Raw genomic sequence first — 144179 nt, 5'->3', positions numbered from 1 at the left:
GACTCACTCGGCGCGGCGCTGCAAGAACTAACTGCGCCCATTCCGGAAGATGCTGACGTAGAGACGTTAGAAGCGCGCCGCCTTCAGCTCGTTGAAGGCGCGAAGAAGCTGGCCAGCATGAGACGCTTGTCAGAAGCTTACCAGCGGGAGATGGATCGCAGCGTTGGCGGCTCGCCGGCCCCAGCAGGGCCCAGCCGCCTTGGCGTGGTCCAGTAGCGCGGCGTAGCCATCGCCAGCCTGTTTGGGGCTAGCCGCCCCGTGTACGCTACACCAGCAGAGAACATCCGAGCCGCCCAGGCAGCGGCGGACGAGATGGACAATTTCGAGGGCGAAGAGCACCGCCTCATGATGGAGCGAGTCCAGCGGCTCCTTGACGCGGCCGTAGCGCAAAACAAGGCCAGCTGCCGCACGGAGGCGCCGCAGCGGCCAAACGACGACCCGCACCGAGATCAAGTCGTGACGTCTCGGACACTGACTTGCGGCGCCCGAGGAAGAAAGGACAAGGAGCTGGCTGTCAGCCACAGTCACTCGCATTACCATAGAGCGCGACCAAGATGGCCGCCCGAGAGCAGTGGAACAACGGGACGACTGTCCGCCTCCCCCTCCCCGCAAGGAGAGGCGAGTCTCCCCGTCGCCTGTTGACCATCCAACTCTCGGTGACCGCCTTGGCCGCCGAGAGGGAGTTGGAGAGAATGACGCCCGCCACCGGATCGACCGACTTCACCGGTCCCTGGCGCTGGAAGAAGAAGACGAGCTGGGTCCGCCTTGTTTCGGGCCCTGCATTCGGGACGAGCCCTTTCCCAGAGGGTTCACGCTCCCAAGAGACATGCCCAAGTATACCGGCTCTGTGAAGCCGGAAGACTGGCTAGTCGACAACTCCACGGCTGTCAGCATAGCAAATGGCAACAAGCGTGTCGCCGTAAAGTACATTCCGCTCATGCTCCGGGGCATAGCCCGGACATGGCTGAACAGCCTAAAGCCCGCAGCATCAACAGCTGGGTCGACTTCACTGAAGCGTTCGTCCGCAACTTCACCAGCACGTAGAAGCGTCCTCCCAAGCCTCATCAGCTCTCCTTGTGCATGCAAGGTCCTGACGAGTCGACTTGGACTACCTCACGCATTGGGCTGAGCTCCGGAACTCCTGCGAGGGCGTGCATGAGGTGCAGGCCATCGAGTACTTCACAGCCGGGTGCTGAGAAGGCACCCTCCTCAAGAACAAGCTCCTCTGCGACGAGCCAGAAACCCTCGACGAGCTGCTGATCATAGCGGACAAGTACGCCACGGCCGACTCCTCCATGAAGGCAAAAATTCAAATCAGCACGACTGGCAAAGTAGCTCCTCAGGCTCCAAGAACTCCGGCGACAGACGCCGGCCGGCGACAACAGCAGGGCGACAACAAGCGCAAGGCCCCGTAGCCGGCTTCCGGCAGCCGGCAGGTCGCGACCGTTGAAGCCCAGCAGCCAGAAGAGCAGCCTCCGCCCAAGCGACAGAAAGGTGGCAAGCCGAACTGGTTGCCGGCCTTCTCCTATGAGCAGACCTTGGATGGACCTTGCAAGTTCCACAGCGGTGCAAAGCCGTCGAATCACACCACCCGGAAGTGCCACTCGCTCACCAGGATCGCCAAGGGAGATGGCCTCCTGCCACCCCCGCCTGCTGGGCAGCCGCCTCCGCCTCCGCCCTAGCAGCCGGCAGTCAGGCCAGTCGGCGCAGTACAAGACGAATACCCTGAAGAACACGGAGCCTATGTGGTGTTCACCAGTGTGGCTGATGATCGACGCAGCAGGCGGCTGCAGCGACAAGAGGTGAACGCAGTAGCCTCAGAGACGCCAGAGTTCATGCACTGGTCTGAGAAGCCCATCAGCTGGAGCAGGGCTGACCACCCAGAAGTGATGCCGAGTCCGGGCTCCTATGCCTTGGTCCTGGACGCCACCTTTGCTTCGGACAAATGGGCCGCGCGTTTCTCACAAGTTCTGATAGACGGGGGCAGCAACATCAATATCCTGTACAAGGACACCATGGAGAAGTTAGGAATCAAGCAAAGACAGCTTCAGAACAGCCGAACTGTGTTCCATGGCATTGTTCCTGGGCTTTCCTACTCACCAATCGGCAAGATCCTGATGGACGTCCTCTTTGGGGACAAAGATCACTTCCGAAGAGAGTCTGTTTGGTTTGAGGTGGTGGACCTTGAGAGCCCATACCATGTGCTACTTGGCCGACCCGCCTTGGCCAAGTTCATGGCGGTCCCCCACTATGCCTACCTCAAGATGAAGATGCCCAGTTCCAGGGGAATTCTGCGCTTGCGCGGCCGAGAAGCGACTCCTTGAACGAGTTGTGGCGATGGCCGACAAGCAGCCGGAGATACCGCCCGACCCGAAGGAGTCAGAAGCCGAAGGTTCGTTCAAGCCGGCCAAAGAGACAAAGAAGATACCCTTGGATCCGGAGCACCCGGAGAGGTACGCTGTCATAGGTGCGAACCTCGACAGCAAATAGGAAGGCGAGCTCGTCGATTTCCTCCGTGAGAATTGGGACATCTTCGCATGGTCCCCCAAAGACATGCCAGGTGTACCGACGGATTTCGACGAGCACAAGTTACATGTCCGATCTGATGCAAAGCCGGTCAGGCAGCCCCTGCGCCGCTTATCAGAAGAGAAGAGTAGAGTTGTCGGAGAAGAGATAGCCCGACTCCTAGCAGCCGGCTTCATAATGGAAGTTTTCTTTCCGGAGTGGCTGGCAAATCCGGTCCTGGTACTAAAGAAGAACAAGCAGTGGCGAATGTGTATTGACTACACGAGCCTCAACAAGGCCTGCCCCAAGGACCCATTTGCTCTACCAAGAATCGACCAGGTGATAGACTCCACAGCCGGATGCGAGTTGTTGAGTTTCTTGGATGCATACTCAGGGTATCACCAGATCAAGCTGAACCCGGCTGACAGATTGAAGACCGCCTTCATCACACCGTTTGGAGCATTCTGCTACCTCACCATGATGTTTGGCTTGAGGAATGCCGGCGCCACCTTTCAGCGTTGCATGCAGAAGTGTCTCCTCAAGCAGCTCGGCAGGAACGCCCACGTCTACGTGGATGATGTAGTGGTGAAAACGGAAAAGCGTGGAACACTGCTGGAAGACCTCAAGGAGACCTTTGAGAACCTGTGTCGGTTCCAGAACAACCTCAACCCCGAGAAGTGTGTCTTCGGAGTACCAGCCGGCCAGCTGCTAGGTTTCCTGGTCTCTGAACGCGGCATAGAATGCAACCCAGTGAAAATCATGGCCATCAAGAGAATGGAGGTACCCAGCCGACTGCTGGATGTGCAGAAGTTCACTGGCTGCTTAGGGTCCATCAACCGATTCATCAGTCGGTTGGGCGAGAAAGCTCTCCCCTTATACCAACTCATGAAGAAGACCACTTTTTTCGAGTGGAACCATAAGGCGGACAAAGCTTTTCACCAGTTGAAGAAGATGTTGACTACTCCGCCTGTCCTGGCGGCTCCGACTCCCAAGGAACCTATGCTCCTGTACATCACCGCCACCAGCCGGGTAGTCAGCACAGTCATTGTAGTGGAGCGCAAGGAGGAAGGCAAGGCGCTGCCTATCCAGAGACCAGTATATTACCTGAGCAAGGTACTGTCGACCTCCAAGCAGAACTACCCCCACTACCAGAAGATGTGCTATGGCGTACACTTCGCTGCCAAGAAATTGAAGCCTTACTTTCAAGAGCATCCAATCACGGTGGTCTGCACAGCCCCACTTGCCGAGATCATCGATAGCCGAGATGCTTCTGGTCGAGTGGCCAAGTGGGCATAGAGCTGGCTCCTTACACCATCTACTACCAGCCCCGCACCGCTATCAAATCACAAGCACTGGCCGACTTCCTCATCGACTGGGCCGAGACCCAGTACCTGCCTCCAGCACCTGATTCCACCCATTGGCGGATGCATTTCGATGGCTCCAAGATGCGCACTGGCTTGGGAGCCGGCGTCGTCCTCACCTCTCCCAAAGGCGACAAGCTCAAGTATGCGCTGCAAATCCACTTTGTCGCCTCCAATAACGTTGTTGAGTATGAGGCGCTCATTCACGGGCTCCGGCTTGCCAAAGAACTTGGCATCCGCCGGATCTTGTGTTATGGCGACTCGGACTTAGTGGTCCAGCAGTCATCTGGCGACTGGGATGCGAAAGACACAAACATGGCGAGCTACCGTTTCCTCGTGCATCAACTCAGCGGGTATTTCGAAGGGTGCGAGTTCCTCCATGTGCCAAGAAACGACAACGACCAAGCAGATGCCTTGGCACGAATCGGCTCTACCCGCCAGGCAATACCATCTGGCATCTCCCTTCAACGCCTCCTCAAGCCGTCTGTCAAGCCTTCACCAGAATTAGACTCCATTTTTGTGCTGTCTCCTCCCGAAGACGGCGGATCCGACTCCAGAGCTCTGGCAGATGGAACGGGGACTTTGGCGGATGACTCCAAAGGCACCATAGTCGAGCCCGGCCCGGAGACTGCGGTGGCGGACTCGAAGATTCCAGAATTCGGCCCAAGGACCGCGCCAGTCGGCCTGGGGACTTCATCAACCCAGCAAGCGGCTGTTGACTCCAACCCGCCGCCTCCCAGCCCAGCCGCCCTCGTCCAAGTCGCAGTTCTGGTAGTCAAAGAAATAGCAGCACCCTCATGGGCCCAGCCCATACTCAAATTCCTGGTGAACAAAGAGCTACCAACTAATGAGACCTCAGCTCGGCAAGTACAACACCGGGCGGCAGCCTATACCATAATCAACAGAGAGCTGGTCAGGCGCAGCGTCACTGGTGTCTACCAGCGCTGCGTAGAGCCAGAGCAAGGCCAGGCGATTCTCAAAGACATCCATCAAGGCGAATGCGGCCACCATGCGGCTTCGAGAGCACTCGTCGCCGAAGCCTTTCGGCACAGTTTCTTCTGGCCGATTGACTTGGAAGAGGCCAAAAATGCAAAGGATGCCGAAAGTTCAGCTCCAAGCCGCACCAGCCGGCTTCTGCGCTCAAGACTATCCCCATCGGCCTTTCACAGTTTGGGGTCTAGACATGGCGGGACCATTCAAGACAGCACGAGGTGGTTTAACTCACCTACTTGTCGCAGTGGACAATTCACCAAGTGGGCGGAAGCGAAGCCAATTAAGAAACTGAACGGTCTGACTGTCGTGACCTTCATCACCGATATCACAATTCGGTGTGGCATACCACACAGCATCATCACCGACAACGGCACACATTTTGCGAAAGGCGCCTTGGCCCGTTTCTGCGCAACACAGGGCATCCGACTGGACCTAGCGTCCGTCGCCCATCCGCAGTCAAACGGCCAAGTGGAGCGAGCAAACGGCCTCATCCTGTCCGGCATCAAGCCTCGGTTGATCGAGCCTCTGGAGCGCTCGGCTGGCTGCTGGCTCGACGAGCTGCCAGCCGTCCTCTGGAGTCTGCGCACGACTCCAAACAAGTCAACCGGCTTCACGCCCTTCTTCCTCGTCTACGGTGCCGAAGCCGTCATCCCAACAGACATAGAGTTTGACTCCCCACGAGTCACCATGTACACCGAGGAGGAAGCAGAAGAAGTATGACAAGACGGCGTCGATCTTCTGGAAGAGGGCCAGCTGTTGGCACTCAGCCGGTCCAGCATCTACCAGCAGAGCCTGCGTCGATACCACAACAGGAAGGTCAGGCCAAGCTCTTTCCAAGAAGGCGACCTTGTGGTCCGGCTGATCTAGCGAACAGCCGGCCAGCACAAGCTGTCGGCGCCTTGGGAAGGCCCTTTCATCATCATCAAAGTACTGGGCAACGATTCCTACTACCTAATCGACGCTCAGAAGCCCCGAGCACGCAAGAGGGACGACTCCGGCAAGGAGACAGAGCGGCCATGGAATGCAAATCTCCTCCGATGATTTTACAGTTGATGCAGTATGTACCACGCTACCTTTTGTATTAAAGTACCAAGACTTCAGGCCTCCCGAGACGAGCTCGGGGACTGCCCTCTTTTGTCTGTATGATAAAAATTATGCCTACAAGTATGTTACTCTTTGTCATGCCGCTTGGCACCGGGCTCGACAAGTCGGCCCGGGGACTTGCCGCCTTGCACTATGAAATGCTTCCTGCAGCCGGACAAGTAGTGTGTAACACCTAAACCGTCTTCTGTCAGAAGCCGCAGCTCGCAGAGTGACTGTACGGTGGGCAGAGGTAAGGTAGAATGGGTGTTCACATGAAAAATGGCTAAGGCCTCAAAGCATAAAACATAGCTCAAGACGGCTTCCAGCCTTTCACGCAAACCGACTCTCGGATAGTCGAATTGCCGCTTCCTATCCAACTTGCAAAAAAATCTTGAAATTGGCTAAGTACTTGCTTTCCCAAAGTAGCCTAGCACTTGATCCAGCAACAGTCCGCAGAGCGGCTGTCCGATTGGCAAGGCAGGCAACTAAGAGAAAGCGGCAAAGGAAAAAAGCCAAAAGAACAATGAGCAAGAAAAGATATATATATATATATATATATATATATATATATATATATTTACATAACATAGGCCCTTGGCCGAATTGTCAAGTAGAGGTTCAAAATACACCCCGCGGGTGGAATTGTGCGAATTAACAAGTTCTTCAAAGACTACTAAAGCAGATAAAATAAAAGATACAGCGGCAGCTTAGGAGGTAGCAGACAGATTCGGAGGGTCGGAGGAGGCGCCAGTGTTAGGCGTCAGGGCAGCCGGCTCGCTAGTCTCGGCTTGATCACCTCCGGCGGCAGTCGACTCGGTCGCACGCGGCTCGTTGCTGGAGGCGCGGTCGGGCTGAGGCTGGCCGTCTGCTCCGCCTTCTGGTGCCTCCGCCTCGCCCCCATCCTCCGTCTCGTCCTCCTCCTCGACGCTGGAGCCAATCACCTCCGCCGAGTCTTTGCCATAGTCTGGGTTCATCCCAAACCACTCCGGCGGTACCTCCTCGCCATCTTCAGACCGCTCGGGGACGAAGATGCTGGTGTCGGTGTACTCGGCGATCATCGCAGCATGTTTGACGAGGGCATCTTCCGCATCCGCCAGCTCCGGCTGGGCCTCCGACCGAAGCGTGGCCAACTGGTCTAGATCCAGCCCCGGGTACCACGCCTTGACGAACTCCAAGGCCCGGCGCGCTCCAGCCCGGGCCGAAGAGCCCTTCCAGGCCTCAAGACGACCAACCGCGACCTCCAGCCAGTTGGCTGTCAGGCTGCGGGTGCGCGGAGCCTGCATATCCGGCCAAAGGGCGGCAATCGCCTGGGCACCGACGCGCTGAAGCCGGTGCAGCATCCGGTGAGCCGGCCGGAGGCGAGCCTCGATGATCAGGATGTGCCCGTCAAGAGTTCGGGGGGCATCGGCAGCGATCTCTGCGCCCTCCGCCCTCCGACTCTCACGGTCGGCCTCGATGGCTTGGATGGCGGCCTGCGACTGCCCAGGGAAGAAGTCTGCAAAGATGCGAAGAAACGAAGAAGCTAGTCAAAAACCAGGAGTCGGCATGATTTAAATCGGCAACTCGAGGAAAGAAAATAAAGCGACTCACCATCAACGATGTCTTCAATCTCGTGGAAGCCGGAGGACATCAGCGCCTCCTTGTCAAGAGGGCGGTTTCCGTCTCCTCCGCCTCCCTCTGCGACTTCACAAGCAGCTCCTTCTGCTCTGCCAACTGAGTGGCCAGCAGATCGCGCTGTGTGGCGAGCCTGCTGCACTCCTCCCCTTTGGCGCACAGGGCGGAGTTGGCATCGCTCAGCTGCTGTTGAAGAGCAGCGTTGGCTCCTGAAGAAAAGGAAGAAAGATAACAGTCGTCAATAAAGTAGGTCGCCGGGGAGATCCGGCCCGACTGCTTAGCAGTCGGCCCGAATCTCGGGGACTACAGTTCGCGGGTGCGCTAGCGCGCCCCCGCAGAGAAAAAAAAGGGGGACTTACTCAGGCTCTCCGCCAAGTCGGCGGTCCGCTTGCCCAGCTCTTCAATGTTACGGTTGAAGGCAGTGATGCGGAGGTTGTGGTAATCCTGTGACAAGCATTTCAGACAAAGTTAGTACCCAGAAGTTCATCAATTGGAGTTCCGGGCCGCCTGCTCAGCAGCCGTCCTGAAACTCGGGGACTACACCCAGTGGGTGCGCTGGCGCGCCCCCACAGAGAGGAGCAAGAAAACAAAGACCAAAGGAAAAAACATACCCGGACGGCTGCCCGCAACTCTGGAGAGCGTCACCCTCAGCACGGAGCTTCGCCTGGTCTTCCAGGAGCGCCCGGTTCAGCGGCCCTGTGCTGCCTCCTCGCACCCACCCAACAGGTGCGGTGCTCGTCGCTTCGGCGTCTGGGGCTGCTGAGCTGGCGGTGCCGGCTTCCAGGGGGCGGGGTGCCGAAGTCGCCTTCTCCAGACGACGGCGCGTTGGCGAGCCGACTTGGAGGAGTAGCCTCGCCACGGCCTCGTCTTCGGTCGGCGGCACCGGAGGGTCCGCTGGCTGCTCGCCTTGCGCGCCTTCAGATGGCGGCGGAGGCGGCGGTAGAACGTTCGCGTCCGGAGTAGAGGGGTCGCCGCCTTCCCTCTCCTCGACGAGGTTCTCCCCCCCGGCTTCTCCAGTTGGCCCGTAAACTCTGGAGGCGGCGGCGCAGAGTTCAGCGGGGTGACGAGCAAGGCCGACTGGCGGCGTGCGGCTTCCTCAGCCTGCTGCCTCGCCGCGGCGGCGGCTTCGGCCTCCGCTAGTTTTTTCTTAGCGGTGGCCTTCGCCCTGTTGGCCTCTGCCTTCTCCAGGCGGAGGGCCTCTTCTTCGTTGCGCCTCTCCTGCGCATTCCGCTCCGTCGCCTCCCGGAGGTCAGTAGCGGGGTCAATCCACCGAGTGGTGGCGGACGTCTCCGCTGACCCCATGACGGAGGCGGCGGCGACCCGCTCAAGAGAGTGGGGAGCCCTGAAGAACAAGGGGCAAGCAGAGACTCAGACAAATCACGAAGAAAGAATAAAATTTGAAGACAGAATACTTACGCGGAGACCAACGGCGGCTTCTTCACTTCCTTATGGAAGCGGATGGCCTTCGCGGCTGCCTCGTCCTGCCGGGTCGCCGCAGCCGAGCCCTTGGGCTTCTTCGGCCGACTTCCGAACTAAGTCGGCGCGGCCCTGCGCTTCTTCCCGCCGCCTGGAGCGCCCGGCACGGCAGAAGAGCCCGCGCCAGGCTGGCTGGCACCTGGCCGATGGCGAGGGGCGACTTCTCCCTCGGTGTTGTCTTCAGGCCAGTCGGCGAAGGTAGCCGAGGGCCTGAAGTCGCCTGCTGTCCCTCCTCCTCCCTTGGCGTCGTCTTCCAGAGCCGCTGCCCCCAGATCAGGGTCGTCGATGTCGCTCTCCGCCCGGTCGGCAACGAACTCACGGGCTGGCCCTGAGGTGCCGGCTGGTGGGTGAAGAAGGGGATTCTAACCAAAGCCGACTGGTCAAAACAAAACCCGGCAAGAAGAAGACAATCTAAAGAAAGAAAAGAAAGGCGACTCACCGCGGGCGGGGGGTTGGCGCGGGAGTATGGCTCCTTGCCGAATCGCCAGTCCTCCGGGAGCCTGCTGTCCGAGAGGTAGTTCACCATGAGGGCCACCTCTTCGTGAGGCATGTCCTTGGTGCACATCTGACTCGGGTCGCGGTGCCCGCTCATCTGGCATATCATGTGAGGGCGGCCTTGGAGTGGAAGAACTCAGCGCGAAACGAAGGCGGCCAGCAGGTTCGGACCAGTCAGACCCTCCGACTACATCAGCACTCGGAGTCGCGTTATGGTGCCGGCTCCCGCAGGCGTCAGCAACCTGGCCCAGTACGACCAGTTGGGTAGTCTCCTCGCCGGCGGGCCGGCTTCGAAAGTCGGCAGATTGACCCAGTCGCCCCTCGTGGCGACATTCCTGAAGTAGAAGTAGGATCTCTGCCACATCTTCACTGACTTTATCAGCGAGATGGAGGGGAAGGGGTTGTCGGCTCCTAACCTTCGCAAGGCGATGAAGGCACCGCATTGAGCCGGCACGCCCGTGGCCTGGGTGCCGAGCTTGGAGAAGAAGAACTCCCCCCAGAGCTCGAGGGTGGGGAGGACTCCGAGGAAGCCTTCGCACAAGGCCACGAAGGCGGACAGCAGCACCACTGTGTTGGGGGTGAGGTGGTGCGGCTGGAGGCCGTAGAACTCCAAGAAAGACCGGAAAAAGCTGCTCGCCGGCAGCCCCAGCCCGCGCAGGCAGTGCGAGCGGAAGATGACCCGCTCGCCCTCCTGCGGGGCGGGGGAAATCTCCCCCTCCGGCACAAGACGCACCTGCACGCGATCCTCGCCCGGAAGCCGACGGGTCCGGCGGAGGAACTCAATGTGGTCTTCATGAACTTCGGAACCGTCCCAGGTGCCGGAACGCACTGGGGGAGGCGCGGCAATGGAGGAAGAACTCATCGTGAGCTATCACCGCGGCGTTCGCCGGAGCTTGGGCGTGCGGCGGAGCGAAGAAGAGAAGAGGAAAGAGGAGAGCGAGGAGCAACAAGGAGGAAGAGAGCGAGGGGTAGTGGGAAGGAGGGGCGCGCGTACCCCCCTCTTCCCCCTACTTATAGCCCCGTGGGCTGCGAAGCCGAGGGGGCGGACATGGGGATTTACTGTGCCCACAACCCCACGACCCCCACGATCCACGTAAAGTTACTGTGCACAGTAACTCCACGGGAATACCAACCATCCACCAGGGCCGCAGCGGATCCACTTGGGCGCCGAGGCGCGGTAGTGGCGGGCCCCTCCTGTGGGCTGGCAGGACGGCCTAGCCACGTGCCCTCGCGTGACAGGCCAAGAACGGGCGGCGGCCTGGAGGCTTAGCTAGCACGCCACTTAAAATCCCGCCACGACGTTCGAAATACTGAGCAAGTCGGAATTGAGTGAGTCCGAGTTGAGCAAGTCTAACTCCTTCTAGACGGCCCGGCAGAAGTCAATCAAAGACCATGTGTTGAGCACCCGGAAAGAGAAACTGCTGAGGCTTCTCGGCCGATCGTCCGCGGCGCCTCACCAGCTTCGGGGACTACTGTCGAAGTAATGGGCCAAGGGTAGGCCAACCCGAGTCCCATAACCTTTCAAGACATCGGGGCAGGCTGCGCCCCTCAAGACAGCAGGGTGAAGAGCCGCCTCCTGAGGAGTCGACGGCAGGGCGTCCGACTGCCCGCTCACGGCCGAGTCCCAGGGACGACTTCCAGAGAAGCCGGCTTTGGGGAGTCGGCCGGCGACTCCAACAAACCATGACCTCGTCGAAGGGCACGGGGCAGGGGCGTGACTACAGTGAAGCCCACTCCCCGCCCCTTACCAAGGGCAGGTATGGCCACAGCACGCCGTACCCAGGAAGATCTCCATGCGGCCTGGCACTGTTGCCCGGCCGGCCCTGACATCAGCACCACAGTACCAAGTCCTGCACCCACGACGGCTAGTCTGTATGGCCTGGAGGCAGCAGGGCCCACCAGTCAGTGGGACCTCGGGAGACGGCGGGAGAACCGCCAGTTGGACCCGTCGGGAGTCGGCCCGGGGGAGTCGGCCGAGCCCTCCCCCGGGGCCCACGCGCCATTAATCAAGATGAGATGGGGAGTGGCCACAGTTTTCACCCGCTAGGCGGCGGGGCTGTTGCCACGACCCCATGACCAAGCCTACGTCATCAGAAGCACGGCTACAGTAATCAGCGGCCGGCAAGACCCGCCCGCAGCGGACACGGCCTGTCGGCTCCGTACCAGACCAGTCGGCGGGGCCCACCAGTCGGCAGGCCCCAGCAGTCGGCAGAGAAGTCGGAGGTCAGAGGCACTGACGGTTGGGCCTGCGCCCAGTCGAGTTACCATTGTACGCCTGGGGGTAGGCGTATATAAACCCCCAGGGCACCCATGCAAGGGGTTGGATCCCAGTAGTTCTAGACCATGCCAGATAGAAGGAGAGAGCTAGCCTTGCCCTCTTCTACCACCAGAAATAGCTCAAGGAGCAACCGTGTAAACACTTGGCCATGGTGATCATGCGGAGACCCCGCAGAGCAGCAGTAGGGGTATTATCTCCCCGGAGAGCCCCGAAGCTGGGTAAGATTCACCGGCGTGCATGTCTTCGCCTCATCCCGTTTCCAGGCACCGGCGACGTTCTACTCGCCCCCACCATGATAAGCCATCCGTTGGCATATGTCGCACCAAACCCCTGACAGGCAGAAAGACACGCGTCGTCCTCCGAACATAGAATCGGGCGATAAGCTCAAAAATGAGTTGATATCCTGGAGCCCGAATTGCTAAGTCCGGAGGATCTTCAGATTCCGGATCCAAAATTGGGTTAGGGTTTGGATTTAAATCCACCCACCCACCCAGACATAAGCACTCTCTTGAGCATACAATAGCAGTCTCAGGAAACGGTCCACCACTTCTGGGCCAGATTCCTCCTTGTCAAAAACAAGATCAAACATTACCATGACGAAGACGCGATCTTAGTGTTTCGCAACAATTGCATGGACTAGGGAATCCTCAACGCCATCAACCACCATCACATATTACACTTCGCTGACTTCGCAACTATCGTATAGAAGTACATCACAATGGAAAGCGCCTGGAAAACTCAGGCAGCCCGTTGGGAACCATCGGTCCTCACTCAACCCCTCGCTCAGGCAAAAAGGGCACACCCTCATGGCACGCCTGGACCAATAGTAAAGAAATACAAGCCCATTACAGGGCACGGAACCGTTCTGGAAGGATGGCTCGATGGGCCATGCAAAATACACACAACCCCGGATAATATACCAACCTACAGCCTTAGAGCATGTTGGATACTCCGGCAAGTGGCGAAGAGCGGTGAGGATATCCTCACCTGGAATACCCTAGAACAACACCCCCTAGAAGACGACGACCCCAAAGTATTGACGGTCTTCGAGACATTCGCCTCAAACAATAGGCACAAAAAGGCACTCCGCGAACTCGCCGAAGTCTGCCAAATCGCAACAATAAACCCCTGGAACAACACGGCTATAACCTTTAATGCCAGCGACGAGCCAAAATACAGGATAGTTCGAGGACCAGCCGCCTTGGTCCTTAGCGCAATTGTGGACGGCTTTCGGCTCACCAAGGTTCTCATGGACGGCGGCAACGGACTAAACCTCATCTATGAGGATACACTACAAAAAATTGAAACAGACAGGAGCCGCATCGAGCAAAGCAACACGACCTTCTGAGGAATCATTCCATGTCGCGAGGCACGGTGTACAGGAAAAATCATGCTTGATGTGGTATTCGGCACGCCGGAGAATTGTCGGTCTAAAGAGATAACTTTCCAAGTGGCCCCTTTCAACAATGGATATCACGCCCTCTTAGGGAGAGATGCATTTACACGCTTCCAAGTCATACCTCATTACAGATACACGAAGCTTAACATGCCCGGGCCAAATGGCATAATCACTCTCCCTAGTGATCCGGACATAGCAATCCGCACAAAAAATAAAACTGCATCTCTGGCACTCAAGGCATTATCTGAAGCCCTTGCGGCCGAAGAATTAACCACACTGCGCTCAATGGTGGACAAGAACGATGTGATCCTAGACAAACGACCCAAATCCACCTCCTTTAAACCGGTAGAAGAAATAGTCAAATTCCAAGTCCATCCAACGAACCCCGAGAAGACAACATCTATTGGAGCACAACTAGACCCAATGGTTGACTCCGCATTACAAGAGTTCCTACGCGAGAATTGGGATATATTCGCGTGGCACCCTTTTGATATGCCAAGAATTCCATGCGAGTTGGCTAAACACAGCCTCAATATATTGAAGGGATATAAACCGGTCAAGCGAACACTGCGGCGCTTTTCCGAAACCAAACGTCAAGCTATGGGGGAGGAACTAGCCAAACTAATCGAGGCCGGATTCATTAGAGAAATAAAACACTCAGACTGGCTGGCAAACCTGGTGATGGTGCCAAAGAAAGACAAATCCTGGCGCCTGTGTGTCGATTTCAAAGACCTCAATAAGGCTTGCCCCAAGGATCCCTTCACTCTCCCTCACATCGACCAGATCATTAATGCTACTGCAGGACACGACTCATTGTCCTTCCTCGATGCATACTCCGGATACAATCAAATTAAAATGAAGGAGTCCGATCAAGCTGCAATAGCATTCATTACCCCATATGGGCCATTCTGCTTCAACACCATGCCCTTCGGAATCAAAAATGCCAGCGCCACCTACCAACGCATGATTCAAACATGCCTGGAGAAACAGATCGACAAGACAGTCGAAGCATATGTGGATGACGTCGTCATCAAAACTAGGCACGTTGAAACACTCATAGACGATTTACGTCTCATATTCGACAACCTCCGTGCATATGACATCAAGCTCAATCCGGAAAAGTGCGTTTTCGGCGTCCCAGCGGGAAAACTGTTGGGATGCATTATTTCCAATAGAGGAATTGAAGCAAATCCAGCCAAAATCTGAGCTTTGTCACAATTGGCTATGCCAACCGACCTTAAACAAGTCCAAAACTAGTCGGTTACATGGCAGCTTTAAGCCGCTTTATCTCCAGATTGGGAGAGAAGGCATTGCCACCCTATCGCCTTCTGCGGCGCACCAATCACATTGAGTGGACGGATGCGGCAACGGCCAGGCTGGAAGAAATAAAAACACTTCTAGCAAGCAATCCAATCCTGGCCACGCCTAACATCGGTGAACCTATGTTATTATACATATCGGCAACACACCATGTGGTGAGTGCCATGCTCGTCATTGAGCGAGAGCAGGACAGACAAAAATTTCTACTTCAAAAGCAGGTATACTACGTATCCACTGTCCTCACACCATGCAAATCCTGGTACCCTCATTATCAAAAGAAAGCACACACGGTCTTCATGGCATCCTGAAAGCTATGACACTACTTCCAGGAGTGTTCGATGACGTTGGCCTCTGAAGTACCACTCAATGACATAATAAACAACTGCGATGCCACGGGCCGGATTGCCAAATGGGCCATTGATCTCCTTCCATTTGACATAACATATAAAACGCGTCGTGCCATTAAATCCCAAGTACTGGCTGATTTCGTTGCCGAATGGATCGAGGCCGAACTCCCTAAAGAGTACGGCACATATTCCAACCTGGTTACGTATTTTGATGGATCCAAAATACTGGTAGGGCTAGGACCAGGCGTCATTTTAATGTCCCCCACTAGAGACCTCTTCCAATACGTACTCCAAATATTATATACGGACTCCAACAACGCAGCCGAATATGAGGCCTTATTGCATGGTCTTCGGATGGTCGTCTCCATGGGCATACAATGCCTGGAAGTGCGCGGGGACTTAAACCACGCAATATCTCAAATTAATGGAGACTTCAATGCTAAAGATCCTAAGATGGCGGCATATCGCAATGCCGTCCTAAAAATGTCATCCCGGTTTGAGGGGCTCGAGTTTCATCATGTGTCCCAAGAAAGTAATCAAGCGGCGGACGTCCTTTCTCGCATCGCCGCCAAGCTTGACCCCGTCCCACCTAACATCTTTCTGGAAAAGCTTTTTAAGCCATCCATGGTGTGGCAAGGGGAGAGCGGCGGCACCAATCCGGACCGAACACAACCCCAGATTCCGGACAGACCAATATCATCGGTGGCTCAGCCACCGAAATAACACCATCGGCCCATCTCATTATGGCAATCATCGCCCCATGGTTCATGAAGGAGAACTCTACAAGAAAAGCGCTACCGGAGTCCTTCAAAGATGTATCTCTGAGGAAGAAGGGCAGCAGCTCCTGTCTGAAATTCATGTCGGTCTCGGCAGGCACCATGCCACAACTCGAGCCCTTGTTAGCAAGTCCTTCCGTACATGTTTTTATTGGCCGACGGCCTAAGCAAATGCACATGACCTTGTCCAACGTTGTAACGCCCCGTATGTAACTTGCCATATTTGTATTCCAACTCTTGCCATTTTCTGCACTAAGTTATGATATCCCCTCATGGTTGGGTTTTGTCTTCGTTTTTCATTTTTCCCATGTCATGCATCTCATATCATGTCATCATGTGCATCGCATTTGCATACGTGCTTGTCTCATGCATCCGAGCATTTTCCCCGTTGTCCGTTTTGCATTCCGACACTCCTACGTCCTCCGGTGTCCCCTTTTTCCTCTTTTCATGTGCGAGTGTTAAACGTTCTCATATTGGACTGAGACTTGCCAAGCAGCCTTGGTATACCACCGGTAGACTGCCTATCAAGTTTCGTGCCATTTGGACTTCGTTTGATACTCCAACTGTTAACCGAGGAACCGCGAAGGCCTCGTCTGTGTTGCATCCCAACACCCCTCCAAAGTGACCCAAAACCCATCCAAAACCCCTCCATCCTCTCGGCCGTTCGATCACGATCGCGTGGCCGAAAACCACACTCCATTTGGACTCTCCTAGCTCCCTCTACCTATAAATATGTGTACTCCTCCGAAAATTCGGGTCCAAACCCTAGCTCCCCCTCTCCTCGCGCCGCCGGACATGTCCGGATCTGGCCGGACGCGTCCGCCGCCGCACCCGACCAATCACCACCTGCCACGTGTCGCCGCCGCCTCCACCTACTGCGTCGGCCCGCGAGCCCATGGCCGGCCCTCCCGCTACAACGATCGGGCCCGCGCCGGCCCCGCCGCCCATGCGCCGCCCCGCCGCCATCGCCGCCCGCTGCGTCGCTGCCCGTCGAGCGTCGCCGGTGCGACGCCGCCCGCAGAGCCTTGCCGGTGCGCCGCCGCCTATCGGACCTCGTCGGTGCGCGTTCCGCGCCGCCCGGCTTCTCTGCCGCCGCCCGGCCTCCTCCTCGTCGCCCCCTCGCCGCCACCTTCCTCCCACTCCGGCGAGCTACGCCCTCTCCGGTAAGAAGCTCCGGCCGCGGCAGCGTTCTCCGGCGAACCTCGAAGTCTGCGCCACCCCAGATCTGGATCTGAAAAACCCTAGGGTTGACTTTCGTTTTTCCCTAAGTCCCCAGTTTTCCATATTTTTAGGCATGTTCATCGCACCATATCTCATCATAAGTAGCTTCCTTTTTCGCGTGTGATATATCAAATTGTTCGTCTAGATGTGCTCTTCATTTGTTCCATTGCACCATGCTTGTTTGAGTCCATCTGGATGCCTAAAATGTTGTTGCACGAGTGATTTAGAATGTTAGTTTCTGTTTCTTAACAGATTATGGACATTTGTCATTTTTGCCATGATTAATGTGTGCCTCCTATGAACTTGAGCCCTACATGTGTTTTGGGCTATGCCATAATATCTTTATAGGGGTGTATGCCATGTATTTTGTGATCAATGTGGTGACTAGCACAAGCATGCAAAGTAGCTCTCGTGATGTTGCTGATTTTAGGGACTTAGAATTTTTTAAGTCATTGCCCTGATGTTATTTTTATGCCATGTATTCATGTTGCTACAGAGTGATCCATGCCTCTTTTGAGCATGTTCAATAAGGATGATTTTGAGCTATTGTTATGATCTATACATCCATGTCTTTGTTTGAAATTATGGAGTACCCTAGCATGACTCAATCTTGCTCTACTTTTGCTATAAAATGTTCCTGGCAGATTATTTACGTGTTAATCAATTTTGCCGAGGTTGTTGTAGTTGATCCATGCATGCTATGAGATTGTTCTTGCCATGGTTAGCTTATTGATCATGTCTTCTTGCTGGGTGTATGCTTAGTTTGTCATGCAATGCCTTGTGGTGAGTGCATTGAGCTCGCAAACATGCTTACGTAACTCTGTTTTTGCCATGCCAAGTTTTTTGCTAAGTCTGAATCTGTTAACTAAACTTGCTATGTGTACATGGGCTTATGGTCAGTAAGGGACTTTTGTTTTAGGCTTTGATTAGTTTCATGCCATGCCTTGCTTTGCCATGATATGTTCCTGTAGCTTGTTGTTATCTTGCTGTAAACATTGCTTCCTGATGTTAAATCCTGACATGTTGTTATTTTCACTAAGTCTGAGAACCTGATATCTTTTGCACTTTTGACATGCTTGTTTGAACCTGCTATTTTGTGATTTAGCCATAGCTCAGTGTTCATCTTTTGTCAAGCATCTTGAGTGGATCACTGCCATGTGCTTTGTTTCTATGTTAGAGTGCAGTAGCTTAGTTTCTTGTTGCATTTTAGATGACATCATGCTGTTAATCGCAGATTTGTGCCATTATTGTTTTGCTTGCCATTTGCAAACCATGCATCCGATCCCGGTGATCTTTATATCGATTTCGACCGAAATCAACTCATCTTTCTAGCAGCACTCTTGGTTTGCAAAGTTGAGGCCTGGTTCAATCTTTCCTTTCCGAAGCACGCATATGTATTGCATATTACTTCCCGCATATCATGCCATGTTTTGCATCATGTTGCTTGCGCATTGCACCATGGTTGATTGTGGTTCCCTTTGCTTTTGTTATTGCTTTGGGTAGAGCCAGGAGACAAGTACGTGATCGAGGAACCCGTTGAGTACGCTTACGAGGATCAAGCTTACGTCAACTCGGAGAACTTTGCAGGCAAGATGACCATAGCCTCGAAATCACTTCTATCTTTGCTTGCTAGTTGCTTGCTCTTTTGCTATGCCTATGCCGCGATACCTACCACATGATTTTCATGCCTCCCATATTGCCATGTCAAACCTCTAACCACCTTGTCCTAGCAAACCGTTGTTTGGCTATGTGACCGCTTTGCTCAGCCTCTCTTATAGCGTTGCTAGTTGCAGGTGAAGATTGGAGTTTGTTCCTTGTTGGAACATGTTTATTGTTGGGATATCATTATTATATTTTGTTTACTTTAATGCATCTATATACTTGGTAAAGGGTGGAAGGCTCGACCTTATGCCCGGTGTTTTGTTCCACTCTTGCCGCCCTAGTTTCCGTCATACCGGTGTTATGTTCCTTAATTTTGCGTTCCTTACACAGTTGGGTTATAATGGGAACCCCTTGACAGTTTGCCTTGAATAAAACTCCTCCAGCAAGGCCCAACCTTGGTTTTACCATTTTCCACCTAGCCTTTTTCCCTTGGGTTTCGTGGACTCAAGGGTCATCTTTATTTTAAACCCCTGGGCCAGTGCTTCTCTAAGTGTTGGTCCAACCTAGAGCATCGTGCGGGGTTGTCCCTTGGCAACTTGGGTTACGTTGGCTCCCGTATGCTTAGCTTATCCGGTATGCCCTGAGAACAAGATATGTGCAACTCCTATCGGGATTTGTCGGCACAGCAGGTGGTCTTGCTGGTCTTGTTTTACCATTGTCGAGATGTCTTGTAACGGGATTCCGAGTCTGATCGGGTCGTCCTGGGAGAAGGAATATCCTTCGTTAACCGTGAGAGCTTGTGATGGGCTAAGTTGGGACACCCCTGCAGGGTTTTGAACTTTCGAAAGTCGTGCCCGTGGTTATGGGCAGATGGGAATTTGTTAATGTCTGGTTGTAGAGAACTTGAAACTTAACTTAATTAAAATGGATCAATAGCGTGTGTAGCCATGAGGGTCTCTTTTCGGCGGAGTCTAGGAAGAGAACACGGTCTCGTGTTATGCTTGAACGTAAGTAGTTCTAGGATCACTTCTTGATCATAGATTCTCGAACGTGCTTTGCCTTCTCTTCTCGCTCTCCTTTGCGTATGTTAGCTACCATATATGCTAGTGCTTGCTGCAACTCCACCTCACATACCTTTTACCTACCCATAAGCTTAAATAGTCTTGATCGCGAGGGTGTGAGATTGCTGAGTCCCCGTGACTCACAGTTTACTTCCAAAAACCAGATGCAGGTGCCGATGATACCATTCCAGGAGATGCGACTGAACTCAAGTGGGAGTTCGATGAGGACTCTGGACGTTACTACGTTTCCTTTCCAGACGATCACTAGTGGAGCCCAGTTGTGGCGATCAGGGATCTTACGCATTTGGGGTTGTCTTTATTTTGGTTCCATAGTCGGACCTTGATTGTATCGGGATGATGTAATGTTATATTATGTATTGTGTGAAGTGGCAATTGTAAGCCAACTCTGTACCTCTTTCTTATTCAGTACATAGGATGTGTAAAGATTACCCCTCTTGCGACATGCCTACAATGCGGTTATGCCTCTAAGTCGTGCTCCGACACGTGGGAGATATAGCCGCATCGTGGGTGTTACAAACATTGCGTCGGATGCCAACTCTTCGCCAACCAAAGCCATATGCCGCCCACCGCCTTACAAACAATCCCCATCACTTGGCCTTTCATAGTCTGGGGGCTCGATATGGTCGGACCCCTTAAAGGAGGAAGCCATAAGAAAAAGTATATGCTAGTCATGGTGGATAAATTCACCAAGTGGATAGAGGCAAAACCAGTTAAAATGGCCGAGTCCAGGCCGGTGATAGAATTTATATCCAGTGTTGTACACCGTTATGGTGTTCCACACAACATCATCACCGATAGCGGCTCCAATTTCACAGCCGATGAGGAGAAAACCTGGTGCGCTGATACGTCCATTTTGCATCATGCTTTCATATCAATATTTATTGTATTATGGGCTGTTATTACACATTATATCACAATACTTATGCCTATTATCTCTTATTTTACAAGGTTTACATGAAGAGGGGGAATGCCGGCAGCTGGAATTCTGGGCTGGAAAAGGAGCAAATATTAGGGACCTATTCTACACAACTCCAAAAGTCCTGAAACTTCACGGGAGCACGTTTCAGACTATAAAAAAATATTGGCGAAAGAAGGACCAGAAGGGGGCCACCCACCGTCCACAAGGGTGGCGGCGCGCCCTACCCCCTGGGTGCGCCCCCCTGCCTCGTGGGCCCCCTAGAAGCCCTCTGATGCCCATCTTTGGCTATATGGAGTCTTTCGTCAAGGAAAAAACATAATCTAGCTCACAGGATGACACTTCGCCGCCACGAGGCGGAACCTTGGCGGAACCAATGTAGGGCTCCGACGGAGCTGTTCTGCCAGGGAAACTTACCTCCAAGAGGGGGAAATCATCACCATCATCATCACCATCGATCCTCTCATCGGGAGGGGGTTAATATTCATCGACATCTTCACTAGCACCATCTCATCTCAAACCCTAGTTCATCTCTTGTATCCAATCTTTGTCCCAAAGCCTCATATTGGTACCTGTGGGTTGCTAGTAGTGTTGATTACTCCTTGTAGTTGATGCTAGTTGGTTTATTCGGTGGATGATCATATGTGCAGATCCTTTATGCATATTAATGCCCCTCTTATTATGAACATGAATATGATTTGTGAGTAGTTACTTCTGTTCCTGAGGACATGGGAGAAGTCTTGCTATAAGTAGTCATGTGAATTTGGTATTCGTTCGATATTTTGATGAGATGTATGTTGTCTTTCCTCTAGTGGTGTCATGTGAACATCTACTACCTGACACTTCACCATTGTTTGGGCCTATTGGAAGGCATTGGTAAGTAATAAGTAGAAGATGGGTTGCTAGAGTGACAGAAGCTTAAACCCTAGTTTATGTGTTGCCTCGTAAGGGGCTGATTTGGATCCATATGTTTCATGTTATGGTTAGGTTTACCTTAATACTTCTACTGTAGTTGTGGATGCTTGCAATAGGGGTTAATCATAAGTGGGATAATTGTCCAAGGAAGGACAATACTCAAGCACCGGTCCACCCATATATCAAATTATCAAAGTACCGAACGCGAATCATATGAACGTGATGAAAACTAGCTTGACGATAATTCCCTTGTGTCCTCGGGAGCGCTTTCCTTTATATACGAGTTTGTCCAGGCTTGTCCTTTGCTACAAAAAGTGTTGGGCCATCTTGTTGCACCTTATTTACTTTTACTATTTGTTCCCCGTTACACATTACCTTATCACAAAACTATCTGTTACCAATAATTTCAGTGCTTGCAGAGAATACCTTGCTAAAACTGCTTATCATTTCCTTCTGCTCCTCGTTGGGTTTGACACTCTGACTTATCAAAAGGACTAGATAGATCCCCTATACTTGTGCGTCATCAAGACACTTTTCTGGCGTCGTTGCCAGGGAGTGAAGCGCCTTTGGTAGGTGGAATTTGATAAGGAAAGATTTATATAGTGTGGTGAAATTTACTTCCCACTTGTTACTATGGAACATAATCCTTTGAGGGGCTTGTTCGGTGTATCTTCACCCTGACCAGTAGAGCAAAGAGTTGCTCCTCAACCTACTGAACCTACTGAAAATGTTTACTTTGAAATTCCTTCGGGTATGATAGAGAAACTGCTAGCTAATCCTTTTACAAGAGATGGAACATTGCATCCCAATTTGCACCTAATCTATGTAGATGAAATTTGTGGATTATTTAATCTTGCAGGTATGCCCGATGATGTTATCAAGAAGAAGCTATTCCCTTTATTTTTGAAGGTAGAGGCATTGACATGGTTTAGGCTATGTGATGATATGGGATCATGGAACTACAACCGATTGACATTGGAATTTCATCAGAAGTTTTATCCTATGCATCTTGTTCATCGTGATCGTAATTATATATACAATTTTTGGCCTCGCGAGGGAGAAAGCATCGCTCATGCTTGGGGAAGGGTTAATTCAATGTTATATTCATGCCCCAATCATGAGCTTTCAAAAGAAATGATCGCTCCATGCTCGATACTTCTTGTATTGGTTCTTTTATGATGAAGACTATTAAATTCATGGGATTTATTGGAAAGAATTAAACGCAAATCTGAAGATTGGGACCTCGGCGAAGGTAAGGAGTTAGGTATAACACCTAAGTTTGATTTTGTTAAATCTTTTATGGATACTGATGCTTTCCTTGAATTTAGCACTAAATATGGACTTGACTCTGAGATAGTAGCTTCTTTCTATGAATCCTTTGCTACTCATGTTGATCTCCCTAAGGAGAAGTGGTTTAAATATAATCCTCCTGTTGAAGTAAAAGTAGTTGGACCTATTAAAGTTGAAGAAAATACTATCACTTATAATGATCCTGTTGTCCCTACTTCTTATATTGAGAAACCACCTTTCCCTGTTAGAATAAGGATCATGCTAAAGCTTCAACTTTGGTTCATAAGAGTAATACTAGAACACCTACTCCCTCTGAACAAATTAAAGCTGAAACTAGTATTGCTATGGTTAAATATCTCTTAGGCGATAATATTGATGGGCATGTTATTTACTTATGTGATGAAGCTGCTAGAATTGCTAGACCCGATACTAAAAATAAACATAGACCTGTTGTAGGCATGCCTGTTATTTCTGTTAAAATAAGAGATCATTGCTATCATGGCTTATGTGATGTGGGTGCTAGTGCAAGTGCAATACCTCATTCTCTATATAAAGAAATTATGTATGATATTGCACCTGCTGAGATAGAGGAGATTGATGTTACAATTAAGCTCGCCAATAGAGATACTATTTCACCGATTGGGATTGTTAGAGATGTTGAAGTCTTGTGTGGGAAAGTTAAATATCCTGCTGATTTTCTTGTTCTGATTCCCCACAAGATAACTATTGTCTCATTATATTTGGTAGACCCTTCTTGAATGTTGTTAATGCTAAGATAGACTGCAATAAGGATATTGTTTCTGTTGGTTTAGGGGACATGTCTCATGAATTTAATTTTGCTATATTTCATAGACAACCCCATGATAAAGAATTTCCTAGTAAATATGAAACTATTGGTCTTGCTTCTATTGTCGTGCCTCCTAGTGATCCTTTAGAACAATATTTGCTAGACCATGAAAAGGATATGTTTATGAATGAAAGAAGGGAAATAGATGAAGTATTCTTTAAACAAGGACCTATTTTGAAACACAACTTACCTGTTGAAATCCTTGGGGATCCTCCTCCACCCAAGGGTGATCCCGTGTTTGAGCTTAAACCTTTACCTGATACTCCTAAATATGCTTATCTGGATGAGAAAGAGATATATCCTGTTATTATTAGTGCTAACCTTTTAGAGCATGAAGAAAATAAATTATTCAAAACTCTGAAGAAGCACCATGCTGCTATTGGATATACTCTTGATGATCTTAAGGGCATTAGTCCCACTCTATGCCAGCACAAAATAAAATTGGAGAAAGACGTGAAACCGGTTGTTGATCACCAATGATGGTTAAATCCTAAGATGAAAGAAGTGGTAAGAAAAAAAATACTAAAGCTTCTGCAAGTAGGTATAATTTATCTCGTTGCTGATAGTCAGTGGGTAAGTCATGTCCATTGTGTCCCTAAGAAGGGAGCTATTACTATTGTTCCTAATGATAAAGATGAATTGATCCCACAAAGAATTGTTACAGGTTATAGAATGGTAAATGATTTCTGCAAATTAAATGAAGCTACTAAAAATGATCATTACCATTTACCTTTTATTGATCAAATGCTAGAAAGATAATCCAAACATACATATTTTTTCTTTCTAGATGGTTATTCTGGTTTCTCTCAAATACCTGTGTCCAAAGAGGATCAAGAAAAGACAACTTTTACTTGCCCTTTCGGTACCTTTGCTTATAGACGTATGCCTTTTGGTTTATGTAATGCACCTGCTACCTTTCAAAGATGTATGACTGCTATATTCTCTGACTTTTGTGAAAAGATTGTTGAGGTATTCATGCATGATTTTTCTGTTCATAGAACTTCTTTTGATGGTTGCTTAAGCAACCTTGATCGAATTTTGTAGAGATGTGAAGAAACTAATCTTGTCTTGAATTGGGAGAAGGCCACTTTATGGTTAATGAAGGTATTGTCTTGGGGCATAAATTTCTGAAACAGGTATTGAAGTTGATAAAGCTAAGGTTGATTCTATTGAAAAGATGTTGTGTCCCAAGGACATTAAAGATATAAGAAGCTTCCTTGGTCATGCCAGTTTTTATAGGAGGTTCATTAAGGACTTCTCTAAAATTTCTAGGCCTCTGACTAATCTCTTAGAAAAAAGATGTTCCTTTTGTCTTTGATGATGATTGTGTAGAAGCATTTGAAATTCTTAAGAAAGCTTTGATTTCTGCACCTATTGTTCAGCCTCCTAATTGGAATTTACCCTTTGAAATTATGTGTGATGCTAGTGATTATGCTATAGGGGCTGTTCTAGGACAAAGAGTTGATAAGAAATTAAATGTTATCCAATATGCTAGTAAAACTCTAGACAGTGCTCAAAGAAATTATGCTACTACTAAAAAAAGAACTTTTAGCAGTTGTATTTGCTTGTGATAAGTTCAGACCATATATTGTTGACTCTAAAGTAACTGTTCACACTGATCATGCTGCTATTAAATATCTTATGGAAAAGAAAGATGCTAAACCTAGACTTATTAGATGGGTTCTCTTGCTTCAAGAATTTGATTTGCATTTTATTGATAGAAAGAGAGCTGAGAACCCCGTTGCAGACAACTTGTCTAGGCTAGAGAATGCTCTTGATGACCCACTACCTATTGATGATAGCTTTCCTGATGAACAATTAGCTATCATAAATGTTTCTCGTACTGCTCCATGGTATGATGATTGTGCTAATTATATTGTTGCTAAATTTATACCACCTAGTTTCACATACAAGCAAAAGAAAAAGTTCTTCTATGATTTAAGACATTACTTCTGGGATGACCCACACCTTTATAAAGAAGGAGTAGATGGTGTTATTAGACGTTGCGTACCTGAGCATGAACATGAACCGATCCTACGCAAGTGTCACTCCGAGGCTTACGGAGGACACCATCCTGGAGATAGAACTGCACATAAGGTATTGCAATTTGGATTTTATTGGCCTACTCTCTTCAAGGATGCCCGTAAGTTTGTCTTGTCTTGTGATGAATGTCAAAGAATTGGTAACATTAGTAGACGTCAAGAAATGCCTATGAATTATTCACTTGTTATTGAACCATTTGATGTTTGGAGTTTTGATTATATGGGACCGTTTCGTTCCTATAATGGGTATACTCATATTTTAGTTGCTGTTGATTATGTTACTAAGTGGGTAGAAGCTATTCCAGCTAGTAGTGCTGATCACAACACCTCTATTAAGATGCTTAAAGAAGCTATTTTCCGAGGTTTGGAATCCCTAGATATTTAATGACTGATGGTGGTTCACATTTTATTCATGGTGCTTTTCATAATATGCCTGCTAAGTATGATGTTAATCATAGAATTGCATCTCCATATCATCCACAGTCTAGTGGTCAAGTAGAATTGAGTAATAGGGAGATTAAATTAATTTTGCAAAAGACTGTTAATAGATCTAGAAATAATTGGTCCAAGAAACTTGATGATGCATTATGGGCTTATAGAACTGCATACAAAAATCATATGGGTATGTCTCCATATAAAATGGTTTATGGTAAAGCTTGTGTCTTACCTCTCGAACTAGAACATAAGGTATATTGGTCCATTAAAGAGCTCAATTATGATTTCAAACTTGCCGGTGAGAAGAGGCTTCTTGATATTAGCTCACTTGATGAATGGAGAACCCATGCTTATGAGAATGCCAAACTGTTTAAAGAAAGAGTTAAAAGATGGCATGATAAAAGGATACAAAAACATGAGTTTAATGTAGGTGATTATGTACTGCTATACAAATCTTGTTTAAGATTATTTGCAGGAAACCTCCTCTCTAAAAGGGAAGGCCCTTACGTCATCAAGGAGGTATATCATTCCGGTGCCATAAAAATCAACAACATCGAAGGCACAAATCCGAGGGTGGTGAACGGTCAAAGAATCAAAAATTATATCTCAGGTAATCCTATAAATGTTGAAACCAATGTTATTGAAACCGTAACCCTGGAGGAATACATAAAGGACACTTTCCAGAAAGTTTCAGACTCCAAAAAGGAATAGGTATGAGGTATGTTAAGTAAACCGACTCTAAAACAGTTCTAATAGCATTTTTTCTCCGTTTTGGAAGATTTAAGAAAATTGGCAAATAAGAAGCAGACCGGGAAGGACATGAGGCGTCCACGAGGGTGGAGGGCACGCCCTACCCCCTGGGCGCGGCCCCCTGCCTCATGGGCACCTCGTGCGCTCTTCGGACTCCGTTTTCTTGCACGATACTTCTTTTGGTCGGTAAAAATTCATTATATAATCTCCCGAAGGTTTTGACCATCGTATCACGCAAATATCTTGTGTCTTTGTTTCGAGTTATTTTTCTGACAGATCTAGATCGCCATGGCGTATTCAAGTGCCCCAAGGACAAGTTCTCTGAGAAGTTCATCAAACCCTACCTCGCGGAGGTGCTGCAACACCCTCAAACTATTGAGATGCATGAGGGCTTGCTACACATCCGTGATGTTGAGGGACCAAGGAGGACCGGAAGCGTGGAGACAAGGTTCGACGCAATGGAGCAACAAGTTTTCAAGTGCCAGGAGATAGTGGAACGTGGACTCGACTCCAATCATATAATGGTCACGGAGTTCACCAACAACCACAAGCTGGATGACAAGAACAATGGGGAGGCCATCTTCAAACTTCACGAGAAAATTGAGCGCCTCCAAGCCCAGATCTATGACCTGCAAAACCAAAACTGTGAGTATGAATATAGATTAAAGAGGATGAGTTTGGCTGCAGATTTGAGGATCCCAGAGACTCTATCATCCTTCTATGATGGTGAGCCTATGGCTTGGAATATGGACGACAAGGCCACATCATCAAAAACTCCATCATCACCATCTCCGAGGAAGGAGACATAAACACATGGGTATGGGCACTCCCCTTGGCAACTGCCAAGCTTGGGGGAGTGCCCTGGTATCGTATCACCATCACACTTTTATCTTTACCGTTTTTCTTAGTTCGATCTTTTTGGTAATATCTTGATCTAGTAGAATAAAGTTTTAGTATGATCTAGTTTTGAGTTTTGCTTTATGATCCTTCTATGTAATCGAGTCTGTGAGCTATATATAATAAAGATTAGTGTTGAGTCAAGGGCATGATTATCTTACTATGATCTTGAGGGAATAAAATAAAAGAGAAAGTATAAAAAGAAATAAAGAGATCATATGGATCTTATGGAGAGTAATGACTTCACATATAAATAGTATGATGAATAAAAGTTGTTGAGAGTTGACAAACATAGTTTTGGTCATCGTTGCAATTAATAGGAAGTCATAAAGAAAGAGTGGTTTTCACATATAAATATACTATATTGGACATCTTTTATGATTGTGAGAACTCATTAAAATATGACATGCTAAAGAGTTGATGTTGGACAAGGAAGACAACATAATGAGTTATGTTTTCTTATATTTGAGATAAATTATATTGTCATGGATCATCCAACATGTTGAGCTTGCGTTTCCCTCTCATGCTAGCCAAACTCTTTGCACCACATAGAGATACTACTTGTGCTTCCAAATATCCTTAAACCCAGTTTTTCCATGAGATTTCACCATATCTACCTATGGATTGAGTAAGATCCTTCAAGTAAGTTGTCATCGTTGCAAGCAATACAAATTTCTCTCTAAATATGTACGATTTATTAGTGTGGAGAAAATAAGATTTATACGATCTTGTGACATGGAAGAAATAAAAGCGACGGACTGCATAATAAAGGTCCATATCATAAGTGGCAATATAAAGTTACATTCTTTTACATTAAGATTTCGTGCATCCACCCATAAAAGCACATGACAACCTATGCTTCCCTCTGCGAAGGGCCTATCTTTTATTCTTGTCCTATACTTCATGCAAGAGTCACGGTGATCTTAACCTTTCCTTTTTACATTTTATCCTTTGGCAAGCACAATGTTTTGGAAAGATCCTGATATATATAACTAATTGGATGTAACTTTTCATGAAATATTATTATTGACATTACCCTTGAGGTAAAAAGTTGGGAGGAAAAATTATAAGCCCCTATCTTTCTCTATGTCCAGCTAAAACTTCATACCCATAAATATTGCATGAGTGTTAGCAATTGTGAAAGACTAAATGATAGTTGAGTATGTGGACTTGCTGAAAGGCTCTTATATTGAATCTTTCTGATGTTATGATTAATTGCAATTGCTTCAATGACTGAGGTTATAGTTTGTTAGTTTTCGATGAAGTTTATGATTCATACTTGAAATTGTGAATGAATTGTTACTTTAACATAATAAATCATATGACAATATACATATATGTTGTTGTTCTAAGAATGATCATGATACCCTCATGTCCGTATTTAATTTTGTCGACACGTCTATATCTAAACATGTGGACATATTTTTTGATTTCGGCTTTCGCTTGAGGACAAGCGAGGTCTAAGCTTGGGGGAGTTGATACGTCCATTTTGCATCATGCTTTCATATCAATATTTATTGCATTATGGGATGTTATTACACATTATATCACAATACTTATGCCTATTCTCTCTTATTTTACAAGGTTTACATGAAGAGGGGGAATGTCGGCAGCCGGAATTCTAGGCTGGAAAAGGAGCAAATATTAGAGACCTATTCTGCACAACTCCAAAAGTCCTGAAACTTCATAGGAGAATGTTTCAGAATATATAAAAATTATTGGGCGAAAGAAGTACCAGAGGGGGGCCACCCACCGTCCACGAGGGTGGGGGGCGCACCCTACCCCCTAGGTGTGCCCCCTTCCTCGTGGGCCCCCTGGCAGCCCTCTGATGCCCATCTTTGGCTATATCGAGGCTTTCATCAAGGAAAAAATCATAAGCTAGCTTACGGGACGAAACTCCGCCGCCATGAGGCGGAACCTTGGCGGAACCAATCTAGGCCTCCGCCGAAGCTGTTCTGCCGGGGAAACTTCCCTCCGGGAGGGGGAAATCATCACCATCGTCATGACCATCGATTCTCTCATCGGGAGGGGGTCAATCTTCATCAACATCTTCACCAGTACCATCTCATCTCAAACCCTAGTTCATCTCTTGTATCCAATCTTTGTCCCAAAGCCTCAGATTGGTACATGTGGGTTGCTAGTAGTGTTGATTACTCCTTGTAGTTGATGCTAGTTGGTTTATTCGGTGGAAAATCATATGTTCAAATCCTTTATGCACATTAATACCCTTCTGATTATGAACATGAATATGATTTGTGAGTAGTTACATTTGTTCCTGGGGACTTGGGAGAAGTCTTGCTATAAGTAGTCATGTGAATTTGGCATTCGTTCAATATTTTGATGAGATGTATGTTGTCTTTCCTCTAGTGGTGTCATGTGAACGTCGACTACATGACACTTCACCATTGTTTGGGCCTAGAGGAAGGCATTGGGAAGTAATAAGTAGATGACGGGTTGCTAGAGTGACAGAAGCTTAAACCCTAGTTTATGTGTTGCTTCATAAGGGGCTGATTTGGATCCATATGTTTCATGCTATGGTTAGGTTTACCTTAATACTTCTGTTGTAGTTGTGGATGCTTGCAATATGGGTTAATCATAAGTGGGATACTTATCGAAGGAAGGACAACACTCAAGCACTGGTTCACCCACATATCAAATTATCAAAGTACCAAACTTGAATCATATGAACGTGATGAAAACTAGCTTGACATAATTCCCATGTGTCCTCGGGAGCGCTTTCCTTTACATACGAGTTTGTCCAGGCTTGTCCCTTGTTACAAAAAGGATTGGGCCATCTTTCTGCACCTTATTTACTTTTACTATTTGTTCCCCGTTACACATTACCTTATCACAAAACTATTTGTTACCGATAATTTCAGTGCTTGCAGAGAATACCTTGCTGAAAACTGCTTATCATTTCCTTCTGCTCCTCGTTGGGTTCGACACACTTAATTATTGAAAGGACTAGATAGATCCCCTATACTTGTGGGTCACCATGCGCTAATCTGGGCATCAAACTCGATTACGCCTTTGTCTATCATCCACAAACAAATGGTCAAGTCGAACGAGCCAATGGTCTTATTATGAGCAGCATCAAGCCTAGACTAGTGTGGTCTTTGTAAAAATCGGACAAGCACTGGGTTGAGGAACTCGACTCCATACTCTGGGGGCTGCGGACCACGCCCAATCGTACTACCGGATATACACCTTTCTTCATGGTGTACGGTGCAGAGGCAGTGTTGCCCTGCGACATTATCCATGAGGCATGTACGAAGAGAGAGAGGCCAAGCTTGATCGGCAGGACATCTTAGATACCCTGGAGGAGGAGCGCGACGTCGCAAAAGCCCGTTCCACATTTTATCAATAGCACGCTCGCAGGTATCAAAGCAGAGAAGTGCGGGCCAAGACTTATAATGTTGGCGAACTCGTTCTACGCCTGCCGGAAAAGAAAAAGGACAAACTCAAGCCCAAGTGGGAGGGTCCCTTCATCATTGACGAAGTTCTGACCGGAGGAGCATACCGCCTGCGTGATGCGTCAGACAATCACCTAGAGCCGAACCCTTGGAACGCGGCCAGACTCCGACGATTTTATGCATAGCGCCGACCACTATGTTCATCTCCTTCCTCCTGTTGTTTCCATTATTTTTTTCTCTCTTTTCGTTTTTTTCTCTTTAGCTTTATAGTTTTCGTGCAGCTAGACCGTGCACCCCTGACGCATACATCTTCAAATATGTACGTCCATTATACCTGGGGGCTTCTTGGACAGAAGATTGCTATTATTATCTTGCGAGCATTAAGCTCATCACATATGCGTATTTTCGCATATGTACCTTTTCTTCGCCATTATATGCATTGATATGACTTAAGTTTTGGCCAAGCTGGGTTGCCTGACTCCCGTGCTTATGACCTATGTTCCCGTTAATTCGGCTAGGACATAAAGGGAACACCTCTGCGATTGTTACTGCAGGGTCATCCGAACGTGTACCTCAGACTGGGTGAAGCCGAAAGCTAGCATTCTTAAGGGAATATCCGATCGGTGAATTAAAGATGTTTCCGCATTCACTCCATCGTGAACCCCCAGAAGTTACTTATACTGCAATTTTTTTAAATCACAGTTCAGACATGCACATGAAACACATGCACACCCAGGGAAAGGAACCCTTAACGGAACTATTCTCTCTGGAACATGTTTCTTACATAATGTAATATAACATAACTAGCCGGATACAACTTGTCTGTTCAAGCAACTATGACCCCTACGCCTGGTTTCCATGCATACCCCGGTCTAGTTTACCGCTCAGGTATTTGGAAACACTCTGCACCTTCGGGTCCACGGGTCGAAGAAAAAAGGTCTGCCATGACAATCATTTTAAGATTTAGCTAGAGTTACATATGTTAAGAAAGGTACATAGTCATTTGGACTCAAAAATTTCCTCCTCTATACCGTCCAGCAGGCTGTCTAGCTTACAATCCTGCTGGGAATACTTGGCGGCTATTTGTACTTGGTCATATACCAAATTAACTGGAACTTCTTTTACATCTGACCCTAGAGGTCCGACCCGAGCCATATGATTCAGATTAAGCTTGGTATACCATGTGTTTCACCATGGCCCAGGCTTCTCGTGCACCTTCCCGGCAAGTCGATATTTTCCACAATGGAAAGCACCGCCGCACCCCCTTGAACTGCTGTAAAAGCTCCTCCATCTTTCTTGGAAGGGAGGAGGATGGCCATAAGGCCTTGGCAACACTTCACATCGCCTGCCGAGCCTGCTCGCGCACTAGCGACAGCTCTTGTAGCAGGTCACCCGACAATCCGGACATCTCCTCTTCGGGACGACTGGTCAGCATACCTGCAGACATAACCCTGTCAGTCTCCTCCACCTTCAAGTTATTCGATGGTAAGTTCAACCACATACCAAATATGTCGCCTCGCAGCCTTTTATTCTCCTTTACGGAGTAAGCAAGCTAGGCTTGTACATATTTCAGATCCTCGCCGAATCGGGTATTCGAATCCTGGAGCTTGTTCTTCTCCAGCACGACTTTTGTGATCACATGCTCGCCCGCGGCTAGCAGTTTCTTGGCTTCTCATTCTCTACCTTGGGCAGCTTTCAGTTGTTCTTGTAGTACACCTAGTGATCCTGATAAGAGGTGAGCAACCGTGTTAGCATTATTGGTATACCATTATGTTTTCTCTATGGAGGGAAACATTACCAGGAGACGCCTTCTTGGATTTCTCCAATTCGGTAGGGGCAGCAATTAGCTGCGTCTGACACTTTTTTAGCTCCTGGGCTAGCAGGTCGTTCTTCTCCGTAAGAACCTGGTTATACAACGATACTTAAATCAGTTGTACCAACTACTTCAAGTTTCGGGGGCTACTGGCATATGGTTATCATATTCGGACAAAGTAAACTTACCCGCACATATTTTAAATGCTGCTTTGTGGCTCTGTTAAACCCATCTCGAGCAGCTCGGATGTATGCATCAGCCGAGCTAAAGGCGTTGAAAGCCTCTTCTGAAAAGTTGGGGTCTTGTAAAATGGTCGTTCGGCGCCGATGATTCATGGCGCTCTCCACTTCCGAGTTAGTGACGGATACATCATCTGAATCCTCGGCTGGAGGACAGTCCGGCGTTACCCCCGTATCAGCCCCCATCTTTACGGCAGGATCTGGATCCTGGCTGTGGGAAGTATGACCGGTCGGACCCTCGGATATAGTCTGGCACACCTTTTTTCTGATACAGGATAAACAGAAAGGTCACAGTTGGATGTGACTGCCAAGGTGCATATGTGCAAATCTATACCTCTTTGATGAAGGCTCGGCCGTATCTTTGTTTGCCTTCCTCTTCGAAGGCTTGCCTGGTGTGGGGGCTGCTCTCTTCGGAGATGCCCCTGGGGCAGCATGGCGTGCCGAACGCCTCCCCTTTTGAGCACAGGATAGTGCGGTGGGTGAGGTAGAATGAGAGAACACTTTCGGATAAGATGTCTCCTGATTACTTACGTGTGAAGCATGGAGAAGGCCAGAATAATCAGCGGTGATAGCCACCTTTATGCCGTCATAGCTCTCCTGGTAAAACACCCCATCCTCGAGCACCATGAATATATCCGGATACTCCTCGAATCCGGGATCAAGGTCCCGATTGTGGCCCTTGGGCTATGCGGCGGGGCTGTGAAGCCCTTCAAAAATCTTTCGCCGGTGTTGTTATAAATGGATGGGTTAATACTCATTGAAAGTAGCTCGGGGAGCGGAGTGAGTAGAGCAGAGGAGTTGGGACTTACCTAGCTACTTGGACTGTACATGGAAAATCCATCTCTGCGCTTGATACGTAGAAATTCCTCTTCCTCTCCTTTGAACAGTTCGGCCAATATTTTGGCCAGAGCGTCGGGGGTGTCCGGACCCTTCCGGCCGCAGCGGGAGGCGTCATCTTCCCCATTGTAGTGCCACATGGGGAGACTTCTGTACTAGAGGTGTTGAACCCCCCCCCCCCTGTACTATGGAAGTCGCCATTACTTCAACTATTGATAATCCAGACTGAGCGAGTTACCTTATCTTGCTCATGATTTGAAGAATTTCTGCACTATCTGCCTCCTCGAGGCTCCGAGGGCACCAGCTGTGGTGTTTTTTCAAAGGAGTTCTTGTGAATTCGGGAAGCCCCCTCCGAACTGGGTCCGGAAGTGCAACGTCCTCAATATAGAACCATTCGGACATACACTCTTCGAGTGCCTTCTTTGGTGTGCCAGACAGGTATCCGGTCTCGGCGATGCGCCATATTTTGGCTCCGCCCACTTCAAATATTGACCCCTCGTGGTTTTGCAGGACAAGACAGAATAGTTTTCTCCACAATTTGAAATGGGCTTCACAACCCAAGAATAGCTCACAAAGAGCGATATAACCCGCGATATGCATGAGGGAGGCAAGAGTAAAGTTGTGCAATTGGAGGCCATAATACTCCGGGAGCCCTCGGAGGAATGGATGAATTGGAAATCCGACGCCTCTTAGCAGATAAGGGATGAAGCATACTCGTTCCCCTGGATGGAATGGGGAAATTCTCAGCCTGAGCCCCGCCATTGAAGGAGGTCAATCCTGCTTGAACGGGGACTTGATCCACGGGGGAAGAAATCCCTGAGATTGTAGCTTCACCAGCTGACTATGGGATATGGAGCACCTCTCCCATTCACCTTTTTCGGGGATGCAGGGGTGGGATGAGGAGATGGGAGCGTCGGCCATGTTGGAATGGATTTTCCTGACACACTTAGAGGATTTTTCTGTGTGGTACTAAATGGATCTGAGATTCAATCCCTTTAAATAGACGCTCCTCCTTAATGGCTGGGGTGTTATGTGTAAAATTACCCTAACCTCTCGCCTTCGTTCAACACGTGGAAGTTGAAGTTGTTGATACAAAGAAACCGAGGGGTTCAATATTGGATGGAAGGCCGAATACATCACTCTGAAGTCATTGGAGGAAGAACTCGCATTGCAATGCCGAAGACAATCTGCGCGCCGGACACCTCATCATTGAAGTCTGGTTCTGGGGCTACTGAGAGAGTCCTGGACTAAGGGTTCCTCGGGCGTCCGGCATGTTAGCCATGGGCTGGAATGTTGGGCTATGAAGATACAAATACCGAGGACTCTACCCATGTCCGGATGGGGCTCTCCTTGGTGTGGAAGGCAAGCTTGGCGACCGAATATGAAGATTTCCTTTTTCTGTAACCGACTTTGTGTAACCCTGGATCCCTCCGGTGCTTATATAAACCGGAGGGCTAGGTCCGTAGAGAGGACAATCATAATCATAGTCATACAGGCTAGACTTCTAGGGTTTAGCCGTTACGATCTCGTGGTAGATCAACTCTTATAATACTCATATTCATCAAGATCAATCAAGCAGGAAGTATGGTATTACCTCCATAGAGAGGGCCCGAACCTGGGTAAACATTGTGTCCCCTGTCTCCTGTTACCATCAACCTTAGACGCACAGTTCAGGACCCCCTACTCGAGATCCGCTGGTTTTGACACCGACAAGGACCATTATAGTCACGAATTTTCTCTTGATCCATGGTCCAACGAAAATCTTCATCGGAAATTGCATCAATTTTGTGTACTTGAATTTCAGTCTCGCCATGCTCGAACTGAGGGAAATGAAAGTGTGACACAAAGTCCATTGCAGAGCTTTCTATACGCTTCCCTTTGGTCATCCATTCCATGATCCACTTGGTGCTATCAGATTCATCACCAAAGATGTACAAAGTGGCATAGAATTGGGGTATTATTTCTCTGTTCCACGGATGCTGAAATGCAGCGACATGTGTGAGGCCAAAATCTTCGATATCTTGCAAGACTTGATTAAAGCAGCCAATGTCCTTCATAGCAGCAATGTCTGGGAACTCATGAGGAAAATCCTGTGACTGTCATAGGATCCGAGAGTAAAATATAGCCTGTTTTTTAGTCCAAAACCGAGGGGATTCAGAGGTGTGAGGCTTGTTGTATGGACTCTCTTGAAAAAATAGGATGAGTGTTCCGATTGTAAAGTGGTCCTTTGACGAGAACGCCTATAGAGAATAACGGCAGTTGTTCAGGAGGATATGAATATTTGAGGTCATCTTTAATGGAAAACACTTCATCGCCATAAACTACATTGTCTGAATGATGAGCAGAAACATATTTCATTGTAGAAGGATCAACATCTGAATTTCTTTTTGTAGTGTCGAGTGAAATTCGCAGTGGAGAGGGAGTAGACACTTTAGCAGGTGACACTGAAGCTTTATCAAGCACTGGGGATTGATGAGGATGTTCTTCGGAAGACGGTTGAGGTGTAGAGGGAGGAACCGATTAATTTGGTTTGACACAAGCTGGAGATGCTTGATGCTTAGACTGAGGAATTTCACCTTCTTCCGATACATTTGGCTGAGAAGGATTTGTTTCATGAACAGGGGAGGCCATAGGCACTGGTTCAGTTGGCCTTGGCATAGTTGGAGGATATGTGACTGGTTCATGTACTAGCGAGGGAATTGCATTCTTCGGAGAGTTTTCTTTCTAGGGTACAACTTTTGGAGACTTCTCTTGCATAGGAGGAAGAGGAGCATTCTTCTTCGCAATTTTCTTCTTTTTCTTCTACTTCGGCTGATCAGATTGATCAATATGCCCTTTGACAAGATCATTGTAGCCAGTGGATTGGGCTTGATGATCGAGGCAGATCGTGCGAACAATTTGATCCATGTCAGAATGAAAGCCCAATTGCCTATTCCAAAAGATAGCTAAGGCTCGATTGACATCCATGTATGATTCCTCAAGTTGCTTGATAACAACCTTGGAGGTAGAAGCTTTCATTCGGTTGTCCACATCATTAATTTGAGTAGTGAGGTTGTTGATCGCAACGGGATCTTCTCTCACGTCCCAACAAGATCAGAGGCTTGAGCAATTACTTTAGAGGGAATGGGCAAAGATGCCACTTCTCCATCAAATGGGGTTTCCACAAATCTGACAAGCTACTACATGACGAACACTTGATTGAAGTACTGAGGGGCATTAGAGTGGCCATCAGTTTGTGCAATAGGAGCCATTTGCACTGGATGTTGCTAGGTTGGAGGCATAGAAGCCAATGGTTGTGTCAATGCTAGATCAAATTGAGCAGCCTTCTCTTTCTCGTGGAGCAATTTGCTCGGCAGAGGGAGTTGTGATTTTCTTCACCTTTTTCTTTGGAGTTTTCTCTCCTGGCTTAGCTGTGCCTACTGGGGCTTCAACAACCAAATCTTGCAAATCTATTTCATTAGAATGAGGGGTTGTATTCACGGGGTCGACCATGGTGACAGTTGTAGGAGGTGTTTTTTCTCTTCAAAGACATATTCTTCAGAGGTGCTATTGGGACTGCACGATCTCGAAGATCAGGAAGTATGGTGGAAGTGGTGATGTTCACTTGCTTGGAAAGAGTTGCATCAACTTCTTCTCTTGTGAGTGGAAGATCATCTTGATCGGAGCAATCACTTTCAGCATTTCCCTAAACAGGTTTAGCTGGCATTCTCTTCGGCGTGCTCTTTTTCTGCAAAGCAATAGAACTGGAATCATGTTTGTGCTTTGAACGCCCTTTTGATTTTCTTTTAGCCTTTTTATTTTCGATGTCTGATTTGATGAGACGACGATCTTCTTATTCTGTAGCCCTTTCTTTTTCAGCCTTCTTGACTCTCTTTTCTGCATTCTTCAGGCGCTTGGCCTTTTCATCGGGATAGGGGTCAGGTGTCTTTAGAGATGACTCATCAGCATAAGGAGGTGGCGGAGGTCTCTCCTGGGGATCACTTGCACGTAGGAGTCCAATTTCACGACAATCACCACAAGGAGGATGGAAGGCAAAGTTCTTTGCAAATCAAGGACGAACCATTTTGTAGTTGAACCACTTCTGTACCTAGTGACATCGAATCTTTTGCAGACGCCTTCTTTTCTGTGTTGAGTTTTCTCCTAGAACAGTGTTGTAGTTGTCATGAGAGATATATTGAGATGAATTTGTGAAAGGTTGCCTGACACCTTTCATTTTCTTTAGAGCATCTTCTTCTTGCTCATTTTCATTTGGTTTGGATATCTTTCTTTTGCTGGATGATGGGCCTACCGTTGGGCCCTTGGTTTTTGGAGCTTTTGATTCAAAAGTTGTTCCCATGAATACCTCTTCTTCATCAGCCATACTTAGTGGTCTAGCAGAATCCTCAACTGACTGTATATACTTGAGAAGGATAATAGATATGAGGGAAAATGGGGGCAGGGCTACAAATGCTCTCAGTGAATATTTTTCTGAACAAAAAGCATTTTGAAGAAGAATTAGATGCATACACTAAGAAATGTTTCAAAAGAAGGAAACGTATAGAACAAGCTAGTAGGTCCGAAGAATATACTAGTCTGCGTACTAGGCATTTCATTCGAGTGAGACATAACACAAATCCTAGATCTGAAATGATTTGGATGCGAGGAACAACTACAAACCACATCCGCACTGATAAAGGTAAAACCTAGATCTAAGATATGAGGTAAAATTGGAGGAAAATAACCAAAGACAACCTCGAATCATGAAAGATTGAGGCCCGAGTTCGAACTACACGTACCCTAGCTCGGTGACACGTGGTAGCTACAGTGGCGAATGGATTTAACCACACACAATGAATTTGGATCGAACGGCCTCTATTCAGACACTATTGCGATTCAACGATCATGATGGGATGACAGTTGATGGATAGCATGTGGCAACCATAAAAAGAGACGTGGTCCTGACTTGGGTGGGAGACCCCAATTTTGGATAGCTTTCGCTAAAATAGATTAATGTTCAGACCAAATCTTAATCGTGGTCAAGGACACCAGATAAAGTTTCGTTCTAGATGAAATTTGAGCATTTGTAACCAAATAGCATAGACTAGAAGAGATAGGTCAGAGAGAAAAAACAGGGTCCTAAGCATTTCACTCAGGCAGATAAACACAAACACTCGAGGAAATAGCTATGCAAGAAATGCATTCAGAAAAACACTAAAACTTTCGATCAAAGAGAAAACAAACGAGATAAAATTGTGGTGGCGTGACCCATCGTATAAGAACTGTATGACCCCGAGCATTGCACAATTATTGTGAGACCCGATTAGTCTAGTTCTTCGTTACTGTATTCACTCTCAGGAAGAAAATTTCACTTTGTCAAAATTTTCAAACTCTTTGAGTGTTATGCACCCATTCCTTCTAAGATGTGGAAGTGTTAGCATCGGTGCCTAGTCTAGCTCACTGCAGGTTTGCGAAGTCCAGGATATTTAGCTCACATTGTAACACACAGAATCTTTTCTCATCGAGAGGCTTGGTGAAAATTTCAGCGAGATTGTCTTCAGTCTTGGCATGACTGATGATAATATCCTATCAAGCAACATGATCGCGAATGAAATGATGTCTGATGGAAATATGCTTTGTGCGAGAATGTTCCACAGGATTATCTGCAATTTTGATGGCACTCTCGTTATCACAATATAGAGGGATATGCTTGACCTTGATGCCACAATCCTTCAATGTCTGCTTCATCCACAATAACTGAGGGAAACAAGCGCCAGCATCAATATATTCGGCCTCAGCCATAGAAAGAGATACATAATTCTGCTCCCTTGATGACCAACAGACCAATGATCTACCGAGGAAATGGCATGTCCCCGAAGTAGATTTCCTGTCAACCAAGTCACGAGCCCAGTCTAAGTCTGAATAACCAACGAGATCAAACTGTGCTCCCTTAGGATACCATAAACCAAAGGTGGGGGTGTGAGTCAAATATCTCAGAATGCGCTTGACCGCTTGGTGATGCGATTCTTTTAGTGCAGCTTGATAGTGGGCTAACATGCAAACACTCCACATAATGTCAGGTCTGGATGCACATATATAAAGAAGAGAACCAATCATAGAATGATAAGACTTCTGATCGTAATCCTTACCATACACATCTGCATACAGCTTAATTACTATTCATGGGCATAGGAGTTTTATAGCCCCTCATTTGGTAATCTTGCATTTTTGAGCTTCTTCAAGCATTCCTTCAGATATTTCTCCCGAGAAATGAAAATGCTATTTGCCTGTTGACGTATTTGCAGTGCAAGAAAGAACTTGAGTTCACCCATCATAGACATTTGATATTTATCGAACATTATTTTCGGTAACTCTAAGCTGCAAGCATTGTTGGTATAGCCGAAAATAATATCATCCACATAGATTTGGCATATGAATAGATCATTATCAATAGCATGAGTGAAAAGTGTGGGATCAGTTCATCTTGGCTTGAAACCTTGGTCGACCAAAAACTTCTTCAAGGTGTCATACCAAGCTCGAGGGGCTTGCTTCAGCCCATATAAAGCTTTCTTCAATCTGAAAACTCTGTTAGGAAACTTAGGATGTTCAAAGCCAGGTCATTGTCTAAAATAAACTTCCTCATTGATGTCACCATTGAGGAAAACACTTTTCACATCCATTTGATAAAGTAGGATATCATTGTAATTTGCATAAGCGAGAAGAATACAAATTGCCTCAAGGCCCGCAACATGAGCATATCTTTCATCGAAATCAATACCTTCTACCTATGTGTACCCTTGAGCACCAAGATGTGCTTTGTTTCTCACCACAATGCCATTTTCAACTTGCTTATTGCGGAATCCATTTTGTGCTGATGATATTGTGCTTCTTAGCATTCGGTTTGTCAACCAATTCCCACACATCATTTCGTTCGAATTGCACCAACTCCTTTTGCATGGCATTCATCCAATCCGGATCATTCATTGCTTCTTCATACTTGGTATGTTCAGCCAATGAAACAACGGAGAAACTGCTACACTAGTTAGCCAAATAAGTGCGTGAACGAGTTGTGGGTCGATAACCCAGATTCTCATGTTCATTGAGAATTAATGAAGGATCAACTCGATTTGCCACTCGAGGATGAGCATTTTCTTCATGATGAGCGTTGTCATTTTCATAAGCAATAGCATTTGTATCATCATTCCATTTGGGATTGCCATTTTGATTGGCATTTGGATTTGGATTGCCATTTGCATTTGGAGTAGCATTTGATTCAGCATTGGCTTGACGAGTTCTGCTTCTAGTCATGGGGGCATCATCATCAGAGGATTCAGGAGCATTCCCTTCAACGGGCTTGACACTCGCAATAGCCATTCGCTGAATAGCATCTGAAATCGATGGTTTATCTATCACATTTGGCAGGTGCTCCTTTTAGGAGCCATTAGTTTCATCAAACTGCACATTTACCGTTTCCATACCTTTCCTGTGCTCAGAGTTATAGACACGATAGGTATGCGAGTTTGAGCCATAACCAAGAAGAAAACCTTCATGTGCCTTAGGTGAAAACTAGGAAGAATGATTCATATCAAGAATGTAACAAGGTGCACCAAAAACATGCCGATAAGAAAATTTGGTTTCTTGCCCGAGATAAGCTCATATGAAGTATTCTTAAGGAACTTGTGAAGATAAACATGATTGATAACATGACACGCGGTGTTAATAGCATCAGCTCAGAAGTGAATAGGAGTTTTATACTCATTGAGCATTGTTATCGCCAATTCGATGAGAGTTCTATTCTTTCGCTCAACAACTCCATTTCGTTGTGGAGTGTATGCAGCAGAGAACTCATGAGTAATACCATTTTCGTCGAAAAATTCAGGGATATGAGTATTTTTAACTCGGATTCATTGTCACTTTTGACATGCTTGATTCGCAGATCATATTCATTGTTGGCCTTCTTGGCGAAGGTTTTGAGATATCTTGTGTGTAGATTTTGTCTTCGAAAAAGAATACCCAAGTGTATCGAGAGAAATCATCAACAATAACCAAGCAATAATGACTGCCACTGAAGCTTGCATAATTTAGAGGACCGAATAAATCCATATGAAGAATTTCCAGAGGTCTTGTTGAACTCATAACTTTCTTTGATGAATGATGCTTGTTGGCTAATTTTCTAGCCTCACATGCAGCACAGAGACGATTGTTGTCGAATTTTACATCAGGAATGCATGAGAAAGTCTTCGGTGCCACAGCCAACCTTCGGTTTCTTTTGTAAGCAAACAAGTTTGGACTAAGGGACCCTTAGAGAAGTCCACAATATACATATCACCTTTTCTAATTCCCTCAAAGACGAAGGAATTGTCAGAGGCCATGAAGACAATGCATTTGGATATGGAGAATAGAACTAGCATGCATAAATCACATAGCTTGCCAACAGAAATGATACTAAATCCAAGAGACTGAACAAGTAAAACATCATCAATGGACTTGTCGTTGGATATAGCAATTTTACCTAGCCGAATTAACTTTCCTCTGTTGTTTCCGCTAAAAGTAATATACTTTAGAGGAGAAGTAGTTAAGTTGGAGTTGACCAACAACGACTTATCTCCGGTCATATGACTAGTGCATCCCCAATCCATTATCTATTCGGTACACCCGGAGACATTGTCCTGCAGAAGAATTAGGCTTTCTTACCCACCCACATCATTGCAGGTGTCGCGGGAAACCACGACCACCTACTAGACCAAGAGTCCCTTGCTGGCTCGGCGGGGGGATGGCACATTGCACAAAGAGCAGAGGAGCATGAGACAGCACGGCAGGGATCACACAGACAGTTTTTACCCAGGTTCGGGCTGCCCTGAGGTGTAAAACCCTACTCCTGCTTTAGTGGATTGATGGTGGAAAAAAATGGTGGTGAGCGTAACATGCTTGCCCGGCAGGGTTGCCTCGGGGCGAAACGGCTACACGCGTATGAATATGTGAGGAGGTGGATTTGATAACCCTTTCTATGGTTGCCTTGGGCCTACTTTCATAGAAAAATGGGTCACCATAGTGGCAAATCAGTCATTATGCACTAATAAGCTAGCAAATAGGGCTATCATACCTAACTTTGCAGGCTGACAAAGCGCATTAAATGCACCGCTCTACGTCACATTGTTGCTTGCCAGGCTGTTTTGCCAGCTTCGCGCCTCCTCGCTCGACACGTTGCAGGACGGGTGTCGCCTATAGGCATTTCACGTAGAAAGTGGCCGCCATGTGGCAAATCGCGGCCACTTAGTCACTTTGGAGCTTGACACCACACCGACCGATGACGTGCATTGTGGTGTGGTGGTTTTGCTTCCACGAGTCCAGCAGACCCTGCCGGGATGGCTTGGAGGCTCAATTCCGGGGGGCGACCCGTCCTTGCTAGGCTCGCCTGCCCAGCAAGGGAGGCTTTTCCCTTCGTGATATCCTGCTTCTCTGGCTAATATTGGTCCTCTTGTGCTTCAGTTTGGTCCTCCAAAGAATTGGTCTCTTTTGCTTCGATCTGAGCTTGGGAGTTGTAATCTTGTTCCCGCGCTTGTGCACAGTCTGGGCAACGGACCTAGGGTTTGTTGCACCGACAGAAGCCCCCGGGCCTGCCCGGAATGCGCTACCGGGCATCGTCGGGGTAGGCCCTAATAAATGCACTAGCAGGTGCGTGGAAGTGGCTGGCCCCTCAAGATCTTCTTTGCTTCTTAATTAATCTTGATTCCAGGCTAGTTTCTGGTTTCCCCACATGTCATGTAAAGCCAATCGTGGTGGGGCCACTCTTGTTATGGCTCATGAATGACTTTAACGCATGGGGTAGAAACTGCCAATTCACTCTTCCCACCATGCCCTTATCCTCAACCACGTATGCTGCATGAATCTCGTGGCGTCGGTAACAAAGGTGTGTTGTGCGGGGGAGGATCAAGGCGGGAGCCCGGTCTTCTTGAATTGGTGGAGGAGGGCGGCGGTCGATCATTGAGGGATTAGCTCCCTTCCTCGATCCGCCTATAAAGGGGGTGAGTAAGGAGCAGAGCCAGCTATCCCTTCATCTTTTCTCCTTCATCTCATGCTTGCTGCAGGTCATGTTGAGGAGAGGAACCCGGGGCCAGGACCCGACCCCTAGCTTAGTGCTTCGCACGGGCCTCAAGGGGGCTCTCGGGCGGTGCGGAGATAGCACTTGAGGTGGCGATTCTGGTGCACTCGTCGTCGGGTCGCACATAGCTTTAATTCAAGTGAGAGGTGGTGCAAACAACACCACACCGAGGCCCATAATGGGCGCCGGGCATGGTAGTCGGCCGTGCCCCAATCCCCCTTCTCTTGTGGCGCCAGGGAGGACTCGCGGAAGAGGTTCACCGCCAGCGGAGCCGAACCTGACTCCCTTGGGCACCACCTTTTTTTCATGCAGGGCGGCTCTTTGCTCCCATACACGTCTTCAGAACGTGCGGTGGTTTCTGATGTCACGGCCGTTGGGGACAACAATGCTCTTTGTTTGATTGCCCAGAGAGCATGGTGCCCGACGCGGCGGTTGTGTCCAGGTCTTCAGATGGCAGTGATGCAGAAGGCGATGGCAACCCGCGATGCGTCAAGAACGGGGATGACCATTCCGATGAGTCGTGTTTGCCAGTGAATACGTGTCTCCCATCTGGTCCTCTAGCAGTTTCACCATCCGCGCCTGCCCTCCGGTTTCTTCCTCCTTGCTGGGAAGCGACACCATCCTGATCATCGGGAGGAGTTGAATCCTAGCTGGGTCCGCCTCCGGCCACCTTGACCCCTTGCTGAAGGAGATGGACAAGGGAAATGGCATCATAGGGCACTTATCTTTTTTCAATCTTAAATCTGTAGGCATTTGTGAAATTTTAGTTCAAATAATGTAATCTCTAGTATCCATGTTTGTGTCATGTAAGGTCTGTACTTGTTTGGTCAGCATATCAATGAAACGGATGAACCTTGTCGGGAACTTGTTCATGTATATGTCCATGCAGAGGTGGAGTGCATCTATATTTTAAATAAACAAGTTTTCCCCGGCAAGATACCCTTCCAGTACCCTCTATTTTGTTGCTGGGGAGCTCAGCCTACCGGGCAAAATAGTGACGAGGTAGCAGCCCCCGCCAATCTTTTTTTTCAGCAGAGGCCACGGCGGCCATCCTGACTGAAACAATGTTCGAGCCAAGGAATGGGAGCAAGTAAGTCTAAAAAAGTGGTATGGTTTTCATATTTAGAAGTTTTTGCTTATAGAACACCTATGGACATGAGGTAGAACTTATCTGTTTGGCTTTCTAGAGATTGCAGTGTTGGTTCATCGTTTCCAGCTTCCTGTAGAGGTCAAGCTCATGGCAAGAACCTGCAGTTTTATGCAGATGGAAATGATCCGAGATGTGATCTTATCTAAATGCAACTTGTCGGGGCACCCAGCGCTTCATTCATTTCTCTGTTGCTCAGGGTCTGCGCCTTGCTTTGTACAAGGTGTTACATGCAACTGAGGCAACGCCTATACAAAAGGGTGCCTGCCATGCAGGGCCCGACAGCCGTGCCTTACGGGTAGAACTTGCAGAGATGCTCGATATTCCATGAGTACTGCAATTTAATGCCATCTCCGGTCTCCAGACAGACTGTGCTAGGTCTGGTGACTTGTACTACCCGGTAAGGGCCTTCCCACTTCGGCGTCAACTTGTCTGTACCCTTGGCGGATTAAACGTGCCTAAGGACAAGGTCGCCTTCCTCAAAAAACTAGGCAAGAACCTTGCGGCTGTGATTGCGACATAGGGCTTGCTGATAGCGTGTAGCATGCGTAGCAGCCCGGAGACGGTTCTCCTCGAGTAGCACAGCGTCGTCACGCCGGTCCTGATTGTGTGCTACTTCATCTTAGGAAAGCACTCGAGGTGACCCATAAATGAGTTCCATGGTGATAACTGCTTCTGCCCCATTGACTAGGGAGAAGGGAGTCTGCCCAGTAGCACAATTTGGTGTCGTTCTGAGGGACCAGAGAACTACCGGCAGGTCATCGATCCACCACCTACCGTGCTTATGCAGCGTATTCAATGTTCTTGTCTTGAGTCCTCGCAGCACTACAGCATTCGCCCTCTCAGCTTGTCCATTGCTTCTGGGATGTGCAATAGAGGCAAATGAGATTCTGAGGGCATGAACAAATTGCATGAAGGTGCGGCTCATGAACTGGCTGCCATTGTCGGTAATGATCCTTGTCGGGACTCCGAAGCGGCGCACCAATTCTTTCAAGAACTTGATAGCTGACTAAGCAGTCATCTTTCTCACGGAAGCTACTTCCGGGCACTTTGTAAACTTGTCGATAACAACGAATAAGAATTCAAAGCCCCGGCATATCAGGGGAAAGGGCCGAGGATATCGAGCCCCTAGACCAAAAACAGACATTACAAAGGGATTGTCTGAAGAGCTTGCACAGGCAGGTGGATGTTTTTGGAATGGAACTGGCAAGCTTCACATTTGGTGACTAGCTCGACCGCATCTTGGAGGGCCGCGGGCCAATAGAAACCTTGCCAGAATGCTTTCCCAACTGATGCCCTTGATCCAATGTGGGAGCCACACATGGCTTTGTGTATTTCCGCCAGCAGTTCCTTTCCTTCTTCGCGGCAGATGCACTTCAATTTCACACTATTGGGCATCCTTCTGTATATAGTGTCATCGACAAAGTAATACATACTGGCCCTCCGGGCTACTCTTTCAGCTCATCTTGGTCATGGGGAAGTTCTCCGGTTTGGAGGAAATGGACTATGTGACTTGCCCAAGTTGAAGCCTGGGGCTCGACAACAAGGACTAGCGGCACCTCCTCATCTGCGGAGGCACATTCCTCATTCGCATGGACCATTGGCCCCGCTAGACAGAGTGGTCCAGCAAGTGATGGGGAGTTGTTTCCGGCAGGGTCCCTACCAGGAGCCGCAGAAGGCTCTACCGGGAGAGGCTTACCGGAGTCCATCTCCCTCCTTTTCTGGGCCATTGTTGCTGGGGATACGGAGGGCTGAGTAAGATGGAGAACAAAAGTTCCTGGTTCCATAGGAAGCTTTTGCGCTGCACACTTTGACAGATGATCAACTATGTTGTTTTCTACATGGGGTATGTGCTCTGTTTGCAATCCGTCAAAGCGCTCCTCCAATCTTCTCACCTCCTCAACGTATGCCTCCATCAATGGACTTTGGTAATCCTCATTGACTTGTCTCATCAAAAGTAGTGAATCTCCTCGAATGATCAACTCCTTGATCCCAATTCTGCGGCAATCATGATCGCGGCAAGGAGCCCTTCATACTCCGCAGTATTGTTGCATGCCTCCTCCCGGTCAAAATGCATCTGGATGACGTACTTCAGGTGCTCCCCCGTAGGGGAAACAAGAAGGACACCAGCCCCTGCACCTTGTAGGTAGAAGGGTCCATCAAAATTCATAATCAATTCTTGGGGCGCTTCCTTGTCGGGGGTAACTATTTCTAGTACCTCTTCATCAGGGGTTGGCGACCATTCTGCAATAAACTCTGCCAATGCCCTACTCTAAATTGTGGATGTGCTCTCAAACTTCAGGCCAAAGTTGGACAACTCCAAAGCCCACTCCACTCTTCTGCCGGTAGTCTCAGGGTTCCAGAGTATCCTTTGTAATGGAAAGCGAGTGACAACTGTGATCTCATTGGCTTGGAAGTAGTGGCGCAGTTTCCTTGTGGCCATGATGAGGCAAAAAATCAACTTTTGCACACCAGAGTACCTCGATCTAGCCCCCTGTACCAGGGAGCTAAGGAAGTACACTGGGTGTTGCACCACTTCCTTCCTTGCCGCGTCCTTCGGGTTGCTCTTGCTGATGTGCTCTTCTTTGCCCTAATCCTCATCCGGTCCTGCTGGCCCTTGTTCACTCTCTGGTTTCTCTACTTCCCGTTATGCCACCAGGGCTGCACTAACTACTTGATTAGTTGCCACCAGATATAACAACAATGGCTCTTGCGGTTTAGGGGCAACCAAGGTGGGCACAAAGGACAAGTAGGCCTTCAACTCTTGTAAAGCCGCATCTGCTTACGGGGTCCACTCCATGGGCCGTGCTTTTTTCGGTATTTTCAAGAACGGCAGGGCGCACTCGGCAGACTTGGAGATGAACCTGCTAAGCGCGGCAACGCATCCTGTCAGATGCCTGACATCCTTGACTGTCCTGGGTTCCTGGATCTGCTTGATGGCCATGATCTTGTCGGGGTTGGCGTGGATCCCATGATGGGATACAAAGAACCCATGTAGCTTGCTGGAGGGAATGCCAAACACACACTTCTCCTGATTTAGCTTCAAGTAGATCTTGCGCAGATTAGCAAACGTCTCCTCTAAATCCTGGATGAGGGTTGATCTGTCCTTGGTTTTGACCACAAAATCATCCATATAAGACTCAATCTATGCAACTGTGGTTCAAAACCAATCTGGACTGCCCTTGCAAAATTGGGCCTGGCACTCTTTAATCCGAAAGGAATGCGCACAAAGCAGTATGTACCAGATGGGGTAATGAAAGAGGTCTTCTCTTCGTCTTCCTTGGACATGAAGATCTAATGATACCCAGAGTATGCATCCAAAAAGGAGAGCAAATTGCAACCTGAAGTGGAGTCCACAATCTCATCGATGCGCAGCAAGGGAAATGGGTCCTTCGTGCATGCCTTGTTGAGATCCATGAAATCTATGCAAAGCCTCCACTTCCCGTTAGCCTTGCGAACAACCACTGGCTTTGCTAACCATGTTGGATGCAGCACTCCTCTGACCAGAGCAGCTGCCTCAAGCTTCTTGATCTCCTCTGCAATGAACTGGTGCCTCTCCAAGGCCTGCTTTTGAACCTTCTGCTTGACAGGTCGGGCATGTGGACAGACAGCAAAGTGGTTCTCAATTACCTCCCAGGGAACAACGGGGATATCAAATGGTTGCCAGGCAAACACATCGATATTCGCCCGTAGGAAGGCAACAAGGGCGCTTTCCTATTTGTCATCAAGGGTGGCGCTGATACTGAAGGTACCATCAACGCCAGCTTGTCCTGTCGGGACCTTCTTCACCTGTAGCGCAGCAACCATGGATCTCTTGTTGTTGGAACTTTCCGGCAAGTCATCAACAAGCGCAGTGTAGTCCAAAGAGACACGCTTCCTAGATTCCTTGCTAGTATCCCTGCAATCCTTCTTGTTTCCTCTATTCTCCTTGGCAGGAACTACTGCAGCCGCTGCCTCTGCTGTGATTGCATCCCGGTACATCTTATCCGCGCAAATGATTGCGTCCTTCTCATCTGATGGAATGGAAATGACTCCTACTAGCCCTGGCATCTTCAATGTGTTGTAAGCATAGTGGGATGCCACCATGAATTTTTCCAGAGCTGGGCATCCAAGGATCCCATTGTACGGCAGGGGGAGATCGACCACATCAAACACAATCCTCTCAGTTTGATAGTTCAGTTCTCCCCCAAATGTCACTGGCAACGCGATCTTTCCCTTTGGATGACTCCTACCGGGGTTAACTCCTTGAAGCGTGCCTATGACCTTTAGCTCTTCCTCTGCTATCTGATGTTTGCTAATGATCTTCGGGGAAATCAGATTCAACCCGGCACCGCCATCAACCAACATCTTTGTGACTTTGAGGTTGCTAATTGTTGGAGAGACCAATAATGGCAAACATCCTACTGTTGGAAATATGCCCTAGAGGAAATAATAAATTAGTTATTATTATATTTCCTTGTTCATGATAATCGTTTATTATCCATGCTAGAATTGTATTGATAGGAAACTCAGATACATGTGTGGATACATAGACAACACCATGTCCCTAGTAAGCCTCTAGTTGACTAGCTCGTTGATCAATAGATGGTTACGGTTTCCTGACCATGGACATTGGATGTCATTGATAACGGGATCACATCATTAGGAGAATGATGTGATGGACAAAGACCCAATCCTAAGCCTAGCACAAGATCATGTAGTTCGTATGCTAAAGCTTTTCTAATGTCAAGTATCATTTCCTTAGACCATGAGATTGTGCAACTCCTGGATACCGTAGGAATACTTTGGGTGTGCCAAACGTCACAACGTAACTGGGTGACTATAAAGGTGCACTACGGGTATCTCTGAAAGTGTCTGTTGGGTTGGCACGAATCGAGACTGGGATTTGTCACTCCGTGTGACGGAGAGGTATCTCTGGGCCCACTCGGTAGGACATCATCATAATGTGCACAATGTGATCAAGGAGTTGAACATGGGATGATGTGTTACCGAACGAGTAAAGAGACTTGCCGGTAACGAGATTGAACAAGGTATCGGGATACCGACGATCGAATCTCGGGCAAGTGTCGTACCGATAGACAAAGGGAATTGTATACGGGATTGATTAAGTCCTTGACATCGTGGTTCATCCGATGAGATCATCGTGGACCATGTGGGAGCCAACATGGGTATCCAGATCCCGCTGTTGGTTATTGACCGGAGAGTCATCTCGGTCATGTCTGCATGTCTCCCGAACCCGTAGGGTCTACACACTTAAGGTTCGGTGACGCTAGGGTTATAGAGATATTAGTATGCGGTAACCCGAAAGTTGTTCGGAGTCCTGGATTAGATCTCGGACGTCACGAGGAGTTCCGGAATGGTCCGGAGGTAAAGAATTATATATAGGAAATGCTATTTCGGCCATCGGGACAAGTTTCGGGGTCACCGGTATTGTACCGGGACCACCGGAAGGGTCCCGGGGGTCCACCGGGTGGGGCCACCTGCCCCGGGGGGCCACATGGGCTGTAGGGGGTGCGCCTTGGCCTACATGGGCCAAGGGCACCAGCCCCTAGAGGCCCATGCGCCAAAGGGACAAGAGGAGGGGAGAGTCCTAAAGGGGGAAGGCACCTCCGAGGTGCCTTGGGGAGGATGGACTCCTCCCCCCCTTGGCCGCACCCTTCCTTGGAGGAAGGGGCAAGGCTGCGCCCTCCCCCTCTCCCTTGGCCCTATATATAGTGGGGGGAGGGAGGGCAACCATACCTAAGCCCTGGCGCCTCTCTCTCCCTCCCGTGACACATCTCCCTCCTCCCGCAGCGCTTGGCGAAGCCCTGTTGGAATTCCGCTACTTCCACCACCATGCCGTCGTGCTGCTGGATCTCCATCAACCTCTCCTCCCCCTTTGCTGGATCAAGAAGGAGGAGACGTCACTGCTCCGTACGTGTGTTGAACGCGGAGGTGCCGTCCGTTCGGCGCTAGGATCATCGGTGATTTGGATCACGACGAGTACGACTCCATCAACCCCGTTCTCTTGAACGCTTCCGCGCGCGATCTACAAGGGTAAGTAGATCCACTCCTCCCTCGTTGCTATATGACTCCATAGATAGATCTTGGTGACACGTAGGAAAATCTTGAATTTATGCTACGTTCCCCAACAGTGGCATCATGATCTAGGTCTATGCGTAGTTTCTATGCACGAGTAGAACACAAAGTAGTTGTGGGCGTTGATTTTGTTCAATATGCTTACCGTTACTAGTCCAATCTTGATTCGGTGGCATTGTGGGATGAAGCGGCCCGGACCGACCTTACACGTACTCTTACATGAGACTGGTTCCACCGACTAACATGCACTAGTTGCATAAGGTGGCTAGCGGGTGTTTGTCTCTCCCACTTTAGTCGGATCGGATTCGATGAAAAGGGTCCTTATGAAGGGTAAATAGCAATTGGCATATCACGTTGTGGTTTTTGCGTAGGTAAGAAACGTTCTTTCTAGAAACCCACAGCAGCCACGTAAAACATGCAAACAACAATTAGAGGACGTCTAACTTGTTTTTGCAGGGTATGCTATGTGATGTGATATGGCCAAAAGGATGTGATGAATGATATATGTGATGTATGAGATTGATCATGTTCTTGTAATAGGAATCACGACTTGCATGTCGATGAGTATGACAACCGGCAGGAGCCATAGGAGTTGTCTTATTTATTTATGACCTGCGTGTCAACATAAACGTCATGTAATTACTTTACTTTATTGCTAAAGCGTTAGCCATAGTAGTAGAAGTAATAGATGACGTGACAACTTCAAGAAGACACGATGATGGAGATCATGATGATGGAGATCATGATGATGGAGATCATGGTGTCATGCCGGTGACGATGATGATCATGGAGCCCCGAAGATGGAGATCAAAAAGGAGCAAAGTGATGATGGCCATATCATGTCACTATTTGATTGCATGTGATGTTTATCATGTTTATACATCTTATTTGCTTAGAACAACGGTAGTAAATAAGATGACCCCTCATTAAAATTTCAAGAAAGTGTTCCCCCTAACTGTGCACCGTTGCGACAGTTCGTTGTTTCGAAGCACCACGTGATGATCGGGTGTTAGATTCTAACGTTCGAATACAACGGGTGTTGACGAGCCTGGCATGTACAGACATGGCCTCGGAACACATGCAAACACTTAGGTTGACTTGACAAGCCTAGCATGTACAAACATGGCCTCGGAACACAGAAGACCGAAAGGTCGAGCATGAGTCGTATGGTAGATACGATCAACATGAAGATGTTCACCGATGATGACTAGTCCATCTCACGTGATGATCGGACACGGCCTAGTTGACTCGGATCATGTAATCACTAGATGACTAGAGGGATGTCTATCTGAGTGGGAGTTCATAAGATGAACTTAATTATCTTGAACATAGTCAGAAGGTCTTCGCAAATTATGTCGTAGCTCGTGCTTCAGTTCTACTGTTTAGATATGTTCCTAGAGAAAAATTTAGTTGAAAGTTGATAGTATCAATTATGCGGACTAGGTCCTAAACTGAGGATTGTCCTCATTGCTTCATAGAAGGCTTATGTCCTTAATGCACCGCTCAGTGTGCTGAACCTCGAACGTTGTATGTGGATGTTGCGAACATCTGACATACACATTTTGATATCTACGTGATAGTTCAGTTAAACGGTTTAGAGTTGAGGCACCGAAGACGGTTTTTGAAACGTCGCGAAACATATGAGATGTTTTGAGGGCTGAAATTGGGATTTCAGGCTCGTGCCCATGTCAAGAGGTATAAGACCTCCGACGATTTTCTTAGCCTGCAAACTAAGGGAGAAAAGCTCAATTGTTGAGCTTGTGCTCAGATTGTCTGAGTACAACAATCGCTTGAATCGAGTGGGAGTTGATCTTCCAAATGAAATAGTGATAGTTCTCCAAAGTCATTACCACCAAGCTGCTAGAGCTTCGTGATGAACTATAATATATCAGGGACATATATGATGATCCTTGAGATATTCGCGATGTTTGACACCACAAAAGTAGAAATCAAGAAGGAGCATCAATTATTGATGGTTTGTGAAACCACTAGTTTCAAGGAGGGCAAGGGCAAAAGGGATGCTTCATGAAACGGCAAATCAGCTGCTGCTCTAGTGAAGAAACCCAAGGTTGAACCCAAACCCGAGACTAAGTGCTTCTGTAATAAGGGGAACAGCCACTGGAGCAGAATTACCCTAGATACTTGGTAGATGAGAAGGCTGTCAATAGAAGTATATTGGATATACATTATGTTAATGTGTACTTTACTAGTACTCCTAGTAGCACCAGGGTATTAGATACCGGTTCGGTTGCTAAGTGTTAGTAACTCGAAATAAAAGCTACGGAATAAACGGAGACTAGCCAAAAGGTGAGATGACGATATGTGTTGGAAGTATTTCCATGGTTGATCAAATATCGTACGCTCCCTCTACCATTGAGATTGGTGTTTGCGTTGAGCATAGACATGATTGGATTATGTCTATCGCAATACGGTTATTCATTTAAGGAGAATAATGGTTACTCTGTTTATTTGAATAATACCTTCAATGGTCTTACACCTAAAATGAATGGTTTATTGAATTTCGATCGTAGTGATACACATGTTCATGCCAAAAGATAGTAATGATAGTACCACCTACTTGTGGCACTGCCACTTAAGTCATATCGGTATAGAACGCATGAAGAAGCTCCATGTTGATGGATCTTTGGGCTCACTCATTTTTGAAAGGTTTGAGACATGCGAACCATGTCTATTGGTGTATATGCATGAAGAAACTCCATGCAAATGGACCGTTTGGACTCACTTGATTTTGAATCACTTGAGACATGCAAATCATACCACATGGGCAAGATGACTGAAAGCCTCATTTTCAGTAAAATGGAACTAGAAAGCAACTTGTTGGAAGTAATACATTTTGATGTGTGCAGTCCAATGAGTGCTGAGGCGTGTAGTGGATATCGTTATGTTCTTACTTCACAGATGATTTGAGTAGATGTTGAGTACATTTACTTGATGAATCACGAGTCTAAATTATTGAAAGGTTCAAGTAATTTCAGGGTGAAGTTGAAAGATCGTCGTGACAAGAGGATAAAATATCTATGATATGATCATAGAGATGAATATCTGAATTACGAGTTTGGCAAAGAATTAAGACATTGTGGAAATTGTTTCACAACTAATACAGCCTGGAACACCATAGTGTGATGGTGTGCCCGAACATCATAACTCCACCCTATTGGATATGATGCATACCATGATGTCTCTTATCGAATTACCACGATAGTTTATGGGTTAGGCATTAAAGACAACCACATTCACTTTAAAAGGGGCACCACATAATTCCGATGAGATGACACCGTATGAACTATGGTTTAGGGAAACCTAAGCTGTCATTTCTTAAAAGTTTGGGGCTGCGGCGCTTATGTGAAAAAGTTTCAGGCTGATAAGCTCGAACCCAAAGCAGATAAATGCATCTTCATAGGACACCCAAAACAGTTGGGTATACCTCCTATCTCAGATCCGAAAGCAATAAAGGATTGTTTCTAGAATCGGGTCCTTTCTCGAGGAAAAGTTTATCTCGAAAGAATTGAGTGGGAGGATGGTGGAGACTTGATGAGGTTATTGAACCTTCACTTCAACTAGTGTGTAGCAGGGCACAGGAAGTTGTTCCTGTGGCACCCACACCAACTGAAGTGGAAGCTTATGATAGTGATCATAAAACTTCAGATCAAGTCACTACCAAACCTCGTGGGATGACAAGGATGCGTACTACTTCAGAGTGGTACGTAATCCTGTCTTGGAAGTCATGTTGCTAGACAACAATGAACCTAGGAGCCATGGAGAAGCGATGGTGGGCCTGGATTCCTAAATGGCTCGAGGCCATAAAATCCGAGAGAGGATCCATGTATGGAAACAAAGTGTAGACTTTGACAGAACAGCTCGATGGTCGTGAGGCTGTTGAGTACAGATGGATTTTAAAAGGAAGACGGACAATGATGGTAAATGTCACCATTAAGAAAGCTCGACTTGTCATTAAGATGTTTTCCGACAAGTTCAAGGAGTTGACTACGATGAGACTTTCACACTCGTAGTGATGCTAAGAGTCTGTTGGAATTATATTAGCGATTACTGCATTATGTATGAAATCTTGCAGATAGGATGTCAAAACATTGTTTCCTCGACGTTTTTAGGAAAGGTTGTATGTGATACAAACCGGAAGGTTTTGTCAATCCTGAAAGATGCTAATAAGTATGCAAAGCTCTAGCAATCCTTGTAGGGACTGGAGTAAGCATCTCGGAGTTGGAATGTATGCTTTGATGAGATGATCAAAGATTTTGGGTGTATACAAAGTGTATGAGAAACTTCTATTTCCAAAGAAGTGAGTGGGAGCACTATAGAATTTCTGATGAATATATGTTGTTGACATATTGTTGATTAGAAATGATGTAGAATTTCTGGAAAGCATATAGGGTTATTTGGAAAGTGTCTTTCAATGGAAAGCCTGGATTAAGCTACTTGAACATTGAGCATCAAGATCTATAAGGATAGATCAAAACGCTTAATGGTACTTTCAAATGAGCACATACCTTGACATGATCTTGAAGGTGTTCAAGATGGATCAGTCAAAGAAGGAGTTCTTGCCTGAGTTGTAAGGTATGAAGTTAAGACTTAAAGCTTGACCACGGCAGAATAGAGAGAAAGGACGAAGGTCGTCCCCTATGCTTTTGTCATAGGCTCTATACGGTATGCCATGCTGAGTACCGCACCTGATGTGTGCCTTGCCACATATCTGGCAAGAGGGTACAAAGGTAATCTAGGAGTAGATCACCAGATAGCGGTCTAAATTATCCTTAGAGGAATAAGGATATGTTTCTTAGTTATGGAGGTGATAAAGAGTTCGACGTAAAGAGTTACATCGATGCAAGCTTAACACCTATCCGGATAGCTCTGAGTAGAGATACCAGATACGTATAATGGAGCAACAATTTAGAATAGCTCCAAGTAGAACAGTTATTTGAAATGGCTCCAAATGTAGCATAGTAGTTGCATCTACAAGATGACATAAGAAATTTGCGAAGTACATACGGATCTGAAAGATTCAGACCCTTTGACTATAACATCTCTCACAAGCATAACATGATCAAACCCAGAACTCATCGAGTGTTAATCACATGGTAATGTGAAGTAGATTATTGACTCTAGTAAACTCTTTGGGTGTTAGTCACATGGGGATGTGACCTTGAGTGTTAATCACATATCGATGTGAACTAGATTATTGACTCTAGTGCAAGTGGGAGACTGTTGGAAATATGCCCTAGAGGCAATAATAAATTAGTTATTATTATATTTCCTTGTTCATGATAATCGTTTATTATCCATGCTAGAATTGTATTGATAGGAAACTCAGATACATGTGTGGATACATAGACAACACCATGTCCCTAGTAAGCCTCTAGTTGACTAGCTCGTTGATCAATAGATGGTTACAGTTTCCTGACCATGGACATTGGATGTCATTGATAACGGGATCACATCATTAGGAGAATGATGTGATGGACAAAGACCCAATCCTAAGCCTAGCACAAGATCATGTAGTTCGTGCTAAAGCTTTTCTAATGTCAAGTATCATTTCCTTAGACCATGAGATTGTGCAACTCCTGGATACCGTAGGAATACTTTGGGTGTGCCAAACGTCACAACGTAACTGGGTGACTATAAAGGTGCACTACGGGTATCTCCGAAAGTGTCTGTTGGGTTGGCACGAATCGAGACTGGGATTTGTCACTCCGTGTGACGGAGAGGTATCTCTGGGCCCACTCGGTAGCACATCATCATAATGTGCACAATGTGATCAAGGATTTGATCACGGGATGATGTGTTATGGAACGAGTAAAGAGACTTGCCGGTAACGAGATTGAACAAGGTATCGGGATACCGACGATCGAATCTCGGGCAAGTGTCGTACCGATAGACAAAGGGAATTGTATACGGGATTGATTAAGTCCTTGACATCGTGGTTCATCCGATGAGATCATCGTGGAACATGTGGGAGCCAACATGGGTATCCAGATCCCGCTGTTGGTTATTGACCGGAGAGTCATCTCGGTCATGTCTGCATGTCTCCCGAACCCGTAGGGTCTACACACTTAAGGTTCGATGACGCTAGGGTTATAGAGATATTAGTATGCGGTAACCCAAAAGTTGTTCGGAGTCCCGAATGAGATCTCGGACGTCACGAGGAGTTCCGGAATGGTCCGGAGGTAAAGAATTATATATAGGAAGTGCTATTTCGGCCATCGGGACAAGTTTCGAGGTCACCGGTATTGTACCGGGACCACCGGAAGGGTCCCGGGGGTCCACCGGGTGGGGCCACCTGCCCCGGGGGGCCACATGGGCTGTAGGGGGTGCGCCTTGGCCTACATGGGCCAAGGGCACCAGCCCCTAGAGGCCCATGCGCCAAAGGGACAAGAGGAGGGGAGAGTCCTAAAGGGGGAAGGCACCTCCGAGGTGCCTTGGGGAGGATGGACTCCTCCCCCCCTTGGCCGCACCCTTCCTTGGAGGAAGGGGCAAGGCTGCGCCCTCCCCCTCTCCCTTGGCCCTATATATAGTGGGGGGGAGGGAGGGCAACCATACCTAAGCCCTGGCGCCTCCCTCTCCCTCCCATGACACATCTCCCTCCTCCCATAGCGCTTGGCGAAGCCCTGTTGGAATCCCGCTACTTCCACCACCACGCCGTCGTGCTGCTGGATCTCCATCAACCTCTCCTCCCCCTTTGCTGGATCAAGAAGGAGGAGACGTCACTGCTCCGTACGTGTGTTGAACGGGGAGGTGCCGTCCGTTCGGCGCTAAGATCATCGGTGATTTGGATCACGACGAGTATGACTCCATCAACCCCGTTCTCTTGAACGCTTCCGCGTGCAATCTACAAGGGTATGTAGATCCACTCCTCCCTTGTTGCTATATGAATCCATAGATAGATCTTGGTGACACGTAGGAAAATCTTGAATTTATGCTACGTTCCCCAACACCTACCACAGTGGTGCAGTCAGGATTGTCCTCGTCGTCAAAGATGATGGGCGTGTGTGACCATTTGAGCGGCTTCCGAGCCTCTGCCGCTGGCTCCACAACATTCAGTTCACGCGCCCACCGTTTAAGCTGGCAGTGAGATGAGTGCAAAGATGCACGCCCGTCAAAGCACAGGGCGTATGTGGCCTTCTGGAACTCCTGCTCGCTGGTTTCCTCTTCATCCCCTCCACCACTCTCATGATTGCAAACTTCCTTCCCTCGGCCCCTGGCGGGTTTTCCTTGGTTCTGAAAGGGCTTGCCGAGGAGATTTGCTTCACTGCCTTGGCCCTTCCCGCCAACGCCATTCTGACCTTTTTCCTTATCACAGTTCTCATATTCTGCTCTCTGCCTCTTGACGAGCTGTTCAACCTGATGACATTCTTGAAGATCGTGGCCCTTAGTCCGATGGATCTTGCAGTACGGCCCATCGCCTTTCCCAGCCGTTTCGGTGGCCTCGGCCTCCTAGCAGTCAGCAAACACAGCAGATTCCTTGCCGGGGGCTTCGGCCTTAGCTTTCTTGCCGGTACTGAGCATGCCCGATCCTTTAACAACCATCACTGCCTTATCTTTGCACCTCTTGCTACACTTCTTGCTCTTGTTCTGACTCATGGATCCATCATCATCCTCTGAGTCAATGTTGATGCAATCTTCTTCTCCGGGGAGTTTCCTTCCCTCCTCCATCCGAGCACACTTGTCCACCAAGGTGTAAAGCTTCTTCACAGTCTTGGGCAGCTGCACATTCATCATGGAACGGATCATGCGATTGGACACATTGGACTAGAAGGCGGCTATCATGGCCGCTGGACAAATATTTGGGATATGTAGGAGACAATATGTAGGAGCCAATATGAGCATCCAGGTTCTGCTATTGGTTATTGACCGGAAATGTGTCTCGGTCATGTCTACATAGTTCTCAAACCCGTAGGGTCCGCATGCTTAACGTTCGATGAAGATTTGTATTATGAGTTTATGTGATTTGATGACCGAAGGTTGTTTGGTGTCCCGGATGAGATCACGGACATGACGAGGCGTCTCGAAATGGTCGATACATAAAGATAGATATATTGGACCATGTTATTCGAACACCGAAAGTGTTCCAAATAGTTTCGGGTGAAAACGAAGTGCCGGAGGGGTTACCAGAACCCCTCGGGGGAACTAATGGGTCACCATGGGACTTGTTGGAGAGACAGGAGGGCAGCCAGGGCAGGCCGCGCCCACCCTTGCAGTCTGAATTGGAAAAGGGAAGGGGCGGCGCCCCCTGTCAGTGTCAAAACCGGCGGATCTCAGGTAGGGGGTCCCGAACTGTGTGTCTATGGAGGATGGTAATAGGAGGTAGGGGACACGATGTTTACCCAGGTTCGGGCCCTCTCGACGGAGGTAAAACCCTACGTCCTGCTTGATTGATCTTGATGATATGAGTATTACAAGAGTTGATCTACCACGAGATCGTAGAGGCTAAAACCCTAGAAGCTAGCCTATGGTATGATTGTGTATTGTCCTATGGACTAAACCCTCCGGTTTATATAGACACCGGAGGGGGCTAGGGTTACACAAAGTCGGTTACAAGGGAGGAAATATTCATATCCGTATTGCCAAGCTTGCCTTCCACGCCAAGGAGAGTCCCATCCAGACATGGGATGAAGTCTTAAATCTTGTATCTTCATAGTCCAACAGTACGACCAAAGGATATAGTCCAGCTGTCGGGAGACCCCCTAATCCAGGACTCCCTCAGTAGCTCCTGAACCAGGCTTCAATGACGATGAGTCCGGCTCGTAGATTTTTCTTCGGCATTGCAAGGCGGGTTCCTCCTCCGAATACTCCATAGAAGATTTTGAACACAAGGATAGTGTCCAGCTCTGCAAAACAAGTTCCACATACCACCATGGAGAGAATAATATTTCCACAAATCTAATCTGCTGACACATTTTGACAGCATGACATCATCTCATGGCCTGGTCTTTATTCGAACCGTTTTCTCAACCAGCACTGCACATATCGCGAATCAGTTTTCCTGACACGTCTTGCCAAAGCAGAGATCGTGTCCCCCTTATTACGGGATTCTCATCAATATGGGCGTGGGTAACCCAAATGTGCCTGTTGGTATGACTCCTCGATTTTAGGCAAGTCCCAAACGGCCACGAGGAGGACGCTTGATATTCACCCTCTTTATAAAGATGCCAAGGCATGTCCTTTTTTCCCTCTCGTGCTCAATCGAATCCTTCCCTCACCTTGAGTTCCAACACCCAAGTCTCAGGTCAGGCGCTTCGGACCTTCAACCATGTCCGGATCCAGCCTCCAAGGTCGGTGGATGCCTTCCTCTGTCACAGAGGAGGACATCAAGAAGCTGAGAGAGGCCAGGTATCTGACCGCCAAAATCTCGCACAGGTTGCCTGCCCGAGGGCAGGTCATCCCCACTCCCGAACCCAAAGAGAGTCTTGTGTTCATATCTCACTTCCTCCGAGGGCTATGCCTCGCTCTAGATCCCTTTGTTAGGGGGCTCATGTTCTATTATGGGCTGGATTTCCATGATCTGGCCCCGGATTCCCTCCTTCACATCTCATCGTTCATCATCGTGTGTGAGGCCTTCCTTCGCATTACCCCACACTTCGGCCTATGGCTCAAGACCTTCAATGTGAAGCTGAAGATGATCGAGGGGCGGCACACAGAGTGTGGAGGTGCCGTAATAAGCAAAAGCGTTGAGGCTCCGTGGCTAGAGGGTTCTTTCCCGGAGGTGTCCAGTTTGTGGCAGCGGGAGTGGTTCTATATCATAGCTCCCCGGAGTTCCAAGTGGGTAGCCGCCCCTGCCTTTCGCTCAGGGCCCCCACCACAACTGATGTCATGGATCAACAAGGGGCTGAATTGGGGGCTAGTAAATGATGTGCCGATATTGCAGAGTCGCATCTGAGATCTCCTTGAGAGAGATGTCAGCCTGGTCTCGGTAATGCAAGTTATGCTAGTTCGTCGGGTCCCTCCTTGCAAACGTCGACCCCTCCGTATGTGGGAGTTCAACTCGGAAGGACCGCGAACCATTCAGCACTTCCTCGGCATGACGCTTGAAGAGATGTACAAATTGTTCTTCGGACCCTAAATAAAGTGTCCAGACACCACTGAGGATGCGGGTCTAAGCTGTAATCGCCCTGATACCCAAGTAAGTAATCCCATGGCCAAACACGATGTCTTTTTATTTATCATAACATCATTCTGAAAAGTCACTCTTTGACCAGGACTGGATAACCAAGGCGAAGATGATCAGGTGTTCGGTCCCCCTTCCCGAAGGCCTGGCCGATCCCGTACTAGACAAAATGCTCGAGTCGGTACCTTATCAGACGTCCTCAAGGGAAGATAAAGGGGGGAATACAGAGGCTGAAGGCGGGCCTCGCTCACTATTCGTCCAAACCGGGGAATTAGCGCCTCCGCGAAGGAGGATAACCAGGGAGAAGAATCTGACATTCCCTCTCCCCAAGGAAGGAAGAGGAACACCTTTGAAGACCTGGAAACAAAGGTTTTCAAATGGGGGAAGAAATCTTTGCCAGAGGGTCCCGTCTTGGAGGGTACTCTTGCCGCACAGTGCCCGCAAGGGGATCAGCCCTCGACCAAGGTATAAGTAAACAAAAAGTACTTAATAGTGAAAATATCCTACCTTACTTCTGAAGACAATAACCGAAGCTTATATCTTGTAGATCGGATTGTAGCCCTTCTCGACAGAGTTCGTCTTCGGGGGATCTTCTTCCGGAGATGATGGAGAGCGAAACACCTCCCCCTGCCACCCTGCCTTATGAGACGGGCGACCCTAAAGTGTCGTTGCGGAGGGTTTCTCCTGATCTACCAAGGCCAGAGGGTAATCCTTTGGCCACCCGGAGTCCTCAGTATTCGGCTCCTAAAGAGAGCAACAGAAAGAGTCCGGAACTGTACATTGTGCGGTCGGACGCACTGAAGGATCTTCTGGAGCAAGCGTCCATCTCAGAAGTGCATCATACGCTAATGGGTATGGTAATTGAGAGGATTTCATCCGCCGAAAGCGGGTTGCATGAAGCTTTTATGAGTCCGCTGAAAGGCTTTGAGGTATGTGAAATAGTGTATGTTTTTCACAATACCACACACATTAGGTGTGCCCTATGCAGATAGTAGCCCCTGAGACTCTGGTTGTCGTTGAAAATGGCGGCAAACAGAGGATCATAGATAGTGTGGGGCGAAGATGCTCCCACCTCCCACATCGGCGCTAGTCTCTTCTCCGGCGATCTCCCTTTCTCTCCACTGATCTGCTGATCGGTTCCGATCATCCTCTTCGGCGTCTTCTCTGGATCAAGGCAAGACCCATCTCCAATGGGTTCTACTGGTGGATCTACCCTTGGCTTGGATTTCTCCAAGGGTAGGGTTTTCTCGGATGAAGTATTCAGATCTACTGGTTGCACAATTCATCCACTGGGAAGAGGGAGATCTTTCATATTGATTGTGTCCTTCAGTAGGCATGCCTTCCGTTTATCTGAGGATTCAGTGGCAGCGGCGCTGGAAGCTGCGCTTGGTGGTTCTGCAATTGATCTTCGGGTTAGTCATGTCAAGGACAAAGTTTTTTCTTTTCAAGTTTCATGCATGCAAGTTGGCTTTATTATTATGGATCTTCGCTCTTTTGCTTGCGATCTGTTCAAGTGTTATTTTCATCTATGGGGGAATGGAGGGCCAAATTGGGTCAGAGAACTTAAGATCTGGCGTAAAGAATGTGATGCTGAATGGATTTTGATTAGCCCCACTAAGCGTAGATCTTCGCTTGGTTTATTGGCTATGCATAAACCCCCTGTTAAGTCTGCTTTCAAATCTAGATCTTCTGCAAATAAGAAACTATCGTTTGCCACTTTTGAAAAGTATTCGGCTTGCAAGGGCTATAGATACCCTGCATCTCAGGCTTGCATTGATACTATAGTTGATGGGGGTTATGATCTTTCTGCTCATGAGTGAGTTGTCATTCGGCAACCTCCTGCTCCTGGTTTGCATTGGACGGTGACGCAGCCACCCATAGTTTTTGGTACGGTTAATAGTTCACTGGAGTTACTCCGGCGGCCGGATGCGCTTCTGGTGGTGGACGAACCGGTTTCAGTGGATCCGCAAATCGTGAGGTCCGGTAATCTCGCAGCGCAATTTCAGGAAGCGGGAACTTCGTTAATTCAAAATAAGGCTTTGGCCCCTGGGCCCGCTCAGTTTGGGAACCCGCAGGGTGTGGGCTTGGTGGCCCATGATGATCCATTTACTGGGCCAATACAGGATACCCCCTCTACTGGACCTTCTGATGTTGGTTTGGATTCGCCTGCGCAACTCAGCCCGTCTAGTGAACCTATGGATATTCCTTCTTCACAAGAGGCAGCGCGACTTTTTGAAGCTATGGTCGATGACATGGTGGACCAAGTTCTAACATGTACTGATTGCGGTCAGAAGGGCCACATGGCAGTCTCTTGTGGAAGGCGAGCGGTCTGTTCGGCTTGCTCCAGGGTGGGTCACTTTAGACGTGACTGTAATGATTTTGCGCGCTCGCACGGATTGGTTTGGAGGCAGAGCACTCTGCAACGAAACACGAGTATTTCGGAAACATCAGCTGTTCAGGGGAAGGGAGCCGGAGTTATTGGGATATCTAGTCCTGTCATATCGTCTCCGCCCGCATTGCTCCATTCTCCTCTTCCACCTGCCAAGGATACCTCCTGTCATTCCAAAGAAACCCTAAGTTCGTCGCCGTTGCCACCCATGGCGAACTTCGAGCTTGATCCACATCGCCTAGTGCCTCCGGGACATCACATCATTGATGGTGGTGATCGGCGTTTACCTCGCACTTTCTTCACGCCGGCAGCCCGCCCTCCCCGTCGCCATGAAGATTATATGGTTGCTGAAGTCATGCCAGCGCCGGATGGACCTCTAGGGCCGGTCAGAGAGGAAGTGGTGCAGTTTCTTCAGAACAGAGGTATTCTTGTTCGTTCTGCTCAGCCTTGGTTTCATGGGGTTGGTTTGCTCCAAGTTCGAGATCCCACTGTCAGATACACCCTGATTCAGCACCCGCCGTTTGCTCTAGGTAATGATCGATTTGTTAGATTTATGAAGCATGATGAGGGTGACAACTTCAAAGGGAATACTGGTTTTTGTAGGGGCTGGTTAATGTTTGTTGGGATTCCCCTGGATTATCGTACGACTGAATATATTTCTCAGGCAGTTGGTACTTTTGGAAAATTTCATTCCTGGGATAGTGAAGACCCGTACCTGGTACGAGCTGTTGTTGAAGCCAGCTTTCCTGATACACCGTTAGTACCACGAGATGTGGTTTTTGGGGACTATGCTGAGTGGGGTGGTGCCCAAGTTTCCTGGACTGCTGCATGTTATGTTCTTGGGGCAGATTTTGCTGATCAGATGCCTAATGATGAAGACCCGATGCCTCTGGATGGTAACCCTCATCCAATGCCTGGTCATCTCATTCCTGACAACATCCCGTTTGTTCCGCTGCCTTACTCGATGATTGGCTGGAATGAAGCGCCTCTTGCACCTGCTCCTCCCCCAGAGAATCCAGTGGATGCTGATTGGGGTAATGCTCTGTGGGGCGATGATGACAATATCAATCACCCACATCCGCCAGAAATGCCAGAACAAGATCAAGTCTCAATTGTCATTGATCAACCGGAACTATCAGAGTCTGTGGAACAGCTTCTGCATGATGAAGGCTCTCAACAACAGCAGATAGTTGATTTGGTTGCCGAAGTTTAGGATCAACCTGCTTTTGTGGAAGATAATCCTTTGGCTATTGTCCCCTATCAACCTCCGGTGATTCAACACCACTAGATCTTCATTGGGATGGCTAGGGTGGTGGCTGGACCCCCTCTTCCACCTGAACTGCTTTGGAAGCGGTCTTTTGAGAATTTGATGTCTAAATTTTCTGTGAAAGAAGTGCCAAGGTCACTATTCTTCAAGCAGTTTGGGACAGTAACTTTCTCCAAGCGCAAGTGGTCGATTGCTTTTGATGATACCAACAGAGTGTCTTCGCTGGTCTCTTGTTTGTCAAGCTCTGCGTCCGTCAATCAGCGCCCTGTTGCTCGCTCTTTGTTTGCTTCTCTAGCAGCCCCTAGTTGCTCAGTTGCAAGCGATGAACCTACTGATATTGCTGAGCCTGTGGGATTCAGTAATAATCAGCTGTCTTTGGAGCCCGTGGGTCCTGTTGGTTAGGAAGAGGGGCCCTTGCCTGTGGTTTTTGCGTCTGAAGCGACGCCACGACAGAAAGCCCAGCGCGGTAGGCGCAAGATTTCTGCTCCTTTGGTTGATACCTCAGTCAGAAGATGTACGAGGAGCGCGGCAAACTTGATGGTTTCAAATCGATGGTCTTTGAGCAGCTTTCTTTACAGCCTACTAAACGACGCCCAAGGTCCAAGCCCATGGAAGAGAAGGCCCAGCCCATACAGATACTTGATGCTGCTGGAGTGGAAAATGCTGACGATGTTCGTCATGACAAGCCTGAGGAGGTCCACACGCAGACGCCGATCGCTGTGCTGCAGGCAATTGGAGCTGAGCTGGAGATGGACCCCAACCTGCTTTCTAGGGAGAAGCTTATGGCTGATCCTAAGGATGATACCCCCTCCAGCAACATTTAAATGTTAAAGTTTAATGTGTTTCCTAGGTGTAGCGAGCCTGTCAAATTTGCTGACTGTTATGTTATCTCTGAAACTTGGCACTCTGGTTATGATTTGGCTCTTTTGCTATTATGTGTTATGGGTTGTGCGGCACTAGGTGTCCCACTGTTTTTAATGTGCTATCCTGTGTTATCATATGAATCAAATGCCCATGCGTAGCTGGAAGGTACTTTGTTGGAATGTACGTGGACTTAATTCTGATGCAAGACAACGTGCGGTCCGGCAGAAAGTTCTTGAGAGCCATTGTGCAGTTGTTTGTCTGCAAGAAACAAAGTTATCGGAGTGCCCACGTGCTTTAATTAAGAGCATTTGTCCTGCGGGTTTTGACCAGTTTATTGAATCCCCTTCTAGGGGAGCTTCCGGTGGCATTCTAGTCGTGTGGCGCTCTGATGTTTTCTCAGGGGATTTAGTGGAAGTAAAACCTTATGGGATTGTCATTAGTTTTAAGTCCATGCATAATGGTGATTTTTGGTACCTGGTTAATGTTTATGGACCCTGTCAAGGTACCTTAAGAGATGAATTTGTCAGCTGACTTTATAATTTAAATGTGGAACCTGAGAAAAACTGGCTTCTGCTTGGAGATTTCAACTTCATAAGATCTCTGGATAATAGAAATCTTCCTGGGGGTGATATCAACGATATTTTTCTTTTTAATGAGATCATTGGGCATTTGGGACTGCTGGAGCTACCTTCAAAAGGAAGAAGATTCACCTGGTCTAATATGAAGGATTTCCCACTTCTTGAACAGTTGGACTGGTTTTTCACCTCTGCCAGTTGGATTGATCAATATCCAAACACGCAGGTCAATCCTCTAGCCAAAACTACATCGGATCATGTCCCTTGTGTGGTTTCCATAAGCACCAGAATCCCTAAAGCTCATATTTTCAGATTTGAAAATTATTGGATCCATCAACCTGGTTTTATGGAGTCTGTTCAGCAAGTCTGGCAAAGGCAGTCTCAGAAGTCTCACATATCAGCAGTTATTATGGATAAACTAAAATCTTTGAGATTTGCTCTCAAGAAATGGCAGAAGGGTTTATCTCATATTAAAGGTCTTATTGAGAAATGTAACTGGGTGATTTTGTGGCTGGATGATTTGGAAGACTACAGGCCTTTATTTTTGCCTGAATCCAATTTCAGAAAATTGGTGAAATCACATCATGATCATCTGCTACATCTACAGTTCTTATATTGGAAGAAGAGATGCACTATTAGATATATTAAGGTGGGTGAGGAAAACTCAAAATTCTTCCAGGCAATGGCAACTGAAAGATATAGGAAAAATTCAATTGCCAGTCTGCAGTTGTCAGATGGATCAGTGTCTTCTGATCATAACACTATTGCCAAGGAATTTCTGGAGATTTTCAAAGGAAGAATGGGTACTGTGAAACCAATTTTCATGGGAAATGACATTCTTTCTCTAATCCCTAGGGTACAGGGACTGGATGTTCTCACCAAGCCTTTTGAGGTCAAGGAGATTGAACAGGTTATCAAGGAGTTGCCAATTGACAAGGCCCCAGGGCCTGATGGTTTTAATGGACTTTTTATGAAAAAATGTTGGCCAATCATTTCTGGTGACTTTATCTCCCTAGTTAATGAGTTTCATGCAGGAACTGTTAAACTAGAGAATCTCAGTGAGGCATATATCACTCTGATCCCCAAAAAGCTGTCACCTGAGACTGCCAGTGATTTTAGGCCAATAACATTGACAAGTGTGGGGTTGAAGTTCCTTACTAAACTTACTGCAAACAGATTTCAAGATGAAATAACTAAATGTGTTCACAAGAATCAGTATGGTTTTATCAAATCTAGATCCATTCAGGATTGTATTGCATGGACTTTTGAGTACATTCATCAGTGCAATCAATCAAAAAGGCCAATCATGTTGCTTAAGTTGGATTTTGAAAAAGCATTTGATTCCATACAGCATGAGGCAATTATAAAAATAATGGTGGCAAAGGGATTTGATAATAGATGGATTTCTTGGATACAACAATTGTTGTCCTCTGCAACCTCATCAATCCTGCTTAATGGGGTTCCAGGTAGCCATTTCAAGTGTAAATGTGGGGTAAAGCAGGGTGATCCTATCTCACCTTTGCTCTTTGTGCTTGCTGCTGACCTTCTGCAGACTATGATTAATGATCAACTCAGCAAAGGACTCCTTTCCTTACCCCTAGTAACTCATGATCCTGACTATCCAGTGGTTCAATATGCTGATGACACATTATTGTTTGTGGCTGCTGAGTCTGCTCAGTTAGAGGTGCTAAAAGCTATTCTAGACTCCTTTTCTCTGGCAACTGGTTTGCAGATTAATTACCACAAATCTTCAATGTACCCAATTAATGTGGATACCAATTATGCCAATGTTCTTGCTGCTCAATTTGGATGTCAACTGGGGGTGATGCCTTTCACATACCTGGGGTTGCCAGTGGGAACCACTAGGCCCAAAATTGTGGACCTTTTGCCACTTGTGGACTGCATGGAAAGAAGGTTGACTGCTAGCTCTTGGTTTCTACCACAAGGTAGCAGACTACAGTTGGTAAATTCCGTTATTTCCTCATTGCCAATATTCTTCCTCTGTAGCTTATCTATTCCACAAGGGATTTTGAAACAACTGGAAAGAATACAAAGACAGTGTCTTTGGAGAAAATATGGCCAGGAAAAGGGGAACTCTTTGGCGGCCTGGCCTCTGGTATGTAGACCTAAATTAAAGGGTGGGCTTGGCATCCTGAACCTGGGGCTGCAGAATGAAGCTTTGTTAACGAAGTTCCTCAATAAATTCTATAACAAAGTTGATGTTCCACGGGTTCATTTGATCTGGGACAGTTATTATTATCAGAGAGTCCCACATGACACTGCTATGTGTGGCTCTTTTTGGTGGAGGGACATATGTAAGCTAATGGATACATTCAGGGCTGTGTCTTCAGTATGCATTGGAAAAGGTGACTCCTTGCTATTCTGGTCAGATTCCTAGGAAGTGGATAATTCTTGCATTCCACTATTGGATAGATTCCCCGGGCTGTTCTCATTTTGCATACAAAAAAATTCTTCTGTTCTGGAAGTAATGGCCACTGGTGAGTTTCATAGCATGTTCTCTCTACCATTATCTGAAATGGCCTACAGGGAGCTAAATCAACTTTCTGGAATATTGTCTGATATCTCCTTGGATGCTAATGCTAAGGATTGCTGGTATTGGAAACATGGAAAGAAATCTGGATACACAGCCAAGAAATATTATGATCTGGTCCATGAGCCAATTCCAACTAACCCCTTGCTATGTTGGATATGGAAGTCATGTTGTACTATGACAATCAAAATGTTTGCCTGGCTTGTCATTATGGATAGAGTAAACACCAAGGATATGATTCAGCGCAGGAAGTGGAAGATCAATGATGGGCCTGAATGTGTGCTTTGCCCTATAGGAGCTCTTGAAGACAGGAATCATCTGTTTTTTTAGTGTAACTTCGGCATGAGAGTCTGGAATTACCTGCAGATTTCATGGCCCAACAATCAGGATATGGTTCAGATTGCATGCCATGCTAGGAAGGAGTTCAATAAGCCATTCTTTTCTGAAGTGGTGTTTCTTACTTGGTGGAATATCTGGAAAGTCAGAAATGATAAAGCTTTCAGGTATATCAGACCTACCTTCAGATAGTGGAGAAATGGTTTTGTCCATGACATTTCCCTTTTGGCTCACAGAATCAAGTCAAAACACAGGGAGGCACTGCTTAAATGGATTGATTTCCTTCCTCTTTGAGAGGTGACATGTATAGTTAGATTTTCCTTCTCTTTTAGGTTAGATTGTACATAGTTTTCTTTTATCTTCTTCTGTTTTGTTCCTTTTCTTAAGGAACCTTTCTATGTACTTGCTGTTCTTGATTTTAATAAAATGCTGTGGGGTGTAAGCCCTGCAGTCCCCAGTTAAAAAAAACAGAGGATCATAGTCCCAGGTAATAACCAGACCGCCTTTATGTGCAGGTGGCTAAAGGTCTGGTGGCTAGCCGGACTGATGAGTTTTCCGAGCTAATGCGGCAACTTGATGCGGCAGATGCCGACATCGTGCTTGTCAACAAGCGGCTTGATGAGGCACAGGGTAAGTGATTACTCCGGTGATCAACACATAGTAAGAGGAGCATGATGCCAGTATCTTTAATATGTTGTGACTGCAGATGGAGCTGCCACCGTGGAGACCCTTCGGGCGGAACTTGCCCGAGACAAGGAGCAAGCCAGGAATAGTGATGCGGCCGCTCTAAAGGTGGTCAAAGAGCTGAGGGCCGAACATGCCGCACATTGCCAGAGCAAGGAAAGAATGGCCAAGATGGCCGTTGAGTTGAAAGATGCCGCCGACCGTTACCAGCTTCTTAAAGAAGAAAGTCGTGCAAAGGTGACGAACCTGGAGAAGGCCATGGTAGCAGCCAAGGAAGCCCGCTCCAAAATACGAGCAACGAAGGAGGAGCTGCATCAAGCTAGAGATATCGTAGCTGGGAAGCCCTTTTTGTTGTGGACTAACTTCGGAGATCCGAAGTATGCTCCTCTTGATCAACTATGGAGTTCTGCAGACTCATACGTGGATTTGGCAGCAAGTGCTGCTGATGCGGCCGAGTACTTCAAGGATCAAAGAGATCGTGAAGTGGAGAAGCTGTTCTGGTCACAGTTCCATGCTCCAGTGTGTCCGCTGCTGTTGAATGAGCGATTGCCAAGTGGCCCGAGCTCCATAGGTTGTCCGGACTTGCCATGAGGTCTATTGTGGATCATCTGTGGCCGGGAGGGCCAAGGCCGAATAGTTACTTTAGTTTAGTGCAACAATTCCTTGGTGCTGTGCCGCACATCGACGCTATCAAGAGGTCGGCGTGCATAGAGGGTGCGCGGATGGCACTTGCCCGTGTCAAGACATACTGGGCAGAGATGGAGGCCAGCACTATTGCAACATAGGGTTCGGCCATGGGCCGAGTAGCTGCCGAGCACTACTTTGAAGAAGTCCTTGAAGGTGCTCATTCAATAGAGGCTCAGTGCTTGAAGAATATTATGTTCTAGTGACATGTATTCCCATTGTAAAAACAATGTTTTATTGAATTATAAAGGCCGTGTTTATACTTTTGCCCGAAAGTATTATGATGCCTCCTGTGCGGCCGTTTATGTATATATGTATGTAACCTGAAAGATTGCAGTCGTCGGCTTCAGCCCCCATGCATATAATGCGGGGGTGTTCGCAAAAATATGCATATTCACACTTGATCCAACGTCTTGGTCCATAAAGGAGGTGGTAGCGCAGCGAACGAGGCAATCAGACTATATTGCTTTAACACTTTCACTTAGCCATAGGAGTTTGACGACGGGACTACTAGATAGCCCCTGGTACCTCCGCGCACATCCGAATACGGGGCGCGTACATACATGACCGGGGAACGGCCCTTCGTTAATGTGGAGGAATCCCGAAGATTCCGCTAAGTCATCGAGTGGTTGACCAGTCTCGCGCTTTATCATGACAGTCAGTTTTCGGCTTTCTCTATTGAGGTGCTCATCCGGATGAACCAGGGCACAATCGCAGTAGTTCTCCTAGTGCTACCTTAGCCGATATAGAGGAACGTAAGGTACCAAAACATGGGAGCCGGGCAAACCCAACATTTGACCAACGACATGATTCGGAGCTGATGCATATAAGGCGAAACTCGCGACGCCGAACACTCCCTAAGGTATTCGGTCTTTATAATATATGCGGGCTGAACAATGCCCTTAATAATAAACGCCGAGTGTCTAGGCACGTGCAATATCCTAATGTGGCCACATGCCAATAACGTCAGCATCCTTCTCGGTTGTATTGAGTATCCGGAGGATGTGAACAACAAGAGACAGTAAAAAAGGTTTACACAAGATCTTAATTTGAAAAGAAACCTTTGAGCGGGTCCCTGCTGCACGTCTGCACCTGTGTCTCCGTTGTGCCTTGTCCTGGACGGGTGTAGCACGATTGTCATATGTAAGAGAGAAGAACTTAGGGGAAAGATGTCATGCTAGAAAATTGGTTATTGTCAATAAACCATTAAAATTCAAGATAAGTAAAGTTGAGCCGAACTAGCCCTCATTACACACGGGAAGCCCCTTGTACCATCTATGAGGGTTTAACCCTCAAACCAATCTCATGTATATGTAGTGATGCACCAGACTCGTCTAACCGCGTCCGTGGTCTTGATGACCTGTCATTTTTGCTGGTTGGTGAGGCCGTCTAGTGCTCGGCTGTTAAAGCCGCCGCACATTCTTCCACGTGTAGAGAACGCTCAATATTTCCAATAACTGTGATGGTGCCACGTGGATCAGGCATCTTAAGCTTGAGAGAAGCGTAATGCGGTACTGCATTAAAACGTGCGAAAGCCGCTCTTCCGAGTAGTGCTTGATAGCCACTTCGGAATGGAGCAGTGTAGAAAGTTAACTTTTCGCTTCGGAAGTTGTTGGGAGAACCGAATACAACCTCTAATAATAGAGAGCCCGTACAGCGGGCCTCTTGGCCTGGTATTACTCCCTTGAAGGTAGTATTACTATGGCTTATTTTTGTCGGGTCTATCCCCATTTTGCGGACTATGTCCTGATATATCAGATTTAGACCACTACCGCTGTCCATAAGGACTCGTGTGAGATGGTATCCGTTTATTATTGGGTCTAACAACAAGGCAGCCAATCCTTCATGACGGATGCTTCTCGCGTGATCCCCGCGATTAAAAGTGATCGGGCAGGCCCACCAGGGGTTGAACCTAGGGGCGACGGGCTCTAAGGCACGTATGTCTCGGCGTGCATGTTTGCTTCTCCTCTTCATCACATGGATCATGTTTACTGTTTTAACCTCTGGTGGGAATTTTTTTCTGTCCTCCAGTGCTTTGCTGGCGAGGTTCGTCCTCGTCTTCGCTTGGTGTCTCCCCCCCCCTTGTGTTCGGCCTTTAGCTTACCGGCCTGCTTGAAGACCCAACATTCTCTGTGGGTGTGATTTTCAGGTTTATAGGGGGTGCCATGAATCTGACATAGTTTGTCAATAATCCTGTTTAGGCCAGACGGTCCATCTCTGCTGCCTTTGAAAGGCTTTTTCCACTGACCTAGTCGAGAGCCCCTGAATCCGGCTTTTACAGCCGTATTATCTGGGCTATCTTCTTTATTTCGACGCTTGTTTTTATTGCGTTGTGGTTTTCCATTGCCATCGATGACTTCAGATATGCTTGGGTCGATGGTGCTACTGCAGGATAACCAGCTATCTTTGCTCATGCAAAAGCGGGTCATGAGGCTTGTCAGGGCTGCCATTGTTCTTGTTTTTTCTTGGCCGAGGTGTCTGGCGAGCCATTCGTCTGGACACTGTGTTTGAAAGCTGTTAAGGCTTCGGCGTCCGGAGAGTCGACGATTTGGTTCTTCTTAGTGAGAAACCTGTTCCAAAGCTTTCGGGCTGACTCTTCGGGATGTTGAATTATATGAATTAAATCGTCTACATCCAGAGGTCGGACATAGGTCCCTTGAAAATTAGCTCGAAAAGCGTCCTCGAGCTCCTCCCAACTTCCAATTGAGTGTTCGGGGAGGCTTTTCAGCCAGTGCCGAGCTGCTCCTTTCAGCTTGAGGGGCAAGTATTTGATGGCATGGAGATCATCTCCACGAGCCATATGGATATGGAGGATAAAGTCCTCAATCCAGACCCCACGGCCTGTGGTCCTGTCGTACGCCTCTATGTTCACTGGTTTGAATCCTTCTGGGAATTCATGGTCCAGCACCTCATCGGTGAAACATAGGGGGTGTGCGGCACCCCTGTATTTGGGTGCATCATGGCGTTCGGACAGTTGTAGTATTCGGTTTTTATTTTGTGCCAGAGCATGCTTCCTGGATCCATAGATGGATCTGGTCATACTGGATTTTTTGCGTAAGTCCTCACGTAGATCGTGTGTTGACTTATGTGCGACCTTGTTAGCCGCTCTATCGCGGTCGCAAGGTGGTTGATCCGGTCGGTTAGCCGTATTATTTTCCGGCTGTGTGGGCTCTAAAGCCTCATCGTCGAATTTAGGTAATAGCTTGCGCTTTGGATAGCTCTTTGTGTGGTAACTTCCACCATACTTTTCTTTGTTGTCGAGCACTTTGTTCCACCTGCTGTTGAGCGTATTTTGTGCGGCCTTAAGCCTTTGCTTCTGCTTCTTCAGACTCCTCGCAGTGGCAATAAGCCTTCTGCGGAGGTTCCCTTGCTCCAAGTGTGTTTCCAGGATGATGTGTGCATCTTCGTCCGGACTGTTTTCCTCCCTAGAGGGGGTTTGATGAGGTTTGTCCTCGGCGTCGTCGTGTTCGGACGTCGGATCCATACTTTGTTCGTCATTTGTAGCTTCATCGTGCTCTGCCGCCGGGGCAATGTGGTCGTCGTTTCCTCAGGAGTTGACTGGAGTGTTATTTTCTCTTGTGCTGTTATCGCTGTTTTTGCTGAGGCGGGATTTGGAGCGGCGCCTATGCTGACGCTTTGTTTGTTTCTTGGAGGGGCCATCCTCCGCTGTCTCCTCCCGTTCCTCGTCATCGTTTTCTTTGGGTGTATCCACCATGTATATCTCATGTGATGAAGTGGCTATCCAGTGCCCTATGGGCACTAGTTCCTATTCCTCTCCTGCATTGTCGTCCATGCCGTCGATGTCTGCGGAGTCGAAATCGAGCATGCCGGTTAAATCGTCGATAGTGGCTACTAAGTGGGTGGTGGGTGGGCAGCGAATTTCTTCGTCGTCCGCATCCCATTCTAGCCGGACGTAGTTCGGCCAAGGTTCTCCTGATAAGGAGAGAGACCTTAATGAATTTAGCAAATCACCAAAAGGCGAGTGCTGAAAGATATCCGCGGAGTTGAACTCCATGATCGGCGCCCCATCGGATTCGATAGGCACGGATGCAGGCGGCTCAGAGTCCGTGGCCAGAGACGAATCCCGTAATCTGGCGACAGGGCTCTCGTAAGGGGTGAAATCAGTATCCCGCTCCATCGCCACTGAGAGTGAAGCCTCCATGGCTGGGTCTATCCCTCCATCCTCGGTTGGTGCAATTTGCTCCGGATTGAAGGCCGGAGTAGTTGCAGATGCGATCTCCCGAACACTGTCTGACGGCATAGTTACGTCATGCTCGTCGTGATTGTGCGGCGCACCTGACATGGGCTCGAATCCATCGAAGATCAAGTCTCCGCGGATATCGGCGGTGTAGTTTAGGTTTCCGAACCTGAGCTGATGGCCAGGGGCGTAGCTCTCGATCTGCTCCAGATGGCCAAGCGAATTGGCCCGCAGTGTGAAGCCACCGAATACGAAGATCCGTCCGGGGAGGAAAACCTCACCCTGGACCGCATCGCTACCGATGATCGAAGGGGCCATCGACCCTTATGGTGATGGCACAGTGGAACTCTCAATGAAAGCACCAATGTCGGTGTCAAAACCGGTGGATCTCGGGTAGGGGGTCCCGAACCGCGCGTCTAAGGCGGATGGTAACAGGAGGTAGGGGACACGATGTTAACCCAGGGTCGGGCCCTCTCAATGGAGGTAAAACCGTATGTCCTGCTTGATTCATCTTGATGATATGAGTATTACAAGAGTTGATCTACCATGAGATCGTAGAGGCTAAAACCCTAGAAGCTCGCTGTAACACCCACGATGCGGCTATATCTCCCACGTGTCGGAGCATGACTTAGAGGCATAACCACATAGTAGGCATGTCACAAGAGGGGTAATCTATACACATCCCATGTACTGAATAAGAAAGGGGTAAAGAGTTGGCTTACAATCGCCACTTCACACAATACGTGAATACATCATTACATCATCCAGATACAAACAAGGTCCGACTTCGGAACCTAATAAAGAAAGACAACCCCTAATGCAAATGATCCCCGATCGCCCCAACTGGGCTCCACTACTGATCAACTGGAAATGAAACTACACAACGAACACGATCTTCATCGAGCTCCTCCTTGAGCTCGGTTGCGTCACCTGCACGGTTATCATCGGCACCTGCAACTGTTTGAAGTAATCTGTGAGTCGCGGGGACTTAGCAATCTCACACCCTCGCGATCAAAACTATTTAAGCTTATGGGTAGGAAAAGGGGGGTAGTGAGGTGGAGCTGCAGCAAGCACTAGCATATATGGTGGCTAACATATGCAAATGAGAGCGAGAAGAGAAGCAATGCAACGGTCGTGAACTAGAAGTGATCCTGAAACTACTTACGTTCAAGCATAACACAAGAATCGTGTTCACTTCTCGGACTCCGCCGAGAACAGACCATCACGGCTACACGCGCGGTTGATGCATTTTAATTTAGTTGAGTGTCAAGTTCTCTATAACCGGATATTAACAAATCCCCATCTGCCCATAACCGCGGGCACGGCTTTCGAAAGTTCAAAACCCTGCAGGGGTGTCCCAACTTAGCCCATCACAAGCTCTCACGGTCAACGAAGGATATTCCTTATCCCAGGAAGACCCGATTAGACTCGGAATTCCGGTTGCAAGACATTTCGACAATGGTAAAACAAGACCAGCAAAGCCGCCTGGATGTGCCGACAAATCCCGATAGGAGCTGCACATATCTCGTTCTCAGGGCACACCGAATGAGCCAGACGTCGGGTTGGCATAGACCCTAGTTGCCCAGGGGGCGCCGGACATCGCTCAGGTTGGACCAACACTTAGAGAAGCACAGGCCCAGGGGGGTTAAAATAAAGATGACCCTCGGGCTCCGGAAACCCTAGGGAAAAAGGCTAGGTGAGGCAAATGGTAAAACCAAGGTAGGGCCTTGCTGGAGGAGTTTTATTCAAAGCGAACTGCTAAGGGGTTCCCATAACACCAAACCATGTAAGGAACGCAAAATCAAGGATCATAACACCGGTATGACAGAAACTAGGGCGACAAGAGTGGAACAAAACACCAGGCATAAGGTCGAGCCTTCCACCCTTTACCAAGTATAAAGATGCATTAATTAAAATAAGAGATATTGTGATATCCTAACAATAATCCATGTTCCAACATGGAACAAACTTCATCTTCACCTGCAACTAGCAACGCTATAAGAGGGGCTGAGCAAAGCGGTAACATAGCCAAACAATGGTTTCCTAGGACAAGGTGGGTTAGAGGCTTGGCATGGCAATATGGGAGGCATGATATAGCGTGTGGTAGGTATGGTGGCATGGAAAAAGAGCGAGCAACTAGCAAGCAAAGATAGAAGTGATTTCGAGGGTATGGTCATCTTGCTTGAGATCCCGCAAGGAAGATGAATGAGTCCATGAAGGAGATAAACGAACATAGTCAAACGGATCCTCACAAATGCGACGTTATCGGAACTAACCCGGAGAAGCAACACCAGAAAGAATCAAACATCATAGTAAACAACCATCACATAAGCATGGCATGATGCACAACCAAGTATGATGCATGTCCGGTTTAAAGAAGCATGGCATGGCAAAGTGCACAAACAAAACTACAAGTTAAGTGGAGCTCAATATGCAACAAGTTGCATATTGACGAAACAAGACATCAATTATATAGTTCTCTCCCGTTTATGTACCCAACAATATTACATGTTGTTAAGCATGGCAAGAGGTGAAGCATAATTAAATTAACGGATTAGGCAAGTTTAAATGAGGCCGGAACAACAAACAACAATTCCGGTAAATCCTCATATGCATTAGCAATTTAAAGCAACAACAAAATTTAACATTTTAAATGTTATTATCATGATGCGGATGACATGTGCAAGTTTATGCAATTTTATGAAAATGTTGACATCAGCATATTATGAAGCATTTGTCATCGTGGCGGAAATGAAAGGGGTGCCACGGCAACGAATCCAAAAAATGATGCCACGGCAACATAACGGTTCCGGTAGCTCATGGAGATACCGGTGCAAAAGGAAGTGTGGTGGGAGCGTCCAAAAGATGGTGGGTGATCCCGGTAACCGGGTCCCCACGAGTTGATGGCATGGAAGCGAGAGACACTACGGAGACGGTGCCACCACAAGCATCTCATAAATCACACATGCATACGGTCCACGACGTCGTCTCGATGGTAATACCTTTAAAGCGTGCATAACGGGACGGTTTGGGGTCGATGCAATGTAGAGGAAGTAGACGTTCTCAGGACAGCCGTAGTGGAAGTAGTCGTTCATGGTTCGTTGAGGGAAGTAGACATTCTTGTGGCGACAGTAGTGGAAGTAGTGGTACTATATGTCCTCGTCGATGGTAGTGGTACTAGCGACCTTGGCGACGGTAGTCGTTCACGTTCTTAGTCACACAAGTTTCCGTAGATGTTCGGGGTCACGGCGAGGAACTTGACGTCCACGGGGTCTTGGAGGGTCGACGGTAGTGATACACACGTCGTCGTGGGAGTAGAGGTTCATGCCACAGTAGTCGAACTTGACGAACTCGAACTCTTCGAGGGTTGTCGTGGTACTTGACGATATCTAGGATGATTTTGTGATTTATCGGTCTCGATGAACCGTAGGGGTACTTCATCTCGGGTTTTTGCGACGGTAGAGGAACTTGACGGATCCGAGCTCATCGAGGGTCGTCGTGGTACTCGTTCACGTTGTAGTCGAACATGTTCAAGAAGAAACTTATGCGCCGTCATGGAACTTGGCACATCCAAAGGGTACTGGACGGGTCCGAGGTCTCCGACCGTAGTGGTACTTGCTGTTACGGGTAGTCGAACTTGAGGTGCTCCTAGCGTCTGACTTGCAGCGTTGGACAGAACCATGGCGAGGCTCAGCAGCTACCTCACGTCCATGATGAAAAACGAAGCTCGGGCAGGGAGTCGAAGCAGCAAGCAGGGGCGTGTGGAGCAAAAGCTAACATCAGCAAAGGCCATGGCAACATGGGGCCTTGGGCGCCGTCAGGGTGGAGGGATGTGGTTCCTGCCAAGCTCTCGAAGGGGCCGGCCATGGAGGCAGGAAGGTGACCATGCCGGGTAGCAGTAAAGGTCAGAGGGCGCGGGAAGCTGGTCCGGCGGGATCCGGCGAAGGGTGCAGGTCGCCAGATAGGGAGGCGATGGCGCCGCGGGGAAGACGGAAGGACGAAGAGGTGGACGCGGGCAGCAACTGGCCCGCAGCAGGTGGTGGTGTCAGAGACGCCGCGCTCCGGGTCGCCGATGTCCGGCAGGGCCGCGACAGTGGCCTCCGACGAGGGAGCCAAACGGAGGCGGGGCAAGACGCAGGTGGGACTCGCGCAAAGGCAGTCATGGCATCGAGTGCAAGGAGCTCTCGCTCCTCTCTGTGAGCAAGACGGCGCTGGAGAGACGGGCGCGAGGCGCTGCGGCCCTGTGCGAGAGCGAGGAGCGGGAGAGAGATGAGGATCGGGCATGAGCACGTGCTCTCTGTTTCTGGCGGCGCAAGGTGGACCGGGGAAAGGAAGCGAGATCGAGAGGAGAGGGAGGTTCGAGCGCATGGGGATGGGATCGGGCAGCGCTCTCCCTGGCGGCGCTGGGTGGAAGCATACGAGGGAAGAGGGGATCAGGCCAGGGGTGCTAGGGTGCGGTCTAGGGTTAGAGGGTTAGGTGGGCTGGGCCAAGGTGGGATAGTAGGGAAGCAGGCCGGCCTGGCAATGAGGTCCAAGTGACCAGCCGGGCTTCTCTCTCTCCCTCATATCTCTTTAGCAGAAAAGAAAAAATAAAGAGAGGAAAAGAAAGAGAGGGTATGGAAAAGATTTTAGGCATGGGGATAATTTTCCCGAACTCACAAAAATATGCTCGGTCCAAGAAAATTAGAAATGGCCAGATCGAACGATAAGAATTCAAACTCATTTGAATTTAATTCAAATGGGTTTGAACTAGGACGAGGTTTTAGGAGTATCCAAAAATGTTCGGATTTTTGGAGGAACCTTGGAATAGGATGAAAGAATAAATACCAAAGTTAGAGGCCAAGAGTTGTGATAACAAAGGCATTGAGATTTATTTTCCAAGTGTGTTCCGGTTAATTCCAACAAATGGAATATTTAATATAGCTCCCTAATATCGGGGGGATATGTTATAAAGAGAATCACCATGTGAATTCCGTCGGTTTAAATGGACCAAAGATCCATGCTATTTATTTAAGTGAGTTTTAGTTAGCTTTGAGAAAAAGATGGCATGATGACATGATGCAATGCAACAATCAAAATAAATCACATGATGAAACTCGGAAAACAAGGAAGGCATCTGAACCTCCGGTCTTGGGGCGTCACAACACTCCACCACTACGAGAGGATCTTGTCCCGAGATCTAGGATGGCATCGGAGGGGGAAAACGGAAGAGGAAGAGAAGAGGTAAAACTAAGTTGCTTCTTTGATAAACGAGTGAAACCACGAACCTTGAGAGGTTGAACAAATTGAAAGAAAGAATACAATGAAGATGAACAAAGTTGAAAACAATCCATTAGAAAAGAGGAACAAGGAGCATTACTTGAACCTTGTAGGTTGAAACACATAAGAAAAGGGTTGCAATGGACAAGAAGTACATGCAAGCACTCCGGTAGAAACGAGATGCACAAGGAACGATAAGGATCAAATACAACAACACTCCAGTTGGAAATGGAAGGCAAAGAATATGAGCATGGAAAAATGAAAGCACTTGGACGAGACTCCGGTTACAAGAGGAATGATGGCCACAACACTCCAGTTAGCACAAGATAGAGGAGGAAAAAAGAATGATATAATTTGGATAGCACTCCGACTGTAAATGAAAGGAATTGAACATGAACTTGACAAGATGAGAGGATACTTGACAAAATGAACAACACATTGCCTCCGGAACGAACGAATAGAAGCTAGATCATTGGAATGAAAGAATGGAGAAGAAAATGCCCACTTTTGCCTCAAAAGAGCTTGGAGAGCACCCTTCCAAGAAGGTTATAACGGAGTTGTTGGAAAACCAACAACAAAACGAATAAGCTTGTAGTGGGCTTATGGAAAACTTCTCAAACTTGAGGCAAAATTCTGCCACTAACGAAAAACAATAGATTGGATTGATATGAACAAGGAGACGAGAAACTTATTTCAACGGGATGATAAATGAAGAACTTGGGTCATTTATAAGCACCATAAATAGCAGCAATCCTTAGGGAAAGCTTTAGGTGAAATATAACCCAAGATAGCTCCAACGAGGAGATGGATGGATTGAGAACAACTCATGCTCGAAGAAATTGATGGGTTTAACTATCCCATTGTTGACAACTGTTGAATCATGAAACACGAACTCAAATTGTCACGAATGACATAACACCACCTCAAAAGATAAGATAGAAGGAATTGCACTTCAGAATGCAAGATGAAGAATGCTTGAGCTCCTCTTGGCGAACACTTCTAGAACGAATTAAATCCTTGATGAACCACCATGTAGAGCCTTGATGAAGAACTCCGGTAACAAAATGATGATAAAAAGAAAGAGAAGTTGAAAACACAAGGTGAAGCCTTGTAATGACTTAGATGGATCTTTGCGACAATATAATTGATAGAGCTTGGGACTCCGAGAAGAAAAAAATATGGAACAATTGAAACCATGAACTTGATGAGCCTCCGGAATAAGGAATTGAGTTTACTCGATGAAACAAGAATAAGAATTACATTATGCTTATCCTTCACCAATTTAAATTGATGACAAGCAATGGATTTGGCATACTACTTATTCTCGTTGAAATGATTAAGAGAGATATAGTGCAAACTTGAGAAAGGTCTTCAATGATCCACCGGTAGGATTGAAAACAACGAATAGATTGATATGATAACCAAGAAACAGAACCCTTGAATGAACCATCGTAAGAATTGAAAACGATTGAAGAAAAGATAAAGGAACACCTGCAAGAATTAGAGAACGAATGAAGATACTTGAGGGAATTTAGATATAGGAGAACGATGAGATCACGAACTGATTAGATAATACTTGAATGATGCACCGGTAAGATTTGGAGAACAATAGTTGAAAGCTGAGAGTGAATAAATCCGAAATGATGGCCTTTAGAGAATCAAACTGAAAAGAATCTTGATTTGCTCTGGATGGGTGAAAATAATTCTAACAATCAAAAACAATTATAAGAGGATGGCCTCAAACTAGAACCATGAATCTTGAAGAGAATGGAGCAAGATTTAAGAGAAACTCTTCTTCGGTCTTCAACTCCAAGAATGACGATGAGAAAGACCACCATGAATTGTTGAGACACTCTGGAATAATGAAGAATATAAAGGCTGAATCAACAATGAAAAGAATTTGAAAGATCTTGGAGAAAGGCATTTGATTGATGATAATTCATTCTTACGTCAAACTTTGAAGAGGATTTGAGAATCACTCTGGAAAAATTAGAAGAGTCAGGTAAGATCCTGGGAAAAGACCTGTGGGTTAGGGCCCACTCAAAGGGTACACCATTGAACAATGTAAGGAAGATTGCGCCAGTTGAATTAAATGGCTTAAATGTGATAACAACCTCGAAATAGGTTGACCAGACCTTGAGTCAAAAGACGAGCCTTTTGAGATATCTTCAGCACTCCCAATCAAATGAATAGTGAGAGGTGAATGATTATGAGGTGCACCAGAATGAGAAGGTATTTGAAACGAGGAAAATTATATGATCAACAAAGCTTGAATTGGATCCACCGGAGAAGAAAAGAGAACGAAGAATGATACCTTGTAGAGCATCTTCATGAGAATCACTAGATAAGAATATTGACGGAAAAGAATGGAGAGACTTCTCATCAATAACATGATAGTTGACTAAGAAATCCGAATCCTGAAGAAAAATGGGTGGGTGGGCGGGAAAACAAAGGCAACTTGGAGACAGATGAAACGAACAACATTGGGAAAAACCAAGAGGTGATCTTGCCGATGGGGAAAATGATCAGATCCACTTGAAGAGAAACACCCCGGTTGAAAAGGATTGACATGACAATCTCGATGATCATGACGGATTAGCATCCACAAAGAAATATGAGAACACCGCCTAGGCAAGGTATGGAATCAACACTTGACATTGAAGCAACTCGAATACCACAACTCAAAACAAAAAAAAGGATTGGCTTGCATAAAAAGCCGGAACAAACATATGATAGAGATTTCATCCGAAGTTTTTGTGGTGGGGCCCACACAGGCTCGATCGTACAGCACCATCATGTACAAGGCAGTGCACATGACATATGAGGCGTCCCCGAGTCAGCATAGCCAATGACTCTTTAAGACACAACGAAACCACTTTAAAACTAACCGTGGATAGGCGGACCACTAGACGTCGAACCCCAATTTCATATCATACATCTATCGAAAAGATATCCTATGAGCTACTTGAATTCCCACTTATAAACTCCCGAAACTTTCTGGTTATGCAATCAGGTGTTGGGGATACAGGGGAAGCATAATATCTCACCCAAAACTAGCAAATCCTACATCCAGCTGTATCCATCGTTCAACACATAACTAAGAAACCTTCGGAAATGATTTACCTCAACCTTTGAAAAGCATCCGTTATATGAGTTATGGCAATACTCCCGAACTCCTGCCCTAGTACTGGGTGGCGTCGAGGTTATCTCACCAACAACTGCATAAAAGAGATTTTCGATGTCGGCGAAACTCAAGTATTCCAGAACTGCAACGATAAAATTGTGATGACAACACCTCGGAGCTTAACTCCCCGAGACACTGCCACAACCCCTAAATGTCAGGAGGCACCAAGAACAATGTTCTCGTCACAAAACCATCAAAACGATTCCAAATACCCGCGTGATCCTAAAAAAAATTCGTGAAATTTGAGGAGAGAAGAGTCAAAACTTCTACGTCAGGAGGCCTCACCAGAGTGACGAAGGGACTAAGGAGTAAAAAGAATCCTACTCTCCGATATATATAATCCTAAAATACTCAAAACATTTTTCTAGACTCAACAACACCAGCGATTCGATCAAGCAGGGGGCTCCTAAGTCGGGGAAGGCTCTGATTAGCAACTTGTAACACCCACAATACGGCTATATCTCCCATGTGTCGGAGCACGACTTAGAGGCATAACCGCATAGTAGGCATGTCGCAAGAGGGGTAATCTTTACACATCCCATGTACTGAATAAGAAAGGGGTAAAGAGTTGGCTTACAATCGCCACTTCACACAATACATGAATACATCATTACATCATCCAGATACAAACAAGGCCCGACTACGGAACCTAATAAAGAAAGACAACCCCTAATGCAAAAGATCCCCGATCGCCCCAACTGGGCTCTACTACTGATCAACTGGAAACGAAACTACACAACGAACACGATCTTCATCGAGCTCCTCCTTGAGCTCGGTTGCGTCACCTGCATGGTTATCATCGGCACCTGCAACTATTTGAAGTAATCTGTGAGTCACGGGGACTCAGCAATCTCACACCCTCGCGATCAAAACTATTTAAGGTTATGGGTAGGAAAAGGGGGGTAGTGAGGTGGAGCTGCAGCAAGCACTAGCATATATGGTGGCTAACATACGCAAATGAGGGTGAGAAGAGAAGCACTGCAACGGGCGTGAACTAGAAGTGATCAAGAAGTGATCCTGAAACTACTTACGTTCAAGCATAATACAAGAACCGTGCTCACTTCTCGGACTCGGCGTCCACCGAGAAGAGACCATCACGGCTACACACGCGGTTGATGCATTTTAATTTAGTTAACTGTCAAGTTCTCTACAACCAGATATTACCAAATTCCCATCTGCCCATAACCGCGGGCACGACTTTCGAAAGTTCAAAACCCTGCAGGGGTCTCCCAACTTAGCCCATCACAAGCTATCACGGTCAACGAAGGATATTCCTTCTCCCAGGAAGACCCGATCAGACTCGGAATTCCGGTTACAAGACATTTCGACAATGGTAAAACAAGACCAGCAAAGCCGCCTGGATGTCCCGACAAATCCCGATAGGTGCTGCACATATCTCGTTCTCAGGGCACACCGGATGAGCCAGACGTCGGGTTGGCATAGACCCTGGTTGCCCATGGGGCGCCGAACATCGCTTAGGTTGGACCAACACTTAGAGAAGCACTGGCCTGGGGGGGTTAAAATAAAGATGACCCTCGGGCTCTGGAAACCCAAGGGAAAAAGGCTAGGTGAGGCAAATGGTAAAACCAAGGTTGGGCCTTGCAGGAGGAGTTTTATTCAAAGCGAACTGTCAAGGGGTTCCCATAACACCCAACCATGTGCGGAACGCAAAATCAAGAAACATAACACCGGTATGACGGAAACTAGGGCGGCAAGAGTGGAACAAAACACCAGGCATTAGGCCGAGCCTTCCACCCTTTACCAAGTATATAGATGCATTTATTAAAATAAGAGATATTGTGATATCCCAACAATAATCCATGTTCCAACATGGAACAAACTTCATCTTCACCTGCAACTAGCAACGCTATATGAGGGGCTAAGCGAAGCGGTAACATAGCCAAACAATGGTTTCCTAGGACAAGGTGGGTTAGAGGCTTGGCATGGCAATATGGGAGGCATGATAAAGCGTGTGGTATGTATGGTGCATTGGCAAAAGAGCGAGCAACTAGCAAGCAAAGGTAGAAGTGATTTCGAGGGTATGGTCATCTTGCTTGAGATCCCGCAAGGAAGATGAACGAGTCCATGAAGGAGAGAAACGGACATAGTCGAACGGATCCTCACAAATGCGACGTTATCGGAACTAACCCGGAGAAGCAACACCAGAAAGAAGCAAACATCATAGTAAACAACCATCACATAAGCATGGCATGATGCACAACCAAGTATGATGCATGTCCGGTTTAAAGAAGCATGGCATGGCAAAGTGCACAAACAAAACTACAAGTTAAGTGGAGCTCAATATGCAACGAGTTGCATATTGACGAAACACCACATCAATTATATAGTTCTCTCCCGTTTATGTACCCAACAATATTAAATGTTGTTAAGCATGGCAAGAGGTGAAGCATAATTAAATTAACTGATTAGGCAAGTTTAAATGAGGTCGGAACAACAAACAACAATTCTGGTAAATCCCCATATGCATTAGCAATTTAAAGAAAGAACAAACTTTAACATTTTAAATGTTATTATCATGATGCGGATGACATGTGCAAGTTTATGCAATTTTATGAAAATGTTGACATGCGCATATTATGAAGCATTTGTCATCGTGGCGGAAACGAAAGGGGTGCCACGAAAACGAATCCAAAAAAGGATGCCAGGGCAACATAACGGTTCCGGTAGCTCATGGAGATACCGGTGCAAAAGGAAGTGTGGGGGAGCGTCCAAAAGATGGTGGGGTGATCCCGGTAACCGGGTCCCCATGAATTGATGGCATGGAAACGAGAGACACTACGGACACGGTGCCAGCACGAGCATCTCATACATCACACATGCATACGGTCCACGGCATCGTCTCGATGGTAATACCTTTAAAACGTGCATAACGGGATGGTTTGGGGTCGGTGCAATGTAGAGGAAGTAGATGTTCTCGGGACAGCCGTAATGGAAGTAGTCGTTCATGGTTCGTTGTGGGAAGTAGTCCTTCTCGTGGCGACGGTAGTGGAAGTAGTGGTACTATCGGTCCTCGTCGATGGTAGTGGTACTAGCGACCTTGGCGACGGCAGTCATTCACTTTCTTAGTCGCACAAGTTTCCATAGATGTTCGGGGTCATGGCGAGGAACTTGACGTCCACGGGGTCTTGGAGGGTCGACGGTAGTGATACACACATCGTCGTGGGAGTAGTGGTTCACGCCACGGTAGTCGAACTTGACGAACCTGAACTCTTCGAGGGTCGTCGTGGTACTTGACAATATCCAGGACGATTTTGTGATTTGCCGGTCTCGACGAACCATAGGGGTACTTCATCTCGGGTTTTTGCGATGGTAGTTGAACTTGACGGATCCGAGCTCTTCGAGGGTCGTCGTGGTACTCGTTCACGTTGTAGTCGAACATGTTCAAGAAGAAACTTATGCGCCGTCATGGAACTTGGCACATCCAAAGGGTACTTGACGGGTACGAGGTCTCCGTCCGTAGTGGTACTTGCTATTACGGGTAGTCGAACTTGTCGTGCTCCTAGCGTCTGACTTGTGGCATTGGACAGAACCATGGCAAGGTTCAGCAGCTACCTCACGTCCATGATGAAAAACGGAGCTCGGGTAGGGAGTCGAAGTAGCAAGCAGGGGCGTGTGGAGAAACAGCTAACATCAGCAAAGGCCATGGCAACATGGGGCCTTGGGCGCCGTCAGGGTGGAGGGATGTGGTTCCTGCCAAGCTCTCGGAGGGGCCGGCCATGGAGGCAGGAAGGTGACCATGTCGGGTAGCAGCGAAGGTCAGAGGGCGTGGGAAGCTGGTCCGGCAGGATCCGGGCGAAGGAGAGCCGGCCTGGGCGCAGGTCGCCGGATAGGGAGGCGATGGCGTCGCGGGGAAGATGGAAGGGCGAACAGGTGGACGGCAGCAGCAACTGGCCCGCGGCAGGAGGTGGGGTCGGAGACGCCGCGCTCCGGGTCGCCGATGTCCGGCAGGGCCGCGGTGGTGGCCTCCGGCGAGGGAGCAAAACAGAGGCGGGGCGAGACGCAGGTGGGACTCGCGCAAAGGTAGCCATGGCATCAAGTGCAAGGAGCTCTCGCTCGTCCCTGTGAGCAAGACCGCGCTGGACAGACGGGCGCGAGGCGCTGCGGCCCTGTGCGAGAGCGAGGAGCGGGAGAGAGATGATGATCGGGCACAAGCGCGTGCTCTCTGTTTCTGGCGGCGCGAGGTGGACCGGGGAAAGGGAGCGAGATCGAGAGGAGAGGGAAGTTCAGGCGCACGGGGATGGGATCGGGCAGCGCTCTCCCTGGCGGCGCTGGGTGGAAGGGTACGAGGGAAGAGGGGATCGGGCTAGGGGTGCTAGGGTGCGGTCTAGGGTTAGTGGGTTAGGTGGGTTGGGCCAAGGTGGGATAGTAGGGAAGCAGGCCGGCCTGGCAATGAGGTCCAAGTGACCAGCCGGGCTTCTCTCTCTCCCTCATATCTCTTTAGCAGAAAAGAAAAAATAAAGAGAGGAAAAGAAAGAGAGGGTATGGAAAAGATTTTGGGCATGGGGATAATTTTCCCGAACTCACAAAAATATGCTTGGTCCGAGAAAATTAGAAATGGCCAGATCGAACGATAAGAATTCAAACTCATTTGAATTAAATTCAAATGGGTTTGAACTAGGATGAGGTTTTAGGAGTATCCAAAAATGTTCAGATTTTTGGAGGAACCTCGGAATATGATGAAAGAATAAATAGCAAAGTTAGAGGCCAAGAGTTATGATAACAAAGGCATTGAGATTTATTTTGCAAGTGTGTTCTGGTTAATTCCAACAAATGGAATATTTAAAATAGCTCCCTAATATCAGGAGGATATGTTATAAATAGAATCACCATGTGAATTCCCTCGGTTTAAATGGACGAAAGGTCCATGCCATTTATTTAAGTGAGTTTTACTTAGCTTTGAGAAAAAGATGGCATGTTAACATGATGCAATGCAACAATCAAAACAAATCACATGATGAAACTCGGAAAACAAGGAAGGCTTCTGAACCTCCGGTCTTGGGGCATCACACTAGCCTATGGTAGGATTGTATGTTGTCCTACGGACTAAACCCTCCGGTTTATATAGACACTTGAGGGGGCTAGGGTTACACAAAGTCGGTTACAAGGGAGGAAATCTTCATATCCGTATTGCCAAGCTTGCCATGCACGCCAAGGAGACTCCCATCCGGACACGGGACAAAGTCTTCAATCTTGTATCTTCATAGTCGAACAGTCCGGCCAAAGGATATAGTCCGGCTGTCCGGAGACTCCCTAATCCAGGACTCCCTCACCCCCTTTCCTACTCCCTCTCCCTCTCCTTCCTTCTATAACACCCCCAATGTCATGCTACAGTAACCCCCCCTAATGGTTGCCATGTCATCAAGATTACTATGCAGCTTACCACTTGTCCAAAAATCGAAGCCTTTTTCAAGTAACAAATATGTCGAATAAATTATTTTCTTCGAGCAGTAAAACTAAAATGTTCACCTTATCCTATAAATTTCCCTGATCATTGTGATGTTGAAACCAACCTCTTCTGAATTCCCAAAATGCCCATGGGAATTAATTTAGTGGTCCAGCAGCAATTAAAATTGGCCTTTTCAATTTCTAAAAATAGTTAGACAATTCCTTTTGGCCCCAAACTTTTTGTGCCATCTAATATTGATGCGTTTGATTTATGCGCAAAGTTTCTCAAGTAACAAAACTCATTTGGTACCTCAAATGAATCTAAAACAAGAGCTAAAAGCTTTAACATAAGAAGAAAAGAAAAGTCCAGAGACAACACCGCTCACATACAACCCATAGGTATAGTGCGACCCAGCCCACTCAACGGGCCTTCTCTTTCTTCAGGTATAGGAGGAAGGCAGAGGCAGGGGCGCCATGGCACACACATGCCGTCCACGCCCGGATTGCCTTGTGTCGTTCATCCGAGCACTCCTAGAGGTGTATAAGTGTTCCCCCAACTTCGTTGACGAACCCTAGCCCCCGGAATTCCCCTCTCCCACTCACGTTTATGCTCTGAACCACGTGCCCGAGATGTCGTCACCGCGCCTTTGTCGATCCCACGGCCACCGACTCCCCATCGTTGCATCGCCATGTCCATGAGGTTCTCCGTCGTCTGCTTCATCGTCTCCACCACTGGATCGAGCTCGGGGAGCAACGCCGGTGTCGCCCTCATCATTTGTCTTCGCCACGGCTATCGCGTCCTCATCGTCGATCCGCTTCTTGTCGTCCACCCCGGCCCCGTACGAGCTCGCCATCAGCCGTCCCGCGGTGAGCAGCGCCGATCCCCCCCCCCCCCCCCCCCCCCGCCTTTCCCCCTAGTTCCTGCCGATGTAGCCGCCGCCCATGTCCTCCCGAGGTCACGCCCGAAGCTCTGCTTCCGTGCGTGAGCGCGCCCCTGACTGCGCCTTGCCTTGTCCAGATGCTCCCTTCGGCCACCCCTTGCCCGCGCCAGCACCCACACGCGCCCCACCTGGCCTCTCGCCGCCAGCCTGCACGCTGACCACCGTCGTCGCACCCTCGACCACCACCAGCGAGCACACGACCCCGCTCCAGCCTCGCCCGCTGCCGCCCGCACGTAGACCGCTGTGGCCGCCTCTGTTGTCGTCCCCGCGCTCACCTGACGCCCTCCCGCTCACCCCGCTCACCACGACCATGTCTCCCGCTCGCCAGCCCCACCGGAGCACCCCGGCCGCGCCTGCGAGTACGTGCCCCTCCGCCTCGCGCACGGCCTTGCCTTCCCTGCTGCAGTGCCCCCGCCCGCTTGCTACTGCTCTACTGTACTGATGCTTGCTACTGTAGACGTTGCTAGCTTTCTAATTTTTACATCGAGTAACCCCCTTGACTGCCCCTAAACTGCGGCTAAAGAACTACTAACAGGACAAAAAAATTATGGGGAGGTAGTACACTTGACATGGTTCAAATGTTTTCATTGGACCAAATCATTTTGATGCATGGATTAATTCCTATGAAAATCACAAAATGCTATCTTTTCTCAACAGAAAACAGAATTAATCCCTAGCACTTTGTGTGCGTGTGTGTATTATGTGTGTGTGGTGGCCGGCCGGCTCTCCGTTAGCTAATTAGTACTCCTACTAGTTAGTCTAATCAGTGGTTAGGTATAGTGCAAATGATAGGTGGACCCCCCTCTAGATATCCACTTGAAAAAGAAAATGAAAGATATGTGTGAATGACATCTGGGCCCCATCTACAGTTTTGACCAGTCAACAGTCTTACAGTTGACTGTTGACTGCACTGTTGACTGAGTCAACAGGGACCCCTGGACCCATTGTCAGTCTCCGGTGGCCCTGCTGTGTGCACTTTGCTGGGTGCACATAGCAATTTTCCCCTTTTAATTCGAATTAATAATAATTTCAAAATATTGTTTAAACTTTGAAAATTCATATAAAATAATCAGTAGTTCCGATGAAAAAGTTTTATATATGAAAGTTGCTCAGAATGACGAGACGAATCCGAATAAGAGGTCCGTTCGTCCGCCACATGTACCTAGCATTGCGAACCTGCAACTTTCCCCCTCCGGTTCATCTGTCCAAAAACGTGAAACACCGGGAATACTTTCCCGGACGTTTCCCCCCTTTTTGCCGGTATCACCTACTATCGCGCTAGGTCACCCCTAGCACCGCTTATTGCCATATTATGTTTTGTGATGCCTTGTGTGCTCCGTATTTACTATTTCTCCCCCTCCTCTTCTCCGGTAGACCTCGAGACCGATGCTGATGCCCCTGAGTACGACTACGTCAACGACGACCCCTCCTTGCCAGAGAAACCAGGCAAGCCTCCTTGCCTCCATTCTCTCATGCTTGCATTAGATTTTGCTACTGTTATTGTTTGCTCCTATTCTGATGCATAGCCTGCTTTTGTAACCTGCTTATTGTTACCTTACCTGCTTATCCTAAACTGCTTAGTATAGGTTGGTTAGTGATCCATCAGTGACCCCCACCTTGTCCTTGTTGCCCCTCCTTCATCATCGACGACTCGATCTACGTGATCGACGACCAGAGCCCGACACCTAACAGCACATCATGCCCCTTTTGTTGCTCGACTCTGCAGAGTTACCGTCGAGTGCCGAGGGTGGAACCTCATACATCACTCCTGATGAGATCTCTGTAGTGTAGCTATCCGGTCGTGGTCATCGAGGGTGATTTCCTCCTTAACCACTTCCGATACGGCTCTGTCGTGCAACCCCTCAAGTCTGAACCTCGGGGGTGGATCCTCTTACGTTCACCTTGATGATTACATCGAGTGGAATTCACCAGGGGTGATTCCTCAGGTTTTCCCCTTGATGTTTGGACACACGGATACTTGGACTTTACAACTGTTACTTGAAAAGGTGGGTCGACCCTGAGGTGTACCCACGAGTTATGTGGAGACGGGTTGACCTGGAGGGTGCCCGCGAGATAATTACAAGGCGTGGCCGGGCATTCCTAGCCCTTGCCGCAAGTCCTTGAGACGGGGCAACGGGGTCACATCTTTCATGAGTACCTGCTTGTTACCGTGCATTCCTAATCCACTACGATTTTGATATTTGATCCGAGGGGCCTCTGGCCTGATAGCACTAACCATCACGTGGGCATAGTATGGGCGTTCTCCGTCGTATGCATTAGCCGAAGCTTACTAGACGTCAGCGACTAAGCGGCGCACGCCGGGTTGGACTGGTAAGCACCTTCCTTTTTGAAGGAGGTAGCTAGGTCTGCTCACAGGCCGCGTACGCAACGTGCAGGAGTTCCTGGGGAAATGGCCCATGACCCCTGGGGGCATAGGTTTAGTCCGGCGTGCTGACCTCTCTATTAAGCCTAGGTCGGGTTGCGGCGTATTGTTTGGCCGAGGCCGGGCATGACCCAGGAAGGCATGTCCCGCCGGAGTTAATCGAGCATGGTGGGTAAGTTGGTGCACCCCTGCAGGGAAGAAAACATATATCGATAGACTGTCCTATGGTAACGAACACTTGGAGTTGTATCTTGATCGATACAACTAGAACTGGATACTTGAAATGAGAAATGGATAGTATGGCTCTAGGTGTTGGGGATCGTAGCAGAAATTTAAAATTTTCTATGCATCACCAAGATCAATCTATGGAGTAATCTAGCAACGAGGGGAAGGGGAGTGCATCTACATACCCTTGTAGATCGCTAAGCGGAAGCGTTACTAGAACAGGGATGAGGTAGTCGTACTCGTAGCGATTCAGATCGTGGTCGATTCCGATCTAAGCGCCGAACAACGGCGCCTCCGCGTTCAACACACGTGCAGCCCGGTGACGTCTCCCATGCCTTGATCCTACAAGGAGAGAGGGAGAGGTTGAGGAAGACTCCGTCCAGCAGCAGCACGACGACGTGGTGGTGGTGGAGGAGCGCGGTACTCCAGCAGGGCTTCGCCAAGCACTACGAGAGACGGGGAGGGAGAGAGGTAGGGCCGCGCCTTGGGAGAGAGAGACTCGTGTGTTGTGCAGCCCCAAAACCTAAACTATATATAGGGGCAAGGGCAAGGGGAGGCGCCCTAGGGTTTCCCCTAGGGGGGGGCGGCGGCCAGGGCAGATGGGATCTCCCCTTTGGGTGACTTGGCGCCCAAGCCAGGAGGTGAGAACCCTAGATGGGGCACCCCAAACCCCATGGTCACGTGGGAATAGGTGAGGGGGCGCACAACCCCTTAGTGGGCTGGTTTGCCCCCTTCCCTTGGCCCATGAAGCCCCCCAACACTTGCCAGGGCTCCCGAAACACCTTTCGGTCATGCTGGTCATCACCCGGTACCTCCGGAACACTTCCGGACTCCAAAACCCTTCGTCCAATATATCAATCTTCACCTCCAGACCATTCTGGAATTCCTCGTGACGTCCGGGATCTCATCCGGGACTCTGAACAACATTCGGTAACCGCGTACATACTTTCCCTATAACCCTAGCGTCATCGAACCTTAAGTGTGTAGAACCTACGGGCTCGGGAATAATGCAGACATGACTGAGACATCTCTCTGGTCAATAACCAACAGCGGGATCTGGATACCATGTTGGCTCCCACATGTTCCATGATGATCTTATCGTATGAACCACGATGTCAGGGATTCAGTCAATCCCGTATACAATTCCCTTTGTCTACCGGTATAGTACTTGCCCAAGATTCGATCGTCGGTATCCCCATACCTTGTTCAATCTCGTTACCGGCAAGTCTCTTTACTCGTTCCGTAACACATCATCCCGTGATCAACTCCTTTGTCACATTGCGCACATTATGATGATGTCCTACCGAGTGGGCCCAGAGATACCTCTCTGTTTACACGGAGTGGCAAATCCCAGTCTCGATTCGTGCCAACCCAACAGACACTTTCGGAGATACCCGTAGTGCACCTTTATAGCCACCCAGTTACGTTGTGGCGTTTGGTACACCCAAAGCATTCCTATGGTATCCGGGAGTTGCATAATCTCATGGTCTAAGGAAATGATACTTGACATTAGAAAAGCTTTAGCAGACGAACTATACGATCTTGTGCTAGGCTTAGGATTGGGTCTTGTCCATCACATCATTCTCCTAATGATGTGATCCCGTTATCAATGACAACCAATGTCCATGGTCAGGAAACCATGACCATCTATTGATCAACTAGCTAGTCAACTAGAGGCTTACTAGGGACATATTATGGTCTATGTATTCACACATGTATTACGGTTTCCGGTTAATACAATTATAGCATGAACAATAGACAATTATCATGAACAAGGAAATGCAATAATAACCATTTAATTATTGCCTCTAGGGCATATTCCCAACACTGGGATGCTTTCTTGAAGGGAGTCGAGAAAGGATCTCTGGCCGAGGTTGATAACACTACTACTACTTTACTTTATGCTACTCTTAACTCTTCTAATGTTGCAAGACCACTGAAGATGCTGAAGATGCTAGTATTCTATAGGACTAGGCTCTCCCCTCTATTCTGGCATTCTGCAGTTCAGTCCATAGATACAACCCATTTCATTGATACAAATGCATATGTAGTGTAGATCCTTGCTTGCGAGTACTTTGGATGAGTACTCACGGTTGCTTTGCTACCCCTTTCCCCCTTTCTTCTTCTTTCCGGTTGATGCAACCAGATGTCGGATCCCAGGAGCCAGATGCCACCATCGATGCCTACTACTACGTGGAGACCGCGGACGACCAGGAGTAGTTAGGAGGCTCCCATGCAGGAGGCCTTGCCTTTTCGATCATTGTTGCTTTTTTGCTAGCCTTCTTAAGGAAGACTTGTTTAACTTATGTCTGTACTCAGATATTGTTGCTTCCGCTGACTCTTGTGTATTCGAGCTTATGTATTCGTGCCCTCGAGGTCCCTGGCTTGTAATATAAAGCTTCTATTATTTTAATTTGTGTCTAGAGTTGTGTTGTGATATCTTCTCGTGAGTCCTTGATCTTGATCATACACATTTGCGTGTATGATTGAATCGAGGGCGTCACAAGTTGGTATCAGAGCCGACTGCCTATAGGAATCCCCCTTTCAAACTCCTTGGCCGAAGTTGAGTCTAGTCAGTGAAAATTGTTTTACTAACATGGTTGTGTGGCTTACGGCCCCTCGTTGCCATTGGGTGGTATTAGGATCCTTTGCTCCTCGTCTATACTCTGGGACTCTGATCTCTCTTCTATTCGGGTTAAATGAATTTTGCTAGCTCTAACATTAGGATCTCGTGATCGCTTGCACCCGGAGAGCCCCTTATTACCGATGACCGTCTGCTGCACTAGAAGATTCCAAAGACACCCTATGATGTGCTCTCGAGACTATGTGCCATCGTTTTTGCAATTCATTTCCATCGATAAATCGCTATGGATAACCACGTACACTTGCCATTCATACAATCATTCCCCGTTGATCTTGTTATTACAAGATACCTAGAAATTATCTCTATTATTCTGAGAATACTTTGTGCCTATTGCCTTGGAGTTCTTGCCACATGAATACCCCGTACAGATAATTCCTCGCACTTACCGAGTATCTGTTCTTTCTCCGTTGTTCATGTGTTTCCCCATAGTCATCGAAATACTATTTGATCTTTCGAAAATCCTCAACAACCTGTTGTTCTTGAAATTCTTGCTTGCATTATGGTTAATCCCATAAGTATACTAATCTTATTGGCATCATTTGTCACTATCATTTTTGAGTCCCTTGATTCAATAAGTTGCGAATGTTCACAATCATCAGTCGAATCCTAGGATTATCCTTCCGGCTCAGATGCCATTTGGATATGAGCTGGTTCTTGCCCAATCAAGATGTGATCAGGTGCACCTCTAAGTCTATTCAACTTACTCATCTTTTGATCAGAGCCTCTGCTTCTGATCCTTCGTCTTGAAATCATAATTCCTTTGTACCGAAGTGTAGCGACCAGACCTCAAACGGTCCAATCTATGTGCTCCGGTGTTATCCCTGGATCAGTAATGCTGACACCACACAGTACTTGAAGGATTTATAACGGAGTAGCAATCACGCACTTTTTACATCGAGTGTCTCAATAGAGAACTTATTACAATAAATAAGGCTTAAGGCCATCTAATAACGATAATAGCGGAAGGCTTGGAAGATAAGTGAATCAATCAACTCCAATGACATCACTGAGTATAGAACCACGACCTAAAACTCCTTACTCGTCGTCTGAAAAGTCTGCAACATTAACGTTGCAGCCCGAAACGGGTCAGCACATGGAATATGCTGGCAATGTAACACATAGAGAGTAATGGAATGAAACAGTTATTCTATATGCATATTTAGCTGGTGGAAAGCTCTATGGTTACAGTTTTGCGTAAAGCCAATTTTTTCCTACAACAAAGGAATAAATTTATTTAACTATCATGGTGGTTGTTAAACATTGAGAATGGTTGACAGCATTCTTAAACCCAATTAAGCATCATCATTAAACAAACCCATCAAAGTTAATTTATAGTGACATGTTGAGATTCACATGATAATCCAGGTACTAGATACTCAAGATGTCCATAACCGGGGACACGGCTAACCATGATTAGTTTATACATTCTGCAGAGGTTTGCGCACTTTTCCCCACAAGACTCAATCTCCTCCGTTGGATTTCTCGCACTACATGGTGTTTGAGAAACGGATGACCGAGACATAGTCTTTCAGAAGCGCTAGCACCTTACGATGGGTAGACCATACCACCTACGTCCCCTACATCTGCTAGTCTACCACTGTAAGAGTTCGCACGACTTGTCAACTATGCTAGAGCCCATAATAGCTTGTGGCTGCACACGGAAGTTTCTAGCATGAATAATCTCATGATCCCTTTGAGCCTGGGTGGCGGTCCATAAAGAAAATAGGCAATCCTGGAATACCCAGGTACCTCAATCCACCCAGATGTGTGTTTAAGTTGCCACCTTAAATAAACCATTAATTAACATTCTCACATCTGTCATGGATACACTCACCCAATCCACGTCTACTAGCATAGCATGGCATAATAAGCAAACGTAGAAGTAACTCCCAAAGGTTTGATAATAAACAGGTAATAGGTACTACCTCAACTACTTGCCAAACCCACAATTTAATTAGATCCTAATCATGCAATGTGTAAGGATTGATCTAATGCAATAAAACTGGGTAGATGGAAAAACATGATCAAAGTGTTACTTGCCTTACTGATGGTCCGGGAAACCTAGCGATTAGAAGTAGCAAGCGGCGTACTCTGGGTACTCTATCGCAAACAAACAAGCATACAATAAGTATGAATCTAATGCACAGGTAAAAATCAAGTAAGAGATCTAACCAGAAAGTTCAACTTGAGAACTCTGGTTGGCAAAAAGAATTCAAATCGAATGAAGCAACGAAAGACAAATGGCAAAAGAAACAGGCTTCATTTACTATTCTGGATCTAAGGAAATTTTTACAGTGACAAAAACTTGTTTAAGTTGTCTAAACGGAAAGAGGGTTTCGAAACGAAACTCCAGGCGCTTGAATCGCCTGATTCCGATAAACAAGCGAAAAGTTAGACTAAAACGAAAATCAGATCAGAAATCGCGATCAGAAAAATCGCGGATTTAATCCTAGAAAAAGAAAAATGATGAATTTTTCAATTTGGAATGTTATACAGTAGGTCATCATTGCATATCATATTTATTGCATTTTGGTTGATCCTAGAATTTTTTTGCAACTCAAGGACCCTCGGAGAGAATTGGGGATTTCGTTATTTTCATATTTGAGTTGTCTCAAATTTTGAAAATAGGATCTTTTGATTTTATTTATTTTATCTTCAATTATTTCTATTACAAAAAAATTATGAGAGAGGGAATAAAATGACTTTCCCAAAATAAAGAAATATTGAGGATTTAATAAATAATCATTTGAGGTTTTATTTGGTTTATTTGCTATTTTATTTGAATTTAGGAAAAAATGTGCGTTTTTCGAAATTGCATTTAGGCCCCAAATAAATGGTCATCCTGTGCGGCTTGATTTTAGAAGCTGGGAAAAATTTATTTCGGTATTTTTGGAGTCCGTTTAGTAGTCCTTTTGGGTTTTTTTCGAGCGTGAGTTTTTTTTTAAAAACGTCCGAACCGACCTACGGGCCGTGCTAGGCCCGGACTCCTCCAGGCCTCAGCCTTTATAAGCCGCCCACCCACCCCGGGACGAAACCCTAGCCGCCGCTCGCCTCGAGCCCCGCGCCCGTGCCACCGCCGCCTTTCGCCGCCGCCGCGCCCGACGCCGACGCCCAGCACCCGCGTCGCCCCGCCGGACCCCGCCGCCGCCGACGCCGCCGCCTCGCCGGAGCCGCCGCCGCCCGTCTCGCCGCCGAGTCACCGGGGTTGACCCGCCGGTTTCGTTCGGTTTTCGATGTTTTCTTTCGTTTTTTTTCAATTTCGTTTTTTAGATCAGTTTTTTTCGGAGCGAACGCTCGCTAATTAGCCTAAACAGAAAAAACCGATCTAAAAAATGAAACTAAAAAAACAGAACAAAAACCGGACGAAATCGGCGGGTCAACCTCGGCCACTCGACGATGAGACGGGCGGCGGCGGCTCCGGCGAGGCGGCGGCGGCGGCGGCGGGGTCCGACGGGGCGACGCAGGTGCGAGGCGGCGGCGTCGGGCGCGGCGGCGGCGGCATCGGGCGTGGCGGCGGCGGCGGAAGGCGGCGGCGGCGGGGAAAGGCGGCGGCGGTGTGGGCGCGGGGCTCGAGGCGGGCGGCGGCTAGGGTTTCGGCCCGGGATGGGCCGGCGGCTTATAAAGGCTGAGGCCTGGAGGAGTCCGGGCCTAGCACGCCCATAGGTCGGTTCGGAGGTTTTTTTAAAAAAAATTACGCTCGGAAAAAATACAAAATGACTACTAAATGGACTCCAAAAATCTCGAAATAAAATTTCCCCGGCTTCTAAAATCAAGCTGCACAGGATGAACATTGATTTGGGGCCTAAATGCAATTTTGAAAAATGCGCATTTTTTCTAAATTCAAATAAAATAGCAAATAAACCAAATAAAACCTTAAATGGTTTTTTCATTAAATCCTCAATATTTCTTTATTTTGGGAAAGTCATTTTATTCCCTCTCTCATAATTTTTTTGTAATAGAAATAGTTGAAGATAAACTAAATAAAATCAAAAGATCCTATTTTCAAAATTTGAGACAACTCAAATACGAAAATAACGAAATCCCCAACTCTCTCCGAGGGTCCTTGAGTTGCGAAAAATTTCTAGGATCAACCAAAATGCAATAAATATGATATGCAATGATGATCTAGTGTATAACATTCCAAATTGAAAATTTGGGATGTTACAAACCTACCCCCTTAAGATGAATCTCGCCCTCGAGATTCGGGTTGGCTAGAAAATAGGTGAGGGTGGTCTTTCAGCAATTCTTCCTCTCGTTCCCAGGTGGCTTCATCCTCCGTGTGGTGGCTCCACCGAACCTTGCAAAACATGATAACCTTGCTGCGGGTGACTCGACTGGCATACTGTAGAATCTTAACTGGTTTCTCCTCATAGGTCAAATCACTGTCCAACTGAAGCACTTCCAGTGGTACCGTATCTCTCAGCGGTATGTCAGCCATCTCTGCATGGCACTTCTTCAACTGGGATACATGGAACATGTCGTGAACTCCCGACAATCATTCGGGCAATTCCAACTTGTAGGCTACTTCTCCCATACGCTCCAAAACTTTGTATGGGCCTACAAAACGTGGCGCTAATTTTCCCTTAACTCCAAAGCGCTTAACTCCTCGAAGTGGTGATACTCGAAGATAAACTCGGTCTCCGACTTCGTAAACTGTCTCCTTGCATTTAGAATCTGCATAACTCTTCTGCCTGGATTGAGCTACCTTCAGCCTGTCGCGAATTAATTTCACTTTCTATTCAGATTCCTTTATCAGATCCGGTCTAAACAACTGGCGGTCTCCAACTTCATCCCAGGACAATGGGGTCCTGCACCTCCTTCTGTACAAGGCTTCGAAAGGGGCCATCTTCAAACTGGATTGATAGCTGTTGTTGTAAGAGAACTCCGCATATGGCAAATTCTCATCCCAACTAGATCCGCAATCTAGCGCACAAGCTCTTAGCATATCCTCAAATATCTGATTGACTCTCTCAGTCTGTCCATCTGTCTGCGGGTGGAAAGCTATGCTAAACTCCAGTCTGGTACCCAAAGTTTCATGCAACTGATTCCAGAACTTTGAGGTAAACTGGGTTCCTCTATCTGATACAATGCTCCTTGGAACTCCATGCAGACATATGATCCTGGTCATGTATATCTTTGCCAACTTTGCACTAGTATAGGTGGTCTTCACTGGAATGAAATGAGCTACCTTTGTCAAACGATTGACTACAACCCATATCGAGTCATAGCCTGAATGTGTTCTGGGCAATCCTGTAATAAAATCCATCCCTAGCTTATCCCACTTCCATTCGGGTATCGGCAATGGTTGTAGCAATCCAGCTGGCTTCTGATGCTCTGCCTTTACTCTCTGACATACATCACAAACTGCTACATATTCCGCAATATCCTTCTTCATTCCGGTCCACCAGAAAATATCCTTCAAAACCAAATACATCTTGGTATTTCCTGGATGAATCGAATATGGTGAATCATGGGCCACTTGTAAAATTAGCTTCCTGATCTCCGTATCATTTGGCACATAAACACGGTCTTCAAACCATAGGGTATCATGCTCATCCTCACGAAATCCCTTAGCTTTTCCTTTGCTCATTTTCTCCTTTATCTCGGCAATCTCCTTATCAGTCTTTTGGGCTTCTCTGATCCTATCCATCAACGTAGACTCAATCTCCAATGCTGCTACATAGCCTCTCGGAACTATTTCCAAACAAAGCTCTCGAAGATTTTTGGCTAACTCCCTTGGTAAATCTCCCGTCATTAAGGTGTTGACGTGGCTCTTACGGCTCAACGCGTCAGCTACTATGTTGGCCTTTCCAGGGTGATAATGCAATCTCATATCATAATCCTTGATGAGCTCCAACCATCTCCTTTGTCTGAGATTCAACTCCTTCTGTGTGAAAATATACTTCAAACTCTTATGATCCATGTACACCTCGCAATGGTTTCCAGTCAGAAAATGTCTCCAAGTCTTCAGTGCATGCACTACGGCTGCTAACTCCAAATCATGCGTAGCATAATTCAACTCATGAGGCTTAAGCTGTCGTGAGGCATATGAAACAACTCTTCCTTCCTGCATAAGTACTGCTCCAAGTCCTCGACGTGAAGCGTCACAATACACCACATAATCCTTGGTCTGGTCTGGCAAAATCAACACTGGTGAGGTAACCAAACGTTTCTTCAACTCTTGAAAACTAGCCTCACATTCCTCGGTCCATATGAACTTGGTATCCTTCTTCAACAACTCCGTCATAGGCTTCGCAATCTTTGAGAAATTCTCAATAAACCTCCGGTAGTATCCCGCGAGTCCAAGAAAACTCCGGATCTCTCCAACTGTGGTTGGTGCTTCCCACTTGGTCACGGTATCAACTTTAGTGGGATCTACTGCTATACCTTCTCTGGATATAACGTGTCCGAGAAATCCAACTTCTTTCAACCAAAACTCACATTTGCTAAACTTGGCATATAACTGATGTCCCCTGAGCTTTCCAAGAACCAAACGCAAATGCTCCTTATGCTCCTCTTCATTCTTCGAGTAAACCAGGATATCATCAATGAACACTACGACGAACTTATCCAAGAACTCCATAAACACTTTGTTCATCATGTTCATAAAACATGCAGGTGCGTTAGTCAGACCAAATGACATAACGGTATCCTCGTACAGCCCATACCTGGTGGTAAAAGCCGTCATGGGTATATCCTATTCCCGAATCTTTAACTGGTGGTATCCTGATCGCAAATCGATCTTGGAAAATACCTTAGCTCCTTGCAATCGATCAAACAGATCATTGATCATCGATAGTGGGTATTTGTTCTTGATGGTTACTTCATTCAATCCTCGATAATCGACAACCATCCTTAACGATCCATCCTTCTTTTCTACTAGAAGTACTGGCGATCCCCAAGGTGAAGAACTTGGGAGAATGTATCCTTTATCCAATAACTCCTTAATTTGCTTCTTAATTTCCACCAAATCCTTTGCAGGCATCCTATATGGTCTCTTTGATATTGGCCCTGTGCCTGGCAAAAGCTCAATCAAAAACTCAATATCTCTATCTGGTGGCATGCCTGACAATTCTTCTGGAAATACGTCGGGGAAATCCTTCACTACTGGTACTTCCTCCTGCACAACTCCTCTTAAACAATTTACTTGAGTCCTCTTTGGCACATGTCAGGATACATACTTGATCCTTCTCCCTTCTGGGGTGGTAAGCAAAATTGACTTACTGGCACATTCAATATTCCCTTCATACTTTGACAACCAATCCATGCCTAATATCACATCCAATCCTTGAGATTCCAACACTATTAGGTCTGATGGAAATACGTAGTTACCAATCCTTAATGGTAACCGACCACACCATAGACTAGCCATATATTCTGCTCCAGGCGAGGTTACTAACATGGGTGACCTAAGGGCTTGGGTTGGCAGTTTATACTTATCCACAAATCCCCTTGATATGTATGAATGCGATGCACCAGTATCAAAAAGAACGAGTGCAGTAAATGACTTAACCAAAAACTTACCGATTACTGCATCCGGCTGCTCTTCAACCTCTTCCACGTTAGCGTGGTTCACCTGTCCCCTGTTGAAAGGGTTCGGCTTCTTCCCAGAGCTTCCATTGCCATTTCCATTCTGTGATGCAGGACATTCATTGGCATAATGTCCGGTCTTCTGGCACTTAAAGCAAGTGACTTGGCTCGGGTCTCTCTTGGCTGGGGTCGATGGGTTGGGGCGGTTCTGGCCATTGCTTCCTCCAGTCCCATTACCATTCTTGGTGCCATTGTGGTTGTGCGAGCTACCTCCTCCATGTGTATGCTGAAAATGTCCTCCCAGTCTAGGGGTAAAACGTGGCTTCTGCTGAGCTCCTGAATTGTGCTTTCCTTGTCCATACTTCCTCTTGTGATTCTCAATTTGATGCTGCTTCCCTTCAATCATAAGAGCACGATCTACCAACTCTTGGTAGTTGTTGAAGGTTGCTACCATCAACTGCATGCTCAGCTCATCATTCAATCCTTCCAAAAACTTCTCCTGCTTTGCTGCATCCATAGCAACGTCATCTGGGGCATAACGTGCTAATCTACTAAAGTCCTCCACATACTGGACAATTGTCCGTCCTCCTTGGTGCAAGTTGCGAAACTCTCGCTTCTTCATGGCCATAGCTCATGCGGAAACACGGGCAGTTCGAAAAGCCTGCTGAAATTGGTCCCATGTGACAGTATCGACAGGGAAAGTGGCTGTGAAATTCTCCCACCATGATGCTGCGGGTCCTTCAAGCTGATGTGCCGCAAACTTCACCTTCTCCGCATCCGTGCATCCTGCTGTGGTCAGCTCTCTAGCTGTCTTGTGGAGCAAATCATCTGCTACTATCGGCTTGGTGCTACTGGAAAACACCGGCAGATTCAGCCTAAGAAAACGGGTTAAGTGATCAACAGGTGGTGGTGGTGCTGGTGGGTTGTTGTTGTTGTTCCCTTGATTGTGATTCTGGACTAGTAACTGCATCAAGGTGTTCTGCTGCTGGATCAACTGGGTGAGCTCCGGTGGGAAGGTAAATCCGGGGTCACGTCTCGGAGGCATCTGAGGGTTTTTATAAAAGATGAGATTTAAGAATAGAGGGGGTCTAAAGAGAAAACACTACCCATATGCACATGAGGCAAAAGCAAACAATTCATTTCATTTAATAAATCAAATAAGGGCATACAATCGATCTAACTATCGCAAAAGTGCTCGGACTATAATATTTACATGGTGGACTACTACTACTGATGAGGTGGTCTACTAGAAATATTCTTCGGTTGCAGACTCCATGATATCTGCTCCAGCTTCATCAACGTAGTCATCATCGCTATCATCTGGATCCGAGTCGGTGTCGTCGATGATGATGTAGTCTTCTGGGCGAATCTCCTTGGGTTCTTCGTCTTCTTCTACTGGTGTAGGGCCTCCCATAAATATTCCAATCTTCATTGTTAGGTCGGCATTCTTATCCACTAATACTCCAATTTCCTCTTCATAATCTTCATGAGTAGCCTTGAGTTCTTTCTCCAGTTCCTGGATTCTTGTCCCTGCCTTCTTCAGATCTATCATGTCGGCGCACATCTAGTTCTCCTAACATCGAATGTGTTGGTTTAACTCCTGGATAAAAGCTGCAATTGATCTATCCTTTTTGGTGCCGATCATCTCCCAGTGCTCATCTCGGCGCCCACAAATCTGGTAGATAGTATCCTTGAGATCATTGCGGTAGACTTCTCCAATGCGTCCCATGGCGATGTGAGCTGCCATGCTCTTTCCTAGACTCCAAGTTGGTGCATCAAAAGAAAACTCTATAGGCTCAGTGACTGGCATGAACGTCCTTCCTGGAACTTGAACTTGAATCATCCAGCGCTCTTCTTCAGGTAAAGTGGTGTTGTAGGTTCCGGTGAAGCTTGGTACTCCTATGTTCAGATATCTAGTGACTTCCTTCAAATGACGTCCAAAAGATGTATCTTCATCCGGTTGCGTGAACTTATTCCTTGCGTCCGCCATCCTAAAAGAGTAGAGAAGAGGAGAAGTCAGGAAGAGAAGAGGGTGAGTAGTGATCTAGGTCTTTAGCTTAGTGGCTGTGTCCTACAGTCAGTGTGTGCTCTGATACCATCTTGTAGCGACCAGACCTCAAACGGTCCAATCTTTGTGCTCCGGTGTCATCCCTGGATCAGTAATGCTGACACCAAACAGTACTTGAAGGATTTATAACAGAGTAGCAATCACACACTTATTACATCGAGTGTCTCAATAGAGAACTTATTACAATAAATAAGGCTTAAGGCCATCTAATAACGATAACAGCGGAAGGCTTGGAAGATAAGTGAGTCCATAAACTCCAACGGCATCACTGAGTATAGAACCATGACCTAAAACTCCTTACTCGTCGTCTGAAAAGTCTGCAACATTAACATTGCAGCCCGAAACGAGTCAGCACATGGAATATGCTGGCAATGTAACACATAGAGAGTAATGGAATGAAACAACTATTCTATATGCATATTTGGCTGGTGGAAAGCTCTATGGTTACAGTTTTGCGTAAAGCCAATTTTTCCCTACTGCAAAGGAATAAATTTATTTAACTATCATGGTGGTTGTTAAACATTGAGAATGGTTGACAGCATTCTCATCCCAGTTAAGCATCATCATTAAACAAACCCATCAAAGTTAATTTATAGTAACATGTTGAGATTCACATGATAATCCAGGTACTAGATACTCAAGATGTCCATAACCGGGGACACGGCTAACCATGATTAGTTTATACACTTTGCAGAGGTTTGCACACTTTTCCCCACAAGACTTGATCTCCTCCATTGGATTTCTCGCACTACATGGTGTTTCAGAAACGGATGACCGAGACATAGTCTTTCAGAAGCGCTATCACCTTACGATGGGTAGACCGTACCACCTACATCCCCTACATCTGCTAGTCTACCACTGTAAGAGTTCACATGACTTAGTCAACTATTCTAGAGCCCATAATAGCTTGTGGCTGCACACAGAAGTTTCTAGCATGAATAATCTCATGATCCCTTTGAGCCTGGTTGGCGGTCCATAAAGAAAACAGGCAATCCTGGAATACCCAGGTACCTCAATCCACCCAGATGTGTGTTTAAGTTGCCACCTAAATAAACCATTAATTAACATTCTCACATCTGTCATGGATACACTCACCCAATCCACGTCTACTAGCATAGCATGACATAATAAGCAAACGTAGAAGTAACGCCCAAAGGTTTGATAATAAACAGGTAATAGGTACTACCTAAACTAATTCCCAAACCCACAATTTAATTAGATCCTAATCATACAATGTGTAAGGATTGATCTAATGCAATAAAACTGGGTAGAGGGAAAAACATGATCAAAGTGTTACTTGCGTTGCTGATGGTCCGGGAAACCTAGCGATTCGAAGTAGCAAGCGGCGCACTCTAGGTACCCTATTGCAAACAAACAAGCATACAATAAGTACGAAACTAATGCACAGGTAAAACTCAAGTAAGAGATCTAACCGAAAAGTTCAACTTAAGAACTCTGGTTGGCAAAAAGAATTCAAATCGAACAAAGCAACGAAAGACAAACGGCAAAAGAAACAGGCTTCGTTTACTATTCTGGATTTAAGGCAACTTTTACAGTGGCAAAAACTTGTTTAAGTTGGCTAAACGGAAAGAGGGTTTCCAAATGAAACTCCGGGCGCTTGAATCTCCTGATTCCGACAAACGAGCGAAAAGTTAGACTAAAACGAAAATCGGATCAGAAATCGCGATTAGAAAAATCGCGGATTTAATCTGAGAAAAATAAAAACGACGAACAGTTTAATGAACGAACATTCGTTAACTGAATCTAAACGAAGAACACGTTCGTTAAAACAAACAAACGAGCGAACGCTCGCTAATTAGCCTAAACCGAAAAAAACTGATCTAGAAAAACGAAACTAAAAAAACCGAACGAAAACCGGCGAAAACCAAACGAAACCGGCGGGTCAACCTCGGTGACTCGGCGGCGAGACGGGCGGCGGCGAATCCGGTGAGGCGGCGGCGGGGTCCGGCGGGGCGGCGCGGGTGCGGGGCGGTGGTGTCGGGCGCGACGGCGAAAGGCCGCGGCGGCGCGGGCGCGGGGCTCGAGGCGGGCGGCGGCGAAAGGCGGCGGCGGCGATAGTTGGCGGCGGCACGGGCGCGGGGCTCGAGGCGGGCAGCGGCTAGGGTTTCGGCCCGGGGTGGGCCGGCGGCTTATAAAGGCTGAGGCCTGGAGGAGTCCGGGCCTAGCACGGCCCGTAGGTCGGTTCGAACGTTTTTTTTAAAAAAAAACTTATGCTCGGAAAAAAAACAAAAGGACTACTAAACGGACTCCAAAAATCCGGAAATAAATTTTCCCGGCTTCTAAAATCAAGCCGCACAGGATGAACATTTATTTGGGGCCTAAATGCAATTTTGAAAAACGCGCATTTTTCCTAAATTCAAATAGAATAGCAAATAAACCAAATAAAACCTTAAATGATTTTTTTAAATCCTCAATATTTCTATATTTTGGGAAAGTCATTTTATTCCCTCTCTCATAATTTTTTTGTAATAGAAATAATTGAAGATAAAATAAATAAAATCAAAAGATCCTATTTTCAAAATTTGAGACAACTCAAATATGAAAATAACGAAATCCCCAACTCTCTCCGAGGGTCCTTGAGTTACGAAAAATTTCTATGATCAACCAAAATGCAATAAATATGATATGCAATGATGATCTAGTGTATAACATTCCAAATTGAAAATTTGGGATGTTACATCAAGCACCGAATTATTCTGTTGTTTCTATAATTTGATGCCTTTGCATTCTTTCCTGCTTCTGATTGAGGACTGATACTCATATCATATCCATTGAGGACCACTGAATCCTTTGTTGGATTATTATCCGACAATGTCCTTCATATTCAAAATCTCGTGCGCTCTTCCCCTGATACATATGGCCATCTGTAAATTGTATCCTCTGCTTATTGTCAAACATGCCCTGCTATTGAGCTGATGTTGTATGCTCTAGAAGTTAGTGGTATATGTGCCTAAGATACCCCTACGGGTTGAACCTATGCCTTCCCTAATCCGCATGAACTCGAAAGAGATGGGAGTCATAATCTTCTGGAGCTTCAGCAGATAAATCTTTCGCACTACAAATTCTTCAAAAACGAGGAGTGAATGAAAGGTTATGCATTAAAGAAGTGGGAGTCAACCTTGAACTTTGTGTTCACGCCCATATACATGATCTAGATCTTATCATGGAAGCTTCTCTTATAATCAAATGTTCCCTTGGTATAAGCTCATCTTGCAGTTGTAAATTGATTCTTTGCAATCATGGTTCCAACCATATTTTCTCCTTGATTCCATTTCCCGGACAAGTTAAATACTTGTCTTCTGCAGATCATTTCATCTGTCCAACCTCTATTCTGATCTAGATAGAGTATTGCCCCTTGTTATCTAAAGGATATTGTGTCATTACACTACCTCTTGTGAATTCTCCTGGAATGATACCCCATCACATCATTCCTAGCCGGATCGACTATATTTTTATCGTGTCAACTTTTAACTGTGCTACCTGGTCCTTATGCCTGGAGAAACTTCCGACAATGAGCTAAGCTTACATCGATCTTTGTTATCTTATCATTTTTCGCCTTGAACAACAAGCTTCATTTCGAGTTTGTGTTGTACCCATGGTTCCAATAACTTTTCGCTTCATCATTCCTTTGACTTGATGTCATCGCAGATCGATTACATCTTCTTGAAATCTCTCAATAATTGTGTCGTTCTCGTCAACATTCTGAGCTCTTCCAGCATATCAATCGAATTCGTGATAAGAAATACCATCCTTGTGTTATCATCGACAACCCCCCCCCCCCTTGTCTTCTTTCCAACACATGTTTGATCATGTCTTGGTTACACCTTGGACTCCTTCCTATTCCTGCAATTGTTCCATGAGTATTTCTTGTGATCTTCAACTCCAACCCCTACTTGTAACACCATGTTAATGCTACCTCGAAGCATGACTGAGGTATTCCGAATATCAACAAGAGCATTGGAAGCACATTGTTGGATGTTTCTTGATCTATTATCCAAACACCATTGTATGGGTAATATCATGATTCTTCCCTCGCCTCCTTTATCTAAATGCTTTTGAACTTGTTGTCATATCATGTATATCCTGCTCCACTTCCCCTTGGGCAGGATATACTCCCAATTGTTGTGTGTAAACACATTTTCCTTTCCAATGTTCTGATTAATCTAATGATTACCTTTTATTTTCCATTGTTTTGTCTAACCTTTCTTGTGGTTATGAGATCTAAACAGTAATAGTTCCCTGCTTATGAAAACACCTCGGTGTACAATTCTGTCAGCAAGACCCTATTACTATAGTTGATGACATTCCGGTAACCACCGATGGACGGGAACATTGCCTATTGGTCCGCCTCATTCAACGAGCTGGAGAATTGTTCTCTTCATCCCTCGCCCTGGGTACCAACGTTGTTACCGACATAACTGACAGGCTATTCTCTGACCTGACTTGCTATCATGAACGTGAAAGATTTCAGCGCCCTTTCTACCTTTAACCCGCATGGTGGGCCCATAACCCACAACTCCACATGATCGAAACCTGACTCTCCTGTACACCCCCGGTTTCCAAAGTTATTCCTCGCGCGTGGCCTCATGTGTAATTCACGGGCCACCTTCCGAGTGATCTATTCTGGTAATAGACGCAATACTCAATCTCGTTGCTCTGGACCCCTTCCGCACATTGTTTTAGACATCGAACAATTGCCTATCCGTTTGAAACTTCTCATGATACCTTCTTACCTTGCTCTCAATATCTTCTTAAGTTTCAACTCGAGGGATACTTATGCTTCTTCCATGAGTTAACCGTCTGATGCTCAATCTTGTTAGAATCCATCCTTATAGAGCTTTTCCCCTCTTGTCCTTCCGTGAGTACGGTGAAGATCCTGAAGGAAGGATGACAACTTCATCATGATGCATTCAGGCATAGGAATGAAGACATCAATGCTATGGATCGACCTCTTCGAGAAGAGCAACCAAGAACGAGAAGATTCGTTAGAATTTCGTAACTAGAACTTTCCCCTTACTCCACCTCATAAATCTCGGGACGAGATTTCTTGTAGTGGAGGAGATTTGTAACACCCCCGATGTCATGCTACAGTAACCCCCTAATGGTTGCCATGTCATCAAGATTACTATGCAGCTTACCACTTGTCCAAAAATCAAAGCCTTTTTCAAGTAACAAATATGTCGAATAAATTATTTTCTTCGAGCAGTAAAACTAAAATTTTCACCTTATCCTATAAATTTCCCTGATCATTGTCATGTTGAAACCAACCTCTTCTGAATTTCCAAAATGCCCATGGGAATTAATTTAGTGGTCCAGCAGCAATTAAAATTGGCCTTTTCAATTTCTAAAAAAAGTTAGACATTTCCTTTTGGCCCCAAACATTTTGTGCCATCTAATATTGCTGCGTTTGATTTACATGCAAAGTTTCTCAAGTAACAAAACTCATTTGGTACCTCAAATGAATCTAAAACAAGAGCTAAAAGCTTTAACAGAAGAAGAAAAGAAAAGGCCAGAGACAACACTGCTCACATACAAACCATAGGTATAGTGCGACCCAGCCCACTCAACGGGCCTTCTCTTTCTTCAGGTATAGGAGGAAGGCAGAGGCAGGGGCGCCATGGTGCACACATGCCGTCCACGCCCAGATTGCCTCATGTCGTTCATGCGAGCGCTCCTAGATGTGTATAAGTGTTCCCCCGACTTCATTAACGAACCCTAGCCCCCGGAATTCCCGTCTCCCCCTCGCGTTTATGCTTTGAACCTCGTGCCCGAGATGTCGTCACCGAGCCTTCGTCGATCCCGCGACCACCTACTCTCCATCGTTGCATCGCAATGTCCATGATGTTCTCCGTCGTCTGCTTCATCGTCTCCACCACTGGATCGAGCTCGGGGAGCAACGTTGGTGTCGCCCTCATCGTTTGTCTCCGCCACGGCTACAGCGTCCTCGCCGCTGATCCACTTCTTCCCGTCCACCCCGGCCCCGTACGAGCTCGCCATCTGTAACAACCAAACCTTGAAGGATTTGAGTCTCTATGCTTACCATGCTAGTCCCTCGATCGAACTCGCTAGCACACACAGTATAGATGAATACCAGAATAGCGAGTGCATCATTTATTACATCGTATGATCCAGAATATATAAAATAAAACAATCTGCATAGCACTTTGCTAGCTTTATTCAACCAAACAGCGGAAAGTAGCAAAAAATTAACTATGAGTCCCATCATAGCCCACTGGCGATGCTGAGTGCAGACTCGCGACCCTAACGGTACCTTACTCTTCGTCAGAATATCCTGCAAAATGAGACGTTGCAGCCATATAGGTCAATACTTGGAATGTATTAGCAAGTTACACAGGAGTAATAATAAAGCAGACCTACATGTATATGCATAGTACAACAAAGGAAGGCTTGGGGGTTTATTTTGCAGAAAGCTGATTTTATCCTAATAACTACCTAATAGTCAATTTTATTATTTAGTTCTTTTATTACTACAATTAAATACACAAGGTTGAGTTGGCAAAAATCAACTCCAACCCACCCTTTATTAAGTTGCCCAACAAATTTATTAGGTGTCACATCTATCAAGATCATCCAACAACTGTAATGGCATAGTGGCTCAAAGTTGCCCATAACCGGGGGCACGGCTAATCATGATTAGTGTTAATACTCTGTAGAGTTTAGTACGCTTTACCCACTGGACCCAACCCGAAGACTGAGACGAAGTCTTTCAGAAGCAGTCCCCTAGTCCAACAGGAGGCCCATCCCAACTATTATATCTACATCTGCTGGCACATCCGGGTAAGGGTCCCACAACTGATCAACTAAGCCAGAGCCCATTTAGCCAGTGGTCGCACATGGAAGCTACTAGTCACTAAGTATATCTAATCCTTTTGAGCCTGGGCGGCCGTCCACTTACATTCAAAGGGTATAAACCATGATGTTCTTGAAACCACCCTAGCAATACCACTTCCACCCAGAGGTGAATTAAATCCTGAGTTACTACTCAAATTATTATATATATAATCCTCACATAATCTCAATGAATCACGAACCAACCCCGTCTACAAGCATAGCAAAACTACAACTACCATGATCTGCAATGACGGGAAATAGCAAAACAGCATAACCAAAATATATAGTACTCCTATACATGCATATATTCATAGTGTGATATAACTACCTGCATAGAAAACAATAGGTAAAGGATGATCAACATGTAACTTTCCTTGGTTCTGGTTCAGAAAGTCACACTCCTGACAATAGCTCGCGTCGCACTCCGGACAATCTACACGTTTCACACAATTCAACAAATCAATCACTGGAACACGAAAAGAACCAAAACAAAACCAACAGCAAGAAAACCATTTTAAAACTCAAAAACAGAAGCTTAGCGGCACCTAAATTGCACAACGGTCACAATGCAAAAATAATCACTAAATTTCGTTAAACGGTTGGGAAGTTACGGCCTCCGGAAGATTTGATTCAAATTCAAACGAACTCAAAGTTGAACAGTGCAAACATGTGCAAAGTTGGTGCTGTGATAATGTGCTGATTTTTGTGAGATCACAGGAAAAAGAATTACCTAAATTGGACATACAAAATAAAAGCTATAGCTATTTGAAGTTAGAGTTGAAATCTGAAAATAAAACAAAAAGCAATAGAAAACAACTGTAGCAACTCCTGTAGCGAACAACTGTAGCGGACTGCCACGTGTCAGCGCATGATTGCATGCGCGCGTGCTCACCAGCAAAATAGAGAAAACGGCGGCGGTCTCGGGCGTTGGCGGCGGCGCTCCTCCGGTGGGTCTCCAGCGAAGGCGAGGTGATGGATGGGTGCGGAGGTGAGTGGCGGAGGTGGTGGTGGTGTTCAACGGCGGCGGGGCGGACTGTGCCGACGGCGGTGAAGACCTGAACGCGGAAACTCCGGCGGCGGCGGACGAGCTTGAGTTGCTCGCTCTGGTGGCTCTCTGCCCACGAAAATAAGTCAGCGAGGCGCGGCTTCAAGGGGAAAGCGAAGGGTGCAGGCAGAGCTGCCGTGGGTGATCTTACAGCGACGGCAAACGGCGGCGAACTCCGACGGCGTCGGTGAGATCCGTATTGCCCAAACAACGCGTGCGGTCGAGGAAAAGATCGAGACAGGAGGGGCGGGGTCTCCCCTAGCATTCTACTCGTGCACGGCGCGTCGGATGCGCTCAAGGTGGACCCGAAGCGCGTGCTCGAGTCGATTTCGGCATGCGTGCATGCGGTGTCCAACCGGGGAAGAAGAGTGGGGCGGGGCCCGCGGGTTAGCGGCTGAGGTGAGCTAGCGGATCGGGTGCGGGTCGGGCACAGGCGGCGCGGCGCATACCGCTTCGCGTAGATAGGTGGGCTGATGGCGAACGGGAGGCTGCTGGGCCGTGGCGGCGAGCTGGGCCGCGGTGCGGAGCTGCGCTGTGCTGCGCTTCGGTGTTGCATGCTGTGTTTTTTTCATTTTCTTTAAACAAAAACTATAGTAGTAAAAATAATTAAAAATAAAACCAAAATATAAAAACTAAATAAAAATACGTAGACACACAGAAAAATGTATACTACTAACATAAACTATAGGAACACTAGTTCCAATACTAATGCAATTTTCGAAAATATTTTTTTATGCAATAGGCCACACAAACAGTAAAATAACACACAATTAAAATATTTTGAAGATCACAAAAATTACCAGAACATATCAGATGAACTAGAAATAATATTCTGCACATTATGAACATTTTTAAAATAGGGGAGAAGTCATGTTATCTCCACTCCAAATAAATTGCCTTTTGTTGCATAATGATTTGAATATTCTGAAAAAGCAAATAATGCAATAAAAATATGATATGCATATGAATAATCTATTAACATCCTAATTTAGTAAAATTGGGATGTTACAAACCTACCCCCCTTAAGATGAATCTCGCCCTCGAGATTCAGACTGGCTAGCAAATAGGTGTGGGTGATCCTGCCTGAGATCTTCCTCTCGTTCCGAGGTAGCTTCCTCCTCTTTGTGATGGTCCCACTGAACCTTGCATAACTTGATTGTCTTGGTGCGAGTAACTCTCTGTGCTGTCTCCAGAATCTTAACAGGCTTCTCCTCATATGTCAAATCACTCTCCAACTGAATTGCCTCAAGTGGCACTGTGTCCCTCAATGGAACATCCATCAAGTCTGCATGACACTTCTTCAACTGAGATACATGAAACACATTATGAACTCCTGACAAGGATTCTGACAACTCCAGCTGATAAGCTACCTCTCCTCTACGCTCCAAGATCTTGTAAGGTCCCACAAAACGTGGTGCTAACTTACCCTTGATTCCAAACCTCTTAATTCCACGAAGTGGTGAAACTCTAAGGTATGCACGGTCTCCTACCTCATATGTCACCTCCTTACGTTTTGCATCAGCATAACCCTTCTGCTTGGACTGTGCTATCTTCAGCCTATCACGAATCAACTTGACCTTCTCCTCGGCATCTTTGATCCAGTCTGGTCCAAAGAATTGACGCTCTCCAACCTCATCCCACATCAATGGTGTCCTGCACTTCCTACCATACAATACCACAAATGGTGCCATCTTCAGACTAGCCTGGTAACTGTTATTATATGAGAACTCTGCATAAGGTAAATTATCATCCCAACTGGACCCATAGTCCAAAGCACAAGCTCTCAACATATCCTCCAAAATATGATTTACCCTCTCTGTCTGCCCATCTGTCTGTGGATGGAAAGTTGTACTGAACTCCAGCTTGGTGCCCAAGGATTCATGCACTGACGCCAAAATTTGGATGTAAACTGAGTACCTCTATCAGACACTACCTTCCTTGGAACTCCATGCATACAAACAATTTTAGACATATAAATTTTTGCTAGCTGAGCACTGGTATAAGTAGCCTTTACCGGGATGAAGTGAGCAACTTTAGTCAGATGATCAACAACTACCCAAATAGAATCATAACCTGACCGAGTCCTGGGTAAACCTGTAATGAAATCCATACCAATCTCATCCCACTTCCAATCAGGTATAGACAATGGCTGTAACAAACCTCCTGGTCTCTGATGTTCCTCCTTAACTCTTTGGCACACATCACATGTTGCAATATACCCAACAATTTCCCTCTTTAGGCTAGGCCACCAAAATCTTTCCCTCAAATCCAAATACATCTTAGTATTACCTGGGTGAATAGAATAAGGTGAATCATGCGCCTCCTGAAGAATCAACTTCCTGATATCTGCATCTTGAGGTACACAAATACGCTTCTCAAACCATATGGCCCCATGTTCATCCTCATGGAAACCTTCTGCCTTACAGTTAACCATATTCTCTTTTATCTCAGCGATCTCCTTATCACCCTTTTGAGCTTCTCTGATCCTATCAAGCAAAGTAGGCTTTACCTCAAGTGTTGCTAAATATCCCTTAGGAACCATCTCCAACCGGAGATTCCTGAACTGCTCACATAACTCTGGTGGCATATCATCAATATTAACTGCATTAGCATGGCTCCTACGACTCAATGCATCAGCAACAACATTAGCCTTACCAGGATGATACTGCACATTCATATCATAATCCTTAATAAGCTCCAACCATCTCCTCTGCTTGAGGTTCAAATCCTTCTGAGTAAAAATATACTTCAAGCTTTTATGATCAATAAATATATCACAATGATTACCAATAAGATATGGCCTCCAAGTTTTCAATGCATGCACAACTGAGGCTAACTCCAAATCATGTGTAGGATAATTATGCTCATGATTCTTAAGCTGACGTGAAGCATATGAAACAACTTTACCTTCCTACATCAACACACTGCCAAGTCCTTGACGAGAAGCATCACAATATTCCTGGAAGTCCTTATGTATATTCGGCAGAGTCAAAACTAGTGCTGTAACCAAACGCTGCTTCAATTCCTGAAAGCTGGCTTCACATTCATCAGTCCAAACGAACTTCTTCTCCTTCTTCAACAATTCAGTCATAGGCTTTGCAATTTTGGAAAAGTTCTCAATAAACCTCCTGTAATAAGCTGCAAGGCCCAAAAAGCTGTGAATCTCTCCAACTGATGTGGGTGTCTCCCACTCTGTAACTGCAGCAACCTTAGATGGATCAACTGCAACTCCATTACCTAACACAACATGTCCAAGGAATGCTACCTCATCCAGCCAAAACTCACATTTGCTGAACTTGGCATACAACGATGTTCCCTCAATTTCTCCAATACCAAACGTAAATGCACCTCATGCTCTTGCTTATTCTTGGAGAACACCAATATATCATCAATGAAAACAACCACAAACTTATCCAAGAACTCCATAAACACCTTGTTCATCATATTCATGAAGTATGCAGGGGCGTTAGTCAATCCGAATGACATAACAGTATATTCATACAACCCATACCTCGTAGTAAAAGCAGTCTTTGGAATATCTTTCTCACGAATCTTCAATTGATGATAACCAGAACGAAGGTCAATCTTAGAAAACATGGTAGCTCCCTCCAACTGGTCAAATAGATCATTTATCATAGGCAAAGGATACTTATTCTTAATGGTTACCTCATTCAGAGAACGATAATCAAACCACATCCTCAAGGTCCCATCCTTCTTCTCCACAAACAAAACTGGAGCTCCCCAAGGTGATGAACTTGGGCGAATAAATCCTTGTTCCTGCAATTCTCTTATCTGCTTCTTCAATTCTTCCAACTCTTGAGGAGGCATTCTATACGGTCTCTTTGCAATAGGTCCAGTACCCGGTATTAAATCAATAAGAAACTCAATATCTCTATCTGGTGGCATACCTAGCAACTCCTTTGGAAACACATCTGGATAATCTCTCACAACTAGCACATCTTCCAGGCTACCCCCCTTAAGAGAGTTCACCTGCACCTGATTACGCTTATACGTACACACATATTTGATCCTCTTCCCTCCTGGTGCACTGAGAGTAATAGATCGACTGGCACAATCAATACGACATTTATATAACTGCAACCAATCCATACCCAAAATAATATCCAGACCTTGTGACTTCAATATAATAAAATCTGTAGGAAAATCATGCTTTCCAATAGACAAAGTCAACTGACGACAACCAACACCTGCTATCATCTCAGCTCCTGGGGAACTCACTCTAATAGGCATACTAAGTGTTTTGGTTGGCAATCCATGTTTATCAAAAAATACCCTCGAAATAAATGAATGCGATGCACTAGTATAAAAAAGAACAATCGCGGGTACGGAGTTAATCAAGAACTTACCAATCACTGCATCAAGTTCATCATAGACCTCCTCAACATTAACATGGTTGACATGACCCTTCTGGAAGGGGTTTGGCTTGCTGACTCCTGAATCCCCATTATCGTTCTTGTTCCCTGGACAAGCATTGGAGTAGTGGCCCATCTGCCTACACTTATAGCATTGAACCTGGCTAATATCCCTCTGCACAGGTATACTCTGGTGGCTCTGGTTATTATTCCCTCCATTACCATTACCATTACCTCTACCATTGCCATTGTTACTCTTGTGCCCATTGTGATGATGGTGGCCATTATGGTTGTGGCCATTCCCTCCATGATGATTATGTCCATTACCTCCATGATGATTATGCCCATTACCTCCATTACCATGATATGAAGTGTGTGGCTTCTGTTGTGGTCCTGAATTATACTTATTATTATTGTTATACTTCCTCTTGCGATTCTCTATGGCATGTTGCTTTCCCTCCAACACAATAGCCTTATCAATCAAATCCTGGCAATTCCTAAAAGTGGCCACTGTCAACTAAAGGCTTAACTCATCATTAAGGCCCTCCAAGAATTTCTCTTGCCTAGCTGCATCAGTGTTAACATCATTAGGAGCATAACGTGCAAGATTATTAAATTCCTCCACATACGCATTAACTGTGCAACCTCCCTGGCGCAAACTGCGAAACTCCTTCTTTTTCAGACTCATAGCACCAGCAGACACATGTGCAGCACGGAAAGCATCCTAAAACTGAGGCCATGTGATAGTAGCAATGGGGTAAGTGACCAAGTAGTTGTCCCACCAAGCTGCAGCAGGACCCTCCAACAAATGTGATGCAAACCTCACCCTCTCTGCATCAGTGCATCCAACTGTCTCGAGGTTCCTATTGACTGCACAGAGCCAGTCATCAGCCACAATAGGTTCAGGGGAACTGGAGAACCTCTGAGGATTCCACCTCAAGAACCTGGTAAGCATATCCACAGGTGGCGGTGGCGGCGGATTGTTGTTGTTATTGTTTTTGTTCTGGTTCTGAGTAAGCAACTGGACCAACTGGGCCTGTCCCTCAATAACCTGCTGTATGTATGGTGGTACTCCATTGCCATTGTTGTCTCCTCCTGCAGTATTGCGTCTAGTATCACGCCTCGGCGGCATCTGGTGGGCAAGCATAGATGAGTTATAGATATAATAGGGCCAAAAGCTATGTATATATAAATATATTCTACCCATATGCACAATATGATCAAGCCAACAAAACACAACAATGAATAACACCAACAAACAATATGGTAATATATATATATGTATAGTCAAATAATTTCGACACTAAGCAATTTAACAAACAATTATCAAACAAGCGAACAATCTAGTATCTTCATACCACAAAAGTGGACATAATCAGATACGCTAACATGATAACGTTGCAATATAAAACAAACATGAATGGTGGTCTCAACACTAGTTCCTACTAAACTGGTCAAGATACTTGAGGGATTTACTAATAAATAGCAAGAAGTATAGCTAGTTTACAAAATAATTTTCACTCCTATGGCTTTTCTAATCCATTTTCTAGGGTCACGTCCTATAGTCAACACACTGCTCTGATACCATCTGTAACGACCAAACCTCGAAGGATTTGAGTCTCTGTGCTTACCGTGCTAGTCCCTGGATCAAACTTGCTATCACACACAGTATAGATGAATACCAGAATAGCAAGTGCATCATTTATTACATCATATGATCCAGAATATATAAAATAAAACAATCTGCAAAGCACTTGGCTAGCTTTATTCAACCAAACAGCGGAAAGTAGCAAAAAATATTACGATGAGTCCCATCATAGCCCACTGGCTATGCTGAGTGCAGACTCCCGACCCTAATGGTACCTTACTCTTCGTCAGAATATCCTGCAACATGAGATGTTGCAGCCATATAGGTCAATACTTGGAATGTATTGGCAAGTTACACAGGAGTAATAATAAAGCAGACCTACATGTATATGCATAGTACAACAAAGGAAGGCTTGGGGGTTTATTTTGCCGAAAGCTGATTTTATCCTAATAACTACGTAATAGTCAATTTTATTATTTAGTTCTTTTATTACTACAATTAAATAAACAAGGTTGAGTTGGCAAAAATCAACTCCAACCTACCCTTCACTAAGTTGCCCAACAAATTTATTAGGTGTCACATCTGTCAAGATCATCCAACAACTGTAATGGCATAGTGGCTCAAAGTTGCCCATAACCGGGGGCATGACTAATCATGATTAGTGTTAATACTCTGTAGAGTTTAGTACGCTTTACCCACTGGACCCAACCCAAAGATTGAGATGAAGTCTTTCAGAAGCAGTCCCCTAGTCCCAACAAGAGGCCCATCCCAATTATTATATCTACATCTGCTGGCACATCCGGGTAAGGGTCCCACAACTGATCAACTAAGCCAGAGCCCATTTAGCCAGGGGTCGCACATGGAAGCTACTAGTCACTAAGTCTGTCTGATCCTTTTGAGCCTGGGCGGCCGTCCACTTACATTCAGAGGGTATAAACCATGATGTACTTGAAACCACCCTAGCAATACCACTTCTGCCCAGAGGTGAATTAAATCATGAGTTACTACTCAAATTATTACATATATAATCCTCACATAAGCTCAATGAATGCACGAACCAACCCCGTCTACAAGCATAGCAAAACTACAGCTATCACGATTTGCAATGACGGGAGATAGCTCAACAGCATAACCAAAATATATAGTACTCCTATACATGCATATATTCATAGTGTGATATAACTACATGCATAGAAAACAATAGTTAAAGGATGATCAACACGTAACTTGCCTTGGTTCTGGTTCAGAAAGTCACACTCCTGACAATAGCTCGCGTCGCACTCTGGACAATCTACATGTTTCACACAATTCAACAAATCAATCACCGGAACACGGAAAGAACCAAAACAAAACCAACAGCAAGAAAACCATTTTTTAAACTCAAAAACAGAAGGTTAGCAGCACCTAAATTGCACAACGGCGAGAATGCAAAAAGAATCACTAAATTTCGTTAAACGGTTGGGAAGTTACGGCCTCCGGAAGATTTGATTCAAATTCAAACGAATTCAAATTTGAACAGTGCAAACATGTGCAAAGTTGGTACTGTGATAATGTGCTGATTTTTGTGAGATCACGGGAAAAAGAATTACCTAAATTGGATATACAGAATAAAAGCTATAGCTATTTGAAGTTAGAGTTGAAATCTGAAAATAAAACAGATAGCAACAGAAAACAACTGTAGCAACTCCTGTAGCGAACAACTGTAGCGGACTGCCACGTGTTAGCGCATGATTGGCTGCAAGATTGCATACGTGCGTGCTCATCAGCAAAACAGAGAAAACGGCGGCGGTCTCGGGCGTTGGCGGTGGCGCTCCTCCGGTGGGTCTCCGGCGAAGGCGAAGTGATGGACGGGTGCGGAGGTGAGTGGCGGCGGTGGTGGTGGTGTTCAACGGCGGCGGGCGGATTGTGCCGACGGCGGTGAAGACCTGAACGCGGCAACTCCATCGGCGGCGGACGAGCTTGAGCTGCTCGCTCCGGTGGCTCTCTGCCCACGAAAATAAGTCAGCGAGGCGCGGCTTCGAGGGGAAAGCGAAGGGTGCAGACAGAGCTACTATGGGTGATCTTACAGCGACGGCAAACGGCGGCGAACTCCGACAGCATCGGCGAGATCCGTATTGCCCTCCCGCACGGCGCACGAGGAAAAGATCAGGACAGGAGGGGCGGGGTCTCCCCTAGGGTTCTACTCGCGCACGGCGCGTCGGATGCGCTCAAGGTGGACCCGAAGCGTGAGCTCGAGTCGATCTCGGCGTGCGTGCGTGCGTGCGTGCAGCGTCTGACCGGGGAAGAAGAGTGGGGCGGGGCCCGCGGGTCAGCGGCTGAGGCGAGTTGGTGGATCGGGTGCGGGTCGGGCACGGGCGGCGCGGCGCGTACCGTTTCAAGTAGATAGGTGGGCTGCGGGCGAACGGGAGGCTGCTGGGCCGTGGCGGCGAGCTGGGCCGCGGTGCGGAGCTGCGCTGCGCTGCGCTTCAGTGTTGCGTGCTGTGTTTTTTTCCTTTTCTTTAAACAAAAACTACAGCAGTAAAAATAACTAAAAATAAAAGCACAATATAAAAACTAAATAAAAATACGTAGACACACAGAAAAATGTATACTACTAACATAAACTACAGGAACACTAGTTCCAATACTAATGCAATTTTCGAAAATATTTTTTTATGCAATAGGCCACACAAACAGTAAAATAACACACAATTAAAATATTTTGAAGATCACAAAAATTACCAGAACATATCAGATGAACTGGAAATAATATTCTGCACATTATGAACATTTTTAAAATAGGGGAGAAGTCATGTTATCTCCACTCCAAATAAATTGCCTTTTGTTGCATAATGATTTGAATATTCTATAAAAGCAAATAATGCAAGAAAAATATGATATGCATATGAATAATCTATTAACATCCTAATTTAGTAAAATTGGGATGTTACACCATCAGCCCTCCCGCGGTGTGCAGCGCCGATCCCCCCGCCTTCCCCCTAGTTCCTACCGATGTAGCCGCCGCCCAAGTCCTCCCGAGGTCATGCCCGAAGCATTGCTTCCATGCGTGAGCGCGCCCCTGGCTGCGCCTCGCCTTGTCTGGCCGCTCCCTTCGGCCACCCCTTTCCCGCGCCAGCACCCACACGCGCCCCGCCTGGCCTCTCGCCGCCAGCCTGCACGCTGACCGCCGCCGTCGCGCCCTCGACCACTGCCCGGGAGCACATGACCCCACTCCAGCCTCGCCCGCTGTCGCCCGCACGCACACCGCTGCGGCTGCCTCTGTTGTCGTCCCCGCGCTCACCTGATGCCCTCCCGCTCACCCCGCTCACCGCGACCATGTCGCCCGCTCAACAGCCCCGCCGGAGCACCCCGGCCGCGCCCGCGCGTATCACTACAGAAAAATACACTTTTGTGATGATACGTGTTTGTCATAGTAGGTCATGTTTTCTTTCATGCATGTACATCCATGATAAATTTATAACAGAAGCAAGATAGTCATACATGTGTTGTTGTAGAAGTGTTCCATGACATAACCAAAATTATCATCACAGAAGTGTCCACTTCCATGACGATAAATCACGCATCATAGAAGTGCTTTCGTCAAGGGTGACCGACACGTGGCATCTACCGTAACAGAACGCTGTTAAGCTATCGGGTCCGGTTTTGTATCCGATAACCCGTTAACAACCCCGACCAATGGGGATTTTCCACGTGTAAAATCATCATTAGCTGGAGGGAACACGCGTCGGCTCGCCGTTGGGACAGATGTCATCCACTCATTGGACCCAAAGCGCCTATGATACGTCGACACGTGGCACGGCCTAATAGAGGCCCATTCCTGTGAGAACGCCGACCCATTTGACTTGGTCAAAAGGTGGCGGGCCAGCCCACGACAAGATTGTTAATGGCCTGTTCGCATATAGCCCATTTACAGTCTGCTAACCCAGGACCCGTTTATGGCCTATCCAAATTAGGCCCAGCAGTGTCATCCGGGCCGTCCAGTATAATTCCAGCCCGTTTTAACTTCCGGCCCATGTATGGCCCATGACATATTTTGGCCCATATGAGGCCCTTAGTAACCCTCGGTCCATTAATGGCCCATGGTAAAACTGGCCCATAATGAACAGTGTATCACTTTATACCTATCAACGGTTCGTTATTCCGTTGGGCCGTTTCCAGCCCATGTTATCTTTCGCCTTTCTCAGGGCCCATTTATTCTTGGGCTCATTTCCAGCATTCGTTTACTTTCGGCCCGTTACTGTCATTTTCTGCTTGTGGGCCAAATACAGCCAGTGGTTACAGTCGGCCCATTTGTGGCCTGTTAATACGTTGGGCCGTTTTCATAGCGTCATCAAATACGGCGTATTAACGACGGCCCGTTTTGGTCGACCCATGAACGGACGATTTCAACTCTAGCCTATTTACGGCCATAATTTGTCTATTATTGGCCCATGTTTGGCCAACCGATCATACGGCCCGAAGAAGGCCCATTGATGATACGGCCCGTAGAAGGCCCATTGTGTCTACGCCCCGTAGAAGGCCCATTGTTTTTACGGCCCTTAGAAGGCCCATTGTTTCTATAGCCCGTAGGAGGCCCATGTTAACTACAGTAAATATGTAGCCCATTATTAATGTGGCCTAGTTTTAAAAAATAGGTTATTGCGACCACTAGCAAACCACGGAAAAAGAACTGCACTAACTACAAGAAAACAAATAAACAAGACAATGGAAATAAATAAGCAAGCAACTTACGCTAGGCTATCATGGCTATTACACATATTACATCCACTGGGCATCAAATTCGCCACAAGTGCAAATATAAGGAACAAAGCAGCATATAAACGCCGCAGCAAAACAAGTCCAGAACTGAAAGCACTTCAAAAGAGCTCAAGAAACAATATCCTGGGTACCCATAATGCTGGCAAGATGCTTAGTAAGCTTATTAACTTTCTCGTGTTTGGCGCTTAAATCCACCAACACTTGCTGTTGCACCAGAAAGTATGCATCTGAATTCTGCAGGGACTTCCTCAGTCCTTCGGCTTCCTGTCGCATAACATCTTATCGATGTCTTTCAACTTGAAGTTGAGACTCAAGAAGCCGAACTGATTCAGGCAGCAAGTTCGAAGAGTTGGTGCCAGCAGTAGTAGCCAGTAACTCGAACACTACATCAAGATAGGACTTTGGGGTTGTCTCAGTGTCTTCAGTATAGTTTTTATCAGCTTTCTTGGAGAACAACAGGGATGTCTCACTATCTTGAACCTTATCTGCATTACTTCCTTTACCATTGCATAATGGGGTACTCTTCTCCAATATTTTATCCACATTCTAAAGGATAAACAAATATACACATCATAGGTTTACAATGTAGTATATGAAACTCATTTTGATAAACCAGTTCAGTAGTAAGGTGGACAGGATAACAGTATGAAACAAACATACATCTATGTAGTATGGTCACTTTATGGTCTATATCATTCTAGTTTATGTTGCCAAATCAAGATAGATATAGTTCAAATCATATCTATTTAAGACAAAGCAGCATAGACAGAATATAAGTGTGGGAAACTACACAACAATAACAACACTTGTAATGTGCATGGCATGAGAACATAACTGTTTATTCAATTGCATCCTTCAAATTTGAAATTAGTTGGTATGAGTAAATACAGTGATGCAAGATCAAAGTAGTATGAACCATAGCTACGGATCTTGGACTGAGAACAATTCTTCTTCTGCTTTAAGCGTTGACTTGGGGTTCGGAGTGGTGGTCCTCGTGCTTTGGGCACTGCAGTTGCCTTACTAACTACTCGTGTTTGGGTGCTCTGTGGTGGAGACGGTGTTGTGTTAATGGGAATTGGTTACTATCTGCTGGGGTTGGGGTTAGAAGGGGTGTAGCTGGTTCTCTGTCCAACCGGGTAGGGGTACAATCTATGTGAGTCTGGGTTATGTGTGGTGGGGCTGGTTCTTGGGAAAGTACAATCGTGGTTCTATCTCTATCGACAGGTAGCACGATCTTTTCTAAATACCGTGTTTTTACTCCCACAAATATTGCCATCACCCCCTCCAATTGAAATGGCTGATAAACAAGAAAAGTAATTGAATGTACAGACATTGTAAGATTGACAGGTGCAATGGATAGTAGGTAAGAAAATAGGGCATGAAATAATTCACATTTATGATGTCTAACCAAATAAAATAGTAGGACATAATTTCAAATCTATGATGGCTAATTAAACAGGATAGCAAGACACAATTTTGCATGTATGATGGCTAACTAGACATGATAGAATGACATACTTCAAAATATGATGACTATGTAAACAGGATGACATGATATAACTATACGATGTGTCTATTAAAGTGGTTGGCATGCCATAAATCACAAACATGTCGTCGATGGAAACATGATGGCATGATATAATTCACGGATAGAATGAAATAATTCAAAATATGATGACTATGTGAGCAGGATGAGATGATATAACTATATTATGTCTTTAGAAAATGGGTTGGCATGCCATAATTCAGATACATGCTGTCTATGTAAACATCATGGCATGATATATTTCAAATATATGATTTATATACTAAGGAAGTGAGCATAGGGCAATCGCATATATGACGTGTCAACTAAGGAGATGGCATTCAATATCTTGTATATGATGTAAAAACTAAGCATTGCAATACAACATATGAATGATATGAGTAATATAACCCTGCCAAGTTTGAGCATACACCTCAGGGGGATAATAGGACTGGTTATCTGCATCTGAATCCTCCTCTGAAGAGCTATCTGTAACCAGCAACATATCTGCTTCACTAGGCAGCATTGTCCGCTCTGAAGACCTTGTTTTCACTCCAGATTTCTCCATCACCAATTCAAATGGCTGATGCACAGGAAGAGCAGTTGAATATACAAACATTGTCGACAAAAGCAATGAGAAATACAAAAAAGGACAACATGATATAATTGACATATATAATGCCTTACAACAAGATAGCATTGCATAATTCACATATATAATGTCTTGCAAAAAGATGGCATTGCATAATTCACATATATGATACTTAGACACTAAACATCACACAAATCATGTCTAAACTAAGCAAATGACATAGCAATGCAAGATACCATACGCACGATATGAGCAACATAACCCTGCCAAGTTAGATCATGCACCTCGGGGCGGGGGGATAGGACTGGTCATCTATCTCTGAATCCTCCTCTAAGGAGCTATCTATAACCAACAAGACATGCGCTTCGTCAGATAGCATTGTCTGCTCTGAAGACTTTGTTTCCACTCCAGATATTTCAGTGACCATGCCGAATGGCTGATGCACAGGAAGAGTAATTGAATGTACTAAAATTGTTGACAAATTTAACATGTAATAAAAAAGGGCCAATTCCAGTTCTGCCCCAAACTCGAACCCACTACTCAGTTTTGCCCCTAATTTTTAGGTATGCTCAGTTTTGCCCCTCCGCCGTTAGTGTCACTTATAGAAATGCCCTTTTACGCCGTTACCGTCCGGTCAAAGGACTTTGACCACCCAAAAAAATAGCAAAAAAAATCTAAAAAATCTAAAATTTTGTGGGATCAAAGATAGTCATGTTCGCAAGGCGCGTGCAAATTTGTGTGCCGTTCGGACACCCTGAGAGCTCGTAGCAAAGGAAATCATAAATTTTGTACGCATGTGAACAGTAAATTCAAAAAAATAGAAAAAAAATTCAAAAAAATATGAAATTTTGGGGAACTGAAGATACTTAGGTGCACAAGATGTGTGCACATTTTTGTTGTGTTTGGACATCGTATGAGCCCGTACGAGCTCGTAGGAGCTAAACTTTATTTTTTTCTCCGCGAGCTCCTACGATGTCCAAACACAACAAAAATGTGCGCACATCTTGTGCACTTAAGTATCTTCAGTTCCCCAAAATTTCATATTTTTTTGAATTTTTTTTTCTACTTTTTCGAATTTATTGTTCACATGCGTACAAAATTTATGATTTTCTTTGCCACGAGCTCTCAGGGTGTCCGAACAGCACACAAATTTGCACGCGCCTTGCGGACATGACTATCTTCGATCCCACAAAATTTCAGATTTTTTTGATTTTTTTTGCTATTTTTTTCTGGGTGGTCAAAGTTCTTTGACCAGACGGTAACGTCGCAAAAGGGCATTTCTATAAGTGACACTAACGGCAGAGGGGCAAAACTGAGCATACCTAAAAATTAGGGGCAAAACTGAGTAGTGGGTTCGAGTTAAGGGCATAGATGTTAATGTCCCAATAAAAAATGATGTCATGATATAATTCACATATAAGATGACTGGCTAACTAGGGTGGCATTGCAACATTCACATATATGATGCCTGGCTAAACAAGATGGCATTGCATGATTCACATATACGATAAATAAACTAAACAAATTGCATTGACACAAAGCATGTCTAAACTAAGCAGATGAAATCTTTGATGTATACAGTAAGCAATGCAAGGCACCATATGCATGATATTACCAACATCAGCATGCCATGTTAGAGCGAAGACCTCATGGAGTAAATAGGAGTGGTCTTCTGCTTCTGAATCCCCCTCAGAACAATTATCTTCCTCTTGATTACGATCCGAAATGGATGGAGGGGGGCTGCCTTTGCGCCCACCATGGAGCGACGTCTGCATGAAATTTTATTGCCATGCAAGGTTCGTCTCTTTTTCTCTACATGTTCAGTTCCATTGTGTAGAATAACTGACATGCATAGGAATAAAACATAGTGAGATTATGTAAGGAGTGCATGCACAAATCCAGAGTGAAGGTAGCAAACTATGGATAGACCCAAAACCAATGATAGCAGGAAGATAATAACTTTAATTAAAAATAGAGATAATGGCTCCTTTAATGTTTGTTTGCACCCAACATGAAACTCATGATAGACACCCGAGATTAACCAGATAGTAGACAGATAGTACTGATTGCTTCCCCAATATTTACCCCACAACCATTTAAAAACTCAAGTTTCAGCATAAGTTTGGACCTGAGTCAAAGTCTAATAGGTGAACATGACGATAAAGTAGCATGTCATCATATTAAGCGATGCATAACATAAGCAGACACGGAAGAGTGTGACCTCTCTTGCAGACCCGTGTAGTCCTCAACGTCATCTGCTCAGCTGATGATGGTAATGCAGTTGTCGTGGCTGCCGGCGGCGGGGAAGAAGATCTGAGGCGGCGAAAGACAGTCTGGAGAGCGGATCCCTGCTATGGTGAACCCTTTCGTCGTTGGAGCAGCTAAGCTGGGGTGGAACACAACACCGCAGCAGTAGGACAAACCACACAAGGTTTTCTTTGACAAATATCTGTAAAATAAGTAATTGTGTAAGGTCTTGTTTGAATTTGAGGATTCTAACAATGCAGGGATAGGAAATAGACAGGAATAGGATAGGAATGCACGTGCAAAATAGAGAATTTAAAGACACGGGATTTCTGCCAATCTGGGTGTTTGGTTCACAAGAATTGGAAGTTCACAGGATGCAAATAAGCATGGCGAGATTAAGTCAAACCACAAGAAGTGTACAACCTCTTTGGCGAAGCTATGTCGATCTCAGCATGATTGGGTTGGCCGGTGAGGATGCTCTGGCTGACTTGGCTATCAGAGGAGGGGAAGAAGATCATAGGCGTCTGGAGATGGAGTCCGAGGTACTGCTCCGCTGTGATGGAGGGTTTCGTTGTTGGAGCAGCTCCAGTGAGTTGTTCGACACCGAGGCTGAAGCAGGACAAGAGAGACAACGTTAACCCGAGTGGAATTCTAATAGCATCTCCAATAGATGACGTAAAATACATAACCACAAACTGCTAGATGTATACATTAGCCGCTCATCTCTGAACTTAACTTTCGAAACTGAATTTAACTATCAAAACTGAACTTAATTGTCGAAACTGAATTTTGCTGTCAAAACTGAATGCACTAGAGGTGAGGCTACATGTCAGTCGACTGACTTTTTCATCTCTGGTCAGTCGATTTTGCAGCCTTTGGATACGAAATCAAGGGCCTTCAGTTCATCTTCAACCTCCACCCCCTGAGCCGCCAGTCACCACCGGCCAAACAGCCGCCCCCGCTGCTCGTGGCTGGCGGTACGCTACCCCGCCCGCCCCGAAAACACTCCCCACCGCCGGTCTGCCGCCTCCCCGGCGATCCCTGTAGGCCCCCTCGTGCCGAGCTTTTTCTCCGGCGATCCCCACGCCACCGCCTCACCACCGCCGGCGACCACGGCCCCCACACTGAACCCTAAGATAGTGTAACACCCACGATGCGGCTATATCTCCCACGTATCGGAGCACGACTTAGAGGCATAACCGCATGGTAGGCATGTCGCAAGAAGGGTAATCTTTACACATCCATGTACTGAATAAGAAAGGGATAAAGAGTTGGCTTACAATCACCACTTCACAAAATACATAAATATAGCATTACATCATCCAGAATACAATCAAGGTCCGACTACGGAACCAAATAAAGAAAGACAACCCCAAATGCAAGATCCCCGATCGCCCCGACTGGGCTCCTCTACTGATCATTCGGAAAAGACACATAGTAACGTCCCGAATCCTCGTCGAACTCCCACTTGAGTTTGGTAGCGTCCCCTGCATTGGCATCATCGGCACCTGCATCTGGTTTTGGAAGTAATCTGTGAGTCACGGGGACTCAGCAATCTCACACCCTCGCGATCAAGACTATTTAAGCTTAAGGGTAGGAAAGAGTAGTAAGGTGGAGCTGTAGCAAGCACTAGCATATATGGTGGCTAACTTACGCAAATGAGAGCGAGAAGAGAAGCAAAGCATGGTCGAGAATCTATAAAGATCAAGAAGTGATCCTGAAACTACTTACGTTCAAGCATTACACGAGACCGTGTTCTCTTCCCGGACTCCGCCGAAAATAGACCATCACTGCTACACACGCGGTTGATTCATTTTAATTAAGTTAAGTTTCAAGTTCTCTACAACCGGATATTAACAAATTCCCATCTGCCCTTAACCGCGGGCACGGCTTTCGAAAGTTCAAAACCCTGCAGGGGTGTCCCAACTTAGCCCATCACAAGCTCTCACGGTCAACGAAGGATATTCCTTCTCCCAGGATGACCCGATCAGACCCGGTTACAAGACATTTCGACAATGGTAAAACAAGACCAGCAAACCCACCCGAATGTGCCGACAAATCCCGATAGGAGCTGCACATATCTCGTTCTCAGGGCACACCGGATAAGCTAAGTGCACAGGAGCCAACGTAACCCATGTTGCCAAGGGACGGTCCCGCATGGTCCTCTAGTTTGGACCAACACTCAGAGGAGCACTGGCCCGGGGGTTTAATATAAAGATGACCCTTGAGTCCGCGAAACCCAAGGGAAAAAGGCTTAGGTGGCAAATGGCAAAACCAAGGTTCGGCCTTGTTGGAGGAGTTTTATTCAAGGCGAACTGTCAAGGGGTTCCCAATATAACCCAACCGTGTAAGGAACGCAAAATCAAGGAACATAACACCGGTATGACAGAAACTAGGGCGGCAAGAGTGGAACAAAACACCAGGCATAAGGCCGAGCCTTCCACCCTTCACCAAGTATATAGATGCATTAAAGTAAACAAGATATAATAATGATATCCCAATAATAACCATGTTCCAACAAGGAACAAACTCCATCTTCACCTGCAACTAGCACTCTATAAGAGGGGCTGAGCAAAGCGGTAACATAGCCAAACAACAGTTTGCTAGGGAAGGTGGGTTAGAGGCTTGACATGGTAATATGGGAGGCATGATATAGCAAGTGGTAGGTATCGCGGCATAGCAATAGAGCGAACAACTAGCAGGCAAAGATAGAAGTGATTTCGAGGGTATGGTTATCTTGCCTGCAAAGTTCTCCGAGTTGACGAAATCTTGATCCTCGTAAGCATACTCAACGGGTTCCTCGATCACGTAATAGTCTCCCGGCTCTACCCAAAGCAAGAACACAAGCAAATGAAAGAACAATCAACCACGATGCAATGCAGAAGCAACATGATGCAAAACATGGCACGATATGCGGGATGTGATATGCAATGCATATGCGTGCTCCGGAAGGAAAAGATTGAACGAGGCCTCAACTTGGCAAACCAAGTGTGTTGCTAGAAATATGAGATGATGTCGGTCGAAATCGATGTAAAGATCACCGGAATCGGATGCACGGTTTGCAAATGGCAAGCAAAACAAGAATGGCACAATTATGCGATTAACAGCATGATGCCATCTAGAATGCAACAAGAAACTAAGCTACTGCACTCCAACATAACAACAAAGCACATGGCAGGGATCTACTCAAGATGCTTGACAAAAGATGAACACTGAGCTATGGCTAAATCACATAAGAGCAGGTTCAAACAAGCATGAAAAAAGTGCAAAAGATATTAGCATCACAGACTTAGTGAAAATACTAACATGTCAGGAAAATAACATCAGGAAGCAATGTTTAGAGCAAGCTAACAACATGCTACAGGAACAGATCATAGCAATACAAGGCATATAACAAAAGTCCCTTACTGACCATAAGCCAAAAAGGATAATAAGATATGATGGCACCCATGTAAACATAACAAGTTTCGTTAACAGATTCAGACTTAGCAGAAAAACTGAGCATGGCATAAATAGAATTATGAAGGAATGTTTGCGAGCTCGATTCACTCACCAAAAGGCATTACATGACAAACTAAGCATACTACCAGCAAGAAGACATGTTCAAGAAGCTACTCATGGCAAGAACAAGTTTATATCATGCTTGGATCAACTACAACAACCATGGCAAAATTGATTAACACAGAAACAATCTGCCAGGAACATTTTATAGCAAAAGTAGAGCAAGATTAAGACATGCTAGAGCACTCCATAAATGCAAACAGGGCCACGGATGGATAGAGCACAAACATATGTCCAAATCATCCTTACTGAACATACTCAAAAGAAGCATGTGTCTCACTGAAGCAACATGAATACATGGCATAAAAATAACAGCAAGGAAATGAATTAGTGAAATTCGAAGTCCCTGAAAACAGCAATATCACGAGAGCTACTTTGCATGCATGTGCTAGTCACCACAAAGATCACAAAAATACATGGCATACACCCCTGTAAAGATGGCATGGCATAGCCCAAAACACATGTAGAGCTCATGACCATACGAAACAAACAACAAATGTAGCAAAAATGACAAATGCTCATACTCTGCTAAGAATCAGCACCTAACATTTTATAGCACTATTGCATCAATTATTTGGGCATCAAGATGGACTCAAACAAGCATGGCACAATGGAACAAAATGAAGAGCACATCATGATGAACATTTTGATATATTGCACGCACAAAACGGAGCTATGGATGAGAAGTTATGGCATGTTGAACACGGCTTTAGAATGCAAAAATTAAAAGACTTAGAGGAATTTTCGGGTCAACCTCTGGACAGATCTAGTGTTTGGGTGAGGCAGCGAATCAAGGACCGCCGGAGTTGGATGGGGTGGCGCCGGAACCCTGGCTCGCCGGAGTGCTCGGGGACACAGATCCGGCGAGGATGCGAGGAGGCGACGGCGGCGCCGTGCGGTGGAGCTCCGGTGGCCAATGCCGCGGTCCAGCCTGCCAGAGACGGCGGGCGGCGATGAGCGGAGCGGCGGAGCCTGGCGGGAAGGCGCGGAGGCCAGGCGGCGAGGGAGGAGACAGGCGGGGCGCGGGCAGCTCGAGCGCGCGGGTGGCGGTGGCGCGCGGGCCGGCGCGAGTGCGGCGAAGTGGGCGCGGGTGGAGGCGACGTGGTGAGCTGCGATTGGCTTGCGCCGTGGCGATGGACGTGTCCGGCCGGACCGGACGTGTCCGGCGGCGCGGGGTGGAAGAAGGCTAGGGTTTGGACCCGAAATTTGAGAGGGGTGCACATATTTATACATAGAAGGAGGTGGGAGTGTCCAAATGAGGTGTAGTTTTCGCCCACGTGATCATGATCCAACGACGGAGGACATGGGATAGGTTTGGATGGGTTATTGGGCCACTTCGGAGGGGTGTTGGGCTGCAACACACACGAGGCCTTTACGGTTCCCCGGTTAACCGTCGGAGTATCAAACGGACTCCAAATGGCACGAAATATGACAGGCGGTCTACTGGTGGTGTAACAAGGCCGCTTGCCAAATCTCGGTCCATTCCAAGAATGTTTAACACCCGCACATGAAAAGAGGCAAAAGGAGGCGCCGGAGGACGTAGGAGTGTCGGATTGCAAAATGGACAACAGGGAAAATGCTCGGATGCATGAGACGAACACGTATGCAAATGCGATGCACATGGTGACATGATATGAAATGTATGACATGAACAAAATGCAAAACAAAGACAAGAACCGAACCATAAATCTCATAACTTAAAGCCAGAAATGGCAAGAGTCGGAGTACAAATATGGTAAGTTACATCCGGGGTATTACACATAGATAGTGGGGTACCCCTCCGGCGAGCCCCCCTCCCCGCTGCGGCTAGTTCTTCCTTAAATTCGGCGAGCCCCCCACCCCCTGAAAATCGTTTGACCCAAAAGTCGATTCAGTCGACTGAAGTGTAGCTAAATCAGAGCAGCATCGCAAGCAAGAGCAAGAGCGAGAGCAGCAGCATGAGCAAGAGCAAGAGCAAGAGCAAGAGCAGACCAGGTAGGGGACCGAGAGCAAGAGCAGAGCAGCAGTGCGAGCGAGAGCTAAAGCAGCATCAGCTCCTACTGATGTGGACGTCACCGCCGAGGGAGCGACGTCGTGGAGGAAGTGGTCGGCGACGCCGCCGTGGATGGAGCCATGCCATGTCGGCTCGGGACCAAGCGCCGGCAGCACCGTGAGATAGAATTAAGAAGAAAATGCGGCGATTAGTGTACAACCTCTTTGGTGGCATTGATTAGGCCGCAACTTCATCCGAGGAAACGGTGATGATGATGCTCTTCCGGTGGTGTAGGTGAAGACGGCGGTGTGGGAATGGAGGTGGCGCAAAATACGAGGGGAACATTGGGGCAGCTCCTTGGACGTGGAGGACGGGGTGGCTGAACCGGCGGGACGACCAGATCGACGATGGATCCTCATCCAGTATGGTGGATGAGGGACGTCGAGGTGTTGTTGTGGACGACGTCGTCGGGGAAGAGGCTCCGGCTGGGTGGCGGATGGAGGAGGGTGTGGGGCTTTGCGGGTTTTGCCGGCCTCAGTGTATGAATGGGTGGGCGGATGGGATGGGAGTGGGGGAACCATGGCTTAGGGACGCGCTTGTCTAAAATGTGGGGTAAGTTATGAAAGTACCCGCACCGATTTGAGGCGGTTCTTTTGGTTCAGGGGTATCACGGGCATTTCGCGTGTCGGGATTTCACAGGAGGTGGGAGTTTTTGCGCGCGTTGTAATTTTGGAGTAGCAAGGCGCGGGTTGAGATGGAGGGAGTTGTCGGAGCACAACGAGACAAACATATATCTTAAATATTTCGGGCTAACAAGGCGCGGGTTGGAATTTCCGGCAAGCCTAACGTGTATTGTACCAAATCAATTCGCACTACAAATGTCATTCAAAACTTTGAATTCATGTTATGTTCAATTAAAATATTTCGCTATGTGTATAATGCATGCAACCTAGTACTCAAATGAACGTTCTAGTGCATTCCAAACGTATATACTACCACTTCAATATGAACTAAATTTGAATTCGTTTCTCTATTTGAATAAGATCTACACTAATGATTGTTGTGAAGTCAAAGCATTTGAATTCGTTTCTCTGTTTTAATAAGATCTACAATCGTCATTATTGTCAAGTTAAACCATCATTTGTGTATTATCTTCACAGCACACCACATGATTAGTCTCGAGTTACATATGAACTATGTGTACTATATGAACTCGAACTCGATTTTTTGAATCCACTTTATGTTGATTTCAAATCATAGTACATTTCAAGATCTAGCTAGATCTTCATAAACTAAACTATGTCTCATATGTATAATGTGTTTATCACATTATGTATGGTGCCCCGCCCCCTACGCCTACAAGTATTTACATGTGAGTTGCAAACACCACACATTACCACAAATTCAAATAAAATGTGAGAATGTTCGATATATAGTATTGTTTAGATTGTCAGATATTTAGTTGTAAGCTGCAAACGCCACACATTATCACAAATTCTAATAAAATGTGAGATTGTTCGATGTATAGTATGGTTTAGATTGTTCGACATTTAGCTGTGAGTTGCAAATGCCATGCATCATCACATTATGGTATAACATGTGCAAAACCACAACACGCGTATCACCGCTATATTCATGCATGCATATGTTTAAAACACTATGATCTCCTATTCAAATATATGAATCCACTTTAATATCAAATTATGATCTTTGTTAGTCTCTTACACCCACACAATCCTCTAACCTTTGTAGCTACAACTAACTTTTTCTCATGCATGCACACACCCTCCTCGCCCTCCCCCTCCCTCAGCATTCTATCCATCCCGCACATTCATTTTTTTCTTTAGGTCGTTCTCCTATAGTCTCCACAAATCCTTTCCGACACACACCGATCGATAAACCTCTCCATTTATGTTTGCCTACAACATACACACGCACCTTCTATCTCCTCCTTTATGTGTCCTTGCCTCATGTCTCTCATACGTTCCCACACACGTGTAAACTCTCGCCCCTCTTTTCATCGATCTCACAACCGCACACTCCTCCCCCTATCTAGCTAGTAGCTGGGCCTCTCGCACCACCTCCTAGCTCCATTCTCTCTGTCTATCCGTCTCGCCGGGTCTTATTTTCCTCTAACAAATGGACGTACACCGATCGATCTCTCGCTATACATATAGCTAGCTAGGTCCTTATAACTCGTTTTTCCCCACGCGTCGATCGATCTACCTCATTAGTTATGTCTCTCCCTTCCTCCGACAAACAACAATTGATCTACCGATCTAGTTAGGTTTGCTTACCAAACACATGGTTCCCCTTCATCATCCATGGATGTGTCCCGACAGATCTATCACGCACAGGCACACATAGAAACACATCCCCACTCTTATTGATAATATTGCAGTTCCACCCTCAGTTTGTCTAGTAGCCCTCTCCCACCATCTTTGAGAAGCAACTCCATCACCCATCCAGCACTCTACCCCTCTCCCTCCCTCTCTCTCTCTCCTCTTTCCCTCTCTCTGTCCCATCCTATTTCCCGTCCTTCAGTTATGTATGGATGTCGACCGATATCCCTCAAGACATAGCTGGGTCTCTCCTTCTCAACACATATATGAGTCGTTCTACCTCTATAGTTAGGCATCTGCCTACCCCTCCCCCCACCCCCTCCCCCCACACACACCGATACATTGACCGCTCTAGTCATGTCTCCCTGCCAGACACAAACTTGACCTGTGCCCTCTGACGTTACGATAGCTAGGTCAGTTGCCCTATATCTTTGACTTGCACACACACACAATTTCGATGGCTCTCTTCATCGATCTCGCACTCACCCACTTGATCCTCTCTTCAACTCTATCGATATCTATGACCCCTCCCTCTCTTCTCATGGATCGCCCTACCCTCTATATATGATATGGATAGGCCTCCATTTCACACACATTGCATGCAAAATTTTGTTTGAGATGTCGTCGACACATATTCCCACAAATACATTCAAGAAATCAACCTCCCCCCAAACAAAAAACACTCACGAATGCACAAGCCATTTGTCTAGGTTTGTATCTCTCACACACACCCACGTAGGTGGGGGACGTGCATGAAGAAAAGAGGTGCACGCATGGCCCACGTACTCCCGTCTCTTTCCCAACCACACCCGCGTGGGTACATGGTGGAGCTCAATTCCGTACGAAAAGGCAGCACACGTGGTAATTTGACACGTGTACTGGTTGTCCACTAGATGGAGAGAGGATCGTCTACCATGGGTGAACAAACAAACTGCGACTTGACGCGTTATGTTAAAAAGAGGCAAACCATGTGGGGCCTACCTTAGAGGCAAGGCTCTATATACTGGAGTACTTTTGATGTGTCCCGTCAACTCGCAGAACGAGGACAAGCTTGCTTGTATGCCGTCGTGGCTCGTAGGATGAGGTGAAGCTTTCTTACTACGCCTTACGCCCACTCCCTCGCCCATGCGTGCAGTGGCTCGCAGGACGAGGAGAAAATTTTGCTAGTACTCCCTCCGTTTACTCCTCGTCCCTACCTTGGTTAGAGATATTATCATTTTTTGGAATATATGTCCTTTAGTAGATTTCAATATGAACTACTAGTACATACTCCAAACACTGATGTATATAGACGTATTTTAGGGTGTAGATTCACTCATTTTGCTCCATATGTAGTCCATATTGAAACGGACGTAATAGTACGCACTCTCCCTCGCCCCTCGACCCTCGCCACATGGTGGACGTGCAGCAATTCATTCGGTCACATATAGCCAGAACGATATATACTGCAGTACCATTATTGCTCGACTTCCCGAAGAGCCGAAGAGCCAATCTCAAGGTTAATAGTTCGGAGATGTAAGCGCAAGGTTTATAGGAGAACGAGTAGTAGGTGCGGAGTCATTTATAAATAAAGTTGTAGTGTGAGGTGGGCCATGTAATCACTGAGCCTGCGTGTTTTCATTGCTCTTGCACTCCACCGCCGTAAGAATGGAGAAAATTGTAATCTAATAGTACCTCCTTTCGCCGAAAGCGTGGGACATCCAGTAGTCCTACCACCTCAGTAATAATGACCATTGAGCTGTCAAATCACATAGACCCAACAGTAAGTTGGACGGACGAAGCAACCATCACTCTTGAATCCGCTTCTCCCTTCAACGCAGGTGCCAGTGAGACGTCGCATCCGCTTTGCACGGGCATGAATGCGGCACCGATTATTTGGAGCGACGCTGACCGTTTCAGGCGGGAAGCGCGCGGAGGCGATGGACGGGCTTTGGGTGGGCTAGGCTGGTCAAGAGCGGGCGTGGCAGCTATCCGCCTGTCCCTACCGGACGCCCAGAAATGAGAGGATGCACTGACTCTTGCGGCTAAAATCGTACACTACACACCATCTCTCTATAGGAGTAGGTCGATCTATCGCTCTCTCTAACACACACATGTGGTTAAACACACACACGCACACGCACACACAGGTTCATAGAATAGGAAAATCGTGCGAGTGTGAAGCCACAGGAAGTGAGATACAAATGGAGTACGTACAAGAAGAGAAGTGGTGACGAATATTCCATCAAACCTGGACTAAGGAGTAGTACCCCCTCCGTCTAGGTGTTAAGTCATCCTACGGAAATCAAATATTCCCAAAATGTTTAGGCGTCATCCACTTCGCATCTCAATCCCCTCTTGGCCTCGTTGCTAGCGAGCATTGTTACTTAGGGAGCGTTTGGATCCTTAGCAAGAACAACTTATAGCATAGCCGGGCAAGGTTAGGCGTTTGGAACTGTTAAAATATGTTATCTTTTGTGGGCCAGCTAGCTTGGGTGGGCTAGAAAAACCTTGATAGCTCAGGAGAGCCAGATCGGCTCGCTTCCGACGGCAAACTTCGCGTAGTAGTAACATATGCATGTTGTACTAGTCCAAGTTACTCACCACTATGACCAGCCTAAGCAATGTAACCAAACGCTCCTTACTCTGCCTTGTTATCTCCCCCGGAAACCCAATGCATGGAGCGACACTACGCGTTGATCAGTCAAGAAATCAAAGTCGGCTTGCATGTGAGTTAATACGTGGCCCTGCATGGTAGCTAAAACAGAATCTCTTAGTTGTTTGGATTAACCGTTGCGTTTAGAGACAGAAATTAGGGCTTTGATTGGAGGAATGACCGTTCAAGTTTCTCCTTCTCCTCCAAACTGCTTGCACCTTGGTCCCGCTACACCTTCTAACGTGACTTATTACACCTGGACGGTGGGAGTCGTATGAGATATGGTGGCACACTGACTTAGGTCGAATACAAGTGCCCAAAATTGTGTGCATGTTATAATAAGGATTCACTTAAAATAGTACATGAGCGAACAGAGGGATCAATTGGACAGTGTTTCCGAGCAGTAGCGAGATGTGTGAGGTAAGATACACTGCTGGCGCTTTTAATTTTTCTTATTAATTTGTTTGTTTCGCCCTCTGACTGGTGGGACCCAACGTACTACGTGCAGAGAGGTAAGGTGACTAAGGCTGCATTATTTCTACACCACTGTGGATAATCTTACCACCAAAGCCACATGACACGATTATGATTTAAATCCCAATGACTCCCACACACAAAAAACACACGGCATGCTTGTCACACGAATGCAGGAATGTATAAAAGGTTATTTTCCTGTCGTTGAACATAACGGGATGGTTGTGTAGCTGGTTAGCCTGTTCGCTCATCAAACTTGAGGTCTCGGGTTCGATAACTACACTTGAGCATAATTCGTGCCAGGAGGATTCTTTGACTGGTCAAAATGGATGGATACGGAGCTATACGATCTCGTAGTGACCGTATAATCACCTCATCACGTATAAGCCGTAGCCTCGGCGCTTGTTTTCTAGGGTTTGCACTCTTCACACTCTCTCCAGTATATATATACATGATGGAGCCTGAGCGCTTGTAGTTTCTCTCTTCACACTCTCTCACCCTCTCCAGGTCTAAACAAGACTTTGTTGGCCTCTCTCTCCCCTCACTGCTGGTATGTTTGTAGTTGCTCTCCTCACACTCTCTGACCCTCTCCCGATCTAAACAAGACTTCATTGGCCTCTCTCTCACCTCAATTCTGGTCAAAGAGCCGGCAGGATCTGTCGTGGGTTTGTCACGGCAGATGTCCTTGTGAAAGGACTTAGTCGTGGAGCCATCGTAACGGGTTAGCTTAAAGGGGTTAAACCGGACAAGGGGACACGGGACGTTTTATACTAGTTCGGCCCCTTCGATGAAGGTAAAAGCCTACGTCTAGTTGTGATTGGTATTGCTTGGGTTTCGAAGGCCAGGGAGCGAATCCGCTTTGTCTGGCTCTCGAGTTGTTGTCTGTCCTCTAAATCGCTGCTGGGTCGTCCCTTTATATACACAGGTTGATGCCCGCAGGTTTACAGAGTCCCGAAGCCGGATCATAAACGTGTCCGGTTCAGCATCTACACTTCCTATCTTACAAAGCAAGTTATACAACTAAGTCGGTTTACATCTACAGGCCTTAACCCGCCTCTGGGCCTTGGGCCTTTGTAAAGCGCCATCATTCTTACGTCTTCATGGGCTTATAATCTTCATAAAGCTAATCCGGCTACTCCTGGCCAGTTTACGTCCAGTAGTAATATCCCCAACATTAGGCCCCAGATTGGTTTGAACTGGTTCATGTCAATCTTCATTACTTAGAAAAATTCCTCCTTTGCATTTTCATCTTGATCTTGTAAACCGCCGTGACATTATGCTCCAGGACCATAACAAACCGCCCTGACATCATCTATTCGTTGAAGCTGAGGATTACCTTCATTAATGCATATCCAGTCATCGAGGCGACACCATTATTAATTATTCATTTTTGAGCTCCTCGATTCCCGCACTTGCCATTTTAGCGCTTCGCCTTATAAATAGGGCCACGGGTCCTTATCATTTTTCCCCCTTCATCCTCTTCGCTTCTTCTTCCTCGCGACTCCTCCACCTCTGAGCGCTGCCGCCATCACCGAGCTGCTCCTCTGCTTCGACAAAGGCCGCTGCATCAACCTGACCGTTACCAGAGAACTGCTGCGTTCCTCCGTTGCTTCATCAGCTGATGTAAGTCCTTTCCCTTCCCCCCTTGTAGATCTATCTAGGGTTTTCTTGTTCTTCGCAGTTCTTGAAGTTCATCGGGGCTTCGGTGCTGTTCTTCCCTGTTCCTCCATAGTCTATGATTAGCCACTTCACACTTGACATATCCGATGCCATGGCTAATCTTCTGTTACCACCACAATTCCTTATGCGCAAAAAAACTAACCTAGCCCTTTGTGAACTACTTCGGGACTAACCTTTTTTCCTTTTAGGTCTAAATCTATTTGTTTTTCCTATCTTACGGTAGATCTAAAACTTTCAAGTAATCCTATGAAACTTGTTTTTCCTTACTTGCCTTAGATTTGTACCTTCTGCGTCACATAGTCGGTTTACCTTTATAGAAAGCAAGCTATCACATACCATTAGTCCCCTTGTAAACCGGCAAACTCTCTTCTTCTTTTTTTACCTCCATTGTTATACTCCGGTTTAACAGCATGTGCATACCTTTGTTCTGATACTGTATTGCCTTTCATTATTGCATCAGTCTCCGGTTTATGCAGTTTCACGCATCTGTATATGTTTATTCCATTATATCTTGCGATCCTCCATGAACGACTCGTAAACCGGCATTTCCTTTTCAGTTTTTTGTTTCACAATGGCCAAATAGTTTGCCGCTTGCAACTGGGCTCCCTCCCGGATCACCGAAGATCAATTGAACGAAATGGTTAGTATTGACACCTTGCCAAAGAAGACGGAGATCCGGTGGCGAGTTCCTGGAACAGAGAACCCTCCTACCCCGAGGCAGGGTGAGGTAGTGGTTTTTGTCGACCATATAGGCCGTGGATTCAAACCGCCAAGGTCAATGTTTTGCCAGGATGTTCTTGCCAGTTTCCAACTCGATCCTCAAGATATTGGACCTAACTCATTGTCCAATATATGCAACTTCCAAGTTTTCTGTGAAGCGTACTTGCAAGAAGAACCCACTGCTGAATTGTTCCGGGACATTTTCCATCTGAACCGGCGTATAGAGTTTGTAAATGGCCCCAATACTGAACTTGGTGGTGTCTCGATTCAAAAGCGGAAAGAAGTTGAATTCCCTCATGCCAAACTGCACAACCATCCTAAGGAGTGGAACCAGACTTGGTTTTATTGCAGAGATACTTCTCCTAAAGATGAAAATCCCCTTCCAGGCTATCGTGATCACCGGCTTTCCAACACCCATCCAATGCCGCAACGGTTAAGTTCTGCAGAACGGTCCAAGTATGCCCCTCAAATCGCCAAGCTCCGAGCCTTTATGGCTAACGGTTTAACATGCGTTGATTTCGTGCGCTGTTGGATATCTTGGAGCGTCTTGCCGCTAAGCCGCCGCCCCGGTTTAATGTGTGAGTACACCGGTGATGTTGAAGACCCCCAACGCCATATCAACATTCAGGTGACCGATGAAGAGGTCACTGAAGGCGTAAAGAAAATTTTGAATGAATCGGAATCAGTCTGTAGTCAAACCGGCTTGAGCCCCTTCTATACTACGAACAAACCACCGGCTGTAAGCACTATACTTCCTTTTCATCTTTGATATCTTTAATTTGTTCAACTTGTAATCCTTCTTCTGTTTATGTATGAATAGGGTGATGAACCCTTCTGGAAACGGAAATCCGTAGATAAAGTGGTAAAGCCAACCAGGGATAAAGCGGTCAAACCATCCTGTCCCAAAACCAAAGCTGTCAAACGGACCTCAAAGCGGAAAACAGCTGACCGGATCAACATGGAACTTTATGAAGATGCTGATGATCCAGAAGTTGAGGTAGAACTTGACTCACTTGGCTCCCTTTTCATGCACCTCATTAACAATGACCTTTATCAGGAGGACGCAGAAGGCAGCCAAGCTGATGATGCAGAGGTAATTACCTTTTCTTCTGGTTCAGACTCTATGCCAACACAAAAATCCCGTCAAGCAGTCCGGAAAGTAAGCTTTTCTCATCCTCTTGCTTACTTGGATCCAATATTTATTTTGAAGACGCAGCAGCATGAAGCTCGCCGGACAACCCGGCACAGTGGCCAACAGGTCACTTCGGCCGGTTTACCTGACACCCCGGTTCGAAAGCGCCGGTCTGAGCTCTCTCCCGCTTCTGACAATTCTTATCCCAAGGCAGGTTATTTCAGACAACCTCTTAATCCGTCCGATTCAATTTATCAGGTGACACCTCCCTCATCCTCTGGCGAGTCGACAGCAACCCAACTCCCTCCTCTAAAAACTATGGCTGGGTAAGTTTTCAAACCCTTTCTTCCAATGCGTTACAAATATTAAATAAGATGCTAACCCTCTTTTAATTTATTTGCAGAGCCAAAGCCAGACCCAGCAAGAAAGCTCGGGTCAACAATCCGCCAGAAGACCAGGTCGTTTTTGAAGAATAACAAAGAGGTGAACCGGACCAAACTCGTGAACCGGAGGGTCCTCGTCCTGAAGCTGCCTCTGACGAACCGCCCCTTCAAGATTAGAATACTGATGAACCAGCAAAAGCTGATCCTGCCATGCATGATACTGAACCGGCAGCTCCAAACCGGGCTAGTCCGGTGAGAGATACTGAGACTCCGTCATCACCCGCCAAAACCACTGAAGGCCAAGGGGGTGATGTTATCATTACTGGAATGGGCCACAGCTCTCCTGGCCATCCCGTAATCTTGGCTCAACATAGTGCCAAAGAAGAGCGGGCTGCTAGGGAAAAAGGCAAATGCAGTACTGACTTATCAAGTTATGCCCATCTCAACGCTGAAGAGCTTCACTCCGGTTTCTTAAACCGTCTGCACTCAAACCGTGACTATGAAGCCGGTTTGGTGAATTTGATGAAGGAACGTTATGAGGTATTTTCATCTCCCTTTACTTGTTGATTCAAAGTTGAAATACTAGCCCAAGTAGCCCCCAAGGGCCATTTTATGATGTTAATCATAAATCGGGTCTTTGTAACACTTTAAGTCTCTCTTTTACTGAACCTCAAAATGTTAGGTCGTTAATAGAAACCAACACCTATCCTTTATCAATGTAATTATACAGCTTTCCTCAGCGTAGCCCCAAAAGGCCGGTTTAGCTTTGCAAGGTAACCCAGATTTAATCCATGCGTCTGGTTTGAATAGACGTACATTAGCCCCCAAGTGTCAAGGATAATGCTTATATTGTTCTGGAGACTTGTATAAGATGTAGTATATCATAGAAAATAGGCATTAGCCACCAAGCATGAAGTGCATAACTTGTTATACGCTTTGTACTTAGAAAAAATATATATATCCTGTTGTTGTGACATATCGTCAATGTTGCAGGCCGAACTGAGTAATAGAGATGCCCGAACCGCTGACTTGTAAGAAAACGTGAAGTCCCAACAAGCTGAAGCTGCGAAAGCCAAAGAGGAGCTGACTAAAGCCCTGGCCGCAATGGAAAAGCTGAAAGAATCTTTTAACAAAGATCGTGCTGACTGGCAAACCGAAAAATTCGGTTTAGCAAAAAGAGCTGAAAATGTCGAAGCAGCCCTAAAACCAATTGTAGATGAACTAAACAGTTTGAAATGGCAAATCAACGCTATGACTTATGCTATCTTTGGTAAGTATCTCCTTATGTATTTTGTCCAATTCATGGAACCTTATCATTGATCAGAATGCTGGCGTTAAACCATGACAGGCACTCGTATTGCTCATCTCGGCAAAGATATGTGAATGAAACTTAAAGCGGCATATAGTTTGATTCAACAGCTGTACTCTGGGTCCAGCGGGCTATTTGCACGGCGGCTTACAATAAACCGGCGCCAACACTGATATAGGAAACTCTTGAGAAGCTGGCCATGTTACGGGCCCAGATTGCTGAACTGAAGAAGGCAGCTGCAAGAGTCGGAGCATTAACCGCCCTGATCCGAGCCAAGGCATGGATTCCATATCTTGAAGCAGAGGATATCATTAAAGGATATCTAGGCGTGAAGGAGGATGGTTCAAACATCGACAATAATGACCTCCGAAGGCTGACCAAAGAAATGCGGCCAA

This window comes from Triticum aestivum, chromosome 5A, assembly GCF_018294505.1.
Source record: "Triticum aestivum cultivar Chinese Spring chromosome 5A, IWGSC CS RefSeq v2.1, whole genome shotgun sequence".
NCBI lineage: Eukaryota > Viridiplantae > Streptophyta > Magnoliopsida > Poales > Poaceae > Triticum > Triticum aestivum.
This window is presented reverse-complemented; position numbering follows the sequence as displayed.